The sequence below is a fragment of the Gossypium arboreum genome, chromosome 4, assembly GCF_025698485.1.
Source record: "Gossypium arboreum isolate Shixiya-1 chromosome 4, ASM2569848v2, whole genome shotgun sequence".
Taxonomy (NCBI): Eukaryota; Viridiplantae; Streptophyta; class Magnoliopsida; order Malvales; family Malvaceae; genus Gossypium; species Gossypium arboreum.
In genome coordinates, this window is record NC_069073.1 from 135,041 (window position 1) to 279,219 (window position 144,179).

Genomic DNA, 144,179 nt, shown 5'->3' on the forward strand with positions numbered 1-144,179 from the left:
ATTTTAAAGTAAAAAAAAAATGTGAAATGTTCTGTTAAGGGTTGTAACATCCTATAGCTCGAGTTCGGCAACTGGACCGGGTAAGGAATGTAATCAAGAGTCTTGACCGCCTCCGGATGTACTAACGTCCAGAGTGTGAATACTGCATCAAAAGATATAAGAAGTGAGGCGATATCCGCAAATACACGGGTCAAGTTGTAATATAGTTACATTAGAGTAGGTGAGTACCCTGATGATTATACCCAAATGAGGCTAGAACTAGATCAGTTTTAACCTAAACACTAAAAGATCTAAATAGTATTTGAAATATGTTATATCACACAAATATAATTAAAATAGATTTTTGGGGTTTTTTTATAATAATAAAAATATAAAAAATAAATAAGTATTGAGAAATTGAAAAGTAGAATTAATCAATTCTGATTATGGGTGATTAGCTCGCTTTGGTAATCTTCATCAACTGCCACTTTGGGTTCCTCATCAATCAACTAGTTGATATCCTAGCAGGATCTTCCGATACATCCACTAGAATAACGAGTCAGCAATGACTACTTCTCTTCAAACCTTACAGTCTATACCAGTTTGGGGTTAAGGTGTTCACGAATAGGCCATACCAATTTTTGGTTAATTCCTACCTTGATAACTTCCTAGGGTCATCAAGCATAGGGTTTTTAGGTTCTTCCTTTCCTAAACAACTGATTCGTTGAGTAACCCTACATAATAGTTAATATATCATACCTCAACTTGCTAATCCCCCATAGAGAGATTAGCTCCTCATGGTTTTCATAAAGAATATAAAGTCGATATAAAGCTTAAACAAGATAAAGGAATCGAAAGTATAGTGTTTAAGAAAAAGTCAAATTTGTATGAAAGTGAATCCACAAGGTTTTATCGTATCCATAAATTAGATCTCCCGAAATAAAATAAAGAACAAACTGAAAATAAATCTAAAACCTAAGGAAAAAAAACTTAAACCAAAATTAAAAGAGAGATTCTAAGCTAAGTAATTGGTGTCTATCACATGTGAAAAATAAGCCTATTTATAGATTTGATGTGGTCGTCATCTTTAACGCCGGGTTAGCTGACATTCTCGAGCTTTAAATTGGATTGTGCGGGCCAAAATGCCCCTTGGCTCACATTAGTTCCCATCTAGAGTTTATGTTGCGACACATCAGGACATGTGTCGTGACATAGAAGTCAGTATACTCTACTTAAGGATGTCCTCAGGGGTATGTCATGACACCCTTAAACTATGCCGCGACATCAAAAGCGTTCTTGGAATTTCTCCATTCTGCTCCCTATGTTATGACATCGAACCCTCCGTGTTGCGACATGTTGTCTAATATCAGTTTAGTACTCCTTCTAATGGTCTCCTGCACACTTACAAAGTTCATTAGTTCACCATTAGGCCTCATTCAGTTTCTAAGGTCAATAAAAGATTCATTTTGTACATTTTATTGAATTTAATTAAACTTGCTAAAGCATAATTAAAACCTAATGATAATGCTTATTTTCAAGCTCCTAAAATACGTAAATTAGTTTAATCTGCTACATCGAATTACAGTAGATCAAGTCCCTTTTTTTTTCTGTGCACTACTGAGTAGAAGCTGAATCAAGTTTACTTCCCGAAAACGCAATGCTCAAAGAAACCTAACTTACCAACTCTTGTGTCTTTGAGAAAACCTCTGTTGCACAAGACTGTCATACCTTTCTCACTCATATGACTTAGTCACATGTGCCAAATTTTGGTTGAATTAGAATCTGTAGAGAAATAATCACATCACATCATTACGACGTGGAGAATATCATCATCGAGACGTCGCGTCATCACGACGTCGGGGTCTACCTCCTCTTGACGTAGAGACGATTTTGGATTTTCTTTGGTAATTGTAGCCGCAATAGTTACCATTGACCCTTGCAAAATGTATAGGCTGCCATTTTTATGTCTTCTCATCACAACGAAAGCTCCACGAGAAACTTTTAAGCCATTTGGCTAAAAAATGATCCTAGAACCATTAGAATCCAAAATTCCTAAAGAGATGAGATTTTTCTTTAAGTCGGGCACATACTTGACGTCTGATAGTGTTTGAATTATTCCATCTTGCATCCTGATTTGTATGTTTCCTATGTCAATTATCTTACATGGAGAATTATTTCTGAGCTGTATGTGGAGAACCAGTCCCTGTTGGGACACACATGAGGAGCACTCTAAACTTAGGATCCATTTGGAAGTTAGATTGAAGCTTTCGTTAGTCGACACCAATAAGAAATCATCACCTTTATCTTCAGCTACACTAGCATCAGAAACTTCGGATTTCTTCTTATCTCTCTAATTATTTTCACCATCCCTCTTAATTTTATTTTGAAGTTTCCAACATTCTATCTTAACGTGGCCCATCTTTTGCAATAGCCACAGGATTTGTCATGGTTTCTTGATTTGGATCACGCTTTAGACTTGTTTTGATCTACCTTTCTGGATTATTACCTGCCTCTTGCAACTAGAACTAAAGCTTGCCCATCTGGATTTTTATTTTTGTAACACCCTTAACCCGTATCCGTTGCCGGAATAGGGTTATTGGAGCATTACCAAAGTTTACAGAATAATTACAGATTTTTCACATTATTTACTATTCATGTCGATACTAATCATGTTGGCCCTCGAATGAGCCCTCGAGGCACAATATAAACATTAGAATCAAATAGGGTCTTAATTGGAATCTGAGAAAACTTTTTGTGAAATTTCAATTTTTTTCCTAACTACAGGGCTCACACGCCCGTGTGGTCAAGGGACACACCCGTGTGACCTATTACATGCCCGTGCCTCAGGTCGTGTTCTACTCCGTGTAACTCTCTGACTTGTACCACATAGCCTAACACGCTTGTGTATTAGGCCGTGTCGCCCACACAATTGAGACACACGCCCGTGTCTCTGCCCGTGTGCTTAATTCTGAGTATTCTGTTTCTCAAATTTAGGATGCAGAGGACACATGGCCAAACCACACGCCCATGTGCTAGGATGTGTGTCACACACGGTCAAGACAGACACCTGTGTGTTTACCAGTGTAGACGGAAATAGGCTATTTTCCAAGCCACATTTCTCACCCAACTTGCTATTACCCTACACCATAACTTAAACACATTCTCATGGTCATATAAACATTCAACCAATGTGCCTTTAAGCATCACAAATTTATTTACATATCAATTTTGTACTCATATTTACCTCTATACAAAGTTTACATTTATGCATATTATATCAATATACTAATTTAATTTATTCATCCATATGTCAATATGATTCTTATCAATTAAACATTTTCAATCATATACCATGATATAATATTTTATACATAAATATCAAAACATGTCCATAACTAGCCATTCCAATGGCTAGTTATTGTCAAATAATTACATGCCATTCCTTGGCCAATTTAACTTATACATGCCATTATAACCATAATTTTTTTACCTTATACACTGAAATGAACTGTTGGATAGTGTGAGTGATCTCCACCAAGCTTCTAATCCAACTAGCTTTCGATTTACTATAAGACAGGAAAAAATAAAACGGAGTAAGTATATAATGCTTAGTAAGTCCGTATAACTTGGTAATTAACTTACTAACCAACCATGTTTAAGCTAATCATGCAAACCACAATCAAACCATCTGGTCACAAGCCCTAACACATATTCATATCATCCATGTTAGTCACATATTTCATATAACATCAAGAAACACATATATGAGCTCGATAATATTTGTATTCTCATTCACATATGTTTTTCCACACCATGTATTCATATAATACTTATACATATTATCTTCATGTACTTCAAAAACATTTCATATTAATTCATCTCGAGTTCCGGTATATTTTATGTCAGGACTTTACTTAATAATCAATTGCAGTATTGATAATCACTCGGGTAGTACACTCAAGGTGTACAAATCTATTTTCATAGATAAATGTATCCATCAAACCATTTCATGTTTATATATAAATATCTCATACTTCCATATTTCATTTCATGTTATGTCGTTTCATATTTTTCAGGTAGATACATGTAAAAATCCCTTTTCTTTTCATAAATTACGTGTTCTTGTATCATCATCTCATATTTCCTCATATTATGTGTCATCACTTCATATTTCCATATATCATGTCTCAATCCATAACCATTTATCTCAAATTCATATTTGCTCATGTCAGAACTTTGCCTGTTGAATTTATTTGAATTATCGATGGATACTCATGTAGTACACTCAAAGTGTACAAAGTCATAATCCGTCAATTCATATTCAGGAGTACACATTAAGGCACTTATTCAGAAAGCATACTCTCAAGTCTCATATTATACAGCAGGATTATCAGTCCAGGCTAAATCCTTTATGTGACAAATACTATATAGAGTTCAATCTGGATTACCAGTCCAGGCTGAATCCAGTCAATTAGGATTACCAGTCCAGGCTAAATCCTAAATGAAATATATGCTCGAGAGGCTCATTTCAGGATTACCCATCCGGGCTAAATCCTTTCCATAATGAGGTCAATAGGATTACTCGTTCGAGCTAAATCCATTCTACAACAAATGTAGGACCTCGTTCAATAAGGGAAATCACCATTATCCATCGAATTTTGTTTATTCAAACGAGATTTAACATTTATCAGGAAATTTTCGGGTATATGTCCAATCTCATATATTTATGCAATTATGAAATTCACATATTCACATTCAACTCAAACATAAAAATAACATTTTTATCATTTATTACTTTATTTCAACATTATCATTTATCGGGCTTTATCGGATATGTAATCATTCCACATATATATTTATACAATCACATACACAATTCACTTCAAGCATATAAACATACATAGCTAAGTTATACGAACTTACCTCAATAAGTGTTCTTGTACATAAAGTTTACTAATCCGACATTTTCTTCTTTCTTCATTCTAACTTTATATTCGGTTTATTCGGATCTAATTTGGCCAAGAAAGCTTGCTTTCTCTTTCCTAGGGTTTCATACAAATATTTGGGGAAGAAGATGATAAATGATGATATTTTTATTTATTTAATCATTTATCATATTTTATTATTTTACTTTCCAATTTAGTCATTTTCTTTATTTTTTTTCCATGGATGAATCATCATCCTTAATGACTAAGCATATTTTAATGGTATATTTACCATATGAAGACCTCCAATTTAAAAATCTATAGCTATTTAATCCTTTTAGCTATTAGAACTCAACTTTTGCACCTTGTGCAATTTGGTCATTTACCAAATTAGACATGTAATCAGTCAAATTTCTTTACGAAATTTTCACACAATATTATTTTCGTACTATAGATCATAAAATATTATTAAATAATTTTTCTCTCCGGACTCGGATCTGTGGTCCCGAAACCACTGTTCTAATTTCTCTGAAAATGGGTTGTTACAATTTCGGCCTAACGCGTTATCAAGTTTATCCTTGCTCAGCAGATTATCTCCTCAAATGAGAAAAGCCAAAAAACTTGAACTGCAGGTTGCCACATCGTGATGTGCCATCATGTCGTTGGGACAAGGGCTTTCTTTTCATTGTGACGTTGGTTGCTCGTTGGGACGAAGAATACTTCCTCGTTATGACGTCACATACTGTTTAGTCCATAATGTGAGGCATAAATCCACACTAAGATTTAATCATAATTGGTTTCTAATTGACAAAATGCACTCGAAGATAAAATTATCATTTTACCTTTCAACTTGTATTTTTATTTAGTTAAGCTTGAAATTCTAGAATAGCTCAAAATATTTCCCAACAACCCTAAAATTAACAAAATCCATAGAAACTAAATTTTCTTATCATATTTATGAATAAAATTATTAGAATAGTCTCGAATAAAATTATTAGAATGGTCTCGTATAAAATACCATAAAATTTTCAGGCGTTAAGGAATATCGAGAAATTTAGGGTCGTACACATATTATAGATCGCTTTGAGGTGGCACATGTCTATTGGCCTTTACATAAACGTTTGCACCTTCTTGCCTTGGCACCTCACAATTCAAGTTAAGATTCTGTTCTTGGCAGAAAGATAAGACTCTTTCTTCATCATCATCATGCCTCATTCTATTCCAGCTTTAAGCGACCAACAAATCTTACATACTACACCAAAGTTGCTATTGTTGCTGCTAGTTTGTTTGTTGCTGGTGTTGTTGAGATTCTTGATACTATCAGAATTTCTCTTAAAGTGCTTTAAATTGTTTCTATATCATTAGAAGTTGTTGGGAGTTGGCACTCAAGCTTTGGGCAGATAATTTGAGTAAGGTTTATAATATGTTTGTTGATATGGATAAGGCTGAGTATAGTAACTGTAAGGATTATAGTAATAGGTTACAAAGTATGGATTTGGCTAAAGTTGGTTACTGTTTTGGGTCTGATCGTGAGTCTGAATGGTGGAGTTATTGATTTTTGGATTTGTCATTAGAATGCTTTAGCTCGGCTAGAGAGCAGTTTTTGGCACATGTCTCTCTTGATTATTCACTTGCATTTTGTTTATCCTAATCCACTTTGTTGTATTGTATCTTTTTTTAGGATGATCCTCCGGAGTTGTTATATGTTTTTGCTTTAAATTTATATATCTTGTTGATAAAAAAAAAATTTACGGGCCTAGAATAGAGAGTTAAATTGGGTTAGATGGAACAAAGAATCCACCAAAGGAAAAAAAGTTAAATTGGGCTTATGAGATGGAACAAAAATCCAGTACGTTGGTCCAGGCCTTTGTTTTGGTGAACGTGAATCACGGGTCTCCAAGTTAAACTCGCCTTTCAGTGAAGGAGAGAGACCAGAGAGGGTTTGGTGAAGTGACACGTGGCAAAGAGCATACTGTGCGCATCGCGCACCCTTGTTTATTCTAGCACTAGAACTTCCCCCTTCTTCAACTACGAAACGTTGGCCGCTCCATTTCAGTGAGAGTTGCTGAAGACCCAAATTTTATTTTATTTTTCTTTACTTTTCTGGTTCCATTTTGTTTGCTGTGTTATCGTTTTCTCAGATATTACGTCGAATCAGCTCAATCTGACGGTACCGAATGCTCTGCTCAATCCCGACCGCTAAGTCCGGTTCGAACTGGCTGGACCGGCTTCGTTCTAGCAAGGGGTTTCCGACCGGCGACAACCTTGACCTCGACCATTTCCTTGCAAATCCTAACCCTTCCGATTCTCCAATCACCAATGCCTCCGATTCTCCGAATTCCAACTCCGAGTCAACTCACTCCAACGATGGACAACTCCAGAATCCGAAGCCACCACCTCCGGAGGCGATATCCAGCGATCCCGAAGGAGATAAAGAATGGTTTGGTATAATGAGCAATGTCCTCTCGGAGCTCTTCAACATGGGTGAACAAGCCCAAACCTCCAGATTTTCCAGGAAAAAAGCTTCTAGGAAACAAACAAACCCTAGAATTTGCACTTTCAAGACTCCTGAGGAACAGAAAAGCAGTTCGGATAACGTGAGAAATGACAAGGATATCCTCGTTTCAACGAGGTCGTCGAATTCAAGGGAAGAATCGAAAGAGGCAGGCGAGAATAACAACGTGGAAGAAGATAAAGAAGAAGGCGAAGGAGAAGGAGAGAGAGAACTGAAAGGGTACTCGAGAAGTGAAGTGACGGTAATAGACACCAGCTGCCCCGTGTGGAAAGTTGACAAGCTTATCTTTAGGAGGAAAAATATCTGGAAAGTTAAGGACAAGAAAGGAAAGTCACGCACCATTGGTAGAAAGAAGAGGAAACCTCCTCCATCTGACATCAACAATGTTGGTATTTCTAATAAGAAACCAAAGATTTCGAGTTTGGAGCTTCGGTCACTCAAAGAAACTAGTGGAAGAGAATGTGGGTCGCCTGCAAATCATGTAAGTTTTAAGGTTACATGTCTCTTTTAAATCAATGACTATTATATGGTAGTATATGCATACTGTGTGTGAGCTTTTCGAGAGTTTAGTCATTATTAATGGAGTCCCATTCTGTTTTTAGTTTTTCATTGATGGGTTCAGTATTGCGTGTATAACTAAATGCTCTTCGTTGTTTTTTGCACTTTTTGATGGCTTTGGAAGTGTGAAAGGGTGTTGCTTATGCAAACTAATGACTGGAAAACTCATCATTTACCTTTACGAATGATGACACACAAGTGAACACAATTCTGGTATACCCTTCTGGGTTTGATTTAAGCTGTTCAAAATATGCATATATGTTCTTTCCAGAGTGGTAGGCTATTCTTCATGCTGTTTTTGATGTAAACCTTACTGCTGAAGAGAATGGAATTCAATTCTTATGTACTTTCAGCACCTGGTCTTGAATCTGATAATTTTAATTGTTTAGTGCTCTTCAAGCATTTTTGTTAGATTTTAATGTTTGGTGACTATAATCAAAACACAGCTCCCTTTTAGTACTAATAAAACTTATGGTGCATGGTGGTTTGGAATATTCAGATTTTCTAAGGTGCAAATGATTTAATTTTGGTGTTGTGAAATGACAACTGAGATAATAACTGTTTGTTTTTATTGTTTTCTGTACTCTCAAAGCCACTAATAGCAGTTTGGTTATTGAGCTACTTCTTATATATAGCTTCTATCATATGGAGATGCTTTTGGATAAATCATAAATCATCAGCTATTTATGCCTGTTGCTATAATGTGTGGTTTTGACATGTAGATCTAGTAAATCATATTATCTGAACTCAACTATAGTGAATTTGAGTTACTTCTTGTTGAGTTATTTTTTGTGTTCTTTGAAACATTTGGTTTGATGTTCAGTTTCTGCCTTACTGGAAGTGGAAGTGAACTATTTTTTTAGGAAAAAAAAAGAATAGGATTCTTGGTTATATATGTATTCTTCAGTTGACTATCACTGGAATATGGTTTTGTTGGTCTGTCATTTGTATGTGTATGTGAAATGGTAAAAGTACCATGAAACCCCTTGTCCTAGGAGTCAAATTGTATTTTTCCCCTTTTTCTCAAAAATTGGGAAAATTCGTTCCTATACAATAGATTAAAGAGTATATTAGTCATTTCTGTTAAATATTTCATCCAATTATACAGTTAGAAACTGGCATGACTGACGAAATAACTATACAGTTTTATGCTGATATACATAGACCAGTTTTTAACAGTAAAAATGGGTGGAATTGTTAACGGAAGGACCGGTTTGCACTTTGATCTAACATACAGGATTAATTTATCCATTTTTTGAGTAGAGGGGACAAAATGCAATCCAACTCTTAGTACAAGGGCCTCCATGATATTTTTACCTATGTGAAATTTGCAGCTCCTGGCTGCATGTTGATGGTTTTTCGATCATTTACATTCAGCATTAACAGGCTGATGTCAAGTGATTCTAACTTGTATATATATATATTCATCTTCTATGCAAGGGGTGGAATGGTCCAGATGACAAAGAGGAAGAAGTTCGTGATGAGGGACCTGCTGATCTTACCCAAGTTCTTAGAAAGAGGCAAGCAGACTAGCAAAATTACAGCCGTTTATTCTTCTTTTTCTTCTAATCATTTTAATTTACTTGATTTTGCTTTGTGCTTAAATTTAATATCATCCAGGTTTCCTTTCTCCAGATTACCTCGGAAATCAGGAAAGGGAAGTTCTGTTGTCCTTATGAAGGCTATTCCAACAGGCAAGAAAAATGGAGCAAAGCTAGCTAAGAATGGCCTGAAGGACAGTCAGAGGCAATATAAAACTTGATAAATCATAAGGCAAACCTTAAAGTTTGTCTGGTATAGCCAATTTGCATGCCAGTTCTGCATTTGAACCAGCAATTACTTCTATTTTCATTGTATCTATAGGTGGAATTCAAAGGCCTACATGGCTGAGATTTTGGGGCTAAAGTTGCTCTAAACTTCAACCCTGTGGGTAAGGTGTCCATATGTTGTAATAGTGTATTATTTCATCAACCGTTCCTATAACATTTATTTTTTGTTTGATAAAGTAATATGAAATTTAAATTTAGATTTCACAAGATGGCCATGTTGTATGTTTCAATCAGAAGTTGGAAGTTTAAAGTTATATTCTTTGTTTTCTTATAGAAAAAGAAAAATCAGGTTTGGAACTTATCTAATGCACAATATGAGATTGATCTGGTTGGGTGAACTTGTCAATAGGCAGTTTTTTAGAAACCAGACCAAACAGGTCAGTCAGACCCAGTTGGTCTGTACGCCGCTTTTGAATGAGGTAAAAAATGGATTATCTCATGAATAGGTATAAAGCCAGTAGAATCAGGTTAAAAAATTAATTGAATCATATATTTATAATTTTTTAATATTTTTTATTTTTATGATTTTAAAAATAATTTATTTACTTTCAACGGGATGGATATGATTTTACTGTTGAATAATTATTGCTTTGGTTTCAAATCAATGTTTTTCATTTAAATATGGTTTTTGTTTAAATTTAATTAAATATATAAATATTATAAATATAACATTTTAATACTTTTAAATAGTAAAAATGTTTTCAAATTTGGAAAAAATAAATGGGTTATTTACTATCTGGGTTTAAATTTGGCAAGTGTTTTAGCATTAGGGTTTGAAATTCTTTTTATCTAAGTTAATCCTTGAATTTAGTAATCATTCTTATATTGGAGCCTAAACTTTTTTTATTGAAGTTAGTCCTTGTGTCATAGGTCGCACATAAAAACCCATGACCAATGTGCACATTGATGTTCCTTCTTGTTCACTTGGGTTATTCGACTCATCAAGATTGACTCATTGCTTGAAGAGACTTAAGGTGTAATATCCCACCCGAGGTAGATCATATCAATATGCCGTTGGCATATAAATTGGTAAGCTAGGGTAGAAAAGGGGTGAATTATCCGTTAAGTGTTTGGATGGCGTATTGAACTTGACAATACGTCATTATAGGGGTATCCTTGTTGGAATTCATCATTTGGCGAACTCTAGGTTTGGCGGGCTCTTTAATGAGACAATCCGTCAACCTCAGATTTTCTGGGTGAACTAGTTAATCCGCAGAGTGATAGAATTGTATTAAGAGGAAGCGATAACTCGATGAGTATCATTAGAGTTTAGTTGAGACGTAGTTGGAATTGAACAAAAATATTGTAGATGATAGCTTGATATGTTTAGGTAGCCGAATGGCTTGTTTAGCTGGTTGTTTAAGTGCATAAGCAATGTTTTACCACTCTGATTAGTGGTAGTAGTTGCGTTTGGTAAAAGATTAGACTTCAAAATTTGTTAGGCAAGTTTAGTCTCAGGTTTCAAGGTGATAGTGAGATGTCTGACCTTCCTATTAAGCTTATTTTCCATTGTCTGTTCTATAAAAGGGTGCCTATAGCCAACATGTCTCACATTTGTTTTCTCTCTGTGTTCTTCCCTACATCCCTAAGAATTTTTAAGTTATCTTCGTTAGAGGAGACAAGGAAGGTTTCCAGAAGCTTGTCAAAATGCCACTGATAAGTACCAACTGATTGCTCAATAAGCTAGTGAAGGTCCGAGCAATCGAGGCAAAGGACTAGTAGAGTAGATTTTGTCCTGAAGTTTTTGGTGAATTCATTCTTACTTCTTTTGAGTTATGAAAATTTTATGATATATGGGTTGTGTAAGGTGAGTTGTCTTTACTGAAGATAGGTCGATACATGGTGAATCGATGTGTGAGTAATAAACCAATGTTGTATGTATAAGCATGGCCATGGTTGAAGTGAAAATACCCACTTCGTGTGCGAGCCCAATACCAGACTATCTGTGACATGTGAAAATGTGAAAAGAAGCATTATTTGTTATGCTAAAGGTATGGCGGCTTTATTTCAAATCGGACTGACAGATCACGGTCCAACCTTACGGAAGAACACATGTTCAATTTAATAAGGAATATGAACAAAAATATGATTATGGCTGATATGCATTTCTAATTTCTGAAATATGGGTCCGAGGCTGGCACAAGGTTAGGTCATAGGTAAACATACATGATTGAGGGAAATATGTATAAGTTGGCGGTATGTATTTTCCAGGGGTACTATGTGTGTTATATTGGTAAAGTGCTATCGCCAGAGAACTGTACTAGCAACTTTGCATAATGTGTCTATAAAATTGAGTCTTGAAATTGTCTTTATCTTTGGGTTTATTTTCGATAACTTGATAATCGTTATGCGTCTATTTGGAACTCACTAAATTCAAATTAACTTACTCTGTTATTTTTCTTTCTCAGGCATTTGAGTAATAGAAAAAGATCTATAGAAGGGGACTACACCAGAGCTGCTGATAACTCTTGAAAAGAGTTATAATTCATGCTTTTAGACTGGGTCAATTGTCTGTACTTAAGTGAACTTAGTTGTATTTTAGGATATTATTTTAGCATTTTTAGAACATTGCATAAGAAGCTTGAATGGTGCTTAAATATTATTATTTGTTACTTTTAATTGCATGTAGAAGGGTTATGTTTGGTGATTTAACAAGTGCAAGATGTGGACAAAGAAATAAAGGAATGAAGGTTTACCAGGGCAAAAGGTTGGATAGTTTGCCAACTTGTATGCCATGGCAATTCCAGGAAGATGACTGAGTCAACACTCAATGCATAACAGTTTTAGCCCAACTCTACTTATACCAGAAAATCTGCCTAAAAAAGAGGAAAAAAGATCATAAGATCATAGGCTGATAACCACCTACCCTATAGGAAGGGATTTTAAACCGAAAAGAAAATCTAAAAAAATATGAGAATATATCTTGGGTCGTTGGATTTACCCTATGGAAAAAGCTTGTAAAAATCCAAAGAAGGAAACCCTTAATGGGGAATAAGAGTGGAGATCCATAGGCAAAACTAGAAGGCAGTGGTTGAGTAGAGACAAAAAGAGGAAGGTGAAGGCAATCCCTCTCAGCCACCACAAGACACTGTGTCGCTGGAGTGTGAATTGGACATGTAAAAGTTGTCTTCCCGTCGTTTTTCTATTATTTCTTAACAATTTCTCCGTGAATTGATTTAATGAAAATGATGTTGAATTATATTTTGGTTTTGAATTTTTTTGCCAACCCATGAGCTAAATCTCATAGGGTTTGGATTACTTGACAAAACTTTTATTTTCTTTAATGGTTGAAGCATAGATTTGGATTAGTTTACGGTTTCATTCAATTGTTTTAGTTCTAAATTGTATACGTTCAATGCCTAGACATAGACAATTGTACAACATGCCTATAAACTAATTTAATTTTGAAAAAGTTGGATTAGTTGGACCGAAATTGAATTATATGAGCTAGTACTCGACAGATACTTGTAGTAGATTCTAGACATAAAGCAACGCTCATATAGAAGGAAACAGTACAGCGCACCGTATTAAAGGCCTATAGACACGGGCAAGGTAACTTGAGGTTTTTGCTCTCGAAAGAAGTAGACCACTTTAGAACTCTTCTGAGCAGTAGATTGATTACGATTTTGCCGAGGCATTTCTAACAGTAAGGGTAGATTCTTAGTAATTCCAACCTTCCATATCAACATCGTATATCACTTATCCCTTGCCATAGTATTTTTGCCATCGCATCCTTAGTTGTTTATTTGTTCAGTTACATATTATTCATATAATCATTTTTGTAATTGCCTGTAACGACCCGAATTTTAAGGTTATCAGAAAAGTGTATTTTCAGGTCTCTGTTTCTGAAAAATGGATTAGTAAATAATTATTAAAAATATTTATGAAGTTAGTTGAGTGGTTAATTAGAGTTTAATTGAGTGAATTTAGCTTAATTAAGAGTAATTAAGAAAAAAGACTAAATTGAATAAGGGGTAAAAGTTGAATTATAGATTAAAAGAAAATAAAAAGGTCTAAAAAGACAATTATACAAAAAGTATAAATTGAGGCGGTCTATCGTGAAATTTTTTTTATGTTTAGTATATTATTATATTATTATATAATAAAGATATTTTATGTTATAATTATATTATATTATGTTATATTATATTTTATATATATATATATTTATATATATATTTAAACTAAAGAAACAAAAGAAAGGAAATAGAAACAGAATAGGGGACGAAGCAGAAAGAAAAAGAAAAAGAAAAGAAGAAATTTAAGGATTTCAAGGTTCAATTTTAAATTGGTAAGTCAAATTAAGTCCTTTTTTTTGTAATTTTTGAGTTTATATGAAACTAGAACAAAATACTATTAAGTATGTGCTGAAATTTTGGAAGATATTAGATTTTTAGATATTCAATTTTAGTGAGTAAAGGTCTGAATTGGGGATTGAATTAATAGAATTTTTAACTAGAAGTGGGAGATAGAATAAATTGTAGAATAAGTTATAAATTTTATATAATAGGGACTAAATTGAAAAAATTCAAAATTATTATTTTTATGCTGAAAATTTGTTGTTAAAGTTAAAGTTTAGTTAGAATTTGAATAGAAATAAGGTATAAATTGATATAGAAAATGGATGAATTTAGTTAGGACTAAATTGGAATTAAGGCAAAAGTTGGATAGAAATTGAAATATTTAATGTGAAAATTGAATGTTAGTATATTGATATTTAATTGTTTTAATTTTCGTAGCTAACATTGTCTCGGGAAATCTCGGCTAAGCAAGGAAATGACAAAGACAACGGGAGTTAGCTCGAAAATTACAGTTTGTATTTTTATAATCCGAACTTAGTTATTAATTGTTATATTTTATTTAAAGTATATGGCAAATGTTAAGGTAAAAATTATTGTGTTTTATGATTGAAATGGATTAATTGGTATATGTTGAATTTATTGAACTTACATGAATATATGTGATTGATGTGGTATTGAATATGAATGTATGTTATATTGAAAAATATATTGATTTGGGAAATAATGAAATTGATAGAAAATGTGATTATTGTGAAATTGAATATTTATTAGTGAAAAGTGAATAGAATTATATTGAATTGAAAATATATAGTTAATTAATTAAAATATGAATTAATTGAAAATTGAAAAGTGAATTAAATACCCTATTAACTAGTCGGGCTAGTTGGATATAGTTGGCATGCCATAGGATATGGAAGAGTACGGGTTTTGTCGGCCATCGATCGACACTTATGTGCCGACTCATCGTTATCGTTATCGTTATCGTTACTAATTCGGCACTTTGTGTGTCGAATATTGTTATTATATATCATTATTTATCGCTTTTGATTTATTCCGATGAGGTACTCTGTGTACCATACTGCTACTATTACTGTTCCGGCTTCGGACGGTGAGGCATTATGTGCTGTACTGGTGTGTTGGTTGGATCCGTGTATCCGTCTAGGTCCGAGTCATGTTAATATGGGTAAATAAAAGAACTGGAAAGATCGACTGTTACTGAATAATTTAATTGTTATCAGATATCCGATTTTATCAATAATTGATATTCATGGATAACCAATCAATTGATTGATACTGAATAACTTATTATTATTGAATAATTGATTGTTACTGAATAACTGACTGTTACTGAATAAATAATTGTTCTGATTGACTGATTGTTAATGAATATTATTGATTGATTAATTGCTATTGAAAAATAATAAATGATTTTGAATTTAAAGTAGTCCAAAACATTGGTTGAAAATTAAATGTTTAAATACTCATTGAGTTTGAATAGTTCAATATATATAAATTAATATGTTTTATAATTGTTTAAGTGTTCAGATTATAGAAATATCACTGAGTGTATACTCAGTGTGCACGGTTTGTTTCGCATGCAGTTAAACTAGACCGTTGAATCAGCATCCCAGACCGATCCCGAATTCAATGAGGTAAAGTATGTTGAGTATTGGTAATGGCATGTACCTAGGATGTCTTATGAGAGTCATTTAGGTTGTGAAAGTATTGATAAAATAAGTAAATTATGGTTGGCAATGGTATATAGTATGAATTTGAAATTTGAAAGAAAAATTCGTAGTAATTCTAAATTAGTTCCGAATTGATTTTACTGTTCATATTGGACCGCGAGGGCCCATTAAAGGGACGACATCTTAAAATTATGATGAGTCTGAACGTTTATATTTAATTAATGTCTGTATTGTACTGTACTGACTGGTAATATCTTGTAACCCTGTTTGGGTGACGGTATGGGGTTAGAGGACGTTACATTGCCATTGCATTTTTACTATTGCATTGCCATAGCATTCTCAATTATTCAGCAGTTACACATTTTGTTCACATTAATATTTTTTTTGTTTACCACTATATTCTTATCATTATTTTTCTATAACATTAATCTAACTTTGTTATAGTAACTTGAACATATGTCTACCTAATTTGATCCCTGTGGAGACGATCTCACTTATCACTTTATTACTTGATTCGACTTGTATACTTGCACAATTCGCATATCATATTCACACACGACAAGTTTTTGGCACTATTTCTGGGGATCGACAATTTGGTGTATTTTGGTTTGGTTATTTTACTTAATTCCATTAATTTAATTTAACTTAGTTTAATTTAATTTCTTCAAGTTTGTCAGTAGTTTATGAGAAGAGGCATTCCTACTAACAAAGAGTATCTTTTTGACCTAGAGATCGAGAGAACTTTACGAAGAAGGCGAAAAGAACTGAGAAAAATGGCCAGAAATAGTAATGATCCAGGTCTCTTGATGATAATCCAAATGATCCTAGCCTTAATAATAATCCAAATATGTTAATCCTCCTATTCATCAGGTGATAGATGAACGAGATAGACCCATTCAAGAGTATGTTCTTCCAATTTTGGATGATTTGAATCTAGGGATAGTCGGGCCACAAATACAAGATCAAGAATTTGAGTTGAAATCGGTAATGTTTTAGATGTTGTAAATAGTAAGACAATTCAGTGGATTACCAACTGAAGATCCAATACTACATTTAAGACATTTCCTAAAAGTTTGTGACTCGTTCAAACAACAGGGTGTTCCTAAAGGTGCCCTGTGACTTAAACTGTTTCCATATTCTTTAGAGATTGTGCGAGAACATAGCTGAATGCTTTGCTATCAGGAACAGTGGCATCAGGGAATGATCTTTGCCAAATATTTTTGCTACGGTATAATCCACCAAATATGAATGCCAAGCTTAGAAATGACATCACATATTTTTAGCAACCAGAGGATGAAACATTATATGAAGCTTGGGAACGATTTAAGAATTAATTCGAAAATGTTCAATGCATAAATTTCAGCACTAAACTCAGATAAAGATGTTTTATAATGGGTTAAATGCATATATGAGGTTAGTAGTTGATGCTTCTACTAATGGTACCTTGTTGGATAAATCTTAAAATGAAACGTATGAGATTTTAAAACAAATTGCCAACAATGATTACCAATACCCTACCATGCGATTTGGGACTGGTAAGAGAGCGACTGGTACTATGGAACTTGATGCAATCACTTCAGTGACTGCCCATGCATCATATTTAACTAATCTGATTAAGACAACAAATAGGCCAACTGCAGTTCAGAAGATGAAATCAGTCAAGCTAGGATGTGTTTTTGTGGTGAAGACCATGTGTTTGATGAATGCCCATCAAATCCAGCATCTGCTACATGGGTAATTTTAATTGGAATAATAATCCTTATTTTAACACCTATAATCTTGATGGAAGCAGCATCCGAACTTTAGTTGGAATAATCAAGGAGTAGGGAATTTTAACAATGCGACCAGATAGAATGCCAACAATGCACCACTAGGTTATAATCAACCTATGTCGAGGCAAAATGCCTAGCAAGGTCAGGCATCTGTTTCATCATGATCTATTGAAGCTTTGCTGAAGGAATATATAGCTAAGAATGATGTTGTAATTCAGAGTCAATCTATTTCTTTCCGAACTCTTGAGAATCAAGTGGGGCAGATAGCAAATGCTTTGAATTCAAGACGACAAATGAGCTTTGCCAAGTGATACTGAGAATTCGAGATCACAAGGGAAAGAACAGTGCAAGGGCATCACTCTTAAAAGTGGAACTCAGCTTGATGACGTTGCTCAAGATGCCACGGAAGGAGAGAATAACTCGAATAACAACCATGTAAAGATCCTAGAGCCATCTGAAAAGCACACTGTACCTAAAAAGGGTAAACAACAGAATGTCGTAGTAGAATCAGATCATGTTGCCAACAATAATGTCACAGCAAAACAATATCAGCAACTTGAAAGAAGACCATCTCTACCTTTTCCTCAATTCTATAATTTTAAGTAGGATATTCAGTTTAAAAGATTTTTAGAGGTTTTGAAGCAACTCCATATCAATATATCGCTAGTAGAAGCTTTGGAACAAATGCCCAACGACGTGAAATTTATGAAACATATATTGTCAAAAAAGTGTATATTAGGAGAATTTGAGACTGTTGCTCTCATTAAAAGGTGCACAATGCTGTTGATGAATAAATTACCTCCAAAGTTGAAGGACCCAGGGAGTTTTACTATCCTATGTTTAATTGGAAATCATTTTGTTGGTAAGGCGTTATATGAGGGGAAAGTATAAATCTAATGCCTCTGCCTATTTTCAAGAAGATGGGAATTGAGAAAGCAAGACCCACAACAGTCACGCTGTAGCTAGTTGATCAGTCTTATGTACATCCGGAAGGTAAAATTGAAAATATGCTTGTAAGAGTAGATAGTTTATTTTTCCAACCAATTTCATTATTTTAGAATGTGAAGCTGACAAATATGTACCAATTATCCTTGGAAGACGTTTTCTTGCTACAGGTAGAACTTCAATTTATGTGTAGAAAGGTAAACTGACCATGAGGATGAATGATCAACATGTCACGTTCAATTTATTCAATGTGCTGAAATGTGCTAATGAGAATGATAAATGTTGTGCCATTGACTTGATAGAAACAGTAGTGGAGGGAGAGTTCATGAGATTTTGCCACAACAATTTTGATAATGATGAAGATTCATTTGAGCGGAGACCCTTGTGCATTTTGCTATAGCAAAATAGACCATTCAATTTTGATAAGCAATGCTTGGTAGCTCATGTATATCCGTATAGAGCTATTGATGTTAATGACATTAAAATATGGGACACATTTAAAGTTAATTGATAACGTTTGAAGTACTATTGGGGTGCTCATGTATAACCAGAAAAACAGTCTATTGACCTTCAAGATGTTTAACATCAACATCTTGGAAATTCTTTTTTTTTTTTTTCATTTTTTATTTAAATTTCTTTTAGTTATTTCATTTCCTTTGTTTAATAAACTATAGGAGAGAAAAGGGGTTGGTGACGCAGAGCCTATTGAGACAAATTTAATAAACTGCAAGAGATAAAGAGGTCAGTGATGTAGAGCCTATTGAGACAAATCCTGCCAATGAAGAGATTGCACCTAAAGCACAGGAGAAAAAACCAGAGAAAACAGAGTCTGTAGTATTGAGATTAACTGTGAGGACGAAGAGGAAGTAAATCCCTCAATACTACGACTGTTCCACCTCCTTCTACTGTACCGATGACTGAACAGGATCATGAGATCGATTAGGTTATTGACGAACTCACCAGATTTGATAATGAAGAGGAGGATGTACCACTCAATTTACTTAAAAGGCCAATGCATTATAAGATGAGTGTACAAAAGACCACTCGCCTCAATTAAAGTACCTACATTCCAGTCCAAGCCAAGGAAGTTTTCTTTCCCTATCTCATGCATTTTATTTCTTTTGCCATGACATTTTCTATGCATATCTATCTTTTTCTTTCATATTACATATTTGTACATGAATTGAGGACAATGCATCCCTTAGGTTTAAGGTTGTATTTTGCATCTAAATTGCATTAGATATTTACTTGAGCATGCATGTTTTAGTATTTTTGTTCATTTGCATTCATTTTGCCATAACACACGTAATTGCCAAAAAAAATCATTTAGATTATGATGAGTGTATTTTTGTCTATGATGTTCAATGAGGAACTTAATTCTTTTATAAATTTAGAAAGTTGTGATAGTGGATTAAGTGGCGTTAGCTTAGGATAGTTTGCTTGCAAATTGATCCCTAAAATTAAGATGTCCTAATTCCGATTAGAATTGATCCATAGTAAGTTTTTTTTGATAAACTTAGAGACTCTTGAAGCTATATTCGGTAACATGGCAATACTCAATAATGAATAAAGTGGCAATGTTTAAGAAAATTCAAGAAAAATGTAACGACCCGAATTTTACCGTTACCGAAAAAGTGTATTTTCGGGTCTCCGTTTCTAAAAAATGGATTCGTAAATATTTATTAAAAATATTTACGAAGTCAATTGAGTGGTTAATTAGAGTTTAATTAAGTAAATTTAGTTTAATTAAGAGTAATTAGGAAAAATGACTAAATTGAATAAAGGATGAAAGTTGAATTGTAGATTAAAAGAAAATGAAGAGGACTAAAATGGCAATTATGCCATTTGTCCTAAGTGAGGCGGCATAAACATAAAAATCTGAGATTTTTATGTGTTAAAATATATATTAAATTATTATTATATTATAGTATATTATATTATATTATATATTATATTATATAAATAAGTAAAGAAACATAAGAAACAGAATGAAAGCAAATGAAACAGAGAAGAAACAGGGGAGAAAGAAAGAAAGAAAAAGAAAAAGAAAAAGAAAAAGAAAAAGGAAAATTTGGGTTTCAAGGCTCAAAGTTTAATTTGGTAAGTCAATTAAGTCATTTCTTCTTAAATTTTGATGTTTTAGAAGCTTTGGAACAAGACTTTGATGAAATTAAGTTGATATTTTGAGAGTTTATAGATTTTTAAGTATAGTTCATATTGAATAAAATAGTGAATTAAGGGTTTAATTGAGTAAATTTTAAGCTAGAATTGATAATAGGATCAAATTGTAAAGTAAGTTATAAGTTTTATGTTGTAGGGACTAAATTGATGAAATTTTGAAATTAGGAAAGTATGCTGGAAATTTAATATTTAAATGAGAGTATGGATGAAATTTGAATAGAAATAAAGTATGAATTAAGATAGAAAAGTAAGTGAATTTAGTTAGAATTAAATTGAAATTAAAGTAAATCAACATTTTGTACTAAGACTATTTTAGACAGCAGCAGTAGTCTAAGTTTGAAAAATCACCAAAAATTGTAGAAATTGAATTAGAGGATGAATAAAATATGAAATTAAATATTATTGAGTCTAGTTTCTTATAGAAGAAACGATATAAGCAATTGAATTGTAAATTATGAGATGTAATGAATTTTGTGAGACAAGGTCAGAATGAATTCGGGTTCCCCTGTTCTGAGTTTGGAAAATCACCAAAAATTGAATAAAAATAATTAGAGGCTTAAAGTTATATGTTTAGAATCCCTAATGAGTCTATTTTCATTAGAAATCAACTAGAATGTTATTCGAGTTCTGTACTGTGAGATAATTAATTTTTAGTGAAGAAGGGACGAAACTATCAGACAGCAGAATAGGGGTGAATTTAAAGAATAAACTGTACTTAATGGCTAAACCAAAAATTCTGAAAATTTTATTGTAAGAATATTTGTGAGTCTAGTTTCAGGAAAAATTAGCGGATCTTAATTTAGAATTCTATAACTCAAGATATGAATTAGTAATGTATTAATGATTATGAATTGTATTAATTTCAGTAGTCAATGTGGTACCGTAAATCTCGGCTAAGAAAGGACAAGACAAAGTCAACGGAGTTAGCTCGAAAATTATGGTTTATATTTCTATAATCCGAACCTAATACTTAATTGTTGAATTTATTTCTTAATATGTATATTAAGTGTTTTGAAGTAAGAATTATTGTGTTTTGTAAATGAAATGGATTGATATAGTATGTGATGAATTTATTGAATTTATATTGATTGAATTGGCGCATATATATATATAGATATAGATATTGAATATTGAATATATATTGATTATTTGAATTGAATTGAAATATAAATTGTTTGAAAATTTTAAATATGAGATTTGAGATATTTGGATATTTGTTATTGAAAAGTGAATTGAATTGTATTGAATTATGAATTTATGTGATTAATTAAAATGTGTATTGAAAAAAAATTGAAAGTGAATTGAATACCCTATTAACAATGATCGGGCTGAGTCGGATATAGTTGGCATGCCATAGGATTGGAAGTGTTCAGGGATTCTTCGACCTCGAATCGATGAGACACTGGTGTCACTATATTTCTTCGGATAGATTCGATGAGGTACTGGTACCAACTTTACTTGGCTAGGCCGATGAGACACCTTGGGTGTCAAATATTGCTTGAACTATCCGATGAGGCCTGGGTGCCATATTGGTGTGTTTGGTTGGATCCGTATCCGCCAAGGTCCGAGTCTTGTTAATAGGGGTAAATAAGTGAAAAGATAAGTCGAGTGAATTTGATTGATTGAGCTATTGGAGTGAAATGAGAAATTGAATTGAGAATTGAAATTGAGATATGAGATTGAAAACATGAACCAAAAGGTTCATGAAATGAGTGAAGTTCAAATGGATGATGATTGATGTTAGAATGAATTAAAATGGTATATTGTTAAGAAGTAAAGTGTGAAAACAAGTGAATTGTAAATATATTGTATAGAATTTATACGGTAAGTAAATGAAAAGAATTGAACAAATATGTTATTGTGTTTGTTATATGACTTGTATAGAATTTATATGGTAAGTAATTGAAATTTTATCTATAAAACAAATAAATGAATACTTATAATTGTTATTGTGATTTTAAGTTTAATTGTTATATTATTAAGTGTTCGGATTATGGAAATACCACTGAGTATACCATACTCATTGACGGTTTGTTTCGCATGCAGTTTAGTAAAGATAGAACGTTGAATCAAGATCCCGATTCGATCCCGAATTCATTAAGGTAAAGTGTGTTAATTATTGGTAATGGCATGTACCTAGGATGTTTTATGAGAGTCATTTAGGTTGTAGATGTACTCATGAAATGAGTAAATTATGGTTGGCAACGGTATGTAGTATGAATTTTGAAATTTACTAAAAATTCGTAGCGATTCTAAATTAGTCCCGAATCGAATTTACTGTTCATATTGGACCGTGAGGGCCCATTAAAGGGACGACATCTTAAAACTAGGATGTGTGTAAATATTTATTTTAATTAATGACCGAAATTGGACTGTACTGACTGGTAATGTCTTGTAACCCTGTTCCGATGACGGTATAGGGTTAGGGGGGCGTTACAAAAAAAATAACTAAAAAATGTCATAAATACTCCAATTTTTAAAACTGCTGAGTAGGTCAACAACATTTTGTTGCTCTATTGTGTTGTTGATTAGAAAAACAAGTTTGAGTAAGAGTGTAAAATAAAAATAAAAATAATAGTAGTAGTATATGGGCACTCTACTGTACTAACGGGCTAAGTAGCTAAGGAGGTAGTTGTTTTGTAACAGCCCGTTTTTTTAGGGTTGATCGGAACAGTGGTTTTGGGGCCACCAAATCCGAACGAGTAGGTTGGTAAATATTGTATTTAATATTTACAAGTTAATTGTGATTTTAAAAATGTTTTTGATATTGTGATTTTTGTTTTATAAGCGATTTATTAAGTTCAAGTGGTATGACCCTAATGTCAAGTGGGTTTAGAAAATGAGGTATCGGGACCTTGTTTCTATAAACCGAGTAGTAAGTATTTTTATAAATATTTACGTAGTGGCAATAAGATGGTATTAAAGTTTCGTTGAAAATTTTTATCGTTTCGATAGTTAATTAAACAAAAAGGACTAAATTGTGTAAAGTGCAAAAGTTGTGTTCTATAACCTAAAGGTATTAAATAGATATAGAACTTAAAAGTAGAAGTCCTTATTTGGTAATTAGCCCATTAAAGAGATAGTGGGATATGATAGCTTGGCATTTGGTGTAATAAATAAAGTGTATAAAGGTTAATATTGTAAATTGGTTAAAAATAATAATAAAATGAATATAATAAAAGAATCAAGGTGTCATCTTTTTCATTCTCTTTTTACCAGCCGAATATGAAGGCTTGAGAATCCATGGAAGAAGCTTCCAACTTTCAGCTAATGCATGGTAGGCATTTCTAGTCCCGTTTTTAATTATTTTTATATTTTCGGGATCGTTGTTGCTTAATCTATCTAATGAGGGGACTATTTTGCAAAACCATTGAATAGTTTGATATTTTCCATTGATGAGTATAATAGGGTTTTGAAGTTTAATGGAAGAATATGAGTCCTTGTTGATAGTTAAACACTTTTTGTTAAGTGAATTTTTGTGAAATTGACAATTAAGGGCTAAATTGATAAATGTGAAAACTTTGTGGTTAAAATGTCAAATAAATGAAATGTGTGGGCTGCTAGAGACACTAATGATATTCGTCTATAGTAGAATTTTACTCAATTTCATGAATTTGCATTTTTATGATATAGGGACTAAATTGTAAAGAAGTTGAAATATTAGGGGGCAAAACTATAATTTTTCCATAAAGTGAATTATGGACTGTTTCGATACCATGAACATTTGGCTAAGCTTAATTATGGTTAAAAATGGTTAATTTTCATGTTTTGAGCTCAGGGACTAAAATGAATAAAAGTAAAACTTTAGGGGTAATTTTGTAAAAATGACAAAAATGACCAAATTGTATGAAATGAGGTGTTTTAATGTCTAAATTAATATACTGAATGAAATTATTAATTTAGATCAAGATCGGGTGGAAAATCGAGAAAAATGAGAAAATTACCAAAATGCTCCTGAACTTTGATGACTCTACAATTTAGCCAGGTAAGTTCGTATGCAATAAGCATTGTTAAATTGATGTTTCTAATGCTTTAATATTGTATAAATTGTATATACGTGAATATTTTAATGTCTGACGACATATCGACAAAATGTGGCACTTAGTGTGCGGGGCAATCAAATATGGTACTCAATGTACGAAATATTGAGAATGGCACTTAGTGTGCGAGATATTGAGAATGACACTTAGTGTGCAAAATATCGAATGATTCAAAGGGAAATTATAAATTGTGATTGAATGATTGAATAGAGCAAAGTGAACAGGTATACATGCTATATTATATGAATTGTTTATGAGACGACTTTATAATGGTGATATTTGGGCTTTGAGCCTAGCAAGCTTTAAGTCGGTAAATAATATTATCGGGTTTAAAACCTAGCGTGCTAAATGCGGTGATTTGATAAAAGTCTAAGACTATGAGACCTTGTGTTAAATCGGCAATTGAATTTGTTCAATGCATTAAGTTGGCTGGTATGTGATATATTCTCATGCATGTTAGATCGATTGGAATTGAATCATGAATGTGAAATAAGAAGCATAGGTGAAAATGCCTATGTCATATATGTGAGTAAGGGCAAAACCATCGTAAATTATCGATAAGGGTGGACTATGTGCGTAATCATCTTATAATTGCTACTTTGAACGGTTAAAAGTAATCATTGAGCATGATGTATTGTATTGAGATTATGCTTGAGTGAAATTATAGTATGTGATGAAATTGATTGGTGATATACATGTTTAAATAATGTGAATGCAAAGAATGTGTGAAAGAGTAAATTTGTAATAAATCTGCTTGGGACAGCAGCAGTAACGTGATTTTAGAAAATCACCATAAATTGTTGGAGTTGAGTTAGAAGCTGAATAAATTATGTAATTAAATCTTAATGAGTCTAGTTTCTTATAAAATAAACCGTGTAAGCAAAAGAATTGCTGATAATGAGATATTTGAAGTGGCGTGGGATAGAGTCAAATGACTTCGGGGTCCCCTGTTCTGTTTTTAGAAAATCATTATAATTTGTACAAAAATGGTTATAAGATAAAATTTATATGATTAGGCTCCTTAATGAGTCTAGTTTCAAATGAAATCAAATAGAACATATTTTGAATTCTGTACAATGATAAATTTGATTCGTAGTGAAGAGTGGTCAGATTAGTCAAACAGTGAAACAGGGGAAACTTTAAGAAAAATCTGGTATTGATTGGCCAAACCTAAAATTCTGAAAATTTTATGGATGGAAGATATATGAGTATATTTTCAGGGAAAATTAACGGCAATTGATTTGGAGTTTTGTAGCTCCAGTTATAAATAATTTAGTGACTATTGCTCAGGAAGACAACTTGTAGTGAATTTGTGATTATGTTGTAAACATTGATAAAACTTGTTAATGAGTTACTTATTGTTTTCTTATGAACTTACTAAGCGTAAAGCTTACTCTCCTTTTCTTTCCCATATTCCCTAGGGTTGCCAGGTTAGCTTGGGTTGGAGGCCGTTAGAGATATTATCACATTGTCAAGTTTACGCTATAGGCGTAAGTAAATCTCAGTGTTTCGAGTTTATGGCATGTATAGGGTTGTAAAGCTGAGTAAGTAAATGATACAAGACTAAGATATTGGTAAATATTTAATAATGCCTCATGAATATTTTGGGCCTTGTAAGCCTGATTAAAGGATAATATACGTGTGTATGAAAAGTTTAAAATTGATCAAAAATTTTTACGGTCTAGTTTTATATAAATGGATGAGTTTAAATCTGGTAGCGCCTCGAACCCTGTTCCGGCGAGGGATACGGGCGAAGGGTGTTACATGTTTGCTCCATCTATCTTTTTAGTCAAATGCCTTAGCTTCATGAGTGAGTGTTCAAATTGTGACATGATAAAGTTTTTGGCAATTTAGCGTATGCTCCATTATAATTTTCGTGTCAAAGAATCATGTGACGAGTTGAATCCCTTAGTAAAAAAAAGGCATAATAAATGGATATGTATGTATTTGAGTATGTATAAGGCAAGAAAAAAAAAGAAGAAAAACTAAATTAGGAGGTATTTCCTATAGTGAAAATTGCATGAATACTTAGGATTTTTCTTTCTTTTCGGGCAGTATTTTCTGCATTGCTTTTGCTAAATAAGCTTATGAAACTTGATCAAATTTTTAAACATAGAAGATTGCTGAAAACTGAAGTATAAAAGGCTCTCTTAAGGGTCTCACAATGCAAAGGTGATTATGTTGCTATGGCAATTCTTATGTTCATGAATGCATATCTTGCTTGAGGACAAACAATAACTCAAGTTTGGGGGTGTGATAATTCTTGAAAAGAGTTATAATTCATGCCTTTAAATTGGATCAATTGTCTGTACTTAGTTACATTTTAGGATATTATTTTAACATTTTTAGAACATTGCATAAGAAGCTTGGATGGTGCTTAAACATTATTATTTGTTACTTTTATTTTTTAAAAGGCCTAAAAAGGCCAAACTTCAATTAAAATTTCAATTACACCTATTTTTAATAGAAAAGTCGCAAATAAAATCAGCCACTTGGTTGCAACTTCGGTTGGCCCACACAACTTTGACCGAATCAAGTTTAACCAATTGCTTACAAGCCTCATTAATTCGGCGTCCCAAAATGGTGATATCTTTATCCCGGTTATTGACCCTGTTGACCAAACTTGTACAATCAGATTCAAACACGGTTTTCGATATGTTGAAAGTACTTGCCACCTTCAGACTTTCTTCAAAAGCTTCCAACTGTTCCCATTCAGCAAACACAGTCTTCTCTTTAAAGCCACCGCTTCCTCTAATCACGAAACCATCTGAATCCTTAACAATTACACCAAAACCCACATTACCATAAGAGATAGATGCATCGAACTTGTTTTTAACGTAACCATTTAGAGGTTTAATCCATTTTTTACACGTTAGGGAAATGGGGATCACCAGTTTATTAGCCAAGTTATGGATTCTAAAGTCATGACAGAGTGTTTTTGCCTTCTCCCACACATCTCTTGCATCGTCCTCTTTTCCCCTAAAAACAAAATTATTCTTGTTGTTCCAACTATTCCAGAGGGTCATGAATAATTAAGCAGCCGCCTTCAAGTCCAAAACTTGCAACACATCCTCTAGCCAGTCAATTCAACATGAGCAGTTACCAATGAGCAACCAATTTTCGAAGCCCCCAAGAGTAAAAATGGCACGAGCTATTGGGTAGTCATCGGGAGCATAGATGAGGGTTTCCTCCTTTGCACTACACCTAGGGCATTTCTTCTAAAAGTTTTTTCGAATGGAAGAAATGTTGACATAAGTTGAGAGAATATCGTGACCTAGCCGCTAGCAGAAGACTTGAATTTTAGGAAGCGTTTTCAACTTCCAAATTGTTCTTCAATAAAATCTATGCGGATCAAATCCAATCTATTTAAGAAGAAGCCAGAAGTAAGCAAATTTTGACAAATAAAAACCATGCGGGTTATGAAGATAGACCCTCCTATCATTAATACCATCATTCAAAATGGGCAAATTTCAAATTTGGTCCCCCAAAAAATTTTTATATAGCTCATTAACCCTATTCTTATTCCATTCCGTATGGTTTTGATTCCATAAATCTCTAACCTTTCTTTCATTGTCGGTCAACAAAGAATGGCACAGAGAGTCACCATTTAAACCTTCAAAACCCCAATTATCACTGTGAATGTCAACACTGTTATCGTCCTCCACAAGCCAAACGAAGTCGTTCTCAAGAGCTTTGGCAGCAATAGCTATACTTGACCAAGTATGCGATGGTTTGTCAACTACTTTGAGGTGAAAGATATCCCCACACGGAAAGTACTTAGAGCTCAACACCTTATAGCACAATGTGTTTTTGAAATGGGTAAGCATCTATACTTGTCTGCCGAGAAGGGCCAAACTGAAGAGGCGCAAATCACGAAAACCAAACCCTACCATACCTTTCAGGTAGCATACTTTATCTCAAGCCAACATAGACCATCCTCTACTTCTTTCATTGCTAGCCCATTACATTCGACTTATCTTTGATTGCACATCCTCGAGGATGCCCTTAAGCTCAAGGAGGACAGAAAATACATAAGTAGGAAGTGTTGGAGGTTAGCTTTTATGAGTATCTTTTACCATCGTATGAAAGGATTCTCTTCGACCAACTATTAACCCTGCCTGAAAAACGATTAATAATGCTATGAAAAGCAATAGTTTTCTTCTTTTCGATTAGCAGAGGTAAGCCAAGATAATTGTCAAGATTATTGACCACATGCATCCTAAGTAAAGCACTATGTTATTGCTATTGAACAAGGGGTGTATTCAGGCTAAAAAAATCATGGATTTATCAGTGTTAATGTTCTGGTCGGATGCTTTGGTAAAATTCATAAGGATTTTCAAGACAGCCTTGACGTCATTTTTTTTGTTTCTAACAAAAAGGAGGGCATCACTGGCGAAAAAAGGTGATTAATATGAGGGCCGTTAATACTAGCCTGAATGCCCCTAATAATTTATTACTTTGAGCATTAATCAACATTCTTCATAAGGCCTCCATACAAAACAAAAAAAAGTAAGGGGAGAGGGAGTCCTCTTGTCTAAGACCTTGCTTTGAAACAATGATCTCTAAAAGAACCATATTGCATTTTACCACATAACGAACCGACCGAATGCAACTCATGATTTTTACCACCTAAGCCTCCGCATAACCCAATCGTTTCATGACTTCTTCGAGAAAATTCCACTCAACGCGATCATAAGCATTGCTCATGTCGAGCTTGATGACAAAACTTTTATTTGGACCATTCTTTAAACTTTGAAAATAATGCATCAACTCATTAGCTATAAGGATGTTGTCATGGATCACACGGTCAGGAACAAATGCACTTTGGTTTTGACTAATACACATCGGGAGAGTAGTCTTGAGTCGGTGTGTGAGGACTTTGGAAATAATTTTGTACAAAACCCTGCATAAACTAATAGGATGAAAGTTAGTCATGTATTAGGGATCATTAGTCTTAGAGATAAAGTTAGTCATGTTTTGGGGATCCTTAGTTTTAGAGATAAGAAAATCATAGTATCATTTAGGCTAGCCACGTCTTTGTTGCCATTTAAAACATTATGACATAGCTTAATAACATCCTCACCCATAACCTCCCAATTTTTTTTAAAAAAAAAACCTAAAAGGCCATTATTGTTTGTTACTTTTAATTGCATGTGGAAGGGTTATATTTGGTGGTTTGACAAGTACAAGATGTGGAGAAAGAAATAAATGAATGAAGGTTTGCCAGAGCAAAAGGTTGGACAGTTTGCCAACTTGTATGCTGTGGTAATTCTGAGAAGATGACCGAGTCAACACTCAATGCATAACAGTTTTAGCCCAACTCTACTTGTACCAGAAAATCTGCCTAAAAAAGAGGGGAAAAAGATTATGAGATCATGGGTTGATAACCACCTACCCCAAAGGATGGGATTTAAACTAAAAAGAAAATCTAAAAAAAGAGGAGAATATATCTTGGGTTGTTGGATTTACCCTAGGGAAAAAAGCTTATAAAAATCTAAAAGAGGAAACCCTTAATGGCGAACAAGGGTAGAGATCTATAAGTGAAACTAGAGGGTAGCAGTTGAGTAGAGACAAAAATAGGAAGGCGAAGGTAGCCCCTCTCAGCCACCATAGGATACTGTGCCACTAGAGTGTGAACTGGACACAGGAAAGCTGTCTTTCCATTGTTCTTCTATTATTTCTTAACTATTTCTTTGTGAATTGATTTGATGAAAACGATGTTAAATGATATTTTGGTTTTGAATTTTTTTTGCCAACCCATGAGCTAAATTTCATAGGGTTGGGATTACTTGATGAAACCTTTAGTTTATTTAATGGTTGAATCATAGATCTAAACTAATTTACTATTTCATTCAACTGTTTTATTTCTAAATTGTACGCGTGCAATCCCTAGACATAGATGATTGCGCAGCATGCTCATAAACTAATTTGATTTTGAAAATGTTGGATTAGTTGATTGAATGATATGAGTAAGTACTCGAAAGATACTTATAGTAAACTCTAAACACAGAGCAACGCTCATACAGAAGGAAACAGTGCAGGGTACTGTATTAAAGGTATATAGACATGGGCAAGGTAACTTGAGGTTTTTACTCTCAAAAGAAGTAGGTCACTTCAGAACTCTTTTGAGCGGTAGATTGATTATAATTTTGTCGAGGCATTTCTGACAGAAAGGGTAGATTCTTAGTCATTCCAACCTTCCATATCAACATCATATATCCCTTATCCCTTGCCATAGTATCTTTTCTATCGCATCCTTAGTTGTTTATTTTTTTAGTTACATATTATTCATATAATCATTTTCGTAATTGCCATTGCATTTTTACTCTTGCATTGTCATGGCATTCTCAATTATTCATCAGTTGCACATTTTGTTCACATTAATATTTCTTTTGTTTACAATTGCATTCTTATCATTATTTTGCTATAACATTAATGTAACATTGATATAATAACTTGATCATTTGTATACCTAATCCGATCCTTATGGAGACGATCTCACTTATCACTTGATTCGACATATATACTTGCACAATTCAGATATCATATTCACACGCGGCAGATCTGCGTGTATAAATCCGTTTTGTAAGAAAATTTTGTAATTCACCTTGCTGTCTATATTGTTCCATTTTTAAAAGAGAATTTACCTTTATTATAGAAGTGTAAGCCAAGATTTCTTGATTTATAGCTTATGACCTCTTTTATATGTAATCACCATTGATTGTGAGCGAATGATTAATAGGCTAACTCTTATAACCCCTATTATTTTCTCCTTTAAAGATGCATTGCCAATTTAGAGAAAAGAAAAATGGTTTGTAACTAAAATGGGAACCTTTATAACTGTTTTCTCAAAGATTTAAGTAAAACCAAAGAATTTTTTAATTTGTCAGTAACACCCTAGTCTGTTGGGCAGTAGTTTGGCAGAATAATGTATGCCAAGTCTTCTTGACATGTAATATCCCAAAAATTTTTACAGTAAGATATTATTTTTGATATAGTAAAATAAGGAAAGGAAGTGATAAAAAGGGGAAATTTTGAGTTATGTCAACCTTGGGAATTATATTATGATATATTAATCCAGGAAAGGACTAAATTGTAAAAGTGAGAAAAGTTTTGTTGCTCAAGAGTAAATACTCAAAATTTGAGGGGTTAAGGTGTTAATATGGAAAATTTGAAAGAATAATAGTGCAAATATTTTGAGGATGGAATGATCTAGAAAATAAGGAAAATGGATGAAGTAGGACCAAATTGAATAGGTAAAGAATTATGAGGGACTAAATTGTAATTTTACCAAATTAAGTGATGACTTAAGGATGTAATTTTAAAGATTATAAAGGGCAAAATGGTCAATTAAAAGGAGAGAGAAATCTAGAAGGAAATGATGATGTTGGTGATATTTTTGATTAACTAATTAGTTAATAAATATTTTGAATTGATTTTTTTAATGATATTTTATTATTTTATTATTATTTTATTTAGTATAAATATATATGTGTGGAGAGAAAGATGGAACACACACACCAACCATCATCTTCTTCCATGCACCCCATGTTAGAAAAAAGAGAAGAAAGAAACTTTATTTTCTTTACAATTTAGTCCTTTCACAAAAAATTCACCATTTTCACCTAGAAATTAAAAGAATTTCTATGGTTACCAAGAGAGAAAAATAATAAAGAGACTATGGGGAGCTAAAATATCAAGTTAGATTCCAAAAATAGAAGCTGGAGGAGAGAGAAAATCAAGTTAAATGTTGAAATCAATGGAACAAGGTAAGAACATCAAGATTTCAATATATTTTTAAGTTTGATATTGTTGAAAAAGCATGAAATTGATGTTAATGTAGAGTTTTATTTTATATGGTCTTATATTCTTGATATGTTAGTTAAGAGAAGATAAGAGAAAATAATGAGAAATAGTGTAGAGAAAGAAAATAAGGGTGTTATAAACATGGTAAATAAACATCTTACACTAAAACAGTTTTGGACAGTAGCAGTAGGCTAACTTTGAAAAATCACCATAAATTGTGGGAATCGAATTTGAGGATTAAAAAAATATGGAATTAAATATTATTGAGTCTAGTTTCTTATAAATGAAACGGTGCAAGCAATGGAATTGTGAATTATGATAAATAATAAATTTTGTGAGACAAGGTCAGAGTGAATTCGGGTTCCCCTGTTCTGACTTTATAAAATCATCAAAAATTTGAGAAAAATAATTAGGGAATTAAATTTATATTATTAGAATTTTGAATGAGTCTATTTTCAATAGAAATAAATGGGAACATCATTTTAATTCTTTACGAGGAGATAATTAATTTTTAGTAAAGAAGGGTCGGAACTGTCAGACAGCAGAACAAGGGTGACTTTAAAGAATAAACTGTACTTATTGGCTAAATAAAAAAATTCTGAAAATTTTATGGTAAGAAGTATGTGAGTCTAGTTTCATGAAAAATTAGCGGATCTTAATTTTGAGTTCTGTAGCTCAAGATATAAATAATTTAGTGACTATGACACAAATGGACAGTTTTGAATATACATATATGTAAATAGTGAAATTATTGATAATGTTACTTGTAGCATGTTATATAAATTAAGGATGGATGTGGAATGGAGAGGAGGAGGATGGAAAATATATATGAACATTCAGCTAGCATGGCTAATTTGCATGTTTTAGGCTCAGGGACTAAATTGAATGAAAATAAAATTTTATGGGCAATTTTGTAAAAATGTCATAAATGACCAAATTGCATGAATTGGGTTATTTTATTATTTAAATTACAAAATTGAATGAAATTATTAATTTAGACTAAGATCGGGTGAAAACATGTTTTAGGGATTAAATTGAAAAGTGTTGAAATTATGGAAAATTCTGATATTTCATAGAGTTCATGGGCTGTTATCAATATGTTTGAGAATAATTAGGCTTGAAACAAGGATTGAATTACAAGAATTTTATTTTTCTAAGCCTAAAGATAAAATCGTCATTAATTAAAAGTTTAAAGGTAAAATGGTAATTTTGCCTAGAATATTGATTGATCGTATCATAATATGAAATGAATGAAAATTATGATCAAAGTTATTTATAAAGATATAGACGAGACTTGAACGTGGAAAAGAAAATGTTATCGGATTAGTGAAATTATAAACACAAACAAGCAACGAGGTAAGTTCGTGTAACTTGAATTATATTCTTAAATGCTTGAAATGTATATTATTGATGTGAATATGATTTGAATGTTCATTGTATGAAAATTGATGAAACATTGATATATTTGATAAAAAGGGGAAGAAATCTCGGTTGAATGAAAGGAAAATTCGATGGATCTCTGAAAAGGAATTGACGGTAAAAAGGATCTAGCCTGGACGGGTGATCCTATTCTGATATAGCCCTCTCGAAGAATATGTGGAAAATGGATTTAGCCCGGACGGGTAATCCGAATTAGGGCCTAAATTTAGCCTGGACTGGTAATTTAGATCCAAGTTCATTAGAGTAATTGTCGTTGCAAGGGATTTAGCCTGGACTGGTAATCCCGACAATACTCTATGAGTTTATATTACAGGGGATTTAGCCTGGACTGGTTATCCAGCTGTAAGGATGAGGTTCGCGGGAGTGTACTTTCTGAAATGAAATGTGTAAGACCATGGTTGAAAGATACCATGACAACATGACAGAAAACGAGTAAGATCATAGTTGAAAGATACTATGGCATCATGTTGAAGATAAATAAGATCGTGGATGAGAGATGCCAAGATATCTGTTGAACAACTAATATTCAGGTAATATGTACCAGATGACAAATAGTTATATGAATTGGTTATACAAAATGGTTGTGTGAAATGTTTACAGGAATTGGTCATATGGAAATATATGTACAAAATAGTTGTATGAAATAATTACGAAGATAGATAAATGAAATAAGTATAGGTACATGAAATTTAATTTATGTTAAGTTTAATACTTAACTATTACCAAATAAATATACATAAGATATAAGGAAATGATGGTGCATGAAATATTCATATAACGAAATGAATGATATATGCTTATGAAGAAACAATAAGAGAATAATATATTTAGTGACATATACATATATGATTATCTTTGATATGTTGATAAAAGGAAATTATGTAAGTTGAGACTATTATTAAACTCAAGTGTGATATGTCGAGAAAATAGGTATATAAATGTTGAATTATATGAAATATGTGCAAGTATACTAACAATGATGTTGTTTGACGCTTAGACAAGTGCCAAGCTATTGATTGAATGGTAACATGTTTAATTATAAGGAGCATTGAAATGGTAAGTACTTAGATGAAAATATAATTTAAAATTTTGCGAATTTTTTTCTATGATCCCGATTTAATTCCGGTTGGTTTCTAATGTACGTTTTGGGCTTCGAGGGCTCAATAGAGAGACATTATGATTATTTTTAAAATATGAATAATAAATTACTTAGAATTATCTGAAAATATTCAGTAAACTCAGGTAATGGATACGGGTAGGAGGTGTTACATGACAGGCCAAGGGATGTTAGATAAGGCCCATCTACTTGAAGCCTAATAAAAATGTAAACATTCTTGTAACTCGTATTTTACTTGGGTAAATGTTATAATCCTAAAGGATAAGAATGTCTATTGTTTAAATCCCTTATGACTTTCATATTGTAGATAGATTTTAATCTCAACTGTTGATATAATTTAAAATGTATCATTGGATTGTGGGGAGCTCAACTATAAATAGAGGTTCCCCCTTATTTGCAATCACTTTATCATTGAATAATCAAACACTTTGTGTGCATTGCTTTCTTGTGTCATTTTCTGTTCGTTCGTTGCTTCTTTGCTTTTGAGTTTGCTTCTACTCATTTTTAGTGCCTCAGAGAATTCTTAACTTTTGAAAGTTAGGCTGACTTAGGTGGATTTGAAGCAAAGTTATCGCCTAAGGTTGTGCGGTTTGCTAGACTAAATTTCTAACTCTGTGACGGTTGATATTAGGAGCCAAGATTCGTAAGGTGCTGAGTTGAGATGACAAAAGAAGTAGGAGAGTAGAATGTCCCAATAGAGACCTTGAGAGGTCTAAAAAAGCTAACAAATCGAGGGATATGTTATTGACTTTAAAGATTGCAAACTCGAGGGTTTTGTAGATGAGATGAAGGAAAGCCTCGAGGTAGTTGAGAGGCGCACTGTAGAGCTGGACTTAGGGAAATATCAACTCAAGGGACAGGTGTTGGATGCTCTCAACGGTAACATAGAAGATATGCGAGTGGCTTTCAATTCACTGTAGGTAAGCTGTCAGAGTGGGATAATGCTCTCGAATCAGTGTTGACAGCTTTGAAGGAACAAATTGAGGAGCTTAAGGGAGAGCTCATTGTTTGTAGAGCTGCCGTGGGAAAAATGGGTTTTGGCTACAACACCGAATCATCAGATGGATGTTTCAAAAGAGAAAAGTTCGCGAGGGATGTGGAGAACTTCTTATGACAAATGGAGCAATATTTTCATGCTTTAGGAATCAAGGATGATGCTACTAAGGTAAATATTACATCCATGCATTTTATTGATGTCTCTATTTTATGGTGACGTCATAGGTCCACAAAAGGAGCTCAAGGGACAATATTACCTACAATATGTCGAGAAGAAAGTTCGGGCTAAGTTGCATCAGCTTTCGCAACAAGTCACAGTTAGAGAGTATGTGAAGAAGTTCAATGAACTGATGTTTCAAATTTTCGATTTGGATGAGGAAGAGGCTTTCTTCTTTTTCATCGATGGGTTGAAGCCTCGGGTCAAGAAAGAATTGAAACATTTATCAAAGTCATGGCTGTAGTAGAGTTGCTTATTGACCTGTGTAGTAAAAAGTCAAAAAAGTTTAAGTCTTCCAAGCTTAAACTCAAACCAAAGGGTAATAGTTGGGGAGATAAAAGACAACTCGACCAAGACTAGTGATGGTAAGCTCCATACAATGAAAGCTATGCCCAACAAGATGTGGAAAAAGAAAAAGAATAATGAATGAGTGAAATGCTTACTTTGCAACAATCCACACATGATGAGGGACTGCCCGAAACGATACATATTTTCTACCATCAAGAGAGATGATAAGGTATAAAAAGGCGTTGATGAAACTTGATTTGATCTTGAGTTGCTTCGAAGCCAAGAAAAATCTGCACATTAGAACTTGAACATTTTTTTGTCCAAGTTAATCTTTACTATTTTCTTGAAAAAAAAGTTAAAAATAAAATTTAGACTTTAGTAAAAAAAATAATTGTTAAGTTTAAAAATTAATTTAGAAAAATAAATTCAAAACCTAATATAAAAACAATTGTAAAATTAAAGTTATAATGGGTGAACAATTGTGTAAATGGAAAGAATTAACTTTTAATAAGAAAGTTAAAACTATAATATATGCGAAATCCATTCAGGCAAGGAAAAAAAGGATTAACCCCAGATAAAATGCATAGACACCGAATGCTTCCCACAAAATGATAAAAGGGTGCTCTCGAATTTCTTCCCTTCAGCTTATCTTGTGAGCCAACTAGACTAGAATTGCAATGATGTCACCTTCAGGAAGCAATACCATTTTGACTTCCTTCTTGTGACCAAAGCCCGCCTTCGCTAGAATTGAGGCTCATCCAAATATGGTTGCTGCAATTACCATGTTTACAGATTCCTTTTGTCTTTCCTCCTCTTCTATTTTCTTAAACTCGCACGCTGTTACCACAACAAAATTATTATCCCCGGTTTCTTTGTATGCAAATCCAACTGCCCGGCCACGCGAATGGTTCTCTATGACAAATGCTACTAAGACATCACATAATCTTATCTATTTCAGGCCATTCAAGTGTCCCCAACCGGCTAGTCGTTTTCTCATCCAATGTAACTCTGTCGACACAGCTATCTCTCTTTGGTGGGAAGCAGGTTTGTAGTTCGCTCTCTTTGAGGCATTTTGTCAAACACTTCTCGTATTTGCAACCATTCTCTCTTTTTCTCAAGACTAAACTGTGTTGTTTGTGGCAGGTATGCTGTTTTCGGTGTTCAGAGAAATTGGACTAAATGAAAAGGAAACCAATTTACTTTTGGGCAAAAACCCAACTTTAAGATCAACTTCTTTGGACAGAATACGTGCCCGGGTTCTTGCTTTACAGTCGCTTGGAATCAATGGCTTTGCTCTTTATCGCTTGGTCATTAAATGTCCAAGTGTACTCATTGCTCAGGAAATTGATCCTGTGATTAGTTTTGTGCGTGATGATTTAGAAGGAAAGGTTGAAGCAGCACAACTGGAACGCCTTTTTATTACAACAGAAGCGAGATTTTTGCTTGGTTTTGCTCAAAAGGTTAAACTGCTGCTCCATCATGAAGTTCCCCAAGAGAAGATAGCTCATGTTCTCAACAATGCCAACTTGCACAAAGCCATTTGTTGCAAGTCTGTTGAAGAACTTGAAAGAACCATAGCTTTCTTGAAACCTTATCATGGCATTGAAATAATAGTTAGGCGTCCTGCAATTCTCAACTACGATTTGGATTCTCAGTTGATTCCAAAAATTCAGTTTCTTGAAGAGCTTAGCGGAGGTGATGCAAATGCCACCGGGACAGTGTTGCGCAAACTGCCTGCCATTTTGAGTTATAGTTTGGAGCATATGGAGAGTCATGTGGATTTCATGAAATCATTTGTCGGTCTTGATGACCGGGAAATATTCAAGATTATTCTCGTGTTTCCGAATGTGGTAAGTGCCAGCAAAGAGAGGAAGTTGCGTCCTAGAATAGAGTTTCTCAAGCAATGTGGACTTAATTCTAATGACATTTTCAAGTTCTTAACAAGAGCCCCCTTGTTTGTAGCCCTTTCCTTTGAAGATAACCTTGCTCATAAACTTGGATTTTTGGTAAAGATTGGATACGAATATAGAACAAAAGAGTTGGCAGTGGCATTAGGGGCTGTTACCAGAACAAGTTGCGAAAATATGCAAAAGGTAATCGGGCTGTTCTTGAGTTATGGTCTTTCTTGTGAAGATATTTTTTACATGAGCAAGAAACACCCTCAGATATTGCAGTACAATCCTGGTTCTTTGGAAGAGAAGATGGAATATTTGACAGAGGAGATGGGCCGAGATGTTAGTGAGCTACTAACTTTTCCTGCTTTTCTTGGTTACAAGCTTGATGACAGGATTAAGCACAGGTATGAAGTGAAGAAGAAAACAGCAGGGACTGGAATGTCCCTCAACAAGCTCTTATCAGAGTCTGCTGACAGGTTCTCAACAACAAAGCAACCAAAAAGTCTGGTTAATGATTAACAACTGGAACCAAGACTGATGCTTGAGAGTGATTTCTGTAAGTTGTTCATAGTACCCAATCAAAAACTTGCTTCTGTTAGTAATATCAATTATTGTTAATCTTAATGAGCCATTGTGATTGCACCTTGATGATGAGAACTGAAATATGGCAACTAGAGGAAAAGTGATCTCACACCAACTAGGCCAATCACAGAAGTTAGAAGCTTCTACTTAAGAAATTTTTATAGTGGTAAACCTAGTGAACTGATTTGATTTGTCCTTAGACAATTATATTATAGTGGCAAAGAACACATTTCTGTCGTTTTAAGTGCTTTTATTTTATTAAGCATTACAAAGTTGCGTATTATGAATATTCCTAGTAAATTACCAACTCATTTGACAAATGTCATGTTCATTTTCTTGCTTCTCTGCCTAACATAAGAACAGTTTTTTTGGTGGGAACCATGTGTTTCTTAATCTCGCTATACATGTGCTTTTCACGCACCCTTTTTGTTTTTGGTTGAAAGTGGAAATATGACATTCCTTGCTGGTGTGATAAAGAGTTGCGGAGAGACTCACCCAACTGAACCATCCCCTCACTTATGCTTCTACATGCCAATTGTCCATAAGCTGCTCTGTGTGTTTGCTCCTGAACTAACTAAAATGATCATTGGAAACTAAAGTTTTGTATATTCCTTCCAATTTCAATCCTTGTTGAGGGCAAGTATCTACTTTGGAGTGTCTCGCTCCCTCAACAGAAGATATTGTCCCGATGTCGGGGTTTTGTCTCCCGTACTCTAACGAAAGCACAAAGGGGTTCACAGAGCTTAGGGAGCGTCTCAGTTGAAGTAGATACAACCTACAAGCTCACAGGAGAGGTGTTAGTATTTGAGCCTTGGTTGATTATTCGATCCCCGCGGGCGCAACATACATAATTAATATTTCGCACAATACTAACACCTCTCCCATGAGCTTGCAGGTCGTATTTACATCAACCGAGACGCTCCTTAAACTCCGCGAACCCCTTTGGGCTCTTCTCGGAGTACGGGAGACAAAATCCCGACACAGGAACAATACCTTCAGTTGAGGGAGTCAGACACTCCAAAGCTGATACTTGCCCTCAACAATCGTGAAGAAAGAAAATTACAGTGCTGATTGACAAAATAAAGACATATTTATTTATGTATATTAAGGGTTTAGTTTCTCGAAGCGATCGCGGGTGCATGATGGAAGTGGTAGCTGAATAATGGAAAAGAAAGTGCTACTGGGTTTTCTGCAAAATGATCACTACAAACAAAACATACGACACCAACATCTATGAGAGGCCTAAAGGAAGGTTCCTTTTGTCGGGGCAGCATGCTTCCCATCGTGGCTGCACTAAAATAAAAAAAGTTTGCAGTTGACTGGTTCATGGGAAAATATCATAGCCGCTCAATTTGGAATGATAATCGATTCAGGGTTTGAAAGGAAGAGGGGGTGGGGGAATATTACACTCTTTTAAGAGTATATCAATAATTGCAGCAGCCAATGATAGCAGCAAAGACAAATTAAAGATGAACCACACCTCATTTTTTTTATGGAAATTAATCAATAAAATGGGATTGAAAGTGGGATGCTTTTATCTTCAACAGGGACTTGTTCCTATCTGAAAATAACAGTAGGAATGGTGCACTGATAGCACTCCCCTCCCCCCTGCTGAAAGAAAACAAGGCAGTAATTTGCTTCCAATAGTGGAAGCATTGATTTACACAGTCATACCTGCATGACAATTCCAGACTATATACATAGAAACATATATTTTAATATGGAAAATCCTCCATTATTTGAGGGTTAATGCAATTATTTACCTACCACTAAACTAAACTACTCATCCTTCATACCAAATAAACACATTTGTTTGTGGAACAAGGCATGCATAGGGCTAAACTATATTTGTCTTTAATTTCACTAACTTTTTTTTTTATTTTTTTTATAGAAAGTAGCTTTTGTGGCAAGGAACAGGTCCACCTTTTCTTTTTTCTCTATTTAAAGAACGATTGGTTCCAAGCACGAGAACCCATCCATCTCTTCTTAGTTTCTCTTTCATTACCAAAAAAAAAAAAATGGGGTTTCTTTTGCATGATCAGAAGAACACTATGATTATGTCGTTTGTTTTAGTTCCTTTACTGCTGATTCTAAACATGCATTACTATATGTTACCAGCTCTTGCAGATTCCAAGCGAAATGTTAGTAAATCCTGCCATGAGAATACCATAATCGATCTCTCATTCATTTTCTTTTTTCAATTTTCTTTTGATTACGCTGATTAAATAAAACTGGACAGGTTTACATTGTTTACATGGGAAAAAGGCAGCACCTTGATGTTGAGCTTCTTACAAGAACCCATCATGACATGCTTGCAACTGTTCTTGGGAGGTTGAAAACCAAAATTACTTATAATTAACTAATTTTTTCTTATATTGAAACGTACCGCCAACACATACATGGGTTTTTCTCACTAAAAGCTTAAAACTATGGCAGCGAAGAAACATCCGAAGATTCCATTGTATACAGCTATAAACATGGTTTCTCTGGCTTTGCCGCAAAGATGACAAAGGCTCAAGCTCTAAAGCTCTCAAGTATGCGTACCGCAACTCATTTCCTTTTTCCTTTTTCTTTTGGTCTAAACTAAAATATTATCAGCTCTTAATTTTCCTCCTTTCATGTTTTTTTTTTCATTTAAATAATTTTATCGAAACAAAATTTTATTCTAAATTTTTGCATCACAAATTAAAGGTTAAGTGTTTAGTTAAATAAATCAAATTCTATCAACTTGTTGGTTTTTTTTACAGAAATATTAGATTTTTTTTTAATTTCTGACAATGAAAAACTTATTTATTAAAATATGTTTTCGAAGGAGTATCTCGACATTCATGAATGTTGAATTTAGTATAATATTTTTAACTATTAAACTTTTTTGAGAACAAGAAGAAACAAAAAAAAAAAGAAGAATGTCAATTGATTAGAAGCTTTTGACATTCGTGGGTGTCATGTTCCACTTTATTTAGTTGACTCCAAACCTCATTATCAATTTATGTAGTTGGCTTAATATATAATAAGGAAGAAAGAAGATATAAAGAGTAGTCAAAATGTTAAGCCAAACTCGACATGAATTGGTAACAGGATACAGAGTCGACTAAATAAGGTGAAGCTCAAGATCCCTGTTAGTTGACATCCTCTTTTCTTGTCTCCTTCTTAATCTCGAGAAATTTCAATAGGCAAAAATCCTATATTAAACTTGATATTCATTGGTGTCGAGGTACTCCCTAAAAAATCATATATTAGGGAATAAGTCTTCCCTACACCTATTATCGGAAATAATAAAAAAATCTAATATACAAGTAAAAAAAAACTTAAACAATAAAAAAAAACTAGAGTTTTGTTTGAACTAGGGATTTGAATACTTATTTTTCATAGGTTTAATCCACAAATTGGCACTTAATAATACTATTTTTCCATCTTGGTATCTAGATTCTTTTTTTTTTTTTGGGTCACATGTTGTACTTAAACTAGTTTTTCTCCTAAGTTGGTATATTTGTTAATGCAACAGTTAGTCAAATAATTAAATCTATTTTAAAAAGGACTAAACTCACAAATTAATACCTAAACTATATCATTTTTCTCAAATTGGTACCTAAATTTTTTTTTTTGTCACAAGTTGTACCTATACTATTCTTTTAGTACTCATTTTACACCAAAATGTTATATTCGGAATTAATTCTTTTATTTCCCTTTTTTCTTTTTACATTATTTCTCTTTATTCCTCCCTTTTGTTTCTTCTTCCTTTATAATGTTTGACAATACCAGCAATGCTCGAAAATTTTCCACTTGAGGTCAAGATATCGGCGATTAATTTTATTTTTGAACTTCATCGCCTATTTGCTCGACCTAATGGGATCGAAAAAGTTATGTCATCGACCAAAACTAGTATTTTTAGAATTGGATGGCGGTTAGGATACTGGTCTAAAGAGAGGTTGAACTGGTTGATTCGTGAATCAATATGGACTGATTGTATCAAGCTAAAAACAACTATTTGAACTGATTCCTTCTATTTTTTTTTTATGAATTTTTAATCATTTATTTGATCGAACTAGACGAATTGATAAAATTGAGAATTGATGGCCTAATTGGTTTGATTTTGAAGAAAAAACTAAAGAAAAAAGAATATAGAAAATGAATTTTTTATCTATTTTTTGCCACATGTCAATTTTTAATTGGTTATCTTTTTAAAAAATAAATTTAGGCTTAGTTTCTCATTACTTTTAAAAAGTGCTTTGTGAGAAAGCCTTTGAGTAGATATAATGCTTATTTTAAATAATATACATTTAAAGGCTTTTTTTAAAAAATAATATAAAAATAATTAATTACAAAATGGGATGGGGGAAAATTAATTACGGGAATTAGTCATTTGCTAAAGTGAATGCCAGTGTTGCTTGACACATCAACGACTCCATCCTCCTTTTTGGCTAATCATCACGCAATCATAGTTTAGGCATCAAAATGAGAAAAATGCATAGTTTAGATATCAATTTGTGAATTAAGCCTTTATTTAAAAAAAATAGAATTAATGGTTTGGCTAACGAGGTATCAACTTGGAAAAAGAAATAGTTTAAGTATCACTTATGATAAAAAAAATAGATATTAAAATGAAAAAATGGTATAATTTAAATACTAATTTACAAGTTAAACTTTTTTAAAAGGTAAAAAATAAAAAATAAAAAGGGAAGAATGTCTAATTTTGTAAAGGTTGTCTAGAAGGATGAGTTCCTTGTTCATATTCCATGAATATTTTTTCAAAAGTTGGAAAAATTATTTTCATATGATCACTAGATTTATTTAAGGATTAAATTATTTATTTAAGATTGAAGTTGTGACTAATATATTTAAGAAGATTTAAAAAAATATTGAAAATGAACTCGAGCAAAATAATTAGGTTAGATAGCCTATTTTAAAAATTATAATATGCTTTAGTTTTGTTTTCGCCATATAAAAATAAATATATCATACTATAATACAAATATTAAAATAAAATGTTATTTATAAATTTAATAAAATATATAATGGTAGCAAAGGAAATGAATGTAAATAAAATTAGTGGTTATGAGTTGGAATTGATAACAAAAATACTTGTATTAATCTCAAATATTCACTTATTTGATTTAAGGACTATCAATAAAATTTGCTGTGGATTGATGTAGAGTATATTGGTAGTAAAAAACCTCCAAACAATTATTACACCATATTCCTATATGAGATGTGTCAACATCATTTCCACATACCAACAATATCTATATTTCATTGTTTTTTTTATTTTTTATTTTGACATCATAAGCTTATACTTTTTTAATTTATCTAAACAAAGTACATATCATTTTGTTTTATAATGATTTAATATTTTTAAAGAGAATAAAATACTTTAGTTTCAACCAAACACGACCCTATTGCCATTAAACTTAGTTGACAAAATATAAAAATTAAAAATTAATAATGGTGTATAAATATTACATTATTAAAATTATAGTCGTTTAAGGTCAATAATGATCAAATAATCTTAATGATGTTATCAACATGGTAATTGGATAAGAAAGGTATTCTTAAAAACGATACCAAATGCCACCACATATTGTCATATAACAAAGGTGGTCTTAAAAAGACTTTATTTTAACAAGCCAATCGTTTAGCTAAAGATAAAGAATCATACCATATGATAAACTCAGAAATAACATGCATGAACATGAAGAACAGAACAGAAGTTTAAGTTAACCTCAATTTGAATATATGATGAGTGATCACAAAAAGTCATAACTTAGCATATATAGATAACACCATCTTTAACTAAAAAAGGTGAGATTGTTGAATCTTTGATGGAGTGGAAAGCTTTTAATCCTAGATTTTGTGTTGTGGTCATAGAGTTACCAGGTGTGATTCATGTCACACGCAATCGATTTTATAAGGTTCAAACAACCAGAAGCTGGGATTACCTTGGACTCTCTTCCACCTCCTTGTCCAATCTTCTGAATAAAAGCAAAATGGGAAATGGTGTTATCATCGGTCTCCTTGATACAGGTCTGCTTCTCGTCTCTACCACTCATCCCTGTTTGCACTCTGAAACAGCTACTGATTAAATCTCTTTTAAGTAATGAGCAGGGATATGGCCAGAATTAGAAGTTTTCAATGATGAAAATCTGGGGCCAGTCCCCTCTCGATGGAGGGGAGTTTGTGAATCTGGAGAACACTTTGATGGTGCAAAAGCCTGCAACAGAAAATTGATAGGAGCTCGTTATTTCATAAGTGGACTTGAAGCCGAGTATGGACAGCCATACAACACTAGTGAAAACGATGATTACATGTCCCCAAGGGATTCCAGTGGGCATGGAACCCACACATCTTCAATTGCTGGTGGCTCGTTTGTTGCCAATGCCAGCTATGATGGGCTAGGTCTTGGCACGGTGAGAGGTGGTGCACCGGGAGCTCATCTAGCTATGTACAAAGTATGTTGGCGATTGTACGGAGGTGTTTGTGCCGATGCCGATGTGTTGAAAGCCTTTGATGAAGCGATAAATGATGGTGTGGATGTGTTGTCAGTATCTCTTGCTGCTGATATTCCCTTGTATTCTGAAGTTGACCATCGTGGTTCAATTCCTATCGGTTCATTTCATGCTGTAGCAAAAGGGATTACCGTTGTTTGTGCAGCAGGGAATGCAGGTCCGAGAGCTGAAACTGTACAGAACACGGCACCCTGGATTTTGACTGTTGCAGCAAGCACTGTGGATCGGTCCTTCCCCACACCTATAACTCTAGGGAACAACCATACCATCATTGTAAGCAACAAAACACTAACCGGACAACGAAAATGGCTTGATCGTATTCGAACTAACAGCTATAAGTATCAATTTCAGGGTCAAGCAATGTTCACAGGAGAGGATACAGTGTCTGCAGCATTGGTGTACCCTGAAGTCTCGGATCTCATGCCTCCACGGTATTTACTTACAAAACAATCCTGGTCCATCTCTTCAGCCTTCTTGTTCTTAGTGCTTAAGCTAACTGAGTGGTCTTACAGTAACTGTGAATCCCTCTTGTCAAATGATGATTGGATGGCCGGAAAAATAGTGCTTTGCTTTGCTTCAGACTGCAATCAGAGCTTGTTAAATGATGCTATATTGTCTGTCAAAGCGGCGGGTGGGTTGGGAGTGATTGTTTCTAGGAGTCCAAGTAATTATTATCCATATGCTATGAACTTCCCATGTCTTCAAGTAACCTATGAAACTGGAACTCAGATCCTGTATTACATTCGATCCACAAGGTAAAATCGTTGAGACCATCCAGTTTCTTTGTCATCAAATCATTGTTAACTGTTGCTCTCGAACTTCGCAGTAATCCCCAAGTAAGACTGAGTCCATCGAGAACGCATATCGGTAAGCCAGTGTCAACCAATGTGGCATACTTCTCATCTCGAGGGCCTAGTTCCAATGCCCCTGCTATACTTAAGGTTACTCACCTCACTTCTTATGCATTTTGCGATATCAATCTGTTAAAAACTCATCAAAGCTTGCTATGATCACTGTGTGACACAGCCAGATATAGCGGCTCCTGGCGTCCAGATACTAGCTGCAATTCCTCCTTTTGATGAAACAACAAATGGTGCATTTGCTTTTCTCTCAGGAACATCAATGGCAACTCCCCACGTGTCCGGAATTGTTGCTTTACTGAAATCATTGTACCCGGATTGGTCCCCTGCTGCTATTAAATCAGCAATTATCACTACTGGTATGTATATTCATTGAATCACAATATTTGCAAATACCATTCACCTAGGCTACCTTCTTGAACTGTTTTCATCTCTTAACTACACAGCATTGACTTCCCATCAATCTGGAGGACCAATTTTTGCAGAGGGAGATCCACCAAAGCTTGCTGACCCCTTCGATTTTGGAGGTGGAATTGTGAACCCAAACAGCGCGGCCGATCCTGGCCTGGTTTATGACATGAATACAGAGAATTATGTGCAATATCTTTGTGCCATGGGTTACAATAACTCTGATATCTTCCAGCTCACTGAACATCCAGTAGTTTGCCCCTCCAAACAACCTTCTATTCTGGACGTAAACCTCCCATCCATAACTATCCCGAACCTCAAAAAGCCAACAATTCTTACCAGAACAGTCACAAATGTGGGACCTCTCAACTCCAAATACAAGGCTAGCGTTGAGTTTGCATCTGGCATAAACGTAGCAGTGAGACCTGAAACATTGATCTTCAGCTCTAGGACGAAGACCATCTCCTTCACTGTGATGATTTCATCTGCCCACAACGTAAATGCAGGGTACTATTTCGGAAGCTTGACATGGACAGATGGTGTGCATGTGGTTCGAAGTCCGATATCTGTGAGAACTGAGGTTGGAGAAAGCTTTTTCTGATGAAAACACTCCAGTCCAGCAGTTGACAGCAATTTACAGAAATGAACAAAAATAAAAGAATAGTATGTGGTACTCCCTAAGAATCTATATCATGGAACAAAATAAAACCTTATAATCAACCATAAGCTTGCAATTGTAAACTATTGTGCTTTATGCTTTCATCAGTTCATTTTCTACTTGAAATGGTATTGTCACAAAATCTATGGTAGCCTGAACCTGCATTAGTCAAATAACTGAGCATCATCCTTAAATGAAATGACCCATATATACAAAAAGAAATGACATAGAAGCTAAAGAAGGATGGTAGAATAAAGCATGTTAAAATCCGCTTTAACAATGAACCACTCCATGCTTCTTTGTAAACAGTCACCTTCGAAAGAAAAAATCATGGAGAAGTGAGAAAAATGTGTAAACGCAAACATAGTCTCAATCGATCAAATTTTCGAATTTAGGATGCACCTCACGTCTTCGAATCTTTGGGTCTTTCCGAAATTCTCCGCCTCGAACTCACAACCTGACATTAATTTCCCTAACAAGATGGCTATGCTTCTGTACTGCCCTACCCACCCTCTCCTCGATATGCTTTGTGTCCCATAAAAGGAGAGTTCATTATAGTAAACATGAACAAAAAATGGACGTCGTGCAAAGAATACCTTGGATTTATTTATTTATTTATTGTTTTAATAACAAATTTAGGCTTATACATTCTACCCATTTGATGTTAAATCTAAAATATTCAATAAATTTAGTCACCAATGTTTACAAACTTTGTCATTCTAATTCTAATTTTTTTAAAAAATCAAATAATTTAACCCTCGATATTTAAAAAATTTAGTTCTAATTCTAAAAGTTAAAAAACGAAGAAAATTGTTAAAAATTCAGTTTTGGATAAAAATTATAAAAATGATTTAAAAAGGTATAAATAAAAAAAACAAAAATTATGTATTAAAAATAAAAAAATACAAAAATAGGAAAAAAATACATATATCATATGATTCAAAAGAAATGAACACGAAATGGATTGATGAATATTAGAGAGATGAAGTTGGACATCCCCATGGAATATAGAATTGACAAGGTTATCTCCCTTGGTTAAGTTCATCTCGTATTTTCAATTCTTAGATTAGATTTTCTTGAACTTTGATTGTTTGATCAACACACTTGGACTACTAAAGTTTGGAATTAGTTACCGATGACATGTCCAAGTTGGAAAAAATAAGGAGAAAAAAATATATAGGATTTTCATTTCATGAAAGACGTTCACATTGCATTATTTTCTCTACTTGAAGATTAGATCTTTGTATATTTTTAATATAAGAAAAAAACAAAATAATTGTTTTGTAATAGTTTAAAAAGTTATTAATTTTACAGAATTTAATTAAAAAATATGTATTAATTTAAAATATGACATGTGATATTATTTTAAAATGAGCACAATACTAATAATGTTAAATACTCTTCTTGTTCAAGAGGTTTTGGAGGTACATTAAGGAATATAAAAGAAGAAGAATTTTTAAAATATTTTCTTTTAAAAAATTAAAATTAGAAATAAATTGACAAGTTGTGTAAATGTTGAAATCTAAATTTATTGATTTTTTAGAATTAGAACTAAAATGACAAATTTTGTAAACATTTAATAGGTAAAAGTACCATTAAGGCCCCTACATTAGGAATCAAATTGCATTTTGCCCTTTCGCACAAAAAATAAGCAAATTAGTCATTGTGTTAGATAAAAGAGCAAACTAGTCCTTTTACAAATTCCATCTATTTTTATTGTTAAGTGTTGATGTGACTGATGAAGCAACCAAATAGTGCCATGTGTTGTGCCAAGTGTACCTCATGCTGAAATGATAAGTTTAATAGCATGTAGTAAGTTCAATTTTATATTATTGCTTTCATCAAATAAACTTATCACTAATTGGCACACCACATGCTATCAAACACATTCAAATACATGGTCACCAACATATTCACAAGCTATCAAACTCAAAACATCAAAATTAGTTACGCAAGCAAGACATAATACATAACATAAACATCATAGAATGATCTTCCATACTAACAGATTCACATAATCACGCCATTACACGTATATAAACATACTTAGATTACAATTCTCTAGCTTTTGTAGACACCAAATCATCAAAAGAGACTCCTAAGCTAACTTTAACACGAGGAACATGCCAACTAAAAACATAGCATTCAAAAGACTATATAAACATTGCTAAGTTGAGAAATGAGTCCTAGATGTTGCCTATCTTCTCGAGTCCACGAGACCTAATCGTCACCTGCATTAGAAAATAAACAATCTGCACACTGAATAAAAGAAGCTCAATGGTAATAACATAATTTGAAAACAATGCATAATCAAATTAAGCATATAAACTAGTTATGAATTCTTATATAAACAAATGTATATAAAGTATCTTGTCTCAATTTCATTACTTAATACTTTCTCATGGAATCTATATTCAATTTAAGTTTCATATGTGAACATAACAATGTGCCTTCAAGGCTTATATTACCATGTCAAATATCAGAATTAGTGCAATTCATCATACCATTGCTATCTCAATTTCATTTCCATAATACATATGACATTTTTATATTAACATTCACGTATCATTTTACCAATTGAATACATCAATTCATTTCATAACATTGTCATCCCTCAGCACTCATAATACACAATTCACATGATCTTTCGCATGCTATTCTTCATCACATTTGCATTTGTATTCAATTGATCAATTTAAGTACAAGCTACTCATTTCACATATAAACTTTCATAGTTAATCATATAGTACTTATTTTGTAGCCTTTATTAACCGGATACGAACTCAAGACTGGATACACAGATTAATCCACTATCACACCTAATATGCACTTTATGCTCATCGATAAATATCAAAGTAATATGCACCTAGAACTCATCGGTTTATAATTGGAGTAATACACGACCGACATTAAAGTATATATATTCACCCATGATCATCGGTACATAATCAAAGTAATACTTTCTTAACACATTCATCGATTTATAACCAAAGTAATATGCTATTGATGTTAAGATATCTCCTTATAATGAAACATATGACATGCCAACTATATTGGAACTCTATCTGAGACTGTTTAATAGGGCATTTATAATATCAACTTGTATAAGTACACACCATGTATTCATTACATATCAATTTTCCTATTTCTTTCATTTCATTATCATGATTTCACATATATTCAATTATGTCACATATCAAAATGCTTGTATCTTTCAATTTTCCTTATCGAATCAAAATTCGTCTTTGAATTTATTCACTAGAGACCTAAAACCATCAATTTATAGCATTTACTTCCAACAACTTCTATTCTTTACAATTTGGTCCCTAATGACATATAATTAACCATATAGTATAACTTAAATTCAAGCTTGTATTAATAACTCCCACCATGCTTCTAACAAAATCTTAACTTAATCTAAATATAGTTCAAAACGTACCATAATTTCTAAGCTTTCATTAATTAATTAAAGTATGAAAGTATTTTGATATTAAAAGTTCTAACTCATACTTAATCTTATCTAAGGAAAAGTATGAAAGTCCAAGGATACTTACCTCTTGGATGGTTTAAAAATTTCAATTTCTAAAATACTTGGATTTTAACTTATACAAGCTTGGGAGCTCTCATACGACTATTTCCATTCTTTTCTAAACACCTAAAAAATCAATATACAAGCTATGGAAGCTATCTCATAAAAATAACTCCATATAGTAACTTCATATAAATGTGACGTATGAAGTTTGCTCTATAATAACTTCATATAAATTTGTGTATTTATTTATAAACCCTAAACCACACAATTTTCCTTCCATTTTCTTCAAACCCAACCAAGAGATAGTTTACTAGTGCAAACTTCATAAGTCACATTTATCCCTTAATATGAGTGCATGGGTGATGGAAATTACACCAACAACCTTTTCTAAGTAAAATGGAAAAATTACAATTTAATCCCTGTACTTCCAAATCTTTACCTATTTGGTCCTAAAGTGCTTATCATCAAAATAATACACATTCCATCTTATTCTCATTCCAAATAAACAATAATAATTCATATTTTCTCTTTTTAGTTCAAATTTTTATTTTAGTCCTTTAACTTTTCAAAATTTATAATTTAATCCTTTTGCCACATTTCACATCCACAATTCTTTTCATTGGGTTTCATCTCTCATATTGATTTTTTCATTAAAAATTTCCATCGACTCATTTTTCAAAATTTCACATAATTTCACGCCTATCAACGATCCCATCTCCATCTTTGCTTTCCCTTGTCCCTTACCCCTCCTCCCCTGTCCTCCATTTTCCACCACCTTTGTCCTTTATTATTATTTTTTTATAATTAGAAGAGGGGAGTTGGATTGCTTGAGATCGAACCCAAACTCCCATGGCTATAGTATAATTCTCTTACCATTGGACCAAGAGGTTGTTGGCACTTTTGTCTTTTATTTTTGTTTTTTTTTCTTTTTTAGGCAAAATAAAATTTGTGGAAGTTGGTTTGTCCTCCCTTGGCCTCTCCAGCAAACTAAAATAAAACTTGTTTTTTCCTTTTTTAGTTCCAAGCTCTTGTTGGCTCATTTTCTCAAAACTTGTGTCAGTTTGATTTCTTGAACCAATAGTGGTTTATTCTCTTGAGTCACTGGTGATTTATTTTGTCTACATCTAATTTGATAGGTTTGGTTCACAAGACTACATGAGTAATGTGGAGAAGAGAAGATCCTAACCATTGCCAATAGAATTAACTCACCAAATCTTAATGTCTTAATTTAGTGGCTTACGCTAAAAAAATGTGGCTGTTTTCATGGTGTTTGAGATCTAATTATAGTTTTTTTTTCCTTTGTACTTTTGTTTTGCTTTAAGATCATATGCTTTTCTCTTGAATGGCTTGATTTTGATGGGGGTGATATAACTGCCTTTTCAATATGCTTAGGTTAGGAATTATGCTTCTAGAGCCATTATGGTTTCTTTCCTTGATTATAAGTTAACCATTCCAGCCAACAGAAGATTGGAAAATAGGAAAATTGTATTATTTTAATTCACAATAATAGTTAAAAAGAAGAAAATATAAAAATCCCATTGACAACACGATAGAAGATAACTTATTGGCTTTAAAAGAAATTAGGTGTGGAATATGCTTCATCACATTCAATGGTGAAAATCTTCTCTTATTTCCTGAAATTTCTCCCACACTCTAGAAAATACCAATAGAGAATAAAATATATATGTTAAACCTCAAAAAAATTGACACCAAGATGAAAGGAATGTAGAATAAACGTGATATTATTCCTTCAAAATATCACCACACTCGCAAAATTTGAATTTGAAAACCAAACGGTTTCTCAAACATGCCACGTGGACAATCAAGCAGGACATGGGTAGGAGGCGGCTGAAAAGGACAGCCAATTGCCACTCGAATTCAATAGAAAAGCGTGTACTAGACACATCACTAGAGAAAGAGCGTGGAGAAATAATAAAATCAGGTTATGGACTAAAAAAAAAGAGGTTCAGTTGGAACGCCCCCACGTGTCGGGTTCCTGTCCTAGAAAAAAATCCACTGTCTTAACTTAAAGCACTCACTACAAATATCTTTCTCTTGCAGCGAATAGATTTTTAGACAGTGGGCCCCACCCACAAAATATCCTAAATCTTAAAAAGGCAGAAACCGATGGCCTTGCCCTGTAGTTTAGTGTTGACCTTTAAATAATTTGTTTTTTTTTGGGCATAAAATTAAACGACAGCCCCAAAATCCAATGACTTACAGATTAGCTAGCTGACCTGGCTACCGTAGGCCATACAAAACATGCTTGTAGATATTTTCTTTGATTGTAAGGTGAGATATTTTTCACCCCGGTTGGCAATTCAAATCCTTTTTAATTGCCGTCCGATTAAAGAGACTAGTTTTAGATTTTTTTTCTATAGGTAGCAGCAGTCCAACACAGATTTTTAGCATAATAAGATGATTTAGATTTTCGATTTCTTTTGCTCTCTAAGTTCAGAGTTTAAAAATAATAATACTAGGTTTGTGGCAAAAAAGAAAGGAAAAGCATGGGTGAAGTAGTGGTGACTAGCGAGGAAGTTGAGGAAGTGAAAATTGATAGTGAAACAGAGGAGCAGGAAAATGGGGAGGTTGAAGGGAACATGAGGAGGACGAAGAAGAAGAAGAAGAACAAGAAGCCTGGGTGTTCTGCTTCTGGAGCAGTGGTGAATTGGGAAAGGTTTTTACCCATGCCGGCTTTGAGGGTTTTGTTGGTCGAAGCTGATGATTCCACCAGGCAGATTATATCTGCTCTTCTCAGAAAATGCAGTTATAGAGGTTCGCTTCCTATCCCTTTCTTTCAATTCCCTAATTACAACTGGTTTCTCTATTTCTGTTTTCAATGTCCGGATAACTTTTTCAGCTTACCTTCTCCTCATTAAATGTTTTCTTAGCACTCAGACTTGGTTAATTGTTAGTAAAATTTCCTATGGAGGTAGAATCCACCTGCTCAAATCCATTTCTTGCTTTTCAAACTTGGGTAAATATATTTATGGCTAAAGAATAAAAGGAGGCAAATCACAACAGTGCCATAGGGTTCTTACATGATGCTTTGATTCATCAAACTCTATCATGTTGATCTTGATACCTAAAACTATCATATTTTTGGAAATAATTAGACATGCCAAGAGGCAATTCGGATATTCAGAGTGAGTAAGCAGGGGGCTTGAAGGCTCATGGAGCTTCCTACATTGAGTGTGTTAAAGTGGTATTATCCCACACCAATTTAATCCTTGTATTGCTTTTGATCTTATATTCAAGTTTAGATTCTTTACCTACAACCAATTTGGCTTTTAGATCGGATGCTTAATAGAGCGGCTGCCATTTATTACTAATTCAGGAATCAATTTGCATTAGTTTTATCCTTTTGGGTTATTTCAAGGCTTTCAGCACACCTGCTAAGGAGTCCACCCGGCCAGTTTTGTATTAAGATTGAATCGAGTCCATTTGAGGATATCTACATCATGCTCAAGATTACATACTTTTTAACAATATAGCTATAAGACATAGTTACGGATTGTGGTTCAGTTTATTATTTTTACATTTTCTGGGGGGCTGGAAAATTGCTTGTTGATTCTTGCTTAAAATAAGAATCTGTTTGCAATATTAACTTGTACATTTGTGACTGAAAATGGGTTTTCTTTTTGAGCAGTTGCTGCTGTTCCTGATGGCTTGAAGGCATGGGAGATGCTTAAAGGAAGACCACATAATGTAGATCTCATTTTGACAGAAGTGGATTTGCCATCTATATCAGGATTTGCTCTTCTTACACTAATTATGGAGCATGATATTTTTAAAAGCATCCCTGTTATAAGTATGATATGAAAGATTCTTTAATATTTTCTAAACATTTGTACAGTTGCTATGATTTTCTACCATGTATCTACAAAAATACAATTTAAATGATCAATCTTTTTGTTTGGGCATGATTGTGCAGTGATGTCCTCACAAGATTCAGTTAGCACAGTATACAAATGCATGTTAAGAGGGGCTGCTGACTATCTTGTTAAGCCAATAAGGAGAAATGAGCTGAGAAATTTATGGCAGCATGTATGGAGAAGACAATCAGTATGCTTACTTCTTACACTTTATTTCCCTCTCTATTTTATAGTTCCTTCATTTGGATCCTGATTTTTGTATGTCGTTAAAATCAGTCAATTGTTGGTGGGAACTCCCCTCGGGATGAGAGCATTGGACAGAAAAAGGTAGAAACTACCTCTGAAAATAATGCTGCAAGTAATCATTCCATTGGTTGCTTGGATGGTGTCGGAAAAAATAAGGAACAAACTGAGAAAGGGAGTGATGCTCAGGTCAGTACTCTTCATCTGTCATATGAACTCTGCTTTGTGATTTATAATTGCATACACTTGCCATATATCAAAAGGAGTTTTCTTTCTGTTCAAGTTGCATACATGAAGTTTCTTATAGACTGCATATTTGCTGTCTCTTGCAGAGCTCCTGCACCAAGCCGGAAATGGAAGCTGAGAGTGCCCAAAAGGAAAATATGCAGGAATTTTCACACTTGATAAAGGTAAATTCTCTGCCAATTGAATCACAGAAGCATGAAGCTCATGGCAGTTTCAATCAGAACCTGCTCATGCATGAGATGGAAACTGAGGGTAGGACTCGAAATTTTGAGTTTTCAGATAATCTTTTCTGTTCAATTGGAGAGCATCTAACATTCTCTTAATGGCTCGGTCAAATTTGTGAACAGTTGTTGACTCATGCAAGGATGCTTACACAACTTTATACAAAGGTGTTGAACTGGAAAATCAAAGAAGGGATACTAGGGTCTTGGTTGAGGCTGGTGATGCGCTTGTTGAATCACCAAGAGAAGCTATTGACTTCATGGGAACATTTAATAAAAATTGCACTTCGTCTTCAATAAATAGCGCAAAAAAGTTTGATTCTTCTCTATACTTAGATCTTTCCTTGAGAAGAAGTAATCCTAATGTATTTGAGAATCAAGTTACTCAAGAAAGGCCTACCCTCTGGCATCCTAGTTCATCAGCCTTTACAAGGTTGGTTTCTGTTTGATTTGTTATTATAATCTTCAGAATGTTGCACCCAATTTTTTTTTTTTTGAATTGTTTTAGAAATAATGGACTGAATCAGGTTTTTCTTTTGTGTTGTATTCAATAATTGCCCTTTCATTGTTGATATACCAATGATCTTTAATGCAGGTATACTAGCAGAGTATCACACCCCCTGCATTCAACATCGATGAGTTTTGTTGATCAAAAGAAAGACTCTGAGACTAATTCTGAGAAGATGTTGACCAATATTATGTCGGAAAATAATTCTGATACTCCTAGTCCTACACTAACTTCTCAAAGAAACACGAATTCTTTGACTATTGGAGCTACTGTTGAATTGAAGCAAACTGAAGTAGCAACACCGTGCACACAACATAGACTATTTCCTGTCCCATTACCAGTGAAGGGTATAAGATTGAATAATCCGTGCAATGGATATAATACTATAATTCCTCCAATATTTTGTGCACGGTCAAGTTCATCCACGGCGCCAAGTCCAAGCACAGCCAACCAACAGGAACCTGCCTTTCGTGTGAATCTGTTTCGTCATTCCAGTTTTGAAGTTAACTCCTCTGGACAGTCGTATGACCGACTTGCCTCCAATACAAAACAGTCAACCAGCCAGCCCTTGCAAAAACTGGACCAAAAGTTGGATTCAATTGAGGATAGAGGACATATTTCTCCTACCACCGATCAGAGTGCAAGCAGCAGTTTCTGTAATGGCTCCTTAAGCCAACTTAATGGTGTTGCATATGGAAGCACTGGTGCAAGTAATGGCAATGTTGATCAGGTTGCAGTCACCCGGGCTTCTACAGAGAGCAAGAATGATGACAGCCTTTCCAGCCCTAGTGGAAAACCATGCCGTTCTATCCAAAGAGAAGCAGCTTTAATGAAGTTCCGTTTGAAGCGTAAGGATAGATGCTTTGAGAAAAAGGTAAAGGATTTATAATCAGTTGCCATCATTATGTGTTTACATCTTTCCTCTTCACTACTTTTACATACAAGCAAAGACTAAGATACTCATGTTACATGGAAGTATTTAGTAATTTTCTGGTGCTAGTTTCCAAATGCAAAATGTAGAATCATGTATGGATGACATTGACATAGATTGAGCAGCTAAAGTTTCACACTTGATTCTTTTGGCAGGTTCGGTATGAGAGCAGAAAGAAACTTGCAGAGCAGCGCCCACGAGTAAAAGGTCAGTTTGTCCGTCAAGTGCAGGCTGATCCTATGCATACAGATACTGAGCATCATTATGGGAATTCATCCGATGGATAGGCCTAGTTTCAACTTTTTAAACCAGGGAGACCATAGACTCAAGTTTAGTTTTGTGAAGGTGAAGAAACAAAGACGTGGCAGAATTTTATAGATAGTATAGCACATATCCATACTTTTTATCATATTAGTGGTTAATCACACACAGGTTGCTATGTTCTTAATGTAAAATAATGTTTTGATCTTTTATAGTCGATAGAGTTTTCATCCCTGTTTTTCTCTGGGGTTGCCTGAATCATACTTTATTGTTTATTTGTTCATTCAACTGTCTTATGCTTGTTGAAAGTGCCAACATATATACTTGATGTAAATATAAATATAGTGTAATTAGCTGGAAAAACTAGTAGACAAGGTTATCTCAAATCTCCATTTTCCAAAATATCATAATATTTTCCTATTTACCCTTATGTTTGGTAGGAGTATTATTTTAATCACCATGTTTTAGTATACGGGTTAGTAATAAACTAATTTTAATTAGTAATTTTTAACTACTCGCATAGTTGGCTAAATGACTAAAAAAGGCTAATTTTTAGAAAAAATTATGGAAATGGGCCGTTTTGTTTAAAAATTATTGGAAATGGTCGATCTCTTTAAAATGCATTGAGTTGGCATCATTTTTAGGGGAAATGCGAAAAAGTGTGTCCAGCTTAACGTTTTTTTTATTGATAACCAGTAAAACGTGCCCACATCAGCGCGCTTTAGTAAAGCGCTTCCACATAGACGCGATTTTGCTCGTGTGTTCCCAGTGCTAATTAGGGTTTAGAGTTTTTTAGTTTTTAAGTGCTTAGGTTTAGTGTTAGAGTTTAGGGTTATGGAATTATGGTTTAGGGTTTTAAATTTTAAGTGCTTAGGTTTAGGGTTTTATTTAATTTTTAGGGGTTTTGAAAAAAATTAGTTCTGAAAAAATAATTTTGAGGGGATGGGTTCTGAAGAAATAATTTTGACGAGATGGGTTGAGTTTTGTAGAGAAAAAATGTTCTATGTAGGATGCACAATCAACAAAAGTACTGAAAACACTTCCAATTGGACACCCTTTTCAGTACTACTGCTTTTGAGAAAATAAATTTAAGAATATGGTTTTGAAAAAATATCTCGGGATTCCCGAGATGATGTTTGTAAAAAATGCCCTGAACAGTGAGGGGTTGAAGTTTGTAGAAGAAAAATGTTTCCAGCTGAACGCCCTTTTCAGTACTACTTCTGATAGTGTATCCTGCTTGGAGTGTTTTTCCTCTACAAATTTCAACCCCCAATATCCGAGGCATTTTACAGAAAGGAGTGAGATGTTATCCCTTAGGCTATAAATGACTCATATTTTAGCCTCTAGTGGCATAAGTTGGAGCAACAGAAATTGAAGAAGTTTAGAAGAATAGAAGTTGGGGTTGAAGGTATAATTGATTTTTTGTGTTAATATTTATATGAAACATTATATTTATTGCATAACATTTTGATTTTTTGTGTTTTGAATTTCTCTCAATAGATAAATTGGTTGAAAATGAGTGGACGAATTAGTGTTATTATTTATTACAACGGTGAGGTCTGTGACATTGAGAACGGTGCAAATTTTTTATCTGAGAATACAGTGTGACTTGCTTTTAACCAGAACATAGAATTTACAAAACTTTATAAAAGAATTAGGCGAAAAATCTTCGGATCTATGGCAATGAGAGTTTTGTCTATTAAGAATCGATTTTGTGTTTCGGTCGATCTCGTGATATATGACTCATTTGATATCAAAGGTGCTTGGGGCTTGGAGGCAATGGTATAGACGCACCTTGAAAGTGAATCACCATTTCTTGAGTTATATGTGGAATTTTTAAGACCAGATGAAAGACTTGCAACTTCAACATCTTTTCCTGTTTGAGAGACGAGAACGGTTGAAAATGTCGATAGTATAACCACTTTGTTAGAAAGTTTCTATTATGATATCCTAGAATCATCAATAGGAAGGCACTCATTCGTCTCAACCTTAGATTTTGTGGGAGGCAAAACACCAAACCATTGGATTTTAGTGGTAGAACAAAATACACGACCCTTGCACAATACTCAGTTAATGGATGGGACATGCACCTCAGTGGGTCTATGTTCAACACTGGGAATACTTACTGGAGAATGGCATCATCTTCCAGTGGTTGGCAATCGACATGTGACTTTGGACGTTCCAAAACGTACACGAGAAGAGATGATGTACTCCTTATGACATCCATCGGCAAGGGGACCTCCAACATGACAGATGATGTTGGTGAATCTGATGTGGATCCACCATTGGGAGCCCGGTGTCTACAGTTCAGAAGTTGCATTATTTTCTAAATTAGAGCTTATTCTAATTGAACCTGATGACGGTGAATGGGTAAAAATGAAGAAGAAAAAGAAGATTCGTGATTCACGGTGTACTTGCCGCCAGCTTATATATTTAATGTCGATCTTTCAACAGAGGATACATTGGAGTTTGCAGAACTACAACACATGAAGCCTGGCCATGGAAGTGCATCGTTGGATTTGGGTGATTTGGAAGTGGGTAGGGATTTTTCCAGTAAAGATGGCTTTCTCGCAGCATTGAAGCGATATAACATCAAGAATATGGTTAACTTTGATGTGGTTAAATCCAAATCTGAGAAGTTGGAGGGGAAGTATGCAATGAGAGATGGTAGCTGCTCATGGAAAATCATGACTTCAGTTAAGAAGAAGACAGGGTTATGGAAGATAAAAAAGTTTATCGGTCCACATACATGTGTTTCCTTTTGTATAGTATCACTGGGTTATTATGGCTTCATTTAGGGTTTAAGGTTATTTTCAATTAATTTAACATACTCGTGGGGTTATAGATGTTTTACGGGATCATCCGAAGCTAGATTCAGATATGATCGCGGGCCTAATACTATCGATGGTGAAAACGGATCCAAAGACTACTGTGTCAGTTTTAATTGTCAATATTTTTAGCCAATTCAATTACACACCTTCGTACTGTAAGGCGTAGATAGTTAAACAAAAAGCCTTGGAGAAGATGCACAGTGGGTGGGACGCATCATACAACGAGGTATGATAGTGGTGTCAGGTGTTGGAGAGGTACGTATCAGTTTACATAGTAAATCTTGAAGCGGGTCCCATGTACTACAATGATCGTTTGTTTCGTGGGTGCTGAGTGTTCAAACATTTATTTTGGACCTTCAAGCAATGTTAGGATACATCCTAGTACTGCAAGTCGTTGATACAAATAAACAATACCTTTATCTATGGTAGATATACTCATCGGTTGTTGTTAGTTGTCACACAGGATGGTAATTGGAGGATCTTTCCAACTGCGTTTGCAATAACACCGGGGGAGAAAACATACGACTAGGATTTCTTTCTATCTAGGTTGAGGAGGAATGTCTGCCCCCAAACTAATATATGAGTTGTCCCAGATCGGGGAACTAGAATACTATCTGCAATTGAACAACATGAAAGCCTCTGGAATCACACACACCATCGGTATTGTATAAAGCACGTTGCGTCCAACTACTACTAGCAATATTGGTCAACCACTGAGCGACGACAAGTGACCAATATGGGTATTTAATCGCCATCAATATTATTTGGTTTGTAATATTCCGTTTTTATTTTTATATTTTCTGGACACAAACATACGATGGCGGGTTATGATATGACTAGATAACCTTAAACCTGACGGAATGCATCAATTTTATTTTAAAAAGAACTTGTCATTTTTCGATAACCTCGGTTGTGAAAGAGACATACTTCTGTTTGGTGAAACTATTCCTAAAGCGAGCGATGAGTTAGGTCAAAAAATTGTAGGGAGGCCATGTATGGTGCCCGACGGTACTAGAACAAATTAATAATGGTAAGGCACGAGCCAACTGCATACATGTAGTTAGTCACTCTAGCGATTACCTACGGTTTCGGGTGACGAAGTTCGATAAATCGAACCAATATATTACTGGGAAAGTGTATTAGGTACACCTGAGAAATATAACTTGTGATTATGGGATATTTTATGCACTTCATTTTCTATGCGCTCATGCAATTGCAGGTTGTATGAATTTCTATTTGGATCTCATGAGCTTTGTCGATGAAATGTAAAAATTAGAAAACTTGTACAATGTGTGGAGACACGTGTTCTTACCAGTCCCAGATGAACGTAAGTGGTTGTCTGTATCACTTGCTCCATTTAAGTTGTTACCCGATAGAGAATTGTGTCGCAAACCAAAAGGTCGACCGTTCTCGACTCGAATAAGCGACAATATGGATATTTGAGAGCGCTCAAACCAACAGAGGTTATGCGGGTGGTGTAGGAACCTAAGCCATACATTGCTATCATGTCCACATCGAAATTAAACATTATAATATATGCCTTCATAGGAATTGTTAGTCATTGTTAATCCAAACTAAATTTGATTTTTTTTATGTTAATTTTCAACAAAAACATTTGATATTTCTTTTCAAATCAAATCTTATTGTATGCTATGTGAAATAATCAAAATAAATTTCCATTTTGATTGGGGTTTAATGGTACAAGAATCAGACTGTGTATAAAAAAGATTCAAAAGAACTTCTATTTTCCTAAATGATACAATAGACAATTCATCAATGTATATGCCAATCAAAATTTATGCCACATCGATATGGTCAACGATTACGTGTTGGATTCCTTCTAGGTTTAGCTTCCGGATGGGGTTATAGTTGTCGGTGTTCGCTTTCGGTTGATGTAGATCCTTCCAATCTATAAATAGGTGGTTGGGAAGATGACCAGTCTTAATAAAACAAAGATCTCGAACGTGTTTGCGTCACCCACAGTGAATGAGCATAGCTATGTTAAGTCCCATAGGTCGATGAGATAACGACTGCACTCTTCATTGGTACCTCATACATAGATGACATATACATCGTTGTAGGTGTTGCCCTCATTGGGAAATGAGATAGCCCAAGCGTGTACCATACCGAGGATGGATTACCAACAGTCCAACCTAATATAGGATTAGGAGTTAAAAAATGTGGTGTAACATTTTGTGCTTGTGTGAAAATAAAAGAGTGAGGATAAGACTAGAATAAGGCAGTACATACTAAAATGGCTGTGTTGAGGGCATCAATATTGAGGTCGTCGAGACCGGTTCTTGTATGAACGCTAATGATGGGCCCGCCTTGCCACCCCTTGGATTTAAATCGTGGCCTGCGCGTATTGGGACCCTGATGCCTTGCCTCTTCCCCTAACAAATATGGCTTGCAATGGATCCTAAACCATGGCATGTAATTCGGATCGCATACTAACTCCGAAACGAGAATTGCGTTACGAGTATGTAAAACATCATATCGATTATTCCATATGTTGATGTATTGCGAGTGGAATACCAACTAATTTGTATCCGGTCGTCATAAGTCAATAAGATACAGATCATTAAGCTCCTAAGGTGCGACAAGAACTGATTGCCGGAATCTGAATTGCCGCAAAACTCTATCTGCCATGTGCTTCTTGACGGTAGTGTATACTACCAATGGGACCTTAACGTGCTAAGCATTGGGATTTATAAAGAATTCTTTAGGAATTACTACCCGAATTGTCGGGTCCTCGTATGGTGTCTATTCAAACTATATGAATATAATCAAAACATTAGTTATATATATACTACTGAATACTAAATACAAAAGCAACTACATTATTAGTTTATAGTTTAAAATTAAATAAATACATACATTCGCTTCCGATCATTGGTCTAATAAAAGTCGTATATCTTCAAGCTCGACAGGTAATCCCACGTGACTCAAGGCATGGTTCCACCTATTTAAATAACTTATTAGCATAATAATTTTATTGTAAATCAATTTAAAAATGGTAATATCTACTGAATTTTACCTTACTACGAGTGGGAATGTATATGAGTAGTCCACTCGAGGATGTAAAAATGGAAAGCTGTACCGAACCTATGATTGTAGTAGTAAAAGGCAACCACCAATTTTTATTTTTTCTGGTTTCGTCACCCGACACATTTTACGGTACAATGTCGCCAATATGACAGACCCCCAACTGAGTTCGTCAACTCTTCTAAAATCACAAGTTTCAGCAGCCACCTTAGATGTATAAGGTTTCATGACTTATCCGATATTCGAATACCCCTAATAATCTGAATGATGTATGCCCGAACATATTATTCTCTTCTCTCTTCAGTAGAATCCTTTGCAGCTCCACAAAATTATTTTGTAACCAGGCCATTTCGATCCGACCTCTGTAAATCATCTCTGGAACCACACCAAAAAGATCGTAACATACGGTTCCCTAATCAGTAGACTGAATAGACCTGGTGACTACCGGCCCGTCCACGTGTAACTCTAACTGTAACTACACGTCATCTAGAGTGATAGTACACTAACCGCATGGAAGATGGATTGTGTACTTCTTGGGTCTCCACTTCTCCATCAACATGCTTATGAGTTTCGGGTCCAACTTACACCCTCAGCCTACAAGGGCCGCGTGCAAAAAACCAACTTCCTTCAAGTATGTTTCGATCAACAGTGGTGAAGGACTGGGTAGATTATGAATATGGCATTGCAAAATTCGATCTTCTGCCTATTTACATAAAAGTTATAAAAAATATTAAGTTCAATTATAACTATGAAATAAAAAAATTTAAAAAATAAAATTTATTAAAATTTATTCTTACCATTTGCAATTGGTTGACGAGATGTGCTTGTTATCAATATAGATTAGAGACTCGACCATTGCTAAATATATAATTGAACACTAACAAATTTTTAATAAAAATAATATTTTTGGAATTACTAATAAAAAATAAGAAAGAATAATTTAGATAAAAAGAGAATTTAAGAAAATAATTTAAGAGACTATTTGAAAGAGTTTTGAAAGATTTTGGAGAGATTTTGGAGTTGGCTGTTAGAGCACGACAAAACTACCCTACGTGGAAGAGCTTTATTAAAGCACGTTGGCGTGGGCACATTTATTGGTCATCGAAAAAAAGCTACCGAAAATGACGCGCTTTTCTGCTTCCCTAAAACAACATCAACTTAGGGCGTTTTATAGAAATCGGCCCTTTTCAATAATTTTTAACAAAACGGCCCATTTCGTATTTTTTTGAGTACTTGATTTTGACTTTCAATTGAAGCGTTCGATTTTTACTTGCAGACGAACCTTTTACCTTTACAATCGACGCACAAGTGAGAGCAACAACTGCGTGGTACTAATCCGTGTCACTCGATCATCGTCGATGTCAAATTGGACAACAAAGAACTACGACTATTAGGCCTTTTACCTCCACCACACCATCATATGAGTCACTATTTTTAGATTTGGAAATCGACATTTGAGGTACCGCGAAAGATGTACCAATTACATTCTCGCCCACACGTGACCCATAGATCGCCACACCAACGCCATAAATCTGTATATCAAGCTGGAAATAGTTATCATAAATATTATCATCTTACACGGAAATTGTAGCTAAGACAGCATCCAAGCGTCCTTCAAACTGGACTGCGGCTTGAAAGCCAGCCGAATTTTGAAATATGACGATCTTTTCTACAAATCAATAAGGTGAGAAAACCTGGTAGAACGCTTCCACAGTAATAGGATAAAGCATATGATGGATTGTAACCAAGAAGGTTTGATTCAACTCATCTCTAGCTATGGAGGACTGACTGAAACTTTGATACCTTTGTTACAAACAGAAATTAGAAAACCAAAAATGGTAGAGAAGGAAGGGAAGGAAGAGAGAAATTCTAGAGAGAAAGAAGAAGAAGAGAGAAATTGGAGAAAGAATGAGACAAAAAGAAAAGAGGAATTTTGTGTTTAACTAATTAATAACCCGCTCGGCAATTACAGGCCATTATATAAAGGAAAAATAACAGAAAATTAAAAATAAAAATTGGAAAATAACGATACGGATTAGCGGGATGAAAAGCTATGAAAAGCTCCACTTCATTAAGTCTTTTGCGCATTGTTTCATTAAAACCAAACATGTTGTTTTGTTTGTTGGTTGCTTAGTTTTCATTTTGACCCGTAACAACAACGATGGAAATGATTTTCTAATATATGAGTCGTCCCAGATCGGCGAACTAGAATATTATCTGCAATTGAACAACATGGAATCCTCTGGAATCACACACACTATCGGTATTGTATAAAGCACGTTGCGTCCAACTACTACTAGCAATATTGGTTAACCACTAAGCAACGACAAGTGACTATTATGGGTATTTAATCATCATCAATATTATTTGGTTTGTAATATTCCGTTTTTATTTTTATATTTTCTGGACACAAACATACGATGGCAGGCTATGATATGACTAGATAACCTTAAACCTGGCGGAATGCATCAATTTTATTTTAAAAAGAACTTGTCATTTTTCGATAACCTCGGTTGTGAAAGAGACATACTTCTGTTTGGTGAAACTATTCCTAAAGTGAGCAATGAGTTAGGTCAAAAAATTGTAGGGAGGCCATGTATGGTGCCCGACATACTAGAATAAATTAATAATGGTAAGGCACGAGCCAACTGCATATATGTAGTTAGTCACTCGCGCGATTACCTATGGTTTCGGGTGACGAAGTTCGATAAATCGAACCAATATATTACTGGGAAAGTGTATTAGGTACACCTGAGAAATATAACTTGCGATTATGGGATATTTTATGCACTTCATTTTCCATGCGCTCATGCAATTGCAGGTTGTATGAATCTCCATTTGGATCTCATGAGCTTTGTCGATGAAATGTAAAAATTAGAAAACTTGTACAATGTGTGGAGACACGTGTTCTTACCAGTCACAGATGAACGTAAGTGGTTGTCTGTATCACTTGCTCCCTTTAAGTTGTTACCCGATAGAAAATTGTGTTGCAAATCAAAAGGTCGACCGTTCTCGACTCGAATAAGCGACAACATGGATATTCGAGAGCGCTCAATCCAATAGAGGTTATGCGGGTGGTGTAGAAACCTAAGCCATACATTGCTATCATGTCCACATCGAAATTAAACATTATAATATATGCCTTCATAGGAATTGTTAGTCATTGTTAATCTAAACTAAATTTGATTTTTTTTTATGTTAATTTTCAACAAAAACATTTGATATTTCTTTTCAAATCAAATTTTATTGCTATGCTATGTGAAATAATCAAAATAAATTTCCATTTTGATTGGGGGTTTAATGGTACAAGAATCAGACTGTGTATAAAAAAGATTCAAAAGAACTTCTATTTTTCTAAATGATACAATATACAATTCATCAGTGTATATGCCAATCAAAATTTATGCCATATCGATGTGGTCAACGATTACGTGTTGGATTTCTTCTAGGTTTAGCTTCCGGATGGGGTTATAGTTGTCGGTGTTCGCTTTCGATTGATGTAGATCCTTCCAATCTATAAATAGGTGGTTGGGAAGATGACCAGTCTTGATAGAACAAAGATCTCGAACGTGTTTGCGTCACCCACAGTGAATGAGCATAGCTATGTTAAGTCCCATAGGTCGATGAGATAACGACTGCACTCTTTATCAGTACCTCATACATAGATGACATATACATCGTTGTAGGCGTTGCCGTCATTGGAAAATGAGATGGCCCAAGCGTGTACCATACCGAGGATGGATTACCAACAGTCCAACCTAACATAAGATTAGGAGTTAAAAAATGTGGTGTAACATTTTGTGCTTGTGTGAAAATAAAAGGGTGAGGATAAGACTAGAATAAGGCCGTTCATACTAAAATGGCTGTGTTGAGGGCATCAATGTTGAGGTCGTCGAGACCGGTTCTTGCATGGACACTAATGATAGGCCCGCCTTGCCACCCCTTGGATTTAAATCGTGGCCTGCTCGTATTGGGACCCTGATACCTTGCCTCTTCCCCTAACAAATATGGCTTGCAATGGATCCTAAACCATGGCATGTAATCCGGATCACATGCTAACTCCGGAATGAGAATTGCGTTACGAGTAGGTAAAACATCATATCGATTATTCCATATGTTGATGTATTGCGAGTGGAATACCAACTAATTTGTATCCGGTCGTCATAAGTCAATAAGATACAGATTATTAAGCTCCTAAGGTGCGACAAGAACTGATTGTCGGAATCTGAATTGCCGCAAAACTCTATCTGCCATGTGCTTCTTGACGGTAGTGTATAATACCAATGAGACCTTAACGTGCTAAGCATTGGAATTTATAAAGAATTCTTTAGGAATTACTACCCGAATTGTCGGGTCCTCGTATGGTGTCTATTCAAACTATATGAATATAATCAAAACATTAGTTATATATATACTACTGAATACTAAATACAAAATCAACTACATTATTAGTTTATAGTTCAAAATTAAATGAATACATACATTCGCTTCCGATCATTGGTCTAATAAAAGTCGTATATCTTTAAGCTCGACAGGTAATCCCACGTGACTCAAGGCATGGTTCCACCTATTTAAATAACTTATTAGCATAATAATTTTATTGTAAATCAATTTAATAATGGTAATATCTACTGAATTTTACCTTGCTACGAGTGGGAATGTATATGAGTAGTCCACTCGAGGATGTAAAAATGGAAAGCTGTACCGAACCTATGATTGTAGTAGTAAAAGGCAACCACAAATTTTATTTTTTCTGGTTTCGTCACCCGACACATCTTACGGTACAATGTCGCCAATATGATAGACCCCCAACTGAGTTCGTCAACTCTTCTAAAATCACAAGTTTCAGCAGCCACCTTAGATGTATAAGGTTTCATGACTTATCTGATATTCGAATACGCCTAATAATCTGAATGATGTACGCCCGAACATATTATTCTCTTCTCTCTTCAGTAGAATCCTTTGCAGCTCCACAAAATTATTTTGTAACCAGGCCATTTCGATCCGACCTCTGTAAATCATCTCTGGAACCACACCAAAAAGATCGTAACATACGGTTCCCTAATCAGTAGACTGAATAGACCCGGTGACTACTGGCCCGTCCACGTATAACCCTAACTGTAACTACATGTCCTCTAAAGTGATAGTACACTAACCGTATGGAAGATGGATTGTGTACTTCTTAGGTCTCCACCTCTCCATCAACATGCTTATGAGTTTCGGGTCCAACTTACACCCTCAGCCTACAAGGGCCGCGTGCAAAAAACCAACTTCCTTCAAGTACGTTTCGATCAACAGTGGTGAAGGACTGGGTAGATTACGAATATGGCATTGCAATATTCAATCTTCTGCCTATTTACATAAAAGTTATAAAAAATATTAAGTTCAATTATAACTATGAAATAAAAAAATTTAAAAAATAAAATTTATTAAAATTTATTCTTACCATTTGCAATTGGTTGACGGAGATATGCTTGTTATCAATATGGATTAGAGACTCGACCATTGCTAAATATATAATTGAACACTAACAAATTTTTAATAAAAATAATATTTTTGGAATTACTAATAAAAAATAAAAAAGAATAATTTAGATAAAAAGAGAATTTATGAAAATAATTTAAGAGACTATTTGAGAGAGTTTTGAAAGATTTTGGAGAGATTTTGGAGTTGGCTGTTAGAGCACAGACAAAACTGCCCCTACGTGGAAGAGCTTTATTAAAGCACGTTGACGTGGGCGCATTTATTGGTCATCAGGAAAAAAAGCGCTGAGCTGGACGCGCTTTTCTGCGTTTCCCCTAAAAACAACACCAACTTAGGGTGTTTTATAGAAATCGGCCCTTTTCAATAATTTTTTAACAAAACGGCCCATTTCTGTATTTTTTTTGGAGTACTTGATTTTTGACTTTCAATTGAAGCGTTTGATTTTTTACTTGCGCAGACGAACCTTTTACCTTTACAATCAACGCACAAGTGAGAGCAACAACTGCGTGGTACTAATCCGTGTCACTCGATACTGTCGATGTCAAATTGGACAACAAAGAACTACGACTATTAGGCCTTTTTACCTCCACCACACCATCATATGAGTCACTATTTTTAGATTTGGAAATCGACATTTGAGGTACCGCGAAAGATGTACCAATCACATTCTCGCCCACACGTGACCCATAGATCGCCACACCAACGCTATAAAACTGTATATCAAGCTGGAAATAGTTATCATAAATATTATCATCTTGCACGGAAATTGTAGCTAAGACAGCATCCAAGCGTCCTTCAAACTGGACTGCGGCTTGAAAGCCAGCCGACTTTTGAAATATGACGATCTTCTCCACAAATCAATAAGGTGAGAAAACCTGGTAGAACGCTTCCACAGTAATAGGATAAAGCATATGATGGATTGTAACCAAGAAGGTTTGATTCAACTCATCTCTAGCTATGGAGGACTGACTGAAACTTTGATACCTTTGTTACAAACAGAAATTGGAAAACCAAAAATGGTAGAGAAGGAAGGGAAGGAAGAGAGAAATTCTAGAGAGAAAGAAGAAGAAGAGAGAAATTGGAGAAAGAATGAGACAAAGAGAAAAGAGGAATTTTATGTTTAACTAATTAATAACCCGCTCGACAATTACAGGCCATTATATAAAGGAAAAATAACAGAAAATTAAAAATAAAAATTGGAAAATAACGATACGGATTAGCGGGATGAAAAGCTATGAAAAGCTCCATTTCATTAAGTCTTCTGCTCATTGTTTCACTAAAACCAAACGTGTTGTTTTGTTTGTTGGTTGCTTAGTTTTCATTTTGACCCGTAACAACAACGATGGAAATGATTTTCTAAAAAGGGGTTTCTTCCAAGTTATTTTTTTTTTCGAATCTTTGAAAGACAAGAGAAAGAAGGAATCTAAGATTGGTTTTTTAGTCTAAAGATGAATATAGCTGAAATTCCTAAAAACAAATATGAAAGTGAATATTTTTCCTATTTTTAATCGTATGAATTACCAAAGAGTAATTTTTGATATTAATCAATTATTAATTACGGTAAATTTTTAAATAAAATAAAATTGATTATTCACCAAATTTTATATAACAATTCGGGAACATTTAAATAGACCACGTGTCAATATAACATTGTGTAACAATTTTTTAACTAACTTAATTAATAATTGAATAAAATTTTAAGGTACCTACTTTTACACAAAAAAAAAAAACTTTTGGTACATACAGGAAAAAAGTTGCGTAATTTAAGTACCTATTATTATTATAATTAATTATCTATTTAATTAAATATTTATCTAAATAAATATATATATTATCATCCTAATCATCCCATCTAGTTGAGGCTCTTCTATTGAAACCTCAAAACCCGGTTTAAACCCTAATATTCTCATCCCTCCTAATATTATAATTGTGCAAATATATATAATAGTGTCTAATAAACAAATAATAATAATTTTCTTAATTGTTGGTGCATATACCTTTGCTAAAAACATTTCCGTACAAATTTTCTTATTTCAAATGATTGCAACATAAACACAAATATATATATAAAAAAATTATCATATTTCAATAAAAAAAAAAACATAAACCATGACTTCCATTGTAATTGCAAAGCTATTTTCTAGTAGAATAAAATAGATTGTTTACTTTTAACACTCCTAAAAACGTCTCTTAATCACATCATTTGTGTTGATCGAACTACTTAGGTTCTTCTTTGATCATAACACTAGGAGTGGGGGCTTTCATGGTAGCTCCAAAAGTACTCAAGCCATGTCCCATACGAACTATGTTGATGTTCTCAACTTTGTCAGCAAGTTCATTCTTTCTTCTTGTAGAATATCCCTTGGTGATTCCCTTGGAAGACTCAGGTATAGCGGTAAGTCCATGGCTGGACCAAAAAAGGCGAGGATTCCTCCCCCTCAACCTGGCAGTCATCCTTCTTCTCCTCTCTTCTTTGCTTTCATGCTTGTAGTGAGTTTGGATATGAGCTGCAAACGATTTGGGTGAATAAAAAGTAGCCAAGCATTTAGGACATCCATATACACCTTTAAGATAACCAGGAAAACTATTTGTCCTACCATCATACCCTTTTGGATGATCATAATCTTCTCTATTTTCATCAGAAACCTCTTCGAAATTGCTATTAGAACTTGGTTGGTTTCTCTGAGTGCTAGGGTTGATGTTGTAGTTGGAGTTATTCATGTTATCAAGATTACGCGAAAGCATAGCCATTTGATCAAAGTTTCTAAGGCCTTGGTCATAATACATAGGATTTTCAAGTGAATAACCAGATGCAGATTCAAAATTAGTTTCTCTGTTAACATTGCTACGAACATTGATTTGGTTCATTGGTGGGTTCTCAGAGCGAAAGAGATTCATATTCATGAGCTGATTGGGTTGGCTTCTCACATGAGGTTGGGCTTGGGCGAAAACACCACTGGTTGGAAACATTTCGTGTGGGCTAACTCTAGAGCTTGAAGCAAACATGCGTTCCATTGTAGAGGTTGGTGTAAGAAAACGAGTAGTTCTGACAATCTCAGTGACAGTAGTAACTGGATTTAGAGGAAAGGCGAGCAAAGGGACATCATTAAGTACACTGTGAGCCTGAACTCTATTCAATGAAACATAAGTTCTATTTACTTCCCTGACTCTATGGCTAACGGGACCTAAATTTGAGTTAATGATGTCACTATCCCTCACAAGGGTCAAGCCTAAGTCAGAGTTGGTGGATGAAAGAAAAAAGCGGCTAGTTGATGAAATCAAATTGGAGTGACTGAAATTCATGGCCATGGGGGCGGGGGACAATACTTAAGAAGCAAAGAAAATAGAGTGCAAAATAAAACACTATTGAGGCTAATTCTGGTTTAACCCTCGAAGTATTGCTTCTTATAGCAGAAAAGTGTCTATTTTAGGTCGAAAAGAACTTGTTAGGCAATGCCACGAGGGTTACATTCAACAACTCCTAAAACTTGAAAAACAATTAATTGATAAGGCCATATTTGGTTACTTGGGATTTCTAAATGGCAAGAAAGTAATTTCAAAATGGTCACATTTACTCACTGCCCTTGTATATAGAGCAATTAATTTTTGCTTGGTTGGAGGCAAGTGAAATACAGATAGGAGAAAACCCAACAAATTAATAAGAAAAAAGCCAAGGAAACCCATTAATGATAAAACAATTGTTTTTTTTTACTGTTTGGGTTTGTGATTATTATTCCTAATAATGTCATCTTTGTAATTTGAGTTTATGTTTTAATTGAAAATGCAATATGCCTTTTAGGCATTTAATTAATATTTTCTTATTTCCTACAAATGATTAAGAGGTTAATTAAATTGTTGTAATTCATTAATAGGAAATTACTAAAAATTCATTTCTTTTTCAAAGCAAGAAATATTATTTGGAGCGTATTTCTATTTTTTTTATTTTAGATAATCTAGATATATTTTTGAAACTTTTATTTTTAAAATTTATACTTTAACAATATTTTGAATTTATTAATTACAATATTTCTTTTCATTAAATTTATATTTAAATTTGATATATAATTTTAAATATTTAAATATTTTTAATCTAAATATCATTTGTTTGGTTGAAAGTAAATATTTATTTTTCAACTTAATTATCTTTTACTTACCTAAAACATACAACTTTAAATTTTATTTTTCTTTTATATTTCCTAAATAATTAAGGGTTAATAATTTATTTTAATTAATTGATGTGATTATTTATCTAATTTAATATATTAATTTGAAATAACTTTGTAATTGGTAATATTGTTATTGATAATCTTGCTTAACTCGAATGTTGAATTGCTTTCTAATTTTTTATGTTTTAATTAACTAAATAATGAATTATTCCAAAATACATGCAAAATATCAATTTATTTCAATCATGTTAAAATGTTTTATTATTGTAGAAGTGAATGTCGATTATAATAATAAGTTTAATATACGTTATGACTCTAATGTTTATTAGAAATAGAATTTCATATAATTTATGTTTCTTTTGTCTATAAATATAAACATTGAAGAAGTATTATAAATATCTCGATTGAGAAATAGAATTCATATTGCTCTCTTTGCTGTTGTATTTCTCTTGCTTTTTTTTTTACTCTGTTTATTCTTTATTTTATAACACATTTGATTTTTTTTTCATTATTTTATGAATCTTGATTTTTTTTTCCTTTTAATTTTGTTTTCTAACTTTTTCTAGATTTTGGAAAACAAAAAGTTTCTATAGCCCAACCCGAGAGTTGAATCCAAGGATAGATCCAGGGGGACGATTGCCCTTCTTGAAATTTTTAAATTTTTGAATTATATATATATAAATTATCATGTATTTTAGATTTGATGTCCACATTATATAACATTCGCCCCCTTAGCCAAATTGTATTTCATATAATTCATCCCCTTAAGTCATAATGTGACATGTCAAACCAGATCCTTTAAAAGAATTATGACATGTTATTACTTAGAAATCATCTTAATTTTAACACCTGTTCTGGCAAAAACTTTGTAAAACTTCAGTGTTTGAAATAAATCATTATTGGATTAAATATAGTAATTGTATTAAACCGCATATAATACTTAATATCCAAAGCATGAAATTTCAATAAGAATTCATAAAAACAAAGTTTTAATACAAATTCTTTTAAAAAATACACTTAAATGTCACCCCCTCGCTTCATGCATACTACAAACAAAACATATTATCTCACAATAGCAGCAGCGCTCCAACGTAGTCTTCCAGATAGGTCTTCCTTTAGCTAGTAAGCCTAAGAAGAAAAAAGTAACAGAGTAAGTTCGTATGAACTTAAAGAGTTCCAAAAATATCTTAAGTAAGAATACTAACTGCACAATTGAACCTTTAAAAAGAAATTTACACATTATCATAGAGTACACCTAATGGTGTATATAGAACTCAGACAGACTTAATAAACCGATGGTGTATCACATAGGTGAATACTATACGCCAACTCAACATAACTCAGACAATCCATTTTCATGCCAACCACTTGCCCAGATTTCATAGCCAGATAAATAATACAGTCTTTGTAATGGCCTAAATTCAAAGTTATCAGAACAGTGGTTTCATAACCACAAATCTGATTTAAAGAGAAATTATTTTAAAAAAATTATTGCATGAATATTAATATAATAGGAAAATCGTATGAAAATGTCAATAGAAAAATTTTACCGATTTAGTGTTTAGTTAGAAAAAGAAATTATTAAAGAAATTGGGTAAAAACAAGGTATCAAGATCTCGATCTCATAAAACCGAGTCAGAAATATTTTTATAAATATTTATGAAATGTTAGTGATGTGGTATTAAAGTTTCGTTAGAAATTTTTAATGTTTTGGTAGTCAATTAAATGAAAAGGACTAAATTGGCAAAGATGTAAAAATTGCTAGAATGATTAAATAGCTTAAGTGTATAATGAGAAAGGATTTAAAACAAAATTAGACCCAAAATTTATTTGGGCTGGGCGGTAAGGGCATGAAATCAACAGGAAAATTGATGATCTAAGGGAAAAATTGGAATATTGCATAATTAACTAAATAAAGATAGGACTAAATAGGAAATATCAAGATTTCTCTTCATTTTTCTTCATTCTCATCAGCCAAAACGCCATAGGAGGGGTTATTTAAGCTGGTATTCCATAATTTTTTCACCAAGTGAGTTAATCCTTGCCTATTTGTTGTAATTTTTGTGTTTCTAAGACTTTTACAACTAGGTCCTACTATTAAATTCATTAGTTTTTTATTTCATGGATGAAATTGAAAGTCACCATCATTGATTTCTGTAAGTTTATAATGAAATAGAATGAAATTGAAGCTTTAATTTGTTTATGAGATGATTTTATTAGGTAATTTCAATAGAAATTGATTTTTAGGACCTAATTGTAAAAATTTTTGGAATTAAAGTCTAGTGTTGAAATTCTGATTCCAAAAAGTTATAAAGTAGTTTAAATTGATATAATAAAGTGTTAATTGAGAAAAATCAGCTCAATTAAGAGACTAATTGAGTAGGGACGAAATTATTATTTATTAAAAGCTTAGGGGAAAAATGGCAATAAACAGCTTGCACTAAAACAGTTTTGGATAGCAGCAGTAGGCTAACTTTAAAAAATCACTATAAATTGTAGAAATTGAATTAGAACAAACGTTGTAAGCAATGGATTTGTAAATCATGAGATATAATAAATTTTGTGAGACAATGTTAGAATGAATTCGAGTTTCCCTGTTCTGACTTTGAAAAATCATAAAAAATTGAATAAAAATAATTAGGGTTTAAATTTATATGTTTATAATCCTGAATCAGTCTATTTTCAAGAGAAATAAACGGGAACATCATCTGAATCCTTTATGAAGAGATAATTAATTTTTAGTAAAAAAGGATCAGAACTGTCAGACAGTAGAACAGGGGTGACTTTAAAAAAATAAACTATACTTATTGGCTAAACCAAAAATTATAAAAATTTTATGGTAAGAATATATGTGAGTCTAGTTTCAAGGAAAATTAGCGGATCCTAATTTTGAGTTCTGTAGCTTAAGATAAAAATAATTTAGTGACTATGATTCAAGTAGACAGTTTTGAATGAACTATAAATAATAGTGGAATTATAGAGAATGTTGCATATGAACATGAAATGTATTAAATTGATAATGAAATTTATTTATTTAGATCCAGAAAATTCAAATACGAAGCTAGATCGAGGAAAGGAAAAAGTTTGAGATTAGTAGATTTTTGTATACGAACAAGTATCGATGTAAGTTCGTGTAACTTGAATTATATTCTTAAATGCTTGAAATGCATGTTATTGATGTGAATATGATTTGAATATTCATTGTATGAAAATTGATGAAACATTGATATATTTGATAAAAGGGGAAGAAATATCAGTTGAATGTAAGGAAAATTCGATGGATCTCTGAAAAAGAATTTACGGTAAAAAGGATCTAGCTCGGATGGGTGATCCTATATTGATATAGTCATCTCGAAGAATATGTGTAAAATGGATTCAGCTCGGACGGGTAATCCGAATTAGGGTCTGAATTTAGCCTGGACTGGTAATTCAGATCAAGCTCATTAGAGCAATTGTCGTTGCAGGGGATTTAGCCTGGATTGGTAATCCTGACAATACTCTATGAGTTTATATTACAGGGGATTTAGCTTGGATTGGTAATCCCGCTATAAGGATGAGGTTCGCGGAGTGTGCTCTATGAAATGGAAATGTGCGCACATGAATATGAACTGACGAACCTAGAAATGTACACTAAAAGTGTACCTCTGAAAATCCATCGAAATTTCAAGAAATTCAACGGGATAAATATGGAAAAATAACAAGGGAATGGAAATCATAGTATTGATAAACTCATCAATCATGGTATATATTATTGATACATGGAAATTATTGGACAAACTTGAATGTTGAGTTTGTGCATGTTAGGGTAATAATGCATTGAATAGATATATGAATGTTTATTGCATTGTATTGAAAATATTAGGTAAGTATAATTCTTGTTACATGAGCTTACTAAGCACAAAGTGCTTACCCTGTTTCCTTTTTCCCTGTTTTGTAGTGTTAAGAGCTCAAAGGTCAGATTCGGTCGGAGACACATCACACTATCAACCTCAAGATTTCGGTATATAAAGAAACTTTATTTTAGAAATCAATGACATGTATAAGCTAATAAAGTAAATGTTAATGTGAATTGAATGTAAGGTCAGCCATTGGTATGGCTAACAAATATTGGTTTTGATATGTGATGAGGTTATCTTATAAAAATGCATGAATCTATCTTGAAAATATGTTGAATTGGATTGGTTGATGTGAATTGGTCTTGGTTTAAAATTGCAGGGAAGGTTAGATATCTATAAAAGGGTTATATTGAGTTAAAAAAATTAATTCGTAAACTCTGGTAATACCTCGTACCCTATTCTGGCAACGAATACGGGTAGGGGGTGTTACAGTCTCATTAATATACATTCTTCACCATAACTTCTCATATCATTTACACTAAATATAGCATGTTTTATTGTGTTCTGCCAATCCAGTTTGCAACATACCTGTCCTACCAGAGGCTACACAAACATATCTCCTCATCTCTATCTCCTCATCTCTATCTCCATATATCAATTCACATCATATCATTCATTCACATTAGAAGCAATTGCTAGTGGCTTAAATATGAAAAATGACTCATACTTCATATCACAGACATATTGAACTCAAACTAACAACTCTGAACAACCGTTATCTAAACACATGCATTTTTCATCTTTTACAAAGAAAGAATACTTACCTTATACAAATATAAAATAAAGAAGACCACAACACATGGAAGTCAGAAGGAACTCACCAGAAATTATAGTAAAGTCTATAAAACATGTACTTTGCCTTTATCACCCGGACCTTCAGTAGCTTCTTGAGCTAAAAATGACAATAATTAAACATATCATATCACTGGTCTATCAAATCTAAACATGCATGCAAGAATCATCAACACTTAATCCAGAATTAGGAAGTTTCCTTCATTACACACCATTTTGACATTTATGCATGCAGAACTAAAAACACGTAAATAACTTTAAAGGTAACCTAAGGTTCATCAGTAATTACTAGTGAGCTGATACAAACGTATAAGTTAGCTGGATACAATGAACCCTACTTCGGAGAATTTTTTTGGACTAAAGTTTTCAAAGAGTTCAAAGAAAATCAAGAAGAAAGAAGAAAACAAAGAAGGCACAAAGGTTTTCAGAGAAGTCAACGCTACCCTTATACACTTAAGTACGGAGACAAAGTTTAGTGGAAGAATCATATAATTCCATTAACACTCTTGGTTCTCGTGATTAAGTGTGCTTATCATAATTGAAGTCTTTTCATCTACAGTAGCTTAGTTCCATTCTAAATAAATCCCAACTTAACTAACTAAATTACCTTACTAAAATAATAAACAAATCTAATTAACTATGAACTTAACTAGTTTTCCAAAACATCTAAGGTGGCAAATGCTTAACAAAAGAGTTCGCCAACCATAGATCTCGCCAAAGCTAAGAGTTCCCCAATTGACATAACACTCAAAACTCTATACTTATCCAAAACAAACACTTACCTATTCTTATCTACCATTCTATTACCAACTATATGTCAAATAGTACTCACATACAAAGACTTTGCCAGGCGAGTTGTTACACATAAGGTTATACTTTGGAAGTACAAGAATGCAATAATATTTCAGGGAAAATATGGTAGCACTGAGGAGATATTAGGACAAGATAAAAATCTCGCCATTCACATAATCAGCAGTAACAAAGTTGAAAGATGATTCATCCATAATTATTTCCATCAAATGGAAGGCACCTTGCCATGGTTGGCTGAAGATCAATTCAGATGGAGCTATTGCAGTGAGTGGAAACTGGTCAGCTGTAGGTGGCGTTTTACGTGACTCGCATGGTAATTGGTTAGTAGGCTTTCGTCAATTCATCAGGCGAGGTTATGCTCTAATGGCTAAATTATGGGTGATCCTCCATAGCCTTGAAATAGCTTGGCAGAAGGGGTACACCAAGGTGATAATTGAATCTGACAATAAAAGTGTAGTAGATATGCTAACAAATGCTTCAGTATGGTCATCATCAACAACTTTACTCCAAAAAATAAAGGAGGAATGTAGATGCAACTAGACTGTCAAAATCCAACATGTCTTCCGTGAAGTAAAAAAAGTGGTTGATTACATAGCCAAGTCTTGTTCTAGAAATAAATACGAACCGAAAATTATTGATTCCCCCATGTTTGGTATCAAGAAAATCCTTTTAGTGGATAAAATGGGGGACTTTTACGTAAAAGAGATTAGAGAGAGAGAGAGAGAGAGAGAGAGAGAGAGAGAGAGAGAGAGAGAGAGAGAGAGAGAGAGATTTAATAAAATATGATTAATATATTTTATATAAAAATTAAACATTTTATTAAATAACATATTAATTAAAATTTATTATTTTTATTTCTATTAAGAGTAGAACTAATTTTATTAAAATTTGAGACAATATGTTATAAAGAACTAATTTAATAAAGAATATACTTGTCTCTGTATGGATATTGTTGTTATAAATAAAATACATTATAAAGGATTAAGAAAAATAAAAAAGGCTTTTTTCGCACAAAGGACAACCAACCAATGGTGATTACAAAACATAAAAAAATACATTATAAAGAACTAAGAAAACATAAAAAAAAGACTTTTTTTTTTCAATGCAAAGGACAACCAACCAATGGTGATTACAAACCAGTGAAATTCCTAAGTAGCAATAAGGGAGGATGCATTCAAATCTTCATGCAGCAACACTAGAACTGGGTCAAGGAGTATTTCAAATCTCTATAAATTATTAAGGTTATAACAAGCTAGTTTAGCCATGTGGTCAACAACTTTGTTGTGGTCTCTAGGAATATGTCGAACTCGCACACTCCAATTGCGTTTTAGCAGCTGATCAACCAGTTGCAACTTTGTCATCCTATTAACAACAATCTCTCCAACCAAAATCGATTTAATTACCATCACATTGTCACATTCCAGATCCCAATGTCTATAGCCAACTTTCCATACAATTTGGAGACTTTCCAAAATAGCTCTAGCTTCAACTTTAAAAATTCTCTCCCTCCCAATTCTCATTGTGAAGCTATGTACTAGTTTGCAAATGAGTCTTTAAACCATCTGTATTTAATTTGACCCAACCTTTCTCCAAAGGTATCCAATGGTTAAGAGTGACTAGTTTGTATGAGAAAATCACCTATATTTGATTTCTCCATGCTCTTAGTCCACGCTAATGCTGTAGAAATGTAGAAATTATTGATTCAATACTACTATGGTTGTCTTTGAAAATAAAAAAAGTTGACTATACAACAAACCTACTGTTATAATTAAATGTTGTTATAGAAAGTAGTGTATAATTTTGACTAATTCTGTTGTGGTGAATGTCAAGACGTTCCTTGGAGACTTCTAAACAAGAGCTAGAATTTGGTAGAGGATCTCTATCACACCATTACTTAATTGCCTTAAGACTTTTCTTTTCATTCAAAGGTCAGGCTCCGCTTTCAAGGGATTGGATCAGCCTGAAGGACTATTCAGCGGATCATGTAAAAGTCCATGAAAGATACAGAACAAGAAAATGAATACTTCTTTGATTAATTTGCTGCAGGCAGAAGAAATAGTAAGATTCCCATATGATAGATACTCTAGCCTAATTTACACGATTTTGTTTTTTACACAAACGCACGCACCTGTTGTATTTTTTGTCGTAACCAAGATATTCACCGCCAACAATGATGATTAATACCCTCGTCACAAATACTCTTTAAAGGGATAAACGATTGGCTATGAAATGTGCTCCATTATCATAAACGGGGATCGAACTCCTTACCACATAGTTAAGGGATTTGGTGAGCAACAACCATATCATGCCTCATGGTTACACTTGTTGCATTGATCCTTCAATTTTGAACCTCCTCCAAGGATTTATATTCCTGCTGCAACAACAAATTCTACAGAATACTACCTGTTCCATTGAAGTATAAAAGATTTCTGGCAGGCCTAGACAATGCTTCATCCAAGCTGGCTTTCATGAAGATATAAGACGAAAGAGTGCTTCAATAAACAACATATCAGAGCATATTGCTCAAAGTCAATCATTAAAACAAACTAAATGCATCAATCACCCAACCACGATTGAAGGGAACTTCACATTGAATCAAATTTGTTGTCCAAGAAAGCATAGAATGCAAAAGAATGTCCATCTTGCATATCTTCATTGCGCCATAATGATTTAAACAACTCGTGCTCACATGGTAAACAAACCATCAAATATATATTGAACATGTACCGAAGGAAACCACAAGTGAATTTTGTTGGTCTATTGATAAAAATATCTAACTTGTTAAAGCGATTACAAATATCCTCAAATTGTTCACGTACACCACTGAAGGTAAAAGCATCAAAGCCTACATATTGGGCATTTGCTCTCTACCAGTGTTATTTCATCCTGATAGTATATGTTACATTAAAATTGGCTTAGTTGATGGCTATCATGTAGAACAAGGATATTCTAATATCGAAAGTGAGATGAACTGCTTCTCAAACAAGATAAAATTAGTTTACATACCTAATGAATTCATTAAACTATGAAGTTCCAACAATATGGAATTCCTACTTTATCTTCCTCAATTCTTTTCCAGCTAGAAAATATCATGTTAAGTTGGCAAAAGTATCATGAAGGTCCCTGTAATAGGAGTCTGATTTCATTTTGCCCCAAAACTAAAAATGGGCATATTAGTCCTTTTACGTTAGATCAAATAGCAAATTGGTCCTTCCTGTTAAAAGATTCATCCATTTCTACTGTTAAAAACTAGCACGAATAATAGAATAATCGGACAGTTACACAAGATGTGCCACGTGTACCTTATACTATAGTACAAACCAGTTTATAACAGTAAAATTGGACGAGAGTTTTAACAAGAGAACTAGTTTGCTCTATCATAGAGGGACTAATTTACCCATTTTTTGAGTAGAGAGGAAAAAATGCAAGTTGATTCTCAATATATGGACCTCCATGATGCTTTTACCGGTTAAGTTAAATTCCTTAACATGAAACTGATCATATAATTTGATGACCTTAATGCCCAGTGAAGTTCTTTTCTGAAACTGTATCACATGAAAATTATCTAAAAGGGGGAGGTTTTGTTCAATTGTACTACATAAAGACAATCAAGCATCAAGCAAACCAAACTTAAAAATTCTTGAATGTAATGTTTACTATATGATGATAAACTTAACTAAACGAATTTCAATACAGATTTTTGGAAGAACATTTACTTCATCAATGGTGCAAAGTAATGGCAGAATTGACAGGCTTAACAAAAACTGATTCCACAAATCAAGTCAAAGGGGAATACAAGCTTAAGCAGTCTATGAAACAGAAGACCAGACTTCAAGCAGGAAAATACAGTTTGAAAACCTCAAACTTTGAGAAGCTGCATTTTGTTGGAAAAGGCAATGGCAATCCAATCAGGTTGAGCAGCAGACCACTGTAATTGATTAATTTCGTAGCCAGCAGAGTAAACACACAGAGGATCGATACCATTAGGTCCCGCCACTGTAGGCAACTCCCAAATAAGAGCCTGGGTATCATCCCCAGCGGAACAAATATGCTTACCACTCTGAGGAGCCCAGGCAATGGCATTGACACTAGCGTGATGCCGCTCCAACTCAGCAACGGGGGTTGTGGGTGACCTTATATCCAAAATCACAACTTTATTGCTATCCATTTGAATGGTAGCCATATACTTCAAATCTTGCTTGTTCCAAGCCAATCTTAATAAAGGGGTGTCGGGTTGGGGACTTTCATAAATGATAGTGGAATGTTCTTTGTCTCTCAAATCGAAAATCCTAACGGACCCATCAGCGGAAACGGAAGCAAAAACTCTAGCTTCACCCCAAGCAATGTCGTAAACCTCTTTATCATGAGCGATCAATTGGGTTTCAACGACGCATTTCTCGATGTCCCAAATGGTGCAAGTTGTGTCGATGCTGGAAGTCCCAATTCTCCTGGGTTCAACATCGTTCCAATCGAAGGAAGTTAACGGGGCACAAAATTCGCTGGTTTTGCTATTGTTTAGAACAGTGACAGGTTCAATGGAAGATTCTCGAACTTCCCAGAGACGCAGGAAATCGCCGGATGAAGCAAGAAGATCGGAAGAAGAAGAGGATGAAGCGGATTTTCGATTGGGTTGGAACATGAGCTTGGTGGGTGGATAAGGGTGGTCGAAGGCAAGCTGTGGGTGGGTCTTGAAGGAGAGGGTTTCTGGATCAAATGAGATTATGTCGACTCTGTTAGTGTAATCTTCGAGGAAGCTGCCGAGAGCGATGCGTTGATGGTTGATATTGGTGGAGGAAGGCGTGGAAGATAAGGCCATGGCATAAACTGTGTAAGCTGATTCGTAGGTTACCGAATTATCGGATCTCAGGTGGGATTCTTGAGTTGAATTCTCCATTTCTTCTCAACCAAATTTGGGAAGAGCTTTTAGGGTTTACCTGGGAGCTGCTAATTCCCCTTTCCCTAATTGAGTTTCCACGAAAATGGAATTATATATTGTTTTCTTTTACTCAAAAGTGGAACTATATATTGTGAGAAAGCATTGAATTCATCGAAGCAATGTTTGACTTTTCATGTGGTTTTGGTCCAAGGTCAACCCAGAACCACAAGCTTTATACATTTCTTCTCATCTCATTTGATTCGGGTCCAAACTAATCAAATTATCGATTTTCGATTTAATACATAAATTATTTAACATCAATTAGAAAAAGCTCTAGAAAAGTTTATAAACACTAATACCATAAGCATCAATTAAATATTTAATATGCGTGATTATCCTTAAGAATTTTTAACCACTTAATTATAAAAATCAAATAGTTTAATATTATTATGTAAAAATTCATATTTAGAGTTTCAGATAGAAAATTTTGTTAGCATAACCATTAATTAAACATTTCAAATTCAATTAAAGGTTAATTTTCTTAAATTCTAATTCAACATTAACATTACCTTTAAGTAGCATTTGGTGTTTTCAAATGTTATGATTTCAATGTGATTTGATAATTGAAAATGTGATTACCAAAACTATTATTTTTAAATTAAAAAAAATAGAATGTAATGATAGTTTATAAGTTTAACCTTATTAAATAAAAGAGTATAAAATAAAGTTTTAAGTAATGTAAAAAAGGAAAATCAAAGATAGTTCACTAATTTTTGTTTGTAATATGAATAGTGTTGTTGGTGGAAGTAAAATATTTAAAAATATTACATAAGATAAAGCTAAATTATATAAGAATTTTAATAAATTTAAAATAAATTTTGAGAGAAATCTAATTTGACTATTATTAAATTTGTTTTACATTAAACATAATTTAATGTAATATAGTAAATAAGATATATGAACTTACATTTTAAATATAGAGGAAGTAATCATTTAATAACTATTATTATCAAATAAATAATTTTCGATAATTAAATAATATTTATTTTTATGATGATAGTATTTATATTTATGGAAAATATTTAAAAATAATTTTAATTTTAAATTATCTTTATTTTAAGGCTAAATAAGGTATTTATGCCATTTTATTTATTTATTTTGTCTTTTAGGTCTTCTTTTTTTAAATTTAGGGAAATAGGTCTTTTTTGAGAGAGTGAGTGAAACATGTCTAGTTGGGCACGCTTTCACTCACTCTATCCTCATATTTTTTAAGAGTTAGGGTTAGGATTTTTTCTAAGAATTAGGGTTAATGTTTTAGTGGTGAAATGACAAAAGTTTATAAGTATTTGAGAGGTCAGGGATGCGATAACGCAACTCAAAATATATATACATTTCATATGTCATGTTAGGATAGGACTATTACCTCAAAAACTCATCCTTTCGAAGTTAGGTTTCAGGGTGACAGTGCTTGATACGGTCACGGGTTGAAGTTTAAGTGGAGGTCCTAGTTGGCGGCCGTGATGCAGTCACGGGTTCGAGTATAACTGAAGGCCAGTTGACGATCGTTGTGCAGTCATAAGTTCAAGCTTTTTGGATACCGCAAATGATTTCTTATATATGTCATACATAAGGTTGATGCCATAATCATAGGGAAAAAAGAAGGGCTTTCCAATGTAATCAACGTAATTGATTTCTCTATTTCCAAGTTACCAATATCTTTAACCTTTCATTATTATCCGAAGGATTAACCCCGAGGTGGACATAAAATGGCTCTTAGGAAGAGAACAGATGTTTCAGCCGAATTAGAGGTCAAACTCAGGTTGGCGCGGCAACGACTGTAGTTATTAATGGTTTGTTTAATAACGACAATTGTTGTCGCCCAAAAAGGAACATCACCTCTACTCTACCAAAATAGCCACTTTTCGCTTGAGAGTCCTCTTTCATCTATGGCGGTGTCGACTTTTGGATAAGAAGAAAGGCTAATGTAACATCATTCACCCGTATCCGTCACTGGATTAGGGTTACAAAATGCTACCACAATTAACAGAACAAAAACATGATTTGTATGATGTATGAGATTAAATGATTGTTTTAATTTTTTTTATTAAAAATCGCATGTTCCTATTCTATTAACTATTGTAGCATCTCGTAAATCGATTCCGGCGACGAGGACGTGTGAGAGGTTTTACAATATAGGATTTGTTAAAATATGTCATAGATCTTTAAACTTTTTGTAAATTTGAAATTAGTCTCTATGCTTTTATTTCTTGAAATTTAGTCCTTTTATTGTTTAGAATTTCAAGTCCAATTGCTAATACTATTAAAATTATTTTGCTAAATCTAGATTAATTATAAATTTTTTTCTTTAGTTACATAGCTACCAAGTTAGTATTTTGATAAGAAAAATTAGCAATATGAACAAGTTGACTTAAATTTTGAAATATGAAAAGTACAAAGACTAAATTTCAAATATGTAAAAGGAAAAGCTAGAAAATAGTTTACCCAAAAAGTTACAAGAACTGAAGAGAAATCCCCCATTTTCTCATTTTCACATGAAAGTCACAAATGGGGTTCTTTCATTTTTTACTTTTCACTCTTTACTCATCTTCTTCCTTCTTCATTTTCCTTAGCTGCACTCCACTATGCAGTCAGCCATTGCCAATGTCCCTCGAGCTAACTGTTACCACTGGAGTTCAATTCTCTTCCTCCTCAATCTATCTGTCGAATAAAAAACCTAAAACAAGTTCAGATGTAGGGGAATTTGAAAAGGAAACATTACAAAAAAAAAAAAAGATTGTGAGATGTTATCTTCCTTTTTCCTTTTTTTGGTTTTCTTTTGCCCAAAAGTCTCTCTCACTCTTACCGCTACCGTCGACATCGTAACATTGTTCGTGGTGATATTCTCAGTACTTAACATTATCTACTCTATCACTTCCGTGATTAGGATTTGACTATCATTTCCAATTTTTAGCAGAGCTCTCTTTGCTTTTTGTTAGCTTCGTTTTATTGAAAATTATCTCTAAAAAGGTACTAATCGGTCTATCTTTTGCCACTTTCCTTTTCTTTTACTGATTGATTCAACAACCACTACAATCAAGATTTCATCTGGCATTTAAATTATTAATAACAACATTTTCTTAGAATGATTTAGTTTGTTATTTGTTTTTATTCTCATTTTCTAGATTTCATCGTTTGATTTCTTCAATTTTGCTATTTACTGAAGTTGATAGTGTTCGCGTTTCTCTTTTAACAATTTATTCATGTTAAAGTTGAACTTCGATAATGACAATATATAAAGATAACAAAGTAATAAAAAAGAAAAATAAAACACACAAATTTTACGTGAAAACCCTCTTAGGAAAAAACCACAGGCAAAGGAGAAGAAAATTCACTAATGTTGAAAATCAAATGATACAAGAGGAGTTTTGACTACATTGAAAAACCTTATTCTAATTAATGTCAAATAGATGAAGTGTAGTTATATACAAATTCTGCTTGTGCCACAAGAAGAGTTTCGGCCCTCGGCCTTAAGCGCTCCAAATATTCTCTAGTTTTGCCACTGTATTATTTTTTAATAAGAATTTTAGTCACACAACTCTAACAATTCACTTTTCACTGTTTCTCTTTTGAAAATTTTAAACTAAAACTGTCTAAGAAGGGGAAACATTTGTTGTCACTCTGTATCAAAATTTGATGTTCTAGGTTGTTATTCAGTATTAGGGTTTAGTTGTTCTTCCATCTAATTTTTTTGCATTTTGCATCGTGTTGTTTTGGGTTTCATGATCATACGGTGGAGACTGTCATGATTTGTGAATGCATAAACTTTTTTTCATACTACTTGGTGTTTGCATTCATCGGTATGGATTGGGTAGATTTTTTTTAAAATAGTTTTGAATGGAGCTTATCGATGAACTTAGTTGGGATTGTTTGTGTGCTGGTGGATATGATTTGCAAATGGATTTTGATTGAAAATTTCAGGTAGACCCAAGGTATCTATCTATATTAGCTGAATGAGAAGTTTTTGTGTGATTATTGATATATCAATGTGGTAAAAATACTCGAATTTTGATTAAATTTAGAATTATATTCATTTGTGTTACCTAGGTTTATAGCATGTTTACAAGAAGGGAAATTGAGTTGTAATCTTTTAAGTGAAGAAGTTCTAGTCACAACCCTTAGATTAACATAATTTTGATTTGGCTATTAGTTGTTGGTTCTTATACGAGACTGGAAAACTAACGTGTTGGATATATTCTTTAACAATGCATCATCAATTTCTTCTTCATTCCTTATGAGCCAGATTGCTTAAATTTTCTGGTCAACCCGCAAACCAACTAGCAAATAAGTTCATTTCACTAGATTGATTATTAGTATTAGAGGCTCCAGGTTTCCCCGGAAGAAGTTAATGGAAAATTCTCATTGGGATGAGCCATTTTGAGTTTTGGCAAACTGAAGTCGAAATCCTTCACGCTTACAGCACCAATTGTTGAGGTATTTTTCTCTCTTGTCCCCTCAAAGGATGGCGCTGACCTATTTATATGATGCGGGTACTATTCACTTACAAGATATATTGGGTAGGCTCCATGCATATAGACACGTATCCTATCTTAGACTTAACACATGTTTACATAGCCCCATGCGCGATCCCATGTGCGACCTTGTAGGGGACTGCAGTCCCCACCCTATGATCACACATCATCATGCAAACTCGACCTGTGGACACATTATGAGAACTCAATGGAATCAAGCCCGAATCCGACCCAAACCTATTCAGATTTGGACCAAAGATAACGGACATCATAACAAAACTCTTGAGATTTATTTATGTAATTGCTTTTGTTTTATGCAGCTTTCGATGGAGGCAGCAGTATCGACGCAAATATCCTGATGAATTCTTGGACATGTCTAAATCTAGGCAAGTTATAAATTTGATTCAGTTATATTAGGGGCACTTATTTATATGTTGAATCTTTCTTTCCAACTTAAGCGGTTACTGACTAAGCATAAAAGTTCTTTATATTATGCATAACAATTACGAAAAAAAAAAAAAAAAAAGGAAAGCATTTGATTTATCCAAATGAATGATTTAGAGTCGTGATTCCTCTGGAGAGTTGATTGGAGTAAAACAATGTGTAGTAATTTAGGCTTAATTGTTTTCAATTGAAAAACAACAGCCTCAAAAGTAATGAAAGTCGTTCGTTTGGATACATTATGTATGTTATGCTCCTTCACCTTGCTTTGCACTTTCGATGATTATATGCATATGACTTCAGATTTGAACATTAAGAAAAAGGTGAAGTGCAACAAATATGATTTTAATTTTCAGCTAATGAAGTGAAATTATTGTATAACCAGGGGGAAAGGTGATTGCCAAATTGACTATGTTCCAGCTCCAAGGATCACTGAAGCTGACAAAATGAATGACAGAAAGTAAGTTGTAGATTTCATATTGCTCATTGGAACTTCATTACCAGGAGGCCGTTCTTTGTTTGAAAGAGATCGAATATGTGTTGTCAAGAACTAACAATCTTTGGGAATAACCGGCCTGAAATCTGCCTTAATAATATCTAGGAAGTTGAAAAAACGAATGACGGAAAGAAAGTGGTGCATTTTATATTGTTCAGTGTAACACTTTCACCGATGGGCTATTCTTTGTTTGATAGAGATCAGATATATGTCATGAGGAACTAACAGTGTATAGGAAGAAATGATCAGAATTGGATCTCAAAGTGCTTTTCTCTTCTAGTTAAAGTATCTGACACCTTATTTATACGTAAGAGTTATGTGAAGGAACAATAAACATCATTCTTAAGAAAAAAATTTCTTCCTCTCGGTGGTTGTGACTTGTGTGGGTAAAAAGTGAAGTTAGTACATTTGAGCGACTGTTAGTGGTTTAGTACAATATTCTGATTGCGAAAGCTCTGAACTTTATATTTGTCAAGGTTATTGCAGAGAGCACTTGATAGAAGATTGTATCTTCTTCTATATGGTAACAGTAATACAGCTCCTAGCGGGAAACCTGTGTGGCATTTTCCAGAAAAAGTTTATGATTCAGAGGAGACGTTGCACAAGTTAATGGTTTTTACCCGTCTTGCTTCCTATTCTTTTTTGTTTTATCAATATGATATAAATATGAAATATTTGCAGTGTGCAGAATCTGCCTTAGAATCCGTACTCGGAGACCTCTTTCACACTTACTTGATCGGAAATGCTCCCATGGAGCACATGGTTATACAGCAGATGGAGAATGTGCCTGAACCATTTAAGGTATTTCAAGCAAAGTGGTTGTATTATCTACTTATATTGATGTGATAATTGTCTTTGCTTAGTCTTTTTAATCAAATGTTAATCTTCTTTGGATAACATACATGCATTTCACTTTTTCCTACCCTAACGCTTTTTCTTTCTGTCAGCCATTTTTTTTTCGAGTCTCAAGTGGTTGATACCAACAAGTTCAATATCTGGAAGTGCGAGGAATTCGTTTGGGTGACCAAAGATGAACACTTGGAGTATTTTCCTGAACAAGCTGAATTTTTTCAGAAGATGATTATCAGTTGATGGCAAACGGCTCAATTCGGTTTCCAAGCCATACAAGTCTTTCGAATAACCCAAATTTGTGGTTTACTTGTAACTTTGCAGTAGTGAGTCTACATCAGAAGTTCAAGCTGAGACTAGAAAACCAAACATCCGAACGTGAGTCAATTAGGCGAAAGTAACGAAAAGCTCATTGGCTAAGGATAGATTGAATTGTCCAATACTTAATAGTTTCTTATGTTGCCGACTATTGATGCATGATCTTGTTTTATTTTATTACATATTCCTCTCATCTCTGCTGCAATAATGGCTGCATGATCTACTATGTACGTGTGCCTTTTAATATTTATTTTGAAAATACTTTAAGAATTTTAAATTAAAGTAAAAATGGGGTTTTCATTTAATGTCTACAGGTCATTTGGAGAGCTATATTAATGTATAGTTGGATTTCATTTATTGCCATTTTTATGGATCTTATCACTTTTATAAAATGTAGATTAAATAAAAACAGCCAAGTGTTCAAGTAATCAAAAATAACTATTTCCTGACCTTAAATATATATAAATAATAGAGTAAATGAAATCCATCTTATTTAACGTTTAAGATTAAATTTATCTTTACTCGTTAAAATTTATTAGTAAATAGTAAGTTTCTTCTATCGTACCTAAAATTCGATAGTCCAAAAATTTTGAACATAACTTTTTCACATAGTCCTAATCAAATTTCCACATCAACCATTAATCTATTGATTTGAATAAATTTGAATTAAATGCAAAAAACCACAAGAAAATTGTTCAAATAATCAAATTCATGGAAGCTTGTACGATGAAAACCCAAGTCATTAGCCAATGGCTTAAAAAGGAAAGTGGCCTCAATTTGTTAGTTCCTTCTCTTTAGCAAGAGGTTTCCTCTTAAGTTTGGCTGCTTGTGCAATGAGTTTAGTATATTTATTTATCATGCAGTTCTGATAGCTAATCTGATTAAATAGAATTCAATGTTCTTTAAATCACTTACTGAAAAAAAAAGCAACATCTTCTAAAGGCTGCTTAAAATATAAATTACACAAAATCCGAGAAAACTAGTTGCTTGTTAATTGAAAATGATAAGCCATGTCATTTCTTGACAGATCTGGGGTCATTGTTCCCGGTCTGCTCGTTCATTTCATTTCTCTTGTTCACTGGGCCCTCCCTTCCACATCTTTCTTGAACGTAGGAAAATTTCAACTTCACCGACCAAAACGATTTTGCTAACATGTATTTAGCTGCATAGTAATCCACGTATGACCTTATGGCTTCTATCATTTGGGCGTCATAATGTCGTATCTCCACCAACTCATCGAGCTGTGTTTGAATGCCTTCAAGAATTTTTTGTATCGGCAACTTCTCTAGAGATTCTTATGGCAATTCATCTTCTTCCTCGCGATTACATGCCTATTTTTGAATTTTGTTTTGGTGAACCTCCTGAAACTACCTAAACATTAAATCTCCTACTTGGTGATAAACCGTAATTTATACATATTGTTACCCATGCTTAGCCTATTTTTGGATGAATTATCCTTAGAATTGGTGAATTCGATGTTCCTAATCCTTTAATTTCATATTTTATACTTAGTTGAGCATAGGAAAGTAAAAAGAACGAGAAACGGACCGAAAGCGGAAAAAATAGGCCAATGTGGGAAATCAACACGGCCTGGACTTCCTTACACGGACAGACGCCCGTGTAGTGTTAACAGGCTCTAACACGGCTTGGAATTCCTTACACGAGTAGACCACACGCCCATATTTATTTAACAGCCCTGAACACGGATTGAAGAAATCAAACACGGGCGTGTCCCTTTCGAGCCCAAGTTTAGTCCTATTCGGAAAAGGCCACTCTTGAGGGCTTTTAGGCATTCTAAAGCCTATTTAAACACACGAGAGGAGGATTAAAGGGACACACAAATTAAGTAAGAGGTAAGGAATTACTCGAGGATAGCCGATTGATCCATTTCAGAAGTCGAATTCACCTTCCAGGCTGAAGATCTCCCTTCAATTCCATTCAAGAGTTCTTGGGTTTTCTTTATGTTTTGTTATCATTATTCTTTTGAGATGTTTTCTTTCATAAATATGAACTAAACCCCCGAAATACCTAAGGGGAATGAAACCTAAGACGGATCTTGTTATTATTTTCTGAATTGTATGATAAATATTTGACTTGTTCTTAATTATGTGTTCTTAATTCTTACTTTAATATTCCAAGATATTGATTCAAGTATTGATGTGCTTATTCAGAGGAGCAAAAGTCCATGTCTAAGAGTAGATCTAGTATAATTAAGCGGAGTTGATTGCACGCCTAGAGATAGGGTGACAAGATTTTGCCGGATTAGGGTGAAACCTAATAAGGGAATCCATAGATGGAGTTAATGCAACACTAGGGAGTTAATTAGAAAGAGATTTCAATTAATCAACCTGGGGTTAGACGTTGTTAGTCTCGAGAGAGATAATAATATAAATTAGGGATTTCTACGGATCAAGTCAAATGAATAAATCGTCTGATTCAGAGTTAAATAACAAGTGAAGTCTAGGTGGATTTTTCCCTTAGGTATTGTCCAAATCATTCAGTTTTCCCAAAAGTTATTGCCCCAATTTACTGTCTATGCATTCTTAGTTTAGTAATTAGTCTAGATAAAAACAAACCCTTTTATTTTTAGGCTAGATAATAAAAATAAAGTTAATACTAGTACTTTTATTTCCTTTGGGTTCGACATCCCGGTCTTGCCATAAGCTATACTACTGTTCGATAAGGTGCACTTGCCTTTGTAGTGATAATAGTTAGTTTTCAAGAACAGACATTCATAAATTATAAAACTTATCACAATTCACATCACATCAAGTTTTTGGCGCCGTTGTTGAGGAACTAAGATATTAGGAACACTCGATTTTTATTACTTTAGTCATTCTACTTTTATTGCAATTTAAATCTTTATTCTTTTCTAATTTTTCGTTTATTTGCTTCTGGCAGGTTTTTATAGTGCATGACTAGAAGAAACCCATCGGGACCATTATTTTTTGATAGTGAGATCAATCGCACGGCTCGCAGAAACTGAAGAGAAATAAGGCGATGCCTAAGATACACAGAGGAAGAGCAAGAGGACGATATTCACACCATAACCGAGGAGATGACTGAAAATTAGGAAAATCCGCTACCTCTTGCGATTGCTGCTGACCCAGTAAATCAGAATCCTGCTCCACGCACTATGTATGATTATGCTAAACCTACTTTAATAGGAACTTAGTCAAGTATAGTTAGGCCTACTGTTGCTGTAGATAATTTTGAACTGAAACCTAACACAATTCAAATGATCCAACAGTTTGTTCAGTTTGATGGTTTGTAGGAAGAGGACCCAAACGCTCATTTCGCAAATTTCTTAGAGTTTTACGACACTTTTAAAATCAATGGCGTTTCTGATAATGCCATTCACCTTCGGTTGTTTCCCTTTTCGTTGAGGAACAAAGCTAAACAGTGGTTGAACTCGTTACCACGAGGGTCAATCACTACTTGGGAACAAATGACCGAAAAATTTTTACTTAAATATTTTCATCCAGCTAAAACGGCTAAGTTGAGGAATGATATCTCTTCTCAATTCCAGATTATTCGGAACACAAATTCTGCCACGATAACGCAATATATCACTATCATCAATAGTACTCTAAACTCAAATTATCCTGAATCAACTGTCATTTCATCATCAACCTCAAATCTTCATCTTGCAATTCCTGAATTCGTTGTAGAAACAGGGGTTTCGTTCTCAACTCCGCTAATACAAAACCATCTTCATTAAGAGCTAAATTAGTGTTCAACGTTCGAAGTGCAAACAATGATGACTTTTGACTAAGTGCATCCGCAACTACATTAGCTTTTCCCGAATGATAATCAATAACCAGATCGTAATCTTTCAGTAACTCTAACCACCGTCTCTGTCTCAAATTCAATTCTTTCTGAGTTATCAAATACTTGAACTTTTGTGATCTATACACACGTGACATTTCTCGCTGTATAAATAATGTCTCCAAATCTTTAAAGAAAATACAATTGCAGCTAACTCGAGATCATGAGTAGGATAATTCTTCTTATGCGACTTTAACTGTCGAGAAGCATAGGCTACTACCTTTCTTGATTGTATTAGCACACAACCTAAATTGTTGAGAGACGCATCACTATAAACAACATACGCTACTCTAGATTCAGGTTAAGTCAAGACTGGGGCTTCCGTCAACATTTTCTTAAACTGATTAAAAGTCTATTGGCACTTATCAGACCAAAAAAACTCAACATTTTTCTGTAATAATCTGGTCATTGGCAAAGAATAATCGAAAAGTTTTTAACAAAACGTCGATAGTAACCTGCTAAACCTAGAAATTTCGTATTTCTGAAACAATTTTCGGAGTTTTCCAATTCAGCACAACAGAAACTTTACTCAAATCAACTTGAATCCCATCGGCAGATACTATGTAACCCAAAAATCCAACCTTGTGAAACCAGAATTCACATTTACTAAATTTTGTGTACAACTGCTTTTCTCTAGCTGTGTGCTACACATAATTGAGACACACACCTTAAAACACAAGTTTACCATTTCAAATTGCTTGGACCTTAAAAAACTCAAATACTAACCAAAATACCAAATCAAAATGACATTAATCGGGTCAAAAACACATCAAAACCAACCTAATATGTGCCTAACCAATGTACCCTCATTGGTACCATAATTATATACAACTTTACCTCAAAATACACATTAATTCAATTCATCAACTCATTCAAGCAATACAAAATCAATATACCTAACAAAGTTACCACAATCATAGTAATTCAAATATATGTAAGCCACACATACTAGCATAACAATTATACCTCATTCTCATACCATTTGCAAATTGGTTAATTGTACAAAATATCATTCATAACATTTACATAAGCCAAACATTAACCAAAATAGCACAAGAGCCTATACATGCTATATAATCCGAATTAAACATTTCAATAACTACCGAGATAAATTGGATAGTGTGACTTGAGTGCCGATCTGATTGTCCAACCTTTCGAAAATCTATAATGACATTAAACAATACAAGTAAGCTTAATAAAGCTTAGTAAGTTCGATGAGTTAAACGATAAATCTTACCGAACTAACTATAATAATTCAAACAATAAAAATCTTCAAAGAGAACTCCCTGTCATTCACAATTTTAATCGATAAATACATCCGTATTCAAATCAATACAAAAATAACTAACATGTCTTTTAAATTCATTAAACAAGTTACTTTATCGAGATTTTCCATTTGAAGAACGACTTACGGGTAAGAGTACATCGTCAGCTGGTCCTCCCGAATACGCCAACAGAAGCTCAAAAGCTTAACAGAAGCCCATAAGAGCTAAACAGAAGCTCGTGAAAGTTGAATAAAAACTCGTGAGAGCTGATCCACCCAATCAAGCCAAACAGAAAGTAAAGTGCGAGAGTTCGCAAAAAATGCTGAACCCCAGTTTACTTGGGTAAAATGTTGATATCTCCCTCCAGTATCATCTCCTCTCCAAACCCGTCATACACCAAATCACGAATGTACTCAAATCTCGCATTCAATCCAGACTGAGTATTAAATTCGATAATATATTTCCAAAAATAATTCAATTCCAACAATAGAACATATATATAATACCAATCATCAATTTATACAAATGTTAAACTTTAAGCGTATGAACTTACTTGGACTAAATTGTAGTAATTGCAAAAGTTCAGGGACTATTCCACTATTTTTCCTCTTCCATGAGTATCTATAGAATCTTGATCTAAAATATAAAATTACTCATTTATTAGCATATATTTCATTTCTAATCCATTTTACAATTAAAACCCTTTTATTTTTCAAATTTTCACAATTACCCTAAACTTTTACAATTTAATCCCTTAATTAGTTAATTCATCAAATTAACTAATTTTATCATGTCAATAATCTATCCAAATATTATAGGCCCTCCAAAAGCCCCTAATAAACCAAAAATTCACTATCAAACCCTAATATTTTGACATTCCCACGATTTAATCCCAAAATCAAGATTTAACAAAAATCTCTTTACAAATTCATCAAATAGCACAATAAAGACTCCAAATACATAATATTCATAAAAAACATTCAATATTCAACAATGGAAACTTCCAAAATTTTTAACAGAATCAGAAACGAAGGTACGAGCTAGCTGGACCTAGTTGCAACGATCTCAAAAACATAAAAATTATAAGAAACGGGTAAGAATTGAACTCACATGCAAGCTTCTATGCTCAACTGATTCTCCAAGCTATTCCTATGGTTTTTCGGCAATGGAAAAAGATGAAATGACGAAGAAAACTTATTTCTTCTAATTTGTTTTATTTAATTTCTATTTATTTACAATTATGTCATTAAAATCTCATTAATCTATCATTTTAATTTCTCTTGCCGTCCAACACTATCCATTAGGGACTAATTATTATATTGATCCTTCCTCATGTAATTACTAAGCTATTTAATCATTTAATTGAACTAGTTATTAACTTTTGCACCTTTTTCAATTTAGTCCTTTTTATTTAATTAACAATCTAAACGTTAATATTTCTAAACCAATTTTTAATACGGATTTAATAACTCTCTATATATTCTAAAAGCAATAATTACGAGTTGACACGATAAAAATTTGTGGTCTCGAAATCACTATTCCGTCACTACTGAAAATCTGGCTGTTACAATCATGGCACGACTCATCCTCCTTTTTGATAGAGAACTTTTTATGTTCACTAGATTGTTCAGTCCCAACAGGCCTCATGCTCTTAACATCCGAAAATCGCTCCACTTCACACTCTTCTTGTTCTACAAATGTTCCTTTTTCCTTTGACACAATCATCATGGATATAAACATCTCTATAGCATATTCTACTACTGCTCTATTACTCTCATCCAATCCGGCATAGAAATACTACAATTGAGCCGCACTCTCGACTCCATTCCCAATTAAGCCTCGTAATATTCTCTTGAATCTTTCCTAAGCTTGACCTAAAGTCTCGATACTCCCTTTTTTGAAGTCGAACAACCCTTTGTAAGCGGTAAGCACGGTGGTCATAGGAATATTTCGCTTCAAGAATAGCTTTAAAAATTCCTCCCACGTAATGATAGTGTTGGGAGGCAACATATCCAACCACTCGCTTTTCCTCCAAGAGCAGATGGTATCAATAACAATAGAATATTACCGTTTGGTATCCCCTCATAACCCATGGTGCTGCATATGTGATCAAACTTGCGAAGCATATTCAATCACACACAAATTTTTTGAAAAATCCTTGCTTGACTAAAATTCAACATGGTCCAATTCAATAAATTTGCAAAATAATCCAATCCAATAAATTTGTGCTAAAAGTCCTCCTAAAAAATCAAATGTTTATTTTATTAAAAAAATACGAATAAATATGTTAAATTACACGGCAACGTAGTTGCATGTGAAAGTTGCAACTGGCAGAAGCACAAACCAAGATTGACGGACTTTTCCTTTTCTCATGGAAATTGATTGGGTAATTCATTAATATTATATTTTTTGTTAGTTGGGTATTCGAAGTGCAATTTGCCTTCATCCTCACCATTCAAATTAATTTCGAATGACTCATGCCTGTGTTTTGCGAATTTGCCGTATTACTTGACAATATTGGTGAGAATGCCCATATCATAAAATGTCAAATTTCTCAGCCGTTTCTGCCTAATTTAATAGCTTTCTTTGGTTAAAATATATGTTTATAGTCCCTAAACTTTTTAAAAATTAGGAATTTTATTTATGTACTTGTATTTTTAAGAATTTAATCCATCTACTTTTCATATTTCAAAATGCATGTCCAGTTGTTAATACTGCCAATTTTTTTATTAAATTCAGGTTAATTACAACATCCTTTTTTAATTACATGGAGTAGTTTTTTTTTTTTAATTTCAAAATATCACTGTAACAAATTTAACAAAAAAATTATCAGTGTTAACGATTGGACTTACATTTTAAAATTTAGAAAAGTAAAGAAACTAAATTCTTAAAAATACAAGTGTAGGGCCTAAATTCCTAATTTTTAGAAAGTACAAGCACTATAGTCACATTTTAACCATCTGCCTTCCAATATTAAACTTTTCTCTAAACTCATAAGAAGCTTGCAAGGCAGTGCAGTGAGATTTGAATGAGAAGGAAAGCATGTTCGAGGTTTCTTTTTATTCCCATTAAGGAAAGGAAACGGGGTCCATAATTCTGACCCACAAGACTTTAAAGCCACTCCATGTTCCACCCTAATTATAATCCTTCATTTCCAAATCTTCTGAAGATGAACATGGTAGACGTGCAGGAATTGGATTACTTTTAATTTTTTTTCATTTAATTAAAAGAATTTACAATCTAGTCATTGAATTATTTTAAAAAATTTATTTAAGTCATGAACTATTAAAATCAAAGTTATTTAAATTTTTTATTCACACAGTTTATAGTAATCAAATTTTTTTTATATAATTTATTTTTATAAAATAATTTTAAATATCACGAATATGTAAGCTAAAATTCTAGAATTACATGGTCATAATCTGAAATTTCTAAAGTTAAAAGTTTGACTTTCATGTACATGTGAGCATCACTCTTTAATTCACACGGCTTGATGTACACGCCATGTTCTTGCAATATGTGTATACGAGTGGAAAATATTTCATCCAAAAATCATTATCACAAAGATCAATTTAATTATATTTAGAAAACATTTTTAATATATATAATAGGAAAATCATAATTAATTGTTTTATTGTTTTTAAATTAAGAATAAATATGACATATAAAAATCAAAAAATAATATAAATTAGCTATTTTCTTTTAAATAAGAATTTGTATGTACAAAAATTTAAAAGATTTTATATAATTAATTTATAAAATAGACATTATTTAGTAGAATTTTAAATGATAAGTATTAGTTATTATATTTTTTATGTTAAAAATAAAGATAAAATAAGAAAATATTTTTTTGTTAAATACTTGAAAATTAACTTTTTACAACTATTTAATTTAATTTATAATTTTATATCTATACTTAATAATTATTAAATATTGTTTTTGATTTATTAGTTCTACTAAATAATGTTATTTTTACTTTTTATTTTAAAATTATAATTTGATTTATGCATGTGATATTTATTTTTGTGCGATTTTTTCTTGTTTTAAAAATAAATTAATAGGTCACGCTATGTTACATAGTTTGATAAGTAATAATGAATATATAAAATATTTTTTAATAATTTTATTATAGGTTAATATCTATTATTTTTGATACAACGCCTATAACTATTTATATTCCTTTTCAACTCTTAAATAGAAAAATAATGCGTTTTAGTATACTCAAATTCACACTTCTTATATTGATAATAATGTTTATGCTAATCAATTAAGACTCAATTGAAAATATATAAAATATCTTAAAAGGTAAATGAAACTGTAATAAATATATATATATATAAGTAAATTTTACACTTTAAAAATGAAAAAATAGAAATAAGAGAGAAAATTGGAAAACGTGAGTATTTAAAGCGAATGATTACAAATTAACGCGTAAGCTGACCCAAGTAACGTGAGAACCAATATCCATAACTCACTAATAATTTATTAATACTAAATTATGAGACATTGATGTTGCAAAATATAAAACTTTTATCTAACAAATATATTAAGAAATTTATGATTTCAAAATTTTAAATTTTAGTTATTCTGTAAAAAGAAGTAAATTTTTTTATAATTTTCCAACTAAATTAATAAATAATTTTAATAAAAATAATAATATAAATATATTTTTATATAAATTTTAAAATTATTCATAATTTCTTTTTAACTCTTAATAAACGAACTTTAAACATATTCTAATCTATATCTTCCTATACCAACCAAATTAAGAATATACAACACAATTATGAATATAGATAATAATGTTATGAATGAAAATGAAAGAAATAGAATTAAAAGAGAAAAGTTTGGTACTTGGTAGACCCCACAAATATTTTCTATCTTTTTAAGTTCTAAGTTTGGCTGCATCTTTGCCCATTTTTATTTTCTATCTCAGCATTCCAACACATGATTTGGGAAAGCTAAAAGTAGGTTCACTATTTTCTTTTCTTATAGAAAAAGAGATTTGTGGAATCGGAGGTCTTGAAATTTCCATCCAGAAGAAGAATGATTAAAGTATCGATTATGGCGGAGCTGTTAGGAGAATGCAGGGTGGCGCTGGCAAGGGTGAGGGAGAGGCTGTTAACACCAACCCCCACCCCAACCCCAACCTTTCATTTTCACCCTTTCACTTCTTCTTCTCATGATTCTTCTTTCCTTGTTTACTTTTAGTAATTTAATGTTTCTAGTTTGGATCTTTTTCTGTGTTTTTTCTTTTATCCGTTTTACAGTTTCTTTTTCCTTTTATATATAATTTTCATCATCTTCATTCTTTCCTTAGTGCTCTACGATAATGTAAATTTCAGTAAACCTTTTTTTGTTTCTTTATTGTAGTCAATAGCTTAATTATGAGACATCGGTGTGGGCAGAATCCTAAATTAGTTCCTTTGTATTCACGTCACCACTACCTCTACGAACCCCGGTAAAAGTAATTTGAGGGAATTATGCTTGTCAAATATTGTATTTTATTTTATCTACTTTAAAATAAATAAATTATTTTATATATTAAATTAAAAATAAATTAATTTTTATTAAAATTTTATCAATTTTCGCAGTTAAATATTAGTCTCTATATGTCAACATGATGTATACATGGCATGCCACGTGTCATTATTTAGTTATTTTGTCGATCGTATTAATTTTTAATAATATAAATAAATGAATCTTTTAACAAAAATAAACAATTTACTTTTTTATTTAATGTACATGGACTAATTTGCCTATTTTTTTAGTAGAGGAGCAAAATGCAATTTAACTCTTAGTATAGGAACCTTCATAATACTTTTATTAAAGATACCAAATGATGTGAGTGAAAAAATTATGTAACAAATGTAGTTACTAAAAATTCATATAAAAATGAAATGACGTTTTGATTGAAATGAAAAGTTAAAGGTTTTACATGCATGATATTCTTGGTTCAAATCTTATTAATTTATAGGTACTTTTTATTGATTTATAAAATATATAAAACAGAACAAAAATATTCATAATAATATAATTTATTTTGTACGTAGAAGATTATTTTGATAATTTCACAATTAAATTAGTGCTCGATTGACACGTAATACTAATTCTAAACTTAAATATAAATACTTTAAAATAAAAAAATTCTCTCCAACGAAAATGATATTGGATGAACTTTTGGCTCAAAGAATATAAAAATAATTTTGATAATAGATTATTTTGTCTAGTTTATTTGGTTGTGATGTAAGATTTGATGTTTGATTGATGAAATTTAAAATTATTTAGAAGTATATTTTATTAATTTTTATTAAAAATTTATTGTTAAAAAAGAATTTACCTTAATTTTTCATAGTCACAATTTTCATAAATTACAATAAATTGTAATAATTACTGTTTTATTACATATTAATAATTAAATATATGATGTTGTAATAATTATAAAATAATAATTATAATAATCGTGAAAATGATTGCATCAACAATCGTAATTTATAACTAATAATTATAAACTATAATTATAATCATAAAGAATATTTAGAATAAATATAATAATTACAATTTTCAAATATGATATGTATCGTTTCACTTTTAAGAAAAAGAGGAAATCTTTTTTTAATTATACTTAGAAATTTATTTGGGGAATGTCGAAACCATCCCTCGATTTAAAAATCATGAGTTTAAAAGAAATGGGAATCGACTTTGATAAACAGAAACATGGAGTCGCCACCGATCCTTTTGTTTTTGGGTGTGATCGGATCACCAAAGAATTTGGTTATTTTACTAAAACAACGTCTCTGGTCTACGAAAATTTTAGAAAATGGGCTCGGGAGTCGGTTACGCATGAGGAAGGATTAGCACCCTCACTACGCCCAAAATTGGTACCAAATCAATTAAATACTGTCCTTATGTCAAAAAAATGCTTTTGGAATGTGGCTCTTTAAAAGTTGAGTAACCCGAGTTGATTGTCAAAAATCTTTTTGTTTCGACGTCTGAAAGTTTATGATTTGAAATTAACAAGAGGATGCCCAGTTATTTGGTCCAACAAAAAACCGAAACCCAGCACAGTAGGGCACGATTCCACGAATTTTCGAACATCGAACATTACCTTACCTTAGGAAATACGAGTGAAATTTCGAAGATATCTTCGATTGTTTTGAGCAAATGAAAAAGCGCAACCCAGCACGATAGGGTCCGATTCTCAAACCGCCAAACATCGGACATCGCCTTCGTTTTGAAAGGTTTCTTTTTTTAATAAACATGAATGAAAACCTAAAGGAATATTCAATTGTTTTGAACAAACGAGAAATCACAACCCAGCACGATAGAGCATGATTCTCGAATTATCAAACACCGAGTATTGCCTTCGTTTTAAAGGATTTTTAGAAGACATGTGTGAAATTTTGAAGGGGTATTCGATAATTTTGAGCACATGTGAAATTGCAACCCAACACGTTAGGGCACGATTCCGCAAATTGCCAAATATCGGATCTCGCCTTCGTTTTGAAGAATTTTAAAAGACATGAGTGAAATTTCGAAGTGATATTCGATTATTTCGAGTAAACGCGGAATTGCAACCCAACACGTTAGGGCACGATTCCGTGAATTGCCAAACATCGAATCCCGTCTTCGATTTGAAGAGTTTTTGAATGAATGATTATAAAGCTAGTTTAAGACGCATTAATTCGACTTGAAATAAGGCAGAGTTAATCATAAAACTTGGGTTTTAGAACCACATTTCAAAAAACGAAAGGAAAACAATGAACGGGGTAATATGTACATGCGCAGTACTAAGCTTAATGAATGAAAATATTAATTAATTAGCAGAGCAGGCAAATATAATTAATCTAAGTTAACCTAATTTCAATTGCGAGAATAAATAATAATTGACATATCAACATGATGAATACCACGTGATGATAATGTACATGTCACAATATAGAACGATCAAGAAATATATACAATGCGGAATAGAATGCCAAAGCATTAAATCATATTTTTATTTATTTTTTTTTAAGAAATTAGGATTGATAGTATGAAAATTTTAAAATATGTGTAAAACATAATACAAATAATAAAAAATAATAATGTATAATATGATATAGTCTTTAAGAAATATAACGGTTCTACAAGTTATGTGTATATATAAATAATTTCCAAAAATAGCTATTTGTGAAAACACGGAAATACATACATGCTTAAATGGATGTTTTTAGAAAAATAATTTATATAATGGTTTCAAGAATGTATTTATATATGTAATAAGGAAAACAATGTAAAATACATAGATTAAACAATATCTATCTAAATCAAACATAAGTATTAACATATACACATATACATATAATAGAAATAATTTGAGAGATGCGTTTCAGAAGATTATATAAAATACGAGGAAAAGAATTGATAATAGTATATATACATATAAAATGAAGCCGACTTTAATACAGAATATACAGGTACATAAACAAAATTGGCTAAAAACACACTAATGTGCGCAAAGTATATTTATTTTTAATGAAAATATATCTAAGGTTTATACATATATATATGCACGCATGGACTTAAAAGAAAGAATATATGTATTTAAAGGTAAGTACATGCGAATTTATAGATAATGTATATGCATTGTAATATATATATACGTACATACATAATAATATAAATGAAATCGATATTTAAAATGTACAAAACATGATACTAGGATTGCTACAAGAAACAGTTTACAAATAATAAAATAATAATTACCCGAGATGGTTTTTTTAAAAAAATAAAAAAACAATTAATTACAGACATAGAGGGCTAGGAATTAAGAGGGTTTAATCACAATTAAGCTAAAACAAGAAGGGAAAATTAAGAAATAAAACTAAAATAACGGCAGGGACCCATATGTCGCGCGCGCGAATGGAGAGGGACTAAAACTAGCAATATGCCAAATCCCGAAGTGCTGCGTTTGAGCATGGACCTCATTGCAAATGAGCACTAAAGACGAATCTAAATTAAAAGAAATGAAGCAAGAATGTGGGTTGATTTAAACAAGGCGCTAAAAAGGGAGGACCGATGCTGCAAATAGACCCTTGTCGCCAAAATGCGCGAGTCATCGGGGCAGCTAAACGGATCGGGTCTGGGCTCCACCAAACGACGTCGTTTTTGAGCCATTGAACTGTGCTTGAAACGGCGTCGCATTTGGCCCTTTAAAAGGGTTAAAAACTGGGTCATTCGGCCGAACCCTAGCCCCTTTCCCTCTTTCATTGCTTAACCGACCCCCAAGTGCTCCTCCCAGCACTAATGCGCCACCAAGGGCGACGGTCTGCGCGCTCGAGCCCTAAAGGAGGGGTTTTCGTCTTTGAAACCTCCATTCGGACTTCGATTTCGACGAAGTGAAGGGGGAACGACGGCTAGTTTCGCAAGGTAATCCCCTCTTTTGCTTTCTTTTTTTGTTTTTAAGATAGATTTCAAAATAAAAAGAAAATAGAGGTGTAAAAAATGAAAATCGGGAACAACCTTTGCAGAATATTTAACTTCTTTATACTTGATTCTTCTTTTTTTTTTTGTAATATGTTCGTAGTCCCCCCTTTTACAATCGAAAATCAAAGGCTTTATAGCCGAATAACTAAAAAAACAACAATTTTTGTCCTCTGCTTTTGTATTGGCTTGTTGCTGCTTTCGTTTGTTTTCTTTTGCAGGTATGGGTGTGCACTCAGACGGTTTGGGAGTGGCATGAGAGAGGCTGTGCGTTGGCCCTTGACACGAGGTGTATGGGGTAGTCTTGGCGTCGACGGGAGGCCTGCGTGGCGTCGAGGAGGATCTGGAGCTGCTGGTTACAAGACAGAATGAACCCTAGGGTTCTAAAATTTCTGGGCCATTTGGGCCAATGTGATTTTGGGTCCTGGAATTGGGTATTGGTTATGGGCCTGTGGACTATTGTAATCATTTGGACTGGACTGTTAATATTTATATTTAATATTTATTTTTATTTTTATATGTTTATTTGGGCCGGGCAAATTTGGCCCACTACAGGGAAAAAATGAACATAGTTAGAATAAAAAAAAAAGAAAGTGAATTTGTCTAATGAATGGATGGTATTGAAATTACACTCTATATATTGAAAATCTGAACATTATCTAGAAATATGAGATTACATGGTACATGAAATGTTTTGAATTCAAAGAAGGTAATCTTAATCTAGAATGTAAGATTCTGTGGTGTAATGTAGAATAACGTAAAACAAATACACCTTAAATGATATGTTAAAATTAGTAAAGTACTTGGCAAATCCCTCTATTATAGAGACTGAATCAAATTAGTTTGTTTGATATAGTGGTACAACAAGGAGGAAATATAGAGGAGAATATGGTGGTGGTGGTGGCAGGGGCATAGCTAGGGGGGCTGGCATGGGCCCCGGCCCCCCCTAAAATGTAAAATTATATTTTTGGCTGTAACACCCCCTAACCCCAAACCGTTACCAGAACGAGGTTATGAGGCATTACCGGACATATCAGACAACTTACGAATAATTTACAATTAATATAACTTTCATATTATAATATAATAATTAAGTCACTACCTTGGACTCTCGAAGTTCAACACGTATTAAAAGAAGAACGGAACTTGTTCGCGACTCCAAATTTTTTTTTTTTTTATAAAATTTCAACATTTCGCTTATTTTACTTAACCTCCCGCAAATTCAAACCAAAACAACCAACACCAATATTTCACATTCATATAACTAATATTTATATCATTAACAAAATTTTAACTTAATTACTATCATAGCATCATTTAAAATTGATTAAAAACTTCATTCATTTAATAACTTAATGTTCTGTATCAAAATATCATGTACTTTTCTTACTATTTCATTCAACCATCTAAATCTTATAATTCATCCTTCACTACTCAAAACAATATACATATTCAAAGCGACTAAACAACACCTATGTACATGCCACCTTTACCCAAAAGAAAAATATACATCACCAAATTTGTGTTGAGTCTGGAATGTTCGGATGTGAACCGGGACACTTGACTTTTACTAACTGCACGGAAACAACCGTCATTGAGTATGGATATACTCAGTGATATTACCATAATTCAAATTATATCAACAATAGTAAAAACATAAATATTAAAATACCTAACAATTAATGTCAAATGTACTAATTCATAAATCAATGTATTATCTCAAACTTAAATTTATATCACTTATGAATATACATTTCATACTTTTCTCTTATTATCACAATTCCAATTTCAATTGTAATTCTTCTCATTTCAATGCCTCAAATTCACATTTCAATTTTTCACCCTATTAACGTAACTTCGGACTTTGGCGGATACACGGATCCAACCAAACACACCAATATGGCACCCAAGGCCTCATCGGATAGTTCAAGTAATAGTTGACACCAGTGTCTCATCGGCCTAGCCGAAGTAAAGTTGGTACCCAGTACCTCATCGAATCTATCTGAAGAAATATAGTGACACCCAGTGTCTCATCGACTCGAGGTCGAAGTATCCCTGAACACTTCCAATCCTATGGCATGCCAACTATATCCGACTCAGCCCGACTAGTTAATAGGGTATTCAATTCACTTTCTCAATCCTATATCACTTTCAATTCACAATTCAAATCACCAATCATTTTTCAATCAATACGCTTTTCAAATATTTACATATTCCATAATTCACTTATTCAATTCAATTTGATTCAATTTGCATCACTTTCATTTTCACTCAATATTCATATCAATTTCACATACTTACCTCAAGTCTTACTTACCATACATAACAATAAAAAAATTCAGCAATCAATAATAATTAAAATTCGAATTATAGTAATACACACCGTAATTCTCCCGTTTTAGTCCTCGATGACTTTCTCCTTTCCTTTCGATGCTGATGCTTCAGGTTCTTTGTTGGCTACGAAAATAATAATTTATAATCATCAATACAACATGATTCAATTTAATTCATGAGCCTAAACATGCAATTTAACCATTTTTAATGTATATATATAATTTTACCATTAAGCTGTCTACTTGAGTTATTGTTACAAAATTATTTATATCTTGAGCTACGAAACTCCAAATTAATATCCGTAAATTTTCCTTAAAACTAGACTCATATATCTTCTAACCATAAAATTTCCAGAATTTTTGGTCCAGCCATTTAATACAGTTTATTCGTTAAATACTCCCCTGTTATTTCATTTGACAGTTCTGACCTCTCTCTACTAAAAATAAATTATCTCATTGTACAGAACTCGAATAAGGTTCTTGTTTATTTATTTTGAAACTAGATTCATTAAGGAGTTCACATATATAAATTACACTCCATAATAATTTTTGTACAATTTTTAATGATTTTCCAAAGTTAAAACAGGGCATCTCCAAATCACCCCGAACCAGTATTACAAAATTTCAAATATCTTTTGATTCATCAATTAATTGCTTACACTGTTTCTACTATAAGAAACTAGACTCAATAAGCTTTAATTCCATATTTTGTTCATCCTCTAGTTCAATTTATAAAATTTTTAGTGAATTTTCAAAGTCAGACCATTGCTACTTCCTAAAACTGTTTTGATGTAAAATGTTAATAACCAAATTTATAACACCAATTCACACCTTATTCCTATTCAAATTTCATTTAAACTCAAATTTAACTATTAAATTTTCAACATATTTTCTTAATTCCGAATTTTCCTCAATTTAATCCCTAAAACACAAAACTTATAGCTTACTTTGCAATTCAATCCTTATATCTATTCTAACTTGAATTTCATTCAATTAAACCCCTATTTCATCATTTTATTCAACATGAACTTTGTTTAAAAAACTAAGAACTTCCAAACTAACAACTTAATTTCATCAAAAACTTGTTTTAAGACTTCTAAAATATCAAAATTATGATAAAAGGACTTGATTGAGCTTACCAATTAACTCCAAGCTTCATAAACCTTATTTCCCCTTTTCTTTCTTCTTTCCTTTCTTTCTCCCCTGTTCTTCTCTGTTTCGTTTGCTTTCATTCTGTTTCTTTTAACTTATTTGTTTCTTTTATATATAATAATAATATAATATAATATAATATAATATAATATAATATAATATAATATACTTAATTATTAAATATATATTTTTTATCAATAAAATCTTTGATATTTTCACGTTAAACCGCCTCAGCTATAGGAAATGGTTTAATTTCCTCTTAAGTCCTTCTAATTTTCTTTAATCTATAATTAAACTTTTACCCTTATTCAATTTAATCCTTTTACTAATTACTCTAAATTAAGCTAAATTTACTTAATTAAAACCTAATTAAACACACTACTAGACTCATAAATATTTTTAATAATTATTTTCGAACTTATTTCACTAAGACGGAGGCCTGATAACACACTTTTTCGGTGCCCACGGATATTGGGTCGTTACATTTCCTCCCCTTAAAAAATTTCGTCCTCGAAATTTTACCTGAAAATAAGTGAGGATCTGTGATCTCATAGTTTCCTCCGGCTCCCACGTTGCTTCTTCTACACTATGGCTTCTCCACAAGTACTTTTACCGGAGGGACTCGTTTGTTTCTTAATTCTTTCACTTCTCGAGCTAGTATTTGAACCGGTTCCTCTTCATATGACAAATCTGGTCTAATATCAATGTTTTCGAGAGATAATATGAGATGGATCCGATCGATACCTTCGTAACATGGAAACATGAAAACATCATGAATTTGTTGTAATTCGAGGTAAAGCTAATCGGTAAGCAATCGGTCCAACTCTCTATAACTTCATATGGTCCGATAAACCGAGGACTTAACTTTCCTTTTCGCCAAATCTTAATACTTTTTCCAAGGAGAAACCTTAAGAAATACCTTGTCTCCGACTGAATATTCAATGTCTCGACGTTTCAAATCGGCATAAGACTTTTGTCCGTCGAAGCGACCTTCAATCTCATCTTTGATCTTCTTAACTGTTTCCTCCGTTTCTTGAATCAATTCCGGCCCAATTACTTTCCTTTCATTCAACTCCGTCCAACATATCTGGTGATCTACATTTTCGACCATATAACGCTTCATACGGAGCCATCGAATACTAGATTGGAAACTATTATTATAGACAAACTCAGCTAGTGGCAAATATCGCTCCCAACTCGCTTCAAACTCAATAATACAAGCTCGAAGCATATCTTCTAGTACCTGAATTACCCGTTCGGACTGTCCGTCAGTTTGGGGATGAAAAGCTGTACTGAAACTAAGTTTAGTACCCAACGACTCATGTAACTGTCTCCAAAATCTCGATGTGAACCGAGGATCTCGATCTGAAATTATTGATATCGGAATGCCATGTAGTCTAACAATTTCTCGAATATACACGTCTGCAAGCTTCTGCAATGACCAATCAGTCCTGACTGCTATAAAATGTGCTGACTTGGTAAGTCTATCAACTATCACCCAAATAGCATTCTTTTTGCTTGCTGACAACGGTAATCCCGTAATAAAATCCATCGTGATGCGATCCCATTTCCATTCAGGAATATTAATAGGCTGAAGCAATCCAAGAGGAACACGATGTTCTGCCTTTACTCGTTGGCAAGTCAAACATTTACCTACAAATTCTACTATGTCTCTTTTCATCCTCGCCACCAAGATAATTCTCTTAAATCTCGATACATTTTCGTGCCTCCGGTGCATAGCAAATGAACTATTATGAGCTTCTCGAGAATCAACTTTTAAGCTCGAAGTATTTGGAATACAAACCGATTTTGAAACCTCAAGCATCCACAATCATCAATATTAAAATTTTCTCATTGTGCCATTCAGTACCATCTCTCTTTTCTTCAATAATTTGTTATCCTCCAACCGAAATGATCTAATCGATCAAACATTACCGGTTTTACTCTCAATTCGCTAAAAGACTCCCATCCTCATCGATACTAAGTCGTGCAAACATTGCTCTTAATTCAATTACTGACTTTTCGCTTAATGCATCGCCTACAACATTAGCTTTTCCGGATGATAGTCTATAACACAATCATAATCTTTCAGAAGCTCGATCCAACGTCTTTGTCTCAAATTCAATTCCTTCTGAGAAAGAAGATACTTCAAACTCTTATGATCAGTATAGATGTAGCATTTTTCACCATAAAGATAATACCTCCAAATCTTTAATGCAAAAATCACAGCTGCTAACTCAAGATCATGAGTGGGATAATTCCTTTCATGTGATTTCAATTGACGAGATGCATAGGCTATTACCTTCCCATCCTGCATCAATACACAACCCAAACCACTCAAAGAAGCATCACTATACACTACAAAATCTTTACCCGATTTCGCAATGTCAAAACCGGTGCCTCGGTTAACATTCGCTTCAATGTTTCAAAACTTTTCGATAATCGATCATCCCAAATAAAAGGAACATTCTTCGCAATAGTTTAGTCATTGGTAATGCTATCTTGAGAATCCATTTACAAACCTCCTGTAATACCCAAATAAACCAAGAAAACTGCGTACCTCCGATACATTCTTTGGCGTCTTCCATGAATAATTGCTTCGATCTTTTTAGGATCAACTCGGATTCCATCTGCAGATACTACATGTCCCGAAATACCACTTCGATAACCGAACTCGCATTCATCGAGCTTTCCATATAGTCGCTTCTCTCGTAAAATTTGTAGAACTATTCAAGATGTTGATCATGTTCGCCTCGTCTTGAATATACCAATATATCATCAATGAAAACCACTACAAACTGATCTAAGTACGGTTGGAAAATGCGGTTCATCAGATCCATGAAAGCAGCTGGGGCATTGGTCAATCCAAATGGCATTACCAAAAATTCATAATGGCCATAACGAGTACGGAAAGCAGTTTTAGACACATCACTTTCCTTCACCTTCAGCTGATAATACCCGGATCTCAAATCAATTTTTGAAAATACTGAAGCTCCCTTAAGCTGATCAAACAAATCATCTATACGAGGCAACGGATACCGGTTCTTGATCGTTACTTTATTCAACTGTCGATAATCAATGCATAACCGCATAGAACCATCTTTCTTTTTAACAAACAATACTGAAGCTCCCCATGGTGAAACGCTTGGTCTAATAAATCCACGATCTAGTAAATCTTGTAACTGCACCTTCAACTCTTTCAACTCAGTGGGCGACATTCGATACGGAGGTATAGAAATTGGTGTTGTACCTGGATACACCTCAATAGCAAATTCAACCTCTCTCTGGTGGTAAGCCGGTAATTCTTTCGGGAATACATCTCGAAACTCACGCACAGTCCTAATTTGACTGCACCGACTCCCAACGAATCGAAATTAATAACATATGCCAAGTATCTTTGGACAACCCGCTGCGATAATTTATTAGCCTTCATCTCGAAATAATGCGTGTCGAACCACTGTACGGATGCCATTCACTTCAATTCTATCCCCATTTTCGTCGAATACTAAACCTCTTTTATAGCAATCCAAAACTACCCCATGTTCATATAGCAGTCCACACCCAAAATGATATCAAAATCACCAAAAGGCATGATCAACAAGTCCACAAGAAACATTTTATCATGTATTATTAACGGCACCTCCGACATACTCTATCTACTAACACCGCTTTGTCCCAAAGGGCTAGACACTTCTATAGAAACTTTAGACATTTGATTCTAATTTCCCGATTCGACTAGTTTTGAATTTATATAAGAGTGTGACGAACCGGATCAATTAAAGCATAAATAGGCTCGAATACGGTAAAAATATACCGTCACCACATCGTGAGCATCACCTTCTTCTCGTTTTTCGACCACATAAGCTCTAGCTGGTACTGCTTCAGATTCTTTGAGTAGCAATATCATCGCTCCTTCTACCAAAGACCTTCTCTCGAAGTCAATTACCTTTACGACCCTCCGCCTCTAGCAAGAGATATCGATCTTTGTGATGATACAGCAAAGACTACTAGATTATTGGACGGTCTACGATAAAATGGTGCATAGAACCACATCCAAGCAACCTCTAGTTACTTTCCAACATTCTCCTCTGTGTTTCTTTCCGCAGTGCTCACAGTCTGGAATTTCTACACCTCGAGATGGACCTCTCACACTGCTAGTAGTTACTGTCATCTGTTTACCTCTGCTTCTACCACCTCTGTCTGAACTAAAACTAGGTTTCCAGTCACTTCTTGATTCTTTGAATCTCTTCGGTAATGGATTAGAACTAGTAGTTCCCATACGTTTCCCAACTGATTTACCAATTTCTAATTTTTTTGTCCAGGCCTAGTACTTGTTCTATCATTTTTGCTCGCTCGACCAGATCAACAAATTCAGTAATTTTGAGACTTACCAATTGAATCTTGATTTCATCTCGTAGTCCCCGTAGAAATCGTTTACAACTATCAGCCTCGGTTGGAACATATTCTAAAGCATACCTGCTCAATCTAGAGAACTCTCGCTCATAATCCAAAACTGACATATTCCCTTGTTTCAACACTAAAAACTCTTGCTTTTTCTCTTCGATGTACAATTCCCCAATATACTTCTTCTGAAATTCTTTTCGAAACAAGTCCCAGGTTACCTGATCATCCGGCAAATGTCTAACCACAGATTCCCACCAGAGATACGCTTCTCCTTGTAACAGTGATATAGCACATATCAGACTCTCTCGGGGGGTGCAGTCTAATTGTTGCAAAACTCTTTTTGTTGTTTCTATCCAATTTTCAGCAACAGATGGATCAGCTCCTTTTAATCCCTGAAATTCCGTGGCACCATATTTTCGTAGCTCTTTAATCGGGGCCTGTCTAACAGTAGGTACAGATGTAGTAGCAGGTATAGCTCTCACTATATCTTTGTAATGCATCGCCTATATCTCTTAACACTTGTGAGGTATTTCTTTCTCTCCCTACATTAGGAGATTGATTATTTAACTGATTCACACTAGGTGTAGCGATTCATTTCTTCTAATTCTTGACTTCCAATATACATTTCTGCTCAACATTATCCATTCTTTCATCGACATTTTATTTATAAAACAAAATCAAATAAATACATTAGCATCCAAAATCCCGACTCAATTTCGACTCGACGTTGGCATGTACTTCTAAACTCACTTCCGAGCCCAATTTAGCCCGAGAATCGGCTAAACTCGATAGCTCGATACCAACAATTGTAACACCCCTAACCCCAAACCGTTACTGAGCGAGGTTATGAGGCATTACTGGGACATATCGGACAACTTACTTAATAATTTACAATTAATATAACTTTCATATTATAATATAATAATTAAGTCACTACCTTGGACTCTCGAAGTTCAACACGTATTAAAAGAAGAACGGAACTTGTTCGCGTACTCCAAATTTTTTTTTTTTTTTATAAAATTTCGGCAGCATTTCTGCTTATTTTTACTTAACCCTCCTGCAAATTCAAACCAAAACAACCAACACCAATATTTCACATTCATATAACTAATATTTATATCATTAACAAAATTTTAACTTAATTACTATCATAGCATCATTTAAAATTGATTAAAAACTTCATTCATTTAATAACTTAATGTTCTGTATCAAAATATCATGTACTTTTCTTACTATTTCATTCAACCATCTAAATCTTATAATTCATCCTTCACTACTCAAAACAATATACATATTCAAAGCGACTAAACAACACCTATGTACATGCCACCTTTACCCAAAAGAAAATATACATCACCAAATTTGTGTTGGAGTCGGAATGTTCGATGCTGAACGGGACACTTGACTTTTACTAACTGCAAGACGGAAACAACAGACATTGAGTATGGATATACTCAATGATATTACCATAATTCAAATTATATCAACAATAGTAAAACATAAATATTAAAATACCTAACAATTAATGTCAAATGTACTAATTCATAAATCAATGTATTATCTCAAACTTAAATTTATATCACTTATGAATATACATTTCATACTTTTCTCTTATTATCACAATTCCAATTTCAATTGTAATTCTTCTCATTTCAATGCCTCAAATTCACATTTCAATTTTTCACCCTATTAACGTAACTTCGGACTTTGGCGGATACGGATCCAACCAAACACACCAATATGGCACCCAAAGTGCCTCATCGGATAGTTCAAGTAATAGTTGACACCCGATGTCTCATCGGCCTAGCCAAGTAAAGTTGGTACCCAAGACCTCATCGAATCTATCTCAAGAAATATAGTGACACCCGGTGTCTCATCGACTCGAGGTCAAGTATCCTGAACACTTCCAATCCTATGGCATGCCAACTATATCCGACTCAGCCCGACTAGTTAATAGGGTATTCAATTCACTTTCTCAATCCTATATCACTTTCAATTCACAATTCAAATCACCAATCATTTTTCAATCAATACGCTTTTCAAATATTTACATATTCCATAATTCACTTATTCAATTCAATTTGATTCAATTTGCATCACTTTCATTTTCACTCAATATTCATATCAATTTCACATACTTACCTCAAGTCTTACTTACCATACATAACAATAAAAAAATTCAGCAATCAATAATAATTAAAATTGAATTATAGTAATACACACCGTAATTCTCCGCTTTAGTCCTCGATGACTTTCTCCTTTCCTTTCGATGCTGATGCTTCAGGTTCTTTGTTGGCTACGAAAATAATAATTTATAATCATCAATACAACATGATTCAATTTAATTCATGAGCCTAAACATGCAATTTAACCATTTTTAATGTATATATATAATTTCACCATTAAGCTGTCTACTTGAGTTATTGTTACAAAATTATTTATATCTTGAGCTACGAAACTCCAAATTAATATCCGTAAATTTTCCTTAAAACTAGACTCATATATCTTCTAACCATAAAATTTCCAGAATTTTTGGTCAAGCCATTTAATACAGTTTATTCGTTAAATACTCCCCTGTTATTTCATTTGACAGTTCTGACCTCTCTCTACTAAAAATAAATTATCTCATTGTACAGAACTCGAATAAGGTTCTTGTTTATTTATTTTGAAACTAGATTCATTAAGGAGTTCACATATATAAATTACACTCCATAATAATTTTGTACAATTTTAATGATTTTCCAAAGTTAAAACAGGGCATCTCCAAATCACCCCGAACCAGTATTACAAAATTTCAAATATCTTTTGATTCATCAATTAATTGCTTACACTGTTTCTACTATAAGAAACTAGACTCAATAAGCTTTAATTCCATATTTTGTTCATCCTCTAGTTCAATTTATAAAATTTTAGTGAATTTTCAAAGTCAGACCATTGCTACTTCCTAAAACTGTTTTGATGTAAAATGTTAATAACCAAATTTATAACACCAATTCACACCTTATTCCTATTCAAATTTCATTTAAACTCAAATTTAACTATTAAATTTTCAACATATTTTCTTAATTCCGAATTTTCCTCAATTTAATCCCTAAAACACAAAACTTATAGCTTACTTTGCAATTCAATCCTTATATCTATTCTAACTTGAATTTCATTCAATTAAACCCCTATTTCATCATTTTATTCAACATGAACTTTGTTTAAAAAAAACTAAGAACTTCCAAACTAACAACTTAATTTCATCAAAAACTTGTTTTAAGACTTCTAAAATATCAAAATTATGATAAAAGGACTTGATTGAGCTTACCAATTAACTCCAAGCTTCATAAACCTTATTTCCCCTTTTCTTTCTTCTTTCCTTTCTTTCTCCCCTGTTCTTCTCTGTTTCGTTTGCTTTCATTCTGTTTCTTTTAACTTATTTGTTTCTTTTATATATAATAATAATATAATATAATATAATATAATATAATATAATATAATATAATATACTTAATTATTAAATATATATTTTTTTATCAATAAAATCTTTGATATTTTTCACGTTAAACCGCCTCAGCTATAGGAAATGGTTTAATTTCCTCTTAAGTCCTTCTAATTTTCTTTAATCTATAATTAAACTTTTACCCTTATTCAATTTAATCCTTTTACTAATTACTCTAAATTAAGCTAAATTTACTTAATTAAAACCTAATTAAACACACTACTAGACTCATAAATATTTTTAATAATTATTTTCGAACTTATTTCACTAAGACGGAGGCCCGATAACACACTTTTCTGGTGCCCACGGATTTTGGGTCGTTACATTGGCCCTTTAGATTTTTTAAAAATTTTAAATTAGTAAAAGTAAAATTGCACTTTGGCCCCCCTAAAATTATAAAAATTTGATTTAATCCTTTACAAATTATAAAGATATAAACTATAGAAAATTAAAATTTCATCCGCTCCCCTAAAATTTTTTAAAGCTTCACAGGTGGTGGTTACGGAAGCCGGTTCATTTAATCGGGGCGGGGAGCTAGAGATTACAGAGAATGAGAGTGGAGAGAGTATGAAGGCTTAGTGCAGAAGGTTAGCTGATAGAGTATAAGCTTAATTATAAATGTCCAATTAGTCCATTTGCTAACTTGTTGAAACTATAAATGAATTGCATGTAAAACCAAATGGGTATAAATGAACAAAAATGAATGAAAATCATAAAGTAAGATAAATAGGTCACATTCACAAATGAATGTGTTTTCTACTAAGTACAAAAGGACTTGAGGTTAATTTAAGGTTTTTCAAGTTATTATTTAATCAATTATAATCAAATAATTGAAGTTTGAAAATGAAATTAAATTAATTAGTCATTGTGAATTTGTTGAATAAGAAAATTAAATATGTTTCCTCGTATATTCTTTTACGGTAAAATTGTTATCACTTTAACGAAATTAGAATTGGGTTGAAAAACTATGTAATTGAAAAATTAATTTAGTTAATTAAATTAATTGAATAAATAATATTTATTTTTGAAAATAGAAAATAAGTATCAAATTAGATTAAATTATAAAAGATTAGGTTAAAAGTTTAAGAAAAACATATAATTTGACCCAATATATGATAGGCCCAAATTTCCCTCATAAACATGTAAGGGGTAAAAACGCTAATAATATTTACTAGGGTGTATCGCCCCTTCCTACTCTAGTTTGAGTAGGAGTGTGTTTTCTATTAAATAAATATTATTTGTCAAGGGCTTGTTCAACCAGGATTCTTGTAGTAGATGACATCGGTTGACTTAAAATACACACTTCATAATTATTGAGTTATTATTATTTTGACAAAAAGTAGTGAGATTTTATTAACTTAGAATAAATTCTATTTATTTTGGAATTATGATTTTTATAGAGAGAATTTACTTTCCTACTAGAAGTAAGTAAATCATTTTCTTTTTGTGATTTGGTTTATGTTACTCTAGCCCACGCTCGACACAATTCATGGTATGGGGATAATAAAAAAAGTTGTGTGATTGAAAGAAAGGACCGACTCGAATCTGTCTCACACAAAAAATAGTTACTTTACTATTCAATTAGATTTTATTACTATAAATATCACAAAAGGGCTCAATTTTGAAAAAAAAAACTAAACTTCCACTATAACTATAAAACTGTTTTCTTAATCAATTTTTCCAACAATATGTGACCTAAGGAAATAGTTAACTCCAATTGACAAATGAAAATATTGCTGTAACAATCCAATTTTCAGTGGTGTCGAAACAAGTGGTTTTGGGATTCCAATTCCGATGAATGAGTCCATAAATATTATTATTTAATATTTACGAGTCAAATTTAGTGATATAGTAAATTTTGATCTGATAGATTTTGCTAATTGAATAAATAGTTAAAGTACAAATGGTTTGACCCTAAAGTTAGTGGTTTTGAGAAATGAGATATTGGGACCTCATTTCCATAAACCGAGCCCATAAATATCTCATTTTATTTATGTGAATTGATTTCTGGCCCGAAAATTTTAGTGGTTGGATGGTTAATTAGGGTATAAGGATTAAATCACAAAAAATTATAAAAGTTTATCGCTATTGATTTTTATTGATTAAAAGGCTTTAATAACATTATTTTAAGGATTTTCATGGAAATAAAACCTCAATTCTTTTAAATGTACGGTCGGTATATGTGTTTTAACTTTGTTTTGTTAATTTTTAAATAAATTAAAAATAATAAAATATGTCAAAGTAAAAGAAAACTAAAGCATCATCCTCATTTTTACATCCACCATCGATTCTTCAAAAAAAAAAAACAAATAAAAACACCAAGAAGACATTTTTGAACCTTTAAGGTTCGGCCAAGCTTGGTAATCTTTCATGGTAAGCTTTTCCAGCTTCGTTTTTTAATCAATTTTATGTTTTTAAGATCGTTGTAACTTAATCTAGCTAATTCAGATACTAAATTGTAAAATTGTTAAAGTTCTGAAACGTTGCTATTGTTTGTTTTTTAATATTTTTGAATGATTAATGGTTGAGTTTGATGCTTTAATATGAAATGGGACTATTTTGTAAAATGATTTTTGTTAGTTTTTAGTTTAGGGACTAAAATGAAAATATGTTGAAATTAGCATGAAATTCTTATAAATATAGATACTTGAAGGCTGTATTGGGATGAGATAAAAGTCAGATTAAAATTTTGTGGTTTAAATATGAAAAATATACTTGTTTGGAATTGATAATTTGAAATAAATTATTGTATAGATCAAGAACTGGTAGATAATCAGGGAAAATGAAAAATTACAAATTAGTCCCTAACACTGCAGCTTTTGTTGTTTGCCCTGGTAAGTTCATACAATATAGTTCTATGTATTTTGTAATGCTTATGTTGAATTCTATATCTTGAGGATATTTGAATATATACTTAAATGTTGCAAATTGGTATAAATGTGAGAAAAAAGACTGAATTGAAAAGTATTATACTGTTACATTACTGAGCCCGGATGAACATAGGATATGATACAATTGACATTTCAATAGGGTTATTTGCACGCTGCACGGGTTTTATATGAGATGATATGTAGATGTATGATGTATATATCTTCACTGATTGTAACGGAATCCAACATTTGTTGCGGATTATTGAGTTATATCCACAATGATTTATGCGTGTTTCTAGGGAAGGGTGTATAGCCTATGAGCTTGGCACTCAGTGCCCAAGTGTGTTTCTGAAGGAGGATGTGTAGCCTATGGGCTTGGCACTTAGTGCCCAAGCGTGTTCTTGGATGGTTAAACTCATTTGAGCAATCAGGTGTGTTTTGGGTGGATACCCACGTATCTTTCTCTGTTTTTTATAGTTCATCGGGTTAAATTGTTGTTGCAAACGAATAATGATGATTGATAAATGGTTAAATTTAAACAAAATTGATTGTTTGATATTGTATAAATGGAAAATGCCATTGACCAAAATGATTATTTGTGTTGTGGATTGAAATGCTAGTTGATGATTGAATAATGTAACTGTAGTAGACAAGCATTGATAATATTGGTTAAATGACATTGAATGGAACCAGATGGTTTTATAATAGAAATGGCAACTGGATGGTGATATATATAATGTAATTAGGAATAAATGTTATAATGAATTGGTACTGATTTGTATTGCGGGAAATGGATTGAAGTATTATATGATTGAACGTGATATACTCACCTTGTATTTAAAATATTAAATAAGAATAAACTATAAAATCACCATTTTTTTTCGTCTGGTTCAGTCTTAAGACTTTGTTTGAAACTCATTTCACTATTTTAATTTGGCCCTACAGATCAAAAACACTAAAAAAATTAAAAATGAAAAGCCTTGAAATAAAATATATGAAAAAATGAAAATGAACTTAAATTAAACGTGCTATGAACCTAAAGATGCAATCTACATGTGATGCTATGAGAAATTTTTTAAAATAAAATAGAGAAATTTAACCATAGAGGTGTCTCTCCATAAACATCATTATTTAATATCTTTGGCTAGATGTCCTTAAATGTTATTTCACCATCAAAAGGTTTGAATAGTGCTTTAACTTGAATAGTGCTTTAACTTAGTAAAGTCTAACATTAGACACAAATTTAAAGCCAAGGCAACTTTCAAGTGTTGGTCGTCCTTTAGTTCTTTAACCAACCATTCCCACACCCAATTATAATTCCAATATAGTAAAAGTACGTGATTGGGTTGAAGGGATGGTGGTTGTTTCAAGTAACCTTTAAAAAGTGCAAAACAATTAAAAGTAAATAAAGTATTAAAATTAAAAATTTGTGGAAGAAATTCTAATGCTATCGATTTTTTATTAGGATCAAAGCTATTTGGAGCAAAAATAAAACCATAGTGCACAAGCTCAACAAAATAGCTTTCATCTTGCACTATTATGTCATCTTTAATCTCTCCCTTCCTAGTTTCATCTTCTATTTTCTCTTCGACATTATCAAAAGTATTGAGAATTTCATCCTCATCCTCATCCTCATCCTTTTTGGGTTAGGCAAAACTTTTCTGGAGAAGGAGGTTTTATCACAAATGACTTTGGTTCTTCACTTTAGGTTGATCAGTTGATTCCTAGAGAGTGACCACCTCTTGTTTAGCTTCTTCTTCTTCTTTAGATTTTAATCTACTCATTAAAGTCGTGATTTGATTGAGTTGATTTTCTATGTTCTAAAAGTGGTTCTTTGAATGTTTTTTTGAGTTCTCTGAATGCTTTTCTAGGCTCTCAATGTTTGCCTACGAACATTGAATTGTATTAGCGAGAGACTCAATTAAATTTTCAAGAGATTTACTTGACTTTGAAGACAACAGATGCATAAGAGCATGCAACCTCAGTTCATAGTCAAAATCTGGATCATATCTCCATTGTGGTCAATTCGGAAATCCTCTAATTTCATTGACATGCTAATATGGGGGTGTTCAATTGGTTAATCGAGTAGTTAACCGAATGGAACTAGCATTAAACGAATTAACCGAACTTTTTAAATCGTTAACCGAACCAAAAAATTTTCAAAACAAATTAACTAAATCGGACTATTTCGGTTAATTTGGTCGATTAACCGAATTTTTTATGTTTTTGTTTTTTTTTTGTTAAAACAAGTATAAAACACATAAAAAATAAATAAATTGATAATGTTCATTTAACCGAATTAACCAAAATTAACCGAACTGGTAATATATAATATTAGTTTTTTGAAAGTTCGGTTAATTTGGTTAATTACCCGATTTCAAACCTAATTAACCGATAATTGAACTTTCAAAAAACCATTAATTGACCTCCGACTAAATTAGATTGGTCGACTAACTGATTAACGAATTAGTTCGGTTTGGTTGGTTAATTCAGTTTTAACCAAAATTTGAACACCTCTATGCTAATTGGAATCTTCTTGGAATTTGAGGCACACATTAGTGTAATAATCGTAATTGTCATGAATCACATTTTCACAGGTTTGCACTTGTTGAGAGTTTCCTACAACCAATTGTTGAACAAGATAGTTTTGTCTATCAATTCGGTTCTCAAAAGAATAAAAATTTACCTCATCTGCCATGCTTGGAAACTCTTATCCAAATCCAGAGTATTATGAATATGCAACAATGATTGAAGGTTAAGGATAATAAAAAGTGCTAAAATAAAATAAGAATTAACATTATTAACACTGATGCCCGGCAACAACGCCAAAATTTGTTAGGCTGTCGAGACCTACAAAAATAAAAGCCTACTTGTAAAATATAAATTAGTAAATAACAGCAAGTAGGATTGTATTCACAAAGACCAGTGATAATTTTATTTCTTTAATACAAAAAATAAAAATAAAAGAGGTTTAAAATTAAAAACAAAAACTAAAATTAAAACATAGTAAAAAGAGATAATAAAAGAAAATGAAAGCAAATCAATGAGAAGAAACTCTAGCCAAAGGTAAAATCTTTGTCGACGCAAAGGTAACTTCAATGCCTTTAATAAATTAGTTCTAATTATTGGCTCAACGCCGAAAAACCAATCTCTCTTTACCTATTTGGCAACCAAGAGGCAGCTTATTTGAAATTATTTCCCTAACCGATAAATAACCCTGTAACTCAGCGCCCAAGATTTAACTTACCGACAACATTAAGAAGAGAGATTGACCTAATTCTAACCAACAAATTCGCTTTAGTGGGGTTCATTTAAGTTAGATCATACATCCACACCACATAAATGAAATCTACGACATAAACAAGTTATGTAGTTCATCTTTAGTATTCGCATGAATTAAACAATGATGGATTTAACTATTCTAATTGACAAGGCAACTATTCTAAGCCGTCGAATATTGACCGTACATTCAATAAACTTGAATAGTTGTAATTAATACAGAAGATGCATGAATACTAAAGAACAAAGAAGAATTAAAATGCAAATAAATCTTATAAATTTATTAAATCAAACTTCGATAAAACCTTTAACTAAAAAAGAGGGCTTAGAAACCCATAAAATAAATAAAACAAAATAAAACTAAGAACATATAGGTCTCGATCTCCCCAGATTTTAACCTAATAATGTATATTTATAAGACAAAAATAATACAATGGAGAAAATACAAAAGTTTTCTTAATTACATAAAACAAAAATTTTTGCATCAAACTTCCATATCATTTATGGATATCTTCATTACATTTTTGGGCTTCAACCGTGAAATAGCTTTAGCTAGAACTTTTAATTCTCTTCCAACCAATATATTTTAGTAGGAAAAAAAATCTTGAAAGTTCTAAGTTAAGAACTATAGTTTTGTTGTAAATTAAATGGATGTCATAACCCCTTTAAGCATATTAAAGTAATGAGATAAAACTCTTTACTTAATTTATAATCAAGAGATTATTAAATAGAGTAATTAAGAAACTTTAATTCATTAAATGTAATACCTTTATTGATTGAATGTAAATGAACTTATAAATAGCACATTGTAAGTGAAAATAAAATAATGAAATTCTCTCGTATTTTCATCCTCTTTATTTATTATTTTATTAATTTTTCTATAACACGTTATCAGCACGAGCTTCTACGAGTTCATAGTGAAGTTCACGTCATTTCGACTTTATATAATTTGTAACAGCTTAATTTTCAGTGGTGTAGAAACAGTGATTCGAGATCACTAAATCCGACAAATGAGTAGGAAATATTATTAATTTAGTGAGTATAATTTAAATGTGAAGTTAGGAAAAATTTTAAAGTAGTGAATAATGTACTAAGAATAAATATTAAAATAATTAGAATCGAAAACGAGGTATTGAGACCTCAGGAATTTTAAATCAAGTCATAAATATTTTTATAAATAATTATGGAGTGTTAATAAGTCAGTATTAAAGTTTCATCAAGAAATTTTGAAGTTCTGATAGTTAATTGAACAAAAAGGACTAGATTGTATTAAATGCAAAATTTTGAGAAATGATTAAATAGCTTAAATGATAAAAGAAAGAGGGTTTAAAAGGGAAATAGACCCAAGGTCTCTTTGGGCTGGACGGCAATGGCATGAAATCAGCAAGAAAATAAGTAGAATTAAGGGAAAAATTAGAAAATTGCAAAATTTACTTAATAAAGCTAGGACTAAAGTGGAATTATCTAGATTTCTCTTTATTTTTCTGCATTCTCATAAGCAAAAACACCATGGAAGAGTTCCCTTAAGCTGGTTTTTCATATTTTTACTTCAAGTAAGTTCAATTCTTGATTATTTCTTGACTTTTTTGTGTTTTTGTGACTTTTACAACTAGGTCCACTTGTTAAATTCATTAGTTTTTGATTCCATGAAAGAAATTGAAAGTTTATATGAATATTTTCTGGAAGTATATGATGATTTGGCATGGAATTAGAGCTTTAAATTGTTTATATGCTAATTTTATTGAAAGAATTGAATAGAAAGTGAATGTTTGGGACCTAATTGTAAAAGAGTTTGAAGTTAGAGTTTTATGTAGAAATTATGAATTTCAATTGTTATGAAATAACTTATAATGTCTAGTAAAAGTATTAATTGAGAAAATTATCTTAATTGAGGGGTTAATTGAGCAAGGACTGAATTGTATGAATTGTGAAATTTGGGGCAAAATGGAAATCAACATTTTGCACTAAAACTGTTTTGGACAGCAGCAGTAGTCTAACTTTGAAAAATCACCAAAAATTGTAGAAATGGAATTATAGGATGAATAAAATATGAAATTAAATCTTATTGAGTCTAATTTCTCATAGAAGAAATGATGTAAGCAATGGAATTATAAATCATGAGATATGATAAATTTTGTGAGACAAGGTCAGAATGATTTCGGGTTCCCCTGTTCTAACTTTGCAAAATCATAAAAAATTGGATAAAAATAATTATGCACTTAAATTTATATGTTTAGAATCCTGAATGAGTCTATTTTCAAGATAAACAAATAAGAACATCATTCAAATCTTGTACGAGGAGATAATTAATTTTTAGTGAAGAAGGGTCGGAACTGTCAGACAACAGAATAGGGGAGACTTCAATGAATAAACTGTATTAATTGGCCCAACCAAAAATTTAGAAATTTTTATGGTAAAAAGATATGTGAGTCTAATTTCAAGGAAAATTAGCAGATCTTAATTTTGTGTTCCGTAGCTCCAGATATAAATAATTTAGTGACTACAACACGGGTGGATAGTCTGAATATTCACATAAGTAATTAGTGAAAATTATGGATAAGGTTACTTACAAGTGTGTTATTTATACCAAGGATGTGTATGGAGAGGAGGAGGAGGAAAAATATATGAATGACTCGTGTATAAATTGGTCACATGCCCGATTATAATCGATAAGTGTTGGATTAGAAATGATATAATGTTTTATTTGGAATATTTATTATAAAATTATGATTATCAGTATAATACAAAAATTAAACTTGTGAGTTTATATGGCTAAATTTTAGTGATTATTTGTTAATTTTATGAATTTCATAATGTGTTATTTCTGTATTGATGATAAAATCGTGAATAATGTAAAAGCATGAAAATTGAATAAATGATCAGGTTGAGCATTTCAGTTCAGTGACAATATGAATTGAAGGAAAATACCATGGTTGGACCATGGCAACAAGTGATAAGTGATAGCTTCGGGTACACTTATCTGATCAAGGACAAATGAAAGTGATAAGTGATAGCTTCGGCTACACTTATCTGATCAATGACAAATGGCAAGTGAAAAGTGGTAGCTTCTGCTACCTGATCAGTGAAAAGTGGTAGCTCCGGCTACCTGATCAGTGAATAGTGGTAGCTTCAGCTACAAGTGACAAGTGATTTCCGTATAAGACCATATCTGGGATATGGCATCGGTGTGATATATGCTACTGTATAAGACTATAGCTAGGCTATGGCATCGATATGTGATTACGAGTAAGACCATAGCTGGGCTATGGCATCAATATGTGATATGTGATTACGTGTAAGACCATAGCTGGGCTATGGCATCATTATGTGAAGATGTGTAAGACCATAGTTGAACTATGGCATCGAGAAAACGAAGTACTCAAATCCGTAATACGTTCACTAATTTGACAAAGTTTGGTAAGTGTTACATGGAATTATATGATACAAGGAAGTACGAGTTGATAAGATATGAGTATAGAACTTGGTTGATAAATGAATTCATTTGTGATTATATAAATGTTCATATTGAATGTAATGTCCATATGTATTGATAATTCAAATGTTTTAATGAATAAAGTTCTGACATGGAATAAATTGAACACGAGGAAAATAATTATGAAATTGAATTCGAAATTCATGAAAATGACGGTTATTGGTATATGGAGACATGAGACATTGATATATAAATATGGAAAATGTTTGATAAATGTGTTTATTCATAATTATGGAATTACATACCTCATGTGTACTATTTGCATAAAGATGATATTTCAAATACTTTGGTTATTTAAGCTTAAATATGAAATAGTATAAAATCAAGATAAGTTGTTATGAAAATATATTTAGATTACAGAGATATGGCTGATATATGTTGTATGATTACATAACGTGAAATTGTGTATATATATATGAGAAATTTAATGAGAATTGAGCCCATACACGTTTCTTGTTATTTATATGAGGTATACGACTTACAAGGGTGATGAAGTTATAAACAGAGAGTTACACGGGTTGAAAACACGAGCGTGTGACTCTCCAAAGTGTGAAAATTTTCTAAGTGTTGCAAAAGTTTCATATGTTTACGGTTTGGTCTCGAACCACCCTAAATGTATGTTTTGGGCCCTGTAGACCCATATAAGGGACGTTAAACATATGTATGAAAGTTTTTAATTTAGAAGAAGTTTTATGGCTGATTTTTACATAATTGATCATATTAAGTTCGGTAATGCCTCGTACCCTATACTAGGCTCGAAATTCGGGTAAGGGGTGTTACATAATTTGCCCGTATAACTCTCATTAAACTATATACGGTATACGTATTTTCATAATTCTTTTATTTTATTTTCTAGATGAAATATTTGCTTTGGGTAACATTTGCACATTTATTTTTACAACTAAAATCTAATAATGATAATTATATATACATATTTTTTTATTTAAAGAAATTTCAATTAATTTAATTTGTGTTAAGTTATTATTATGACTATTCCTCTTTATGCCAATATTTGACATACATATTATTATTTAGCAAATTTGGTATATATAATTGAATTATTTTACGATTGAGAATACTTATTAATTTACTATTTTTTTTTATTTTGATTCAAGTGATTATAATGTCAAATCTTGCGCAACTTGAATTTGCGGCCTTAGACATCTCAGGCAAGAACTATTTCTCATGGGTGTTAGATGCTGAAATTCACCTAGATGCTAAAGGTCTAGGAAATACTATATTAGCAGATAAAGAAGCATCTAATCAAGACAAGGCAAAAGCAATGATTTTCATCCGTCATCATCTGCATGAAGGATTATGTAGAAATTTGAATATTGAATGAATATTATATTGAAAAATATATTGATTAGAAATATGAGGAAATTGATATGAATATATGAGATTGTGATATTTGAATATTTGATATTGAAAAGTGAATTGAATTATATTAAATTATGAATTAATGTGAATAATTGAAATATATTGTTGAATTGAATGAAATTGTATGAATTGTGAAAATGGGTGAATATATGTGATTATCAGAATGGTATATTGATAAAAGAATTATTAAATTGAGAAAGTGAATGAAATACCTTATTAACTAGTCGGGCTGAGTCGGATATAATTGGCATGCCATAGGATCTGGAAGTGTACGGATTTGCGGCTTTATCGATCGACACTTTATGTGTCGTATTTCGGGCACCTCGTGTGTCGTATCGTGCACCTCGTGTGTCGATCAGGCACCTCGTGTGTCATTTTAGGCACTTTATGTGTAGTATACTGATCAGGTACTATGTACCGTTTTAAGCACAATGTGCCGTACTGGTGTGTTTGGGTTGGAATCCGTGTATTCGCCAAAGTCCGGGTTTGTTAATAGGGGTAAATAAGTGAAAGATAAATCGAATAAATTTGATTGATCAAGCTATTGAAATGAAATGAGAAATTGAATTGAGAATTGAAAATTTAGATATGAAATTGAAAATATGAACCAAAGGTTCATGAAATGATTGGAGTTTGAATTGATGATATATGATGCTACTTGATGAATTGAAATGTGATTTGAGATATATGAATCGTATGTATATCTTGAAAGCTATCGGGATAGTAAATTGATATGATATAAATGAAATTGATTGTTATTGAAATGAATTAAAATGGAATATGATTGATAAGTGTATAGTTGAATATAGTTTAATGATATTGAATTGTGAGTAAATTAAGGAAAGCTATACTAGAGTAGTAAGTGAAAGAATGGAGTAAATAATAATGGATTTAGTTAAGAATTGAACAATTATATTATTGTGTTTATTATATGATTTGTATAAAATTTATATGGTAAGTAGTTGAAATTTATCTATGAATAAATAATTGAATAATTGTAATTGTTATTATGATCTTAAGTATTTGTTATATTATTAATTGTTCGGATTATAGAAATACCACTGAGTATACCATACTCAGCGTATGGTTTGTTTCTGAGTGCAGGTTAAGTAAAGATAGTACGTTGAATCAGCATCCCAAGACGATCCCGAATTCATTAAGGTAAAGTATGTTCAATATTGATAATGGCATGTACCCAGGATGTTTAATGAGAGTCATTTAGGTTGTAAAAGTATTGATGAAATGAGTAAATTATGGTTGGCAACGGTATGTAGTATGAATTTTGAAATTTACTAAAAATTCGTAGTGATTCTAAATTAGTCCCGAATTGAATTTACTGTTCATATTGGATCGCGAGGGCCCATTAAAGGGACGACATCTTAAAACTAGGATGTGTGAATATTTATTTTAATTAATGACCGAAATTGGATCTCTTGATCGGTAATGTCTCGTAACCTGTTCCGGTGGCGGTATAGGGTTAGGGGCGTTCTGATTAAAAGTGGAATATCTCACCGTGAAAGACCCTCTTGAGTTGTGGAAAAATTTGAAAGAACGATTTGACCATCGAAAGCGTGATATTCCTAAAGCTCATTATGATTGGATGCACTTACGGTTGCAAGATTTTAAGGCGTAAGTGAATACAATTCGAACTTTCAAAATTAGTTCTCAACTAAAATTATGTGGAGAAAACATAAGCGATGAGGACTTGTTAGAGAAAACATTTTCAACCTTTCACGCTACTAATGTGCTCCTGCAGCAGCAATACCGTGAAAAAGGTTTTAAAAGGTATTCTGAATTGATTTCATGCCTTTTGGTGGTTGAACAAAATAATGAGCTATTGATGAAAAATCATGGAATTCGTCCCACTGGTTCTGCACCATTCCCTGAAGCAGTACACAATAATTATGAAAATAGAAAATATAGAAGTCGCGGCCGTGGTCGTAGACGTAGTGGGGGACGTTGTCGAGGACGTATTAGTAATCGTTATCATGGTGGTCATGACAATGATACTTCTAACCACCAGAAAAAGAATAACAATGAAAGACAAGAAAGAAGTGGTCAAAATAATCCTTCAAAGATTGTTGAGAATATATGCTACCGATGTGGTATAAAGGGGCATTGGTCACGTACCTGTCGTAGAAACTTTATTAAGCATCCATTAGAAGGAAGGGAAAGCATATGGAGACAAATTTTATATCCCAAAATGATGAAATAGAGGCAAAAGATGAAGATATTCACTATAATAATAAAACTGACCATGCCTACGAGGATGATAAATTTAATGACCTTAATAATATAACTCACCTAGATGTGGCAGATTTCTTTGAGAATCATTAGAAAAATTGATGTTATTTTGACATTTTTTTAAGTATATTTTGTTTTCTTGCATAAAAATAATTTATATATTTAATAAATATTTGTAATGTTTCTCATATTATATTTTGTTTGTTTTTATGAAGAATATGAATATTCAACAAAATTTCGATAGACCCAAAATCAATGAAGACATGTGTCTTGCGAGATAGTGCTATAACACATACGATACTCAAAGATAAAAATATTTTCTCATTTGACAATGAGTAATGCCCATGTTAATACAATATCGGTAGTTCAAAACTTATTGAAGGCTCGGAAGAGCTATTATATTATTACCTAAAGGTACAAAATTTATCATTGATGATGCTTTATATTCCACCAAGTCTCAAAGAAATTTATTGAGTTTTAAAGATATTCGTCTTAATGGATATCATATTGAGACTATGAATGAGAAAAATGTTGAATATCTATATATTACAAATGTTGAATGTGGAAAAAAATATATTTTGGAAAGGCTACCTGCTTTTTCATCAGGTTTATATTATGCACATATTAGTGCAATTGAATCATATGTTCCTACAAACCAGAAGTTTGTAGAACCACATACTTTTACTATTTGGCATGACCGATTAGGCCATCCCGGATCTATTATGATGCGAAAAATCATCGAGAATTCAATTGGACACTCATTAAAGAACCAAAAGATTCTTGAATTCAAGGATTTATCTTGTGTCGCTTGTTCTCAAGGAAAATTGATTATTAGACCATCACCAGCTAAGGTTGGGATTGAATCTCCAACATTTCTGGAACGTATTCAAGGTGATATATGTGGGTCCATTCATCTACCATGTGGACCATTCAGATATTTTATGGTATTAATAGATGCATCTAGTAGGTGGTCATATGTATGCTTATTATCGACTCACAACCTGGCGTTTTCGAGACTACTTGCTCAAATAATTCGATTAAAAGTACAATTTCCAGATTATGCAATCAAATTCGTCTTGATAATGCTGATGAGTTTACATCCCGAGCTTTTAATGATTATTGTATGTCAATTGGGATAAAAGTTGAACATCCTATAGCTCATGTTCATACACAAAATGGTTTAGTTGAATCATTTATCAAACGCCTCTAACTAATAGCTCGGCCATTACTTATGAGAACTAAACTCCCTGTTACAGCTTGGGGATATGCTATTTTGCATGCAGCAGCACTTGTGCGCTTAAGGTCAACAAGTTATAATAAGTACTCCCCATTACAATTGGCTTTTGGTCAGGAGCCAAATATTTCCCATCTTAGAATTTTTGGATGTGCAGTATGTGTTCCAATTGCTCCACCGCAACGCACAAAGATGGGTCCTCAAAGGAGGTTGGGAATATATGTTGGTTATGAATCTCCTTCTATAATTAAATATGTTGAACCATTAACTGGTGATTTATTTACTGCAAGATTTATTGATTGTCATTTTGATGAGATAACATTCCCAATATTAGGGGGAGAGAAAATACAATTGGTCAAAGAAATTACATAGAATGGATCATCATTATCTCAATTAGATTCTCGTACAAGTCAATGTGAACAAGAAGTTCAAAGGATTATACATTTACAAAACATTGCCAATCAACTGCCAGATTCATTTACTGACCTAAAGAGAATTACAAAATCTTACATACCAGCTGAAAATGCTCCAATACAAATTGATATCCCAATAAGGTAAATTGTTAGTGCAAAAGAAAGTAATTCACGCCTGAAGCGTGGAAGGCCAATCGGTTCCAAAGATAAAAATCCTCGTAAAAGGAAAGGATCAATTATTCAAGATGGTAATATTGTGGAGGCAAGTGCCCCAGAAGAGGCCAAAGATATAACTAATCAAAAAACCCCCGAAGAGGTTTAGGTACCTGAAAATGGTGATAACGAAGAAATCTCAATAAGTTATGTTACTTCAGGAAAAAGATAGAACCGAAAAAATATAGTTGCCGGCAACAATTTTGCTTATAATGTTGCTATTGAAATAGCAAAAGAAATTGAGGATCCTGAGCCTAAATCTATTGAGGAATGTAGAAATAGAAAAGATTGGCCAAAATGGAAAGACGCAATTCAAGCAGAATTAAATTCTCTTTCTAAACGTGAGGTTTTTGGACCTATAGTCCAAACACCTAAATATGTAAAGCCAGTAGGATATAAATGGATATTTGTGTGAAAATGAAATGAGAAAAATGAAGTCGTAACATATAAATCACGACTTGTAGCACAAGGATTTTCGCAAAGGCCCGACATTGATTATGAAGAGACATATTCTCCTGTGGTAGATGCAATCACGTTTAGATACCTTATTAGTTTAGCAGTACGTGAAAAACTTGACATGCGTCTAATGGATGTTGTTACGACCTATTTGTATGGTACACTTGATAGTGAAATTTATATGAAAATCCCAGAAGGATTTAAAATCCCTGAAGGATATAGAGTTTCCCGAGAAAATTGCTCAATTAGATTAAAGAAAAGTTTATATGGATTAAAAAAATCTGGGCGTATGTGGTACAATCGTCTTAGTAAATATTTGTTAAAAGAAGGTTATAAAAATGATCTAATCTGCCCATGTGTTTTTATAAAAAGGTCTGAATCAAACTTTGTGATAATTGCTATTTATGTTGATGATCTAAATATTATTGGAACTCCTAAAGAGCTTCAAAATATAGTAAATTATTTAAAGAAAAAATTTGAGATGAAAGATATCGGAAAAATAAAATTTTGTCTTGGCCTGCAGATCGAGCATTTAAAAGATGGAATTCATGTCCATCAGTCAACTTATACGAAAAAGATCTTAAATAAATTTTATATGGATAAAGCACATCCATTGAGTACCCTGATGGTTGTACGATCGTTAGATGTTAATAAATATCAATTTCGTCCTTGTGAGAATGATGAAGAGTTTCTTGGTCCTGAAGTACCATATCTAAGTGCCATAGGAGCATTGATGTATCTTGCAAATAACACAAGACCTGATATAGCTTTTGCTATAAACTTGTTAGCAAGATTTAGTTCTTCTCCTACACGTAGACATTGGAATGGAATTAAACATGTATTTAGATATCTTAGAGGGACCATTGATATGGGGTTATTTTATTCAAATGATTCAAAATCCCTATTAGTTGGTTATTCTGATGCTGGATATTTATCGGATCCACATAAAGGTCGATCTCAGACGGGATATTTATTTACATGTGGAGGTACTGCCATTTCATGGCGTTCGACAAAGCAAACATTTGCTGCTGCCTCTTCAAATCATGTTGAAATAATTGCAATGCATGAGGCAAGCCGAGAGTGTGTTTGGCTAAGGTTATTAACCCAACATATCCAGAAGATATGTAATTTGCCTTTACAGGAAAATATGTCAACTATCTTATACGAAGATAATGCAGCATGTATAGCTCAATTAAAAGGTGGTTATATCAAAGGTGACAGAACGAAACATATTTCACCAAAATTATTCTTCACTCATGACCTTGAGAAGACAGGTGACATAGAAGTTCAACAAATTCGTTCTAGTGATAATTTAGCAGACCTTTTTACCAAGGCATTGCCAACTTCAACATTTGAAAGACTACGAAACAAGATTGGAATGCGTCGACTCAAAGATATAATGTGATGTCGCCATTAGGGGGAGTCTAAAACATGTTGTACTCTTTTCCTTTAACCAAGGTTTTGTCCCACTGGGTTTTCCTGGTAAAGGTTTTTAACGAGGCAACTTGTAATAGGAGATTGTGTACTCTTTTTCCTTCATTAGGTTTTTATCCCACAGGGTTTTTTCTAATAAAGGTTTTAATGAGGCACATTCTTATTTAAAAGACATCCAAGGGGGAGTGTTGTAAATTAAATGGATGTCATAACCTCCTTTAAGCATATTAAAGTAATGAGATAGAACTCTTTACTTAATTTGTAATCAAGAGATTATTAAATAGAGTAATTAAGAAACTTTAATTCATTAAATGTAATACCTTTATTAATTGAATGTAAATGAACTTATAAATAGCACATTGTAAGTGAAAATAAAATAATGAAATTCTCTCGTATTTTCATCCTCTTTTATTTATTGTTTTATTAATTTTCTATAACAAGTTTAGATTTAAGTATTTTCATAATTTGTAAAATTTTAAGATAATTAGTCATTAAGTTAATTATTTTAAAATAAAAATATTAAAATTTAAGACCTAATTAATGTGTTACAAGACTATGTTAATACTATCGTTAGGATAGACATCTTAGTGTCAGTGTTGATCCTTCCTTATATGTAAACATATTATAAAACCAATATTTGGTTAAGTAGATCCAAATTTGTTCTTTTAGATTTCCTTAGTTAAGCTTAGGCTAATTCTAACTAAAATAGATCTAATCAGTGACTAACCGCAACTAAAAAAAATCAATGGGAACTTAAGTTTTATTTTTTTTTATATACAATATTTGGAGTGGAGAAGAAAATAATAAAATTTAAACTCGTGTCTAATGATGTCCGATAAAAAATTTAATCACGATTCTATACAAATTAAAAATTTGTATAAAATTTTGTTTCAAATAGATCAAATTATCATCATCATTCAGCACGACATTATATGGCATGTATAAGGGCTCGAGATATAATGGACATCAAATATACTATTATCAGTATGCCTTTCGTACAGAATGGTCAAGTAATTAATCAACCCAGTCGTACAAATGATCCCACTCCCCAATTTCCCTGATTGATCATGTGAGAACCGTCCACCAGATTTCTCTAAAACTCTCATCTCCAGTGGTAAGGACTGAACATTAATTATATATACTAATTATCTGTATACTTCTCAACCTTATAGTAAAATTGAAATAATGTAAAGGTAGAAAAAGAAGTTTGTCGTAATGATAAATCATCATGAAATGCAACAAGCATTGGGATTTTCATCGCTAAAAAGCTGAGGAGCAGGCGGCATTCGCTCGATAACGTAAAGGGGCTGGTAGTAGTAAAGCATTCTCTTCATGGATTCCTCCTCATTACTACGATTGCCACTATTTTCCTCTGCTTCTGCAGATCCTTCTTTCTTCCCTTCTTCTTTGTTTTCACCTTCTTCAGGGGACTTTTCTTCTTCTTTTTTCTCTGCGTTTTCTTCAGGTTTGGCTTCTTCAGTCAGCTTCTCTTCGCCCTCTTTCTTTTCTTCTTGTTTCTCTGGCTCAGGTTGAGGCTCAGGCTCTGGTTGAGGCACGATCCTTGCCTGTTTTTTCGTGCGTCTATATACATAATCCACTAGCTTGTTTGCATCCATGGTGCCCGTCACTGTAACTTTTCCTGTGCTATGCTCTGTTACGGCACTCTGTACGCCTGTAACATGTGTCCATTAAACATCAATAATCCCTAATTAATTTTAGGCTAAATTATAGTAAAATTCACTAAACAATTAATAAGTTTATGTTTTAGACATTTAACTTTAAAAAGCTATAAAATAATCATTGAATTATTCAAAAATTTTCATTTAAGTCATTGGCTCGCATCAGCTGCACCAATCAAAAGCTCCCATTCCCCTTTCTCTTTGACAGGTTATTTTTTCTTGAAACAATTTTGGTCATCACAAATCTATGATCCAAAATCCGAATAACTTTCTTATCCAATCTCCTACACCAACCGCTAAAAGACTTGAATTTAAAGTATATTCTTATACTTGTCAATAGGTACTGATCCACCATATTGATCGTCAAATCGTTGCTTGAAGCTCTCTAGCCGAGCTTAAAAAAAAAAACTTAACAACCCAATCACCTAAATAAAAACTTTTAAATAATTCAGTAACTTAAATAAGAACTTTTAAATAATTTAGTGACCATTTTATAATTTTTTAAAATTAATTTATCAATCAACCTTGGTAATTTACCCTTAATTCTACGATAACACGGATTAGACTAATATAAAATTATTAAGTGCTTGTCACGTTGGAAAGGCCCCACCACAGCCATTGTCTGCCTAATATGGAATTCCTTTTCTGTCTTATATTTCTTTAGTTTCCCATTCAGTTGGTCAATCACACTCGTTAATTATCATCTAGCTTTTTGCTGTTAAGTGGCAAAAGGGTACTGTTGTTGAATTGGCATGAAACATAACCAACATTATACCTCTCATTTTTAGTAACTTTTTCTTGAGCTGCTCAGCACAGGCTTGGCAATGCATGTCTACATTAAGCTCCACGGTTGCTAATCCACTAACCTGGAATAATCAAACCAATCAACACCCTTCAATACTTCTACATATGAAGTAAATGAAATTATAAGACGTTAGATGAGACCTGTGAAGTGACAACTTCTGGTATAGGTTCACCCTCAGCTGGTGGCAAAGGAGACAGTACTTTAGCTCTTCTCTTGGTTTTCTTCATGATTTTAGCACATATTGTTTGGGGCTCGATTATTCCCTTTATTTTCACTTGGTTTTGAGCCATGGCGATCTCCACTCCTTCCACACCTGCTAACCATTTGTGTATATTTTTATTTGTCCAAAATAGAGATAAATAAGTAAAAGTATTATAGAGGCTAGTCAAATTATATTTTACTTTTTCTATACAAAAATTAGGTAAATTAGTCTCTAAACATTACATTAAATAATAATTTAATCTTTTCTGTTAAAAATTTCATCTATTTATATCATTAAAACTGACGTGGTTGTTAGAATAACCGGACAATGACATGTAACATGCCACATGTATCTCATGCTAATGTACAATGATCAATTTTTAATAACAAGAATGGAGGAAATTCGTAACAAAAGTAGGGTTTGCTCTTTGAGTTAATAAATAGGAACTAGTTTACATTTTTTTTAGTCGAAATAATAAAATGCAATCTGGCTTACATTACAACATCCTCCTTGATAATTTTACCAAATAAATATATACCATTTAATTAATATGGATAAATATATAATTACCTCTAATCTTCATGATGGATTTCTCAATCTTCTTTGCACATCCCACACAATGCAAGTCCACAAACAAGATAAAAGGAGGAGGCGGAGGGGGTGGTGCCGGTGGTTCCTCTTTCTTTTCTTCTGTTGCCTTCTCTTCTGCCTTCTCATCCTTTTTCTCCTCTGGTTGAGCCTCTACCGGCGGTTGTTCCTGCCAAAAATTTCCAATTAATGCCAACATAAGTTAGTGAAAAGGAATCCATACTGAATTATATACGTGCATGCAAACTGTTTTCCTTTCTTTAACAAAGCCAGTCTCTCACCTGCTTAGTTTCCTCGCCCATTTCCTCTATAAATTAACTTAAATAACTAAGTCAGGTACTTGGTTAAGCAGTAGTAGAGTAGGTTTTATATAGAAGAGAGTGAGATGGAATAAGGGATGGACGGTGGGGTTAAGAGTATATAAAGGAAAACTATGGGATTCCAAAGCACATGTAGTGCCACTCAGCATACAAAGAACCTGTTAGTTTAATATTTCTTTTTGGAGGTCTTTCCGATCTCCAAGACAGAATATGTAAGGAAAAAAGGGGCCGGGGAGGTAACCAGTGGAGCAGAGTTGGCAGATTTATAGACAAGATTGAGGGAGCTGAATCGGATAAAAGGATAGATGAGAAAAGAATCAATTTGACGATGATAATGCCATACTTCTTCCATCATCCACCGAACTTGGGGTGGATTTAGTGACCCTCATTCTCTATTAATTTTACTATTAAGTAAATTAGTTTTTTTTTAAACCGGAATAATTTAATTCTATTAATTTTAAAAGTGAGTAATTAAAGACAATTAATTATAATGTTAATATTTTTTAATTTTACATAAATTTAATTAATATAATAATAAATTTAATTTTCACAATTTATATATTCTATCAATTTAGTCATCATTAAATAATAAATTTTAATTTTTTTCTAGTGGTGATGATTTGTCAGACAAGTGATTGGGGAATCTAGTACCGCCAAATCACATGCTTTGTCAGCTATGAAAACCTTGGTTCTATTGCCACGTATGTATCCACGATGACCCACCTCGAAAGTGGTTGTTAAATTTGGTGTTGGTTTTTTTCCTATGGTTTTCCACCTACCAATGAAAAATGGTCACATCTTTAACCATAACTTCATGTGTTTGGTATGTTAGGAGCCAGCATTAGTTTTTGTCGGATGCATCATCCATATATCCTACTGGACATGAAAGCGCTGCTTAACTGTTAGCCTAGCTTTCGGTTGGATACACATGGAGCACAATGTCCACTCATTTTACCTTTATTTTCTATGTTTGAACTTCTTCAAATTTGTCTCTTTTTACGTTAAATTCCTAAGCTTCATGTTACATTGTTTTTTCATACAATCTCTTTACTTGTATCAATTTTTTTTCTTTTATGTAGAGATGAAAAAAACATATATTACTAACACTACAGCAAAACTGACTTTTAGCGGCGTTTTTTTACGCCTATAGCGGCGCTTTTAAACGCCACTAAAACTATTTGCGGCGCTTTTACAAGCGCCTCAAAAAACGCCGCTAAAGACAACGCCGTTAACATTTTGTGGCGTTTATGAAAAAACGCCGCTAAAAGCCATGACTTTTAGCGGCGCTTTTAGCACAAACGCCGCTAAAGTCGTGGCTTTAGCGGCGCTTTCCCACAAACGCCGCTAAAAACCATGGCTTTTAGCGGCGCTTTTTCCACAAACGCCGCTAAAACAATGGCTTTTAGCGGCGTTTTCAACAAACGCCGCTAAAACAATGACTTTTAGCGCGCTTTTCCACAAACGCACTTAAAACAATGACTTTTAGCGCGCTTTTTCAACCAACGCCGCTAAAAACAATGACTTTTAGCGGCACTTTTTCCACAAACGCCGCTAAAGAACAATACATTAAAAAACTATTTTAATTAAATAATATTTATTATTTATTTCTATGATAAATATTATATTATGTTTAATTTTTGAAATTTAAACTTTAAACTATATACTTTTAAGAATAAATAAAATATTAATTAAATTAAATTTTCTATTAAAATTTTAACTTTAAATATAAAAATTAATGAATTTAAATTTAATACATAAACATTAATTCAATATGTAATTTAATACATTTAAATTTAAACTGGTGACAACAAATGCAAAGAATCTGCTAGAAACCCTACAACAAGAGTCTGCATTACGGCGATAATTACAGCGATCACCATTCCAAGCTCTACCATCACTCTGCTGGATATGGAAGGTGCCCTTGGATGAGGATCCTCGGTATTTTACCCACCCAAGACTGCATCACAAGTTTAAGCAGTAAAGGAGATTAATAAGGAACCAAAACATACAGATTACCCAACACCAAAGTACCAAACATGCTTCAATGCCTATGACATGCGCAATGGTCTCTATTCACTTTTTTCTCAGAACATCAAGGAAAGGTATAATCTTAATATTTAATCAACTATATTACTAACAAAACTCCACATACTAATATTATATAAGATTCAAGTGATCAAGGCAATTCTTACAACAGGAACTATGATCTTGCTAAGTTGACATAAACCTCATCATTTCCGGTTAATTCAATTATTAAGTGGATACTTTGGACTATAGTTTTCTCAAAAACCAGAGCATATACATCAAAACACATGTACAAAGTGAACTAATCCATGGCTATCTAAATAAAACAACTTTACAACCACCTCATAGTTATTCTATAAAATACTCATAAGCAGCGATTTCATGTATAGCTAGAGAATCAAAGAATGGTTAAATGGTTTATCACCGTCATGGGCGTCTCAATTTCATATCGTTGTCCAGTGTACTCTCTTAAAAGATCACTTTCATTCAATCTCATTGCCCTACAAAGATAAAACAAACCGCATAGATATATTACAGATAACTGCAAAGCAATACAACTAGAAAAAATTCCAGGCCATATTAATATTCACATAGATATATATTATAAGAGAAACCATGGCATACCTTTTTCTGAAGCTCAGAAATTGATTCAACAATAAGTTGATTCTGCAAGTTAAACATTATCAACAACCAAGTTATGTTGCTGCAGAATTATAAGCAAAATTATATGCATGCATGCATAACTTCTCGTACAAAAGTAAGATTTGATATTGAATTTTGAGTTAATTAAAAAATTTAACTAAAGGGCAAATTTAAAGGCAACCGAGGACTTGACTCTTCAAAATGAAACCAAATTTGGTGTCTTCAAATTTTAAATTATCGAACCGTAAGAGACTCTTGGCTATATCCTCGATGGGGTTTCTACAAAACTAGAGTACTTAATAAGTATCCTACATCTATCAAGACGTCCAAATTTTAAATTTGAATGATTTCGAGTTAGCCTCTTAAGTTTTTGGAATTAAAAAAGAAAAAAGTATAATTTGTTAGTATAAACATGTACAAGTTTGCTTTTAGAAAACATTTGAAAAAAAAAGGATGCAATTACCATGGACGAATATCATTTCCATTTGCTCATAATATGTTCTCTCGCATAGCCAAACCAGTGTAAAGGAACAATAACCATGCACGACAAATACATATCATACACTCAGCATTAATTCAAGAAATGCACTACAAGCAAGAAGAGAAGCCTTGAGTTCTCAACTTCAATAAACCAAGAACTTATGCTTTACGCTACTTACATCATCAATACAAATCATGCAGTTAAGGGCAAATAAAACTTACAGAACATCATAAGAAACTGTTAAACACAACAAATGCCAAGAGACAAAAGAAATAGCACAATCCAAGCAGAAACCATTGCAGGAAAGGAAATTCCGTGCTCTTTTACTGTAATAGTTTGAAACTGAAATTTCATCTGCTCTGTTGAATAAACCATTACTTTCAAGCTCTACGGAAGAATTAGTTAACAAAGGGTCATCCATGAAAGTCACATTCAATGCAACAACACTATTAACCAATAATTGATATGCTGATCCCGAACAACCATTGACATACAAAAGTTAATGCTGCCAACAGCCCAACCACTTCAGCATTATCAGAGAAGAAAGAACAGAGAGAAAGTTCCTAGATAGACATAGGCATAAAATGTTCAAGTAAGAAACTCATGTTAACTAAAGAGGAATGTTTTTGAACCACCAAAGGTTACAAATACAGAAAGCATTATGGGTCAATTTCACATTTATTATATACCTTTGATAAGGTCACCCATCAAACTCTAAACTGGTCGATCATCTCCAAGTCCTCCTGGGGTATTTAATAGTTCTTTGCAAAGTGCAGACTTTGCACAGCCGGGTATTCCTGACAATGGTAATCATACTAAGAACAATACACAGACAATAATTGAAAATAGTCAAAAGAATAAAATATGAAATCTTGAATCACATATGACAAAATCAATAAATCTTCAATAAAACTTCTTAGGACTTCTATTCAAATAACATATTATGTCAATTAAAATGCCTATGGACACTGAAGAGAGCTTCTAAGTAGTTTCTTGCTTTGTGGCAGCTCAGATAAAATTTGAGTTTTTTCCTCCTCTATAGCAACTAAATCACACTACTACACGCATGAACTAAATAATCCACATATTTAACGACCTATTACCTATCAATAATAACTACTCAACCATGTACATAGGAAGCTGGTCGAGCAGTTCCTTATACATTTGTATCAAGCATTATCAATCCTTTTACAATTTTCAATATCACATTCTTGAACTTGGTAATTAATGGAAAATTTGAAAATATTCAACCTATTTTACAACACAAATGCAAGAAAATATATATTGAATGTTCTACATTTTAAACTTGAATTCTGGTAACAAAGGGACGAAAGTTTGTCTACATAAATACTTTAAATAAAAATGGTATTTCCCTACATAAATACAAAGTCCTATTGCCTTTTGTACAATTCTCAGGGCTTTAACAACGGCATCTCTCAAATCAAATGACTAATATTCTACATATCTCTTCAACAAAAAACAACAGAGTGGTAAAAACTAAAACTAACTCCAAAAGGTAAAAATAAGAAAAAGGGGAAAAGATGATACAAGAACATCGGAAAATGCACATCAATGACATAAATCCCTATTACATCACATTCAGTCTTTTTTTCTTTTCTCCTCGTAAATCAGAGGACTTAAAGCAATTTCAAGCCATAAATATCATCATACACAACATTGGTTTGGATTTAGTTTCATTCGAGTGCTAATTAACTAAAACATAAAATGGGAGAAGCAAAATAAAATAAATAAATAAATAAAAGCATGAGTTTCACTTCTACATGAATGTCTTGCGGCAAAAGGAAAAACACCCATCTTCTGTCTCTCTTGAATTTTAGAATCTTGTGATCATTCTCCATACCCAAGATGCCGTCTTTTTCTTGAACGACTTCAAATCTCAAACACCCTTCAAGCTATAAACCAAATAAATGAGCAATATTTGCGTTAGGAACCATGTTCTTAAGAGTATATCGACTATATATAATAAAGAATTGCCTTTGCACCAAAAGTAAACTTGAGAAATGTACGATAAAATAAGGTTTTGTAGTTGACACCAGAATAATAGCTGCTTCATTTTAACGGAATTAACAAATGTACGCAAGCAAACAGCAAAAACCACACCTATAAGCAAATCTGCAACTAAATCTCAGAAAACATAAGTTGGGAATCTTACAGTCATAATATGCAATCAACAAAACAACATTGTACGTAATGTTTATATGTACTTCACTAAAAGGAAAAGAAAAGAAGAAAAAATCATAAGAAGAGAATCGCTCGGATCTACTAGAAACTGTTCATAACCAGAAGAAAATACAATAAGTCAAACAAAACAACATCAATGTAATAGATCAGTCAGATTTAAAAACCTTAATTTTAAGGATATGAAATGTTTGGAAGAAAACAAAGCAAAAAAAAAAAAGAAAAGAAAAGGGGGGAAGGAGAGAGAACGTATAGATTCAGAGAAGAAGGCCATCAAGCGTCGAAAAAAAAAGCAAACACCATTACAACGAACTCAAGATCCGACGGTTGAGATTGCTGCCTTTCGTCGTCCTCAGACATTTGCTCCGTCCTGTTGTCTCACACGACAAACAACGAAAGGAAGACAAATGAAAGCCTAGAATTAAAAGAAACCCTTACAGATAGAGAGAAAAGGAGTAGCTATGGTGGGTGAATTCAGTGCAGCAAAATGAAAAGGAAAATGAAGTGTGATTGGTGTAGGGGTATTGACTTGGTGTTGTTGAAAATGGGAAATTTGGGGGCAAATTTTCAGAGTAAAAGGGAAAAAGAAAGAAGTACAAAGGGATTTAGGCGCGCGATAGAGATGAGAATGAGCGGGTAACCAAAAATTATTGGTCTTTTGCGGCGTTTTCATTAAAAATGCCATTATAGCTAACTTTTCGCGACGTTTTTACTAAAAACGCCATTATTCCTCAATTTTAATTTTTATTTTTTTCAAATTTTTGTATTGAGTTTATTATTTTTGGAATTTTTTTAAATTTTGAATATTAAACTTTTAACTGAAATATGGACTAAAATATTAAATATTTAAGTTTTTATTTTAAAATTTTTATTTTTATTTTAAATCTTAATTTTTTGAAATTTTTATAATTTTTAAATTAACATATAAAATACAAAAGGAAACTTTAATAGAAATAAAATGAAATCAACGAATTAAAAAATACAAAATGACAAAGTAATACAAGTATTATTCTTTTAAGTATGGTGTAACGGCCTAATTTTCAAGTGGTGCGGAAATGGTGATTTGAGATCACTAAATTCGACAAATAAGATTGAACAAGATAGTAATTTAATATTTATCAGTCAAGTAAGAATTTAGAAGAATTTGTGAAATGGTGAAATTAGTGAATTAAAAGAATTTATTAGGTCAAGCGGGTCAAAAATGAGGTATCGAGACCTCAAAGTTGAAAATCGAGCTATAAATATTTTTATAAATATTTATGGAGTGTCATTGAGTTAGTATTAAAGTTTAGTTAGAAAATTTTAACGTTTGGATGGCTAATTAATTGAAAAGGATTAAATTGAAAATAGCACAAAATTTGTTAAATTGTGAGTAAATAGCTTAAGTATTTAAAAGATGGATTTAAAGAGCAATTAGACCCAAAGGTTAATGGCTGGACGGTTTGGGTATGAAATAAGCAAGAAAACAATGTGAACAAGGGCAAAATTGGAAATAGATAAAAGTTAATAGTTAAATAATGATGTAATTGAAAATCTAGACATTTTCTTCATAATTTCTCAGCCAAAACGCCATAGAAGGTCTGGAGAAAGCTGGTTTTCATATTTTTACATCATGTGAGTCTAATTCTTGCTTTTTCTTGATAATTTTATGTTTTTATGACTTTTACAATTAGGTCCACTTGTAGAATTCATTAGTTTTTGATTTTATGGGTGAAATTGGAAGTTACCCTGGATGGATAAGGGAATTTTATGATGAATTATTATGAAATTTAAGTTCTAATTTCATATTAAGGTGGTTTTATTAAGTGATTTTGATAGGAAATGATATTTAGGACCTAATTGTGAAAAAGTTGTGAATTGAAGGTTTCTGTTGAAATTCAGAATATAAAAGGTTTTGAAATAGTTTATAATGATAAAATAAAGTGTTAATTGAGAAAAATTAGTTCAATTGATGGGTGAATTGAGTAGGGACTAAATTGTGAAAACTGTAAATTTTGGGGTAAAAGTGCAATTTCGAAATTTGAACAGCATAAATTGTGAAGTGAAATAGAAATCAAATAAATGCTAATGAGTAGAAATATTTTATATTATAGATCAAGAATCCAAGAAGAACGAGGAAAAGAAAAAGTTGCGGAATAGTCCCAAAATTTCAATATCTTCTACAAATTAGCGGGTAAGTTCATATGGTTGAAATTAGATGTTTATTTGTGAATGATTGAAGTATATAATGTGTTATTATATACGAATTTGTTGTGGGATTGTGTAGATTTTGTTAATGAAAGAATAAATGTGGAAATGCAAATTAGGAAAACGCAGGATTGAGTACGTTCGATCGTGGACGTGTGATGAATTGTGGATAAGACCATGGTTGTTCCATGGCAAAGTGTGAAATGTAGGTATGGTATCATCCATCTTGAGTTGTGAAATGTAGGTATGGT

At 32.9% G+C, this 144,179-nt stretch overlaps 8 protein-coding genes, 1 long non-coding RNA gene and 1 other non-coding gene across 13 annotated transcripts; 6 read left to right on the forward strand and 4 right to left on the reverse strand.

Moving 5' to 3' along the window:
• Positions 1-6,003: 6,003 nt before the first annotated feature.
• On the forward strand, positions 6,004-10,013 carry LOC108458135 (uncharacterized). Of its 2 annotated transcripts, none has more exons than XM_053027394.1 (3): positions 6,004-7,900; positions 9,418-9,497; positions 9,598-10,013. In XM_053027394.1, the coding sequence occupies exons 1-3, from the start codon at positions 7,082-7,084 to the stop codon at positions 9,737-9,739; spliced, it is 1,041 nt and encodes a 346-aa protein (XP_052883354.1). In that variant the 5' UTR covers positions 6,004-7,081; the 3' UTR covers positions 9,740-10,013. The 2 variants fall into 2 exon arrangements, with proteins under 2 accessions (XP_052883354.1, XP_017612899.1); XM_017757410.2 differs by having other exon boundaries at positions 6,008-7,900; positions 9,613-10,013.
• Positions 10,014-17,048: 7,035 nt separating this feature from the next.
• LOC128292291 (small nucleolar RNA R71) lies at positions 17,049-17,154 on the reverse strand. Its single transcript, XR_008282276.1, has one exon. It is a non-coding gene; the product is annotated as a small nucleolar RNA R71 (small nucleolar RNA).
• Positions 17,155-20,457: 3,303 nt separating this feature from the next.
• Positions 20,458-24,937, forward strand: LOC128291629 (uncharacterized). Its single transcript, XR_008281433.1, has 3 exons — positions 20,458-20,612; positions 23,913-23,970; positions 24,597-24,937. It is a non-coding gene; the product is annotated as an uncharacterized LOC128291629 (long non-coding RNA).
• Positions 24,938-37,138: 12,201 nt separating this feature from the next.
• Positions 37,139-39,318, forward strand: LOC108457739 (transcription termination factor MTERF8, chloroplastic). The gene is made up of 2 exons (XM_017756848.2): positions 37,139-37,641; positions 37,741-39,318. Exons 1-2 carry the CDS (start codon positions 37,362-37,364, stop codon positions 39,009-39,011), a joined length of 1,551 nt encoding a protein of 516 aa, XP_017612337.1. The 5' UTR covers positions 37,139-37,361; the 3' UTR covers positions 39,012-39,318.
• A 210-nt stretch (positions 39,319-39,528) lies between these two features.
• On the forward strand, positions 39,529-47,645 carry LOC108457738 (subtilisin-like protease SBT3.3). Its single transcript, XM_017756847.2, has 10 exons — positions 39,529-41,215; positions 41,314-41,405; positions 41,511-41,608; positions 44,940-45,095; positions 45,177-45,850; positions 45,929-46,008; positions 46,090-46,332; positions 46,404-46,518; positions 46,604-46,796; positions 46,884-47,645. The coding sequence occupies exons 1-10, from the start codon at positions 41,093-41,095 to the stop codon at positions 47,444-47,446; spliced, it is 2,337 nt and encodes a 778-aa protein (XP_017612336.2). The 5' UTR covers positions 39,529-41,092; the 3' UTR covers positions 47,447-47,645.
• A 5,520-nt stretch (positions 47,646-53,165) lies between these two features.
• On the forward strand, positions 53,166-57,730 carry LOC108458466 (two-component response regulator-like APRR5). Of its 2 annotated transcripts, none has more exons than XM_053027073.1 (8): positions 53,166-53,810; positions 54,685-54,846; positions 54,970-55,082; positions 55,187-55,342; positions 55,486-55,651; positions 55,747-56,053; positions 56,216-57,002; positions 57,215-57,730. In XM_053027073.1, the coding sequence occupies exons 1-8, from the start codon at positions 53,543-53,545 to the stop codon at positions 57,344-57,346; spliced, it is 2,091 nt and encodes a 696-aa protein (XP_052883033.1). In that variant the 5' UTR covers positions 53,166-53,542; the 3' UTR covers positions 57,347-57,730. The 2 variants fall into 2 exon arrangements, with proteins under 2 accessions (XP_052883033.1, XP_017613370.1); XM_017757881.2 differs by having other exon boundaries at positions 53,167-53,810; positions 54,970-55,100.
• A 13,015-nt stretch (positions 57,731-70,745) lies between these two features.
• On the reverse strand, positions 70,746-72,054 carry LOC128291399 (uncharacterized). Its single transcript, XM_053026437.1, has one exon. The coding sequence runs from the start codon at positions 71,987-71,989 to the stop codon at positions 70,898-70,900; it is 1,092 nt and encodes a 363-aa protein (XP_052882397.1). The 5' UTR covers positions 71,990-72,054; the 3' UTR covers positions 70,746-70,897.
• A 9,927-nt stretch (positions 72,055-81,981) lies between these two features.
• Positions 81,982-83,409, reverse strand: LOC108458082 (protein TRANSPARENT TESTA GLABRA 1). The gene has a single exon (XM_017757322.2). The coding sequence runs from the start codon at positions 83,236-83,238 to the stop codon at positions 82,204-82,206; it is 1,035 nt and encodes a 344-aa protein (XP_017612811.1). The 5' UTR covers positions 83,239-83,409; the 3' UTR covers positions 81,982-82,203.
• A 1,577-nt stretch (positions 83,410-84,986) lies between these two features.
• LOC108459223 (54S ribosomal protein L17, mitochondrial-like) lies at positions 84,987-89,786 on the forward strand. Its single transcript, XM_053027045.1, has 6 exons — positions 84,987-85,039; positions 88,070-88,135; positions 88,576-88,650; positions 89,163-89,298; positions 89,368-89,507; positions 89,634-89,786. The coding sequence occupies exons 1-6, from the start codon at positions 84,987-84,989 to the stop codon at positions 89,776-89,778; spliced, it is 615 nt and encodes a 204-aa protein (XP_052883005.1). The 3' UTR covers positions 89,779-89,786.
• A 43,969-nt stretch (positions 89,787-133,755) lies between these two features.
• Positions 133,756-136,742, reverse strand: LOC108458195 (heavy metal-associated isoprenylated plant protein 9). 2 transcript variants are annotated; one of them, XM_053026985.1, is made up of 5 exons: positions 136,356-136,742; positions 136,057-136,243; positions 135,425-135,600; positions 135,255-135,345; positions 133,756-134,472 (listed from the first exon to the last, which is right to left on the reverse strand). In XM_053026985.1, exons 1-5 carry the CDS (start codon positions 136,374-136,376, stop codon positions 134,027-134,029), a joined length of 921 nt encoding a protein of 306 aa, XP_052882945.1. In that variant the 5' UTR covers positions 136,377-136,742; the 3' UTR covers positions 133,756-134,026. The 2 variants fall into 2 exon arrangements, with proteins under 2 accessions (XP_052882945.1, XP_017612982.1); XM_017757493.2 differs by having other exon boundaries at positions 135,425-135,597; positions 136,356-136,732.
• Between the last annotated feature and the right edge of the window lie 7,437 nt (positions 136,743-144,179).

What these genes read in the sequence shown, in the direction of transcription:
- LOC108457739 (XM_017756848.2), top strand. Translation starts at nt 37,362, where the DNA reads ATGGTTGCTGCAATTACCATGTTTACAGATTCCTTTTGTCTTTCCTCC. An exon ending in CTCTCTTTGGTGGGAAGCAG is followed by an intron (nt 37,642 to 37,740) that starts GTTTGTAGTTCG and finishes TGTTTGTGGCAG; the next exon opens with GTATGCTGTTTTCGGTGTTC.
- LOC108458135 (XM_053027394.1), top strand. Translation starts at nt 7,082, where the DNA reads ATGCTCTGCTCAATCCCGACCGCTAAGTCCGGTTCGAACTGGCTGGAC. An exon ending in GTGGGTCGCCTGCAAATCAT is followed by an intron (nt 7,901 to 9,417) that starts GTAAGTTTTAAG and finishes CTTCTATGCAAG; the next exon opens with GGGTGGAATGGTCCAGATGA. An exon ending in ACCCAAGTTCTTAGAAAGAG is followed by an intron (nt 9,498 to 9,597) that starts GCAAGCAGACTA and finishes AATATCATCCAG; the next exon opens with GTTTCCTTTCTCCAGATTAC.
- LOC108459223 (XM_053027045.1), top strand. Translation starts at nt 84,987, where the DNA reads ATGGCTCTTAGGAAGAGAACAGATGTTTCAGCCGAATTAGAGGTCAAA. An exon ending in GAATTAGAGGTCAAACTCAG is followed by an intron (nt 85,040 to 88,069) that starts GTTGGCGCGGCA and finishes TGTTTTATGCAG; the next exon opens with CTTTCGATGGAGGCAGCAGT. An exon ending in GACAAAATGAATGACAGAAA is followed by an intron (nt 88,651 to 89,162) that starts GTAAGTTGTAGA and finishes ATATTTGTCAAG; the next exon opens with GTTATTGCAGAGAGCACTTG.
- LOC108458082 (XM_017757322.2), bottom strand. Translation starts at nt 83,238, where the DNA reads ATGGAGAATTCAACTCAAGAATCCCACCTGAGATCCGATAATTCGGTA.
- LOC108458466 (XM_017757881.2), top strand. Translation starts at nt 53,543, where the DNA reads ATGGGTGAAGTAGTGGTGACTAGCGAGGAAGTTGAGGAAGTGAAAATT. An exon ending in ATGTATGGAGAAGACAATCA is followed by an intron (nt 55,101 to 55,186) that starts GTATGCTTACTT and finishes CGTTAAAATCAG; the next exon opens with TCAATTGTTGGTGGGAACTC. An exon ending in ATAGATGCTTTGAGAAAAAG is followed by an intron (nt 57,003 to 57,214) that starts GTAAAGGATTTA and finishes TTCTTTTGGCAG; the next exon opens with GTTCGGTATGAGAGCAGAAA.
- LOC108457738 (XM_017756847.2), top strand. Translation starts at nt 41,093, where the DNA reads ATGGGGTTTCTTTTGCATGATCAGAAGAACACTATGATTATGTCGTTT. An exon ending in CATCGGTCTCCTTGATACAG is followed by an intron (nt 45,096 to 45,176) that starts GTCTGCTTCTCG and finishes AGTAATGAGCAG; the next exon opens with GGATATGGCCAGAATTAGAA. An exon ending in ATCAGCAATTATCACTACTG is followed by an intron (nt 46,797 to 46,883) that starts GTATGTATATTC and finishes TTAACTACACAG; the next exon opens with CATTGACTTCCCATCAATCT.
- LOC128291399 (XM_053026437.1), bottom strand. Translation starts at nt 71,989, where the DNA reads ATGGCCATGAATTTCAGTCACTCCAATTTGATTTCATCAACTAGCCGC.
- LOC108458195 (XM_053026985.1), bottom strand. Translation starts at nt 136,376, where the DNA reads ATGGGCGAGGAAACTAAGCAG. An exon ending in TGGGCGAGGAAACTAAGCAG is followed by an intron (nt 136,244 to 136,355) that starts GTGAGAGACTGG and finishes AATTTTTGGCAG; the next exon opens with GAACAACCGCCGGTAGAGGC. An exon ending in ATCCATCATGAAGATTAGAG is followed by an intron (nt 135,601 to 136,056) that starts GTAATTATATAT and finishes ACAAATGGTTAG; the next exon opens with CAGGTGTGGAAGGAGTGGAG.